This window comes from Bradysia coprophila, unplaced genomic scaffold, assembly GCF_014529535.1.
Source record: "Bradysia coprophila strain Holo2 unplaced genomic scaffold, BU_Bcop_v1 contig_324, whole genome shotgun sequence".
In the NCBI taxonomy this organism is placed as follows: domain Eukaryota; kingdom Metazoa; phylum Arthropoda; class Insecta; order Diptera; family Sciaridae; genus Bradysia; species Bradysia coprophila.
The window spans coordinates 86,545-228,309 of NW_023503584.1; the positions used below are offsets into that span (position 1 = coordinate 86,545).

The 141,765-nt window shown below is 37.9% G+C and overlaps 14 protein-coding genes across 22 annotated transcripts; 9 read left to right on the top strand and 5 right to left on the bottom strand.

The window, feature by feature from the left end:
- The first annotated feature begins 1,158 nt into the window (after positions 1–1,158).
- LOC119079265 (AP-3 complex subunit sigma-2) lies at positions 1,159–12,517 on the top strand. 2 transcript variants are annotated; one of them, XM_037187043.1, is made up of 5 exons: positions 1,159–1,355; positions 1,425–1,516; positions 1,597–1,888; positions 1,967–2,074; positions 9,705–9,787. In XM_037187043.1, the coding sequence occupies exons 1-5, from the start codon at positions 1,287–1,289 to the stop codon at positions 9,756–9,758; spliced, it is 615 nt and encodes a 204-aa protein (XP_037042938.1). In that variant the 5' UTR covers positions 1,159–1,286; the 3' UTR covers positions 9,759–9,787. The 2 variants fall into 2 exon arrangements, with proteins under 2 accessions (XP_037042938.1, XP_037042939.1); XM_037187044.1 differs by lacking the exon at positions 9,705–9,787 and adding an exon at positions 12,016–12,517 and having other exon boundaries at positions 1,171–1,355.
- A 2,579-nt stretch (positions 12,518–15,096) lies between these two features.
- Positions 15,097–15,964, top strand: LOC119079267. The gene is made up of 2 exons (XM_037187045.1): positions 15,097–15,439; positions 15,498–15,964. Exons 1-2 carry the CDS (start codon positions 15,226–15,228, stop codon positions 15,947–15,949), a joined length of 666 nt encoding a protein of 221 aa, XP_037042940.1. The 5' UTR covers positions 15,097–15,225; the 3' UTR covers positions 15,950–15,964.
- A 7,522-nt stretch (positions 15,965–23,486) lies between these two features.
- On the top strand, positions 23,487–35,711 carry LOC119079268. The gene is made up of 5 exons (XM_037187046.1): positions 23,487–23,662; positions 23,945–24,391; positions 26,469–32,139; positions 32,547–33,344; positions 33,403–35,711. The coding sequence occupies exons 2-5, from the start codon at positions 23,975–23,977 to the stop codon at positions 35,571–35,573; spliced, it is 9,057 nt and encodes a 3,018-aa protein (XP_037042941.1). The 5' UTR covers positions 23,487–23,662; positions 23,945–23,974; the 3' UTR covers positions 35,574–35,711.
- A 3,565-nt stretch (positions 35,712–39,276) lies between these two features.
- Positions 39,277–41,132, top strand: LOC119079269. Its single transcript, XM_037187047.1, has 4 exons — positions 39,277–39,725; positions 40,045–40,091; positions 40,627–40,849; positions 40,917–41,132. Exons 1-4 carry the CDS (start codon positions 39,479–39,481, stop codon positions 41,033–41,035), a joined length of 636 nt encoding a protein of 211 aa, XP_037042942.1. The 5' UTR covers positions 39,277–39,478; the 3' UTR covers positions 41,036–41,132.
- Positions 41,133–58,502: 17,370 nt separating this feature from the next.
- LOC119079668 (WD repeat-containing protein 46-like) lies at positions 58,503–66,299 on the top strand (the record flags this gene model as incomplete). Its single annotated transcript, XM_037187719.1, is given in 4 exon segments — positions 58,503–58,531; positions 58,600–59,734; positions 59,802–59,912; positions 66,171–66,299. Coding segments are annotated over 4 exon segments (1,404 nt in total), but the record flags the coding sequence as incomplete, so codon positions are not given.
- Positions 62,740–63,907, bottom strand: LOC119079270 (oocyte zinc finger protein XlCOF26-like). Its single transcript, XM_037187049.1, has 2 exons — positions 63,820–63,907; positions 62,740–63,742 (listed from the first exon to the last, which is right to left on the bottom strand). Exons 1-2 carry the CDS (start codon positions 63,836–63,838, stop codon positions 62,742–62,744), a joined length of 1,020 nt encoding a protein of 339 aa, XP_037042944.1. The 5' UTR covers positions 63,839–63,907; the 3' UTR covers positions 62,740–62,741.
- An 11,106-nt stretch (positions 66,300–77,405) lies between the features above and the next one.
- LOC119079271 (esterase B1-like) lies at positions 77,406–79,939 on the top strand. The gene is made up of 7 exons (XM_037187050.1): positions 77,406–77,616; positions 77,756–77,917; positions 77,980–78,202; positions 78,259–78,354; positions 78,421–78,956; positions 79,114–79,368; positions 79,620–79,939. Exons 1-7 carry the CDS (start codon positions 77,485–77,487, stop codon positions 79,836–79,838), a joined length of 1,623 nt encoding a protein of 540 aa, XP_037042945.1. The 5' UTR covers positions 77,406–77,484; the 3' UTR covers positions 79,839–79,939.
- Positions 79,940–84,055: 4,116 nt separating this feature from the next.
- LOC119079272 (integral membrane protein GPR155) lies at positions 84,056–101,584 on the bottom strand. Of its 4 annotated transcripts, XM_037187054.1 has the most exons (12): positions 101,450–101,584; positions 99,694–100,059; positions 87,464–87,805; positions 87,298–87,400; positions 87,048–87,237; positions 86,850–86,982; positions 86,651–86,772; positions 86,257–86,592; positions 86,057–86,196; positions 85,841–85,997; positions 85,667–85,762; positions 84,056–85,602 (listed from the first exon to the last, which is right to left on the bottom strand). In XM_037187054.1, exons 2-12 carry the CDS (start codon positions 99,822–99,824, stop codon positions 84,677–84,679), a joined length of 2,676 nt encoding a protein of 891 aa, XP_037042949.1. In that variant the 5' UTR covers positions 99,825–100,059; positions 101,450–101,584; the 3' UTR covers positions 84,056–84,676. The 4 variants fall into 4 exon arrangements, with proteins under 4 accessions (XP_037042949.1, XP_037042946.1, XP_037042948.1 ...); XM_037187051.1 differs by having other exon boundaries at positions 87,048–87,400; XM_037187053.1 differs by lacking the exon at positions 101,450–101,584 and adding an exon at positions 100,154–100,272 and having other exon boundaries at positions 87,048–87,400.
- A 1,863-nt stretch (positions 101,585–103,447) lies between these two features.
- LOC119079273 (transmembrane protein 223) lies at positions 103,448–104,382 on the bottom strand. Its single transcript, XM_037187055.1, has 2 exons — positions 103,863–104,382; positions 103,448–103,799 (listed from the first exon to the last, which is right to left on the bottom strand). Exons 1-2 carry the CDS (start codon positions 104,305–104,307, stop codon positions 103,507–103,509), a joined length of 738 nt encoding a protein of 245 aa, XP_037042950.1. The 5' UTR covers positions 104,308–104,382; the 3' UTR covers positions 103,448–103,506.
- A 2,414-nt stretch (positions 104,383–106,796) lies between these two features.
- Positions 106,797–109,095, top strand: LOC119079276 (nedd8-activating enzyme E1 catalytic subunit). The gene is made up of 6 exons (XM_037187060.1): positions 106,797–107,285; positions 107,345–107,505; positions 107,563–107,731; positions 107,791–108,034; positions 108,109–108,334; positions 108,726–109,095. Exons 1-6 carry the CDS (start codon positions 106,957–106,959, stop codon positions 108,932–108,934), a joined length of 1,338 nt encoding a protein of 445 aa, XP_037042955.1. The 5' UTR covers positions 106,797–106,956; the 3' UTR covers positions 108,935–109,095.
- On the bottom strand, positions 108,974–110,027 carry LOC119079278 (charged multivesicular body protein 5). Its single transcript, XM_037187064.1, has 2 exons — positions 109,841–110,027; positions 108,974–109,724 (listed from the first exon to the last, which is right to left on the bottom strand). Exons 1-2 carry the CDS (start codon positions 109,907–109,909, stop codon positions 109,116–109,118), a joined length of 678 nt encoding a protein of 225 aa, XP_037042959.1. The 5' UTR covers positions 109,910–110,027; the 3' UTR covers positions 108,974–109,115.
- Positions 110,028–110,133: 106 nt separating this feature from the next.
- Positions 110,134–135,047, top strand: LOC119079274. 4 transcript variants are annotated; one of them, XM_037187057.1, is made up of 9 exons: positions 116,808–117,106; positions 118,360–118,363; positions 129,817–130,042; positions 130,167–130,254; positions 130,326–130,507; positions 132,801–132,948; positions 133,013–133,162; positions 133,304–133,843; positions 133,908–134,793. In XM_037187057.1, exons 3-9 carry the CDS (start codon positions 129,876–129,878, stop codon positions 134,463–134,465), a joined length of 1,833 nt encoding a protein of 610 aa, XP_037042952.1. In that variant the 5' UTR covers positions 116,808–117,106; positions 118,360–118,363; positions 129,817–129,875; the 3' UTR covers positions 134,466–134,793. The 4 variants fall into 4 exon arrangements, with proteins under 4 accessions (XP_037042954.1, XP_037042951.1, XP_037042952.1 ...); XM_037187059.1 differs by lacking the exons at positions 116,808–117,106; positions 118,360–118,363 and adding an exon at positions 110,134–110,313 and having other exon boundaries at positions 129,814–130,042; positions 133,908–135,047; XM_037187056.1 differs by lacking the exons at positions 116,808–117,106; positions 118,360–118,363 and adding an exon at positions 116,583–116,793 and having other exon boundaries at positions 129,814–130,042; positions 133,908–135,047.
- Positions 112,737–116,269, bottom strand: LOC119079277 (adipocyte plasma membrane-associated protein-like). Of its 2 annotated transcripts, none has more exons than XM_037187062.1 (4): positions 116,132–116,269; positions 114,519–114,803; positions 113,907–114,022; positions 112,737–113,828 (listed from the first exon to the last, which is right to left on the bottom strand). In XM_037187062.1, exons 2-4 carry the CDS (start codon positions 114,623–114,625, stop codon positions 112,786–112,788), a joined length of 1,266 nt encoding a protein of 421 aa, XP_037042957.1. In that variant the 5' UTR covers positions 114,626–114,803; positions 116,132–116,269; the 3' UTR covers positions 112,737–112,785. The 2 variants fall into 2 exon arrangements, with proteins under 2 accessions (XP_037042957.1, XP_037042958.1); XM_037187063.1 differs by lacking the exon at positions 116,132–116,269 and adding an exon at positions 115,356–115,435.
- A 5,258-nt stretch (positions 135,048–140,305) lies between the features above and the next one.
- LOC119079279 (leptin receptor overlapping transcript-like 1) lies at positions 140,306–141,298 on the top strand. Its single transcript, XM_037187065.1, has 4 exons — positions 140,306–140,594; positions 140,662–140,736; positions 140,799–140,985; positions 141,050–141,298. Exons 1-4 carry the CDS (start codon positions 140,542–140,544, stop codon positions 141,164–141,166), a joined length of 432 nt encoding a protein of 143 aa, XP_037042960.1. The 5' UTR covers positions 140,306–140,541; the 3' UTR covers positions 141,167–141,298.
- The last annotated feature ends 467 nt before the right edge of the window (positions 141,299–141,765 follow it).

Here is a 141,765-nt window from a genome sequence, read left to right on the forward strand (position 1 = left end):
AAATGTAGGCTAAATTATTTGGTCAAATCAATCTTTGAAGTTTTCATTTTGTCGAATCCAGGCGATACAACGCATTATCCAATGATTGATTGATTGATCGTAAGTTTATTGACAAACTGTACTCTAGCTGACATTGAAGAAAAAGCATGGTAATCAGGTGGCGCTTATATTCAGCTCTAAATTAGAAGCTTATATCGAGGAACGTTTTGGGACCATCAAAGTAAAATCTTTAAAATTTGTCTAATTTTAAAATTTTGCCAAGCCTCAATAAAGTGGAAGTCGGCTCCACTGCTGCTGGCATCAAATATTTTGAGTTTAAGAGGCATATCACCAAAATTTCAGGTGATTTTTTTTAACTTTGGAAACAAGCGGTCTCCAATTTGAATGAGTGATAGCGGTCATTTTAGTGATCTATAAATGAACCCAGTAATTTTGTGTTGCAAGCCTACAGAAGTCTTGGAAAAAAAGTTGGTGCCAATATACAGATTTTTTCCTTTTTTCTGGTGGCTCTACAGCTGGAACAGCATGTGGAACGGTACTGCTGCAGTCATTTTTTATCGTCTACTATCCTTTTACCTTATCAATGGAAAAACGCTTCGCTATGTCGCGAATACACTCTTCATATGTCGTTATAGATCCAGTGTCAGTTATCTCAAGAGAAAAATTATTGCATTTTTCTCGGTGGATTTTAGTCCAATAAAGTGTTAGCGTATAGCACATAACCTCAGGACTCCGGAACAGTAATCAGTTTTTCAATCGGACCAATATTTGCTACGTGATAAGAGTTTGGAAAAACGATATGACCTGGTGGGAGCGAACGGTTTAAAAATAGTATAATATAGATGACTAGCCGTTTCCCATGTCCATGCCACACAATATGAGTGATGCTACGTATCATATTCAATGTTAAATGCGATTTGACAAATGTCAAACAAATATTGTCGAATCACAAAATCTATGAAATATTGACAATATTGTGTGTTACGAAGGGTACGAATGTGTATAATTGTGGCATGTGGCACGGATATCACAGGTATAATATGACCTAAAGCACCTACCCAACATCGATAACGACCAAACGATCCAAAACATTCAAACAGAAAATTCTAGTATCAATTCGTCGTCAAAAAATTCTATTACAAATTGAACGAACCTCTTGTTTGAACTGTCAAAGTAGCCGTCACACTACACACATAAATATCATTAGCAGAGATCTGTGTTAAAACGAACAATATTTTTCCAAAAAGAACTCAATTTAGTTAAAGTAGTTAATTCAATTGCTTGCCATGATAAAAGCGATTTTAGTATTTAACAACCATGGAAAACCAAGACTATCCAAATTCTACGAATATTTCGTAAGTTATGTCGTGTCAACTGTTCCAACAACGAATTTAAAATATTTTCTACCATCCTTGTTGACCCAGAACGAAGACATGCAACAACAAATAATCAAAGAAACATTCCAACTGGTATCGAAACGGGATGACAATGTGTGCAATTTTCTGGAAGGTGGCAGGTATGTGTACACACGAATCGAATCGCCAAATGACTCCATACCGAAATGACGAACTAATACGGATTTCGATTTTCGCACAGCCTAATCGGAGGATCGGATTACAAACTGATCTACCGACACTATGCCACATTGTACTTTGTGTTTTGCGTCGATTCGAGCGAAAGTGAATTGGGCATCTTGGACTTGATACAGGTATTCGTCGAAACGCTGGACAAATGTTTCGAGAATGTGTGCGAATTGGATTTGATATTTCATGCTGATGCCGTCCATCACATATTGTCGGAATTGGTTATGGGCGGTATGGTGTTGCAAACGAATATGTCCGAGATATTGGCACGAATAGAAGAACAAAATCGACTGGTCAAGCAGGAGGTTAGATGATCGGCTCATCTTTTTTAACCGAAAATTGCATTTAGATGATTCAATTTACAATAAAATGTTTCTCTGCAGGCTGGTCTATCGGCCGCGCCAGCTAGAGCAGTGAGTGCTGTGAAGAGCATGAACATTCCACAACAAATCAAAGATATGAAACTTCCTGATCTTCCGCAGGCTATTAAGGTACGAAGAAATTAGATTTTTTTTTGTTTTATAGGAATCGCTTTTCTCTTCTAACATTGTTTGGTGGTAGAGTCGGGTGCAAGTATGAAAACTTAAACAGCTAACAGACAATTTACCTCTTGATAAGGCACAAGAAACACATTACGGATTTTGGTTCACATAAAATCTTATGTGGCAGAAGTTCGCACAGAGCACAAAATACACTGCTAGCCGGAAGACATAACATTTAAACACGTACTCAAACGATATGATATTAGTCCAGTGAAAGTTGTTGTTTTTTCGATAAAAAATATTTTACTGGTCATCTCGTGCCGCACAAAATACAGCATCATCGGGAATTCGATGCGAAAGGCATCGTGGTGGGGTTGAACAAAACTTAAATAGAGTCGCGATACCACCTCTGATTTTTCTTCATGTCCTTATTGAGGGACTCGAGTACTATAAGGAACCACATTCAGTTCGCAGATGCATCGAGCCGTTTCGGAGAACCGGCACTCAAGACCGTGCGGGACCGACGAGTCAATTTGAATACAGATTGTTTTCGCAACGGATAGAGGGACTAATTCTAAGCTAATTTATGTTAAAATAGCTGCCCTCGACAACCTGACCACGTAGCCACAGCCAGCTAAAGTCGAAATTTCGACATTTTTAAATCGTGATATGTCCAAGATGAAGAGAGTTTGAAACTCTTTGAATGGCAATATTGGTAGAAGATTCCATGCTCTATTAAACACCGAGAATGGATTTTACAAAAATCTGTCTGAATTGTACAATAGTGCCTGATCAGCCTGCAGTCTAAGCTTTGCAATGATAACATACTTGCCATACCAGCCTCACAACAAGTATATGTTACGACATTTTGTTTGCAGCAAGGTCACTCTACGACGAAATTCTCAATTTATCATCTATCTTCAAGTGCCCGTTCCTTTAGGATGAGTGGAATTGTTATCCATTCTTCATTAATAAATGGTTTAAGTTACTTGAAGCAATCAGGCATGAGCGCCGACGGAGAAACCTCGGCGGCGGCTAGCCGAAAAAAATTTCTCGGCGGCGGCGAAAAAGTCGGCTTGAGCCGGCTTAAAACGGCCCGGCTGGAGGTTACTTTTAACTTTTTTTTAAAATAAAAACGTTTAGATAAATTCATGGAAAATGAACTAGTAAGCATGAAAATGAAATTGTACGGAAAGCGAAAATGTAGGTAGATTAGGTTGTTCAAAGTGCAAGTGGAACTGGTCTTGTTACAAGCAAGTCTCTAAGTCTAAGGTTCACTAACACGTCAAGTTTTATTGCCTCAAAACTTGAACTAAATGGAAAATCATGCTCCAGTACACTCATTTAACTCATTAAGAAAATGGTTTTCGAGAAGAAATCGAAAGCTCACGAAAATCAAGTAAAAATTGAAAAGAAAAAAAATCGAGAAAATTCGCAAAGATCGATAAAGTTTTCTCAAATTTGTGAATTAACTGATTGTGCGCCTTCGGCTCGTTCCGCAAAGGTCATACTTGCCAAAACAACAAACTTAGAAGCGAGGACGTAATATACCATTCTGGAAAATTCATGAAAATTCAAGAAAATTCAAAAAGTACTTGAGCTGCTTAGGATCAACAGGAATCTCGGTTTTCAAAATTATTTCACCCATTCACCTTTCGAAATCTTTATTTCATTTTCCAGCCGTTTCAAGCCGGCTTGAGCCGTGTTTTTGGCGCGGCTTGCTCAAAAATGGTCGGCGGCGGCTTAATCGGCGGCGCTCATGCCTGGAAGCAATTCTTCATTACGTGTATCTGGAATCGGTTAAAGCTGATTTTCAAATACTTTTTTGGTAAATTTCCTCTAACGGCTCGAGAAGGAATCCTTATAGTACTCGAGTCCCTCAATAAGAGCATGAAGAAAAATCAGAGGTGGTATCGCGACTCTATTTAAGTTTTGTTCAACCCCACCGTGGCATTTTCTCATAAATGATATACCATTTACTGGTCATCTCGTATTTTGTGCCGTATTTTGTCTTTTATTAGAAATTAACTTCTGCGGCACAAAATACGAGAAGAACAGTAATAGTACATTACAATAAGAGGGAAATAATTTGATATCTCGTATCCAGATGAGTAAAATCATCTAAGGGCTTAAGCCCGAGGTACTTTTACTCACCATGATACGAGATATAAAATTATTTCCCGAGTGTTATATAGTAGTTTAGATAAAATAGCGTATTCACCTCTGCCCAAATGTTTATTTAGACGTTTTGGGTTATAACATGCATGCTTTCGGCTCATGCAATAACTATCCAAGTGTCTAAATAAACATGTGGACAGAGGTGAATAATCTAATATTACCTTACGAGTGAGGTAAAGGGTTTTCCCTAGGGAGGGAAACTCCACTTTACCTCCCTAGTAAGGTAAACGATATTTCTTCTACGAGAAATTAACTTCTGCATCGAATTTCCGATGATCTCGTATTTTGTGAGGGCCTTCTTTCGATAATTTATTGAATAATTTTAGAGAATTTTGATATTTTTTTGATAATTTTTAATAATTTTTGATACAATTTTGAAAAATTAGGGATTATCACATTTTTGTTTTACAGTGAACGACATCTCAAATGTCTCACTGTCATTTTTTTCAGAGAATCTCATTGTGAATTTGCAATGACACAATAAAATTCTCAGAAAAATTTGACAGTGAGACATTTGAGATGTCGTTCACTGTATGTAAATAGGATCTGATATTTCTATAGTTCCACAGATTCTGACAGCTGTTATGCTGAATGCAATTTTTTAATTTATGTACAGTAGTGCGATCAAAGTAGTGCGTAAATGGATTTTCATATATACTAGCGCTAGTGCGCAAAAGTGACGTTTGGTAAAATAAAGATCCCACTACTGTACATAAAATCTTGTTGCTAACTTGTGTTAAAAATAGCATGTTAGGAAAATAGCTATTTTTCCCAGTCGAAATTTTATTTTTTGCACACGTATGACGACCAGCAGAAATCGTACTACTCCCTATTTTTCTTATTGTTGTAAATACCTCATTTTCCTTCCTTATTTTCATGAAAATTCCTTATTTTCCTTATTTTTAGATGATTTTGTTGAAAAAATCTTTGATTTTTTTAATAAGCGAACGCTTTTTTAAAAAATAATAAGAAATCGCTGCGTGGCTGAATATTAAGCTTCATACATAGTTTTTATGAAATTTAAAAAGTTTAGGCAAAGCTAAAGATGACTGCGTGCATATACCGATTTATCTCGTTGAACGTCAAAAATCTCTGGAGATGTTGATCTACACTCTTTTGTTCAATAATCAATATACTCCCTCTATCAGTATTTACAAATTCGAGAATTGAAACACTTGAGGATTTTACCTTTTTGTTACTACTTAACCACTTGCTTCATATTCGTTTTATGATAAATCTTATTACCTCGACCTAATAAGTTCTAGAGATTTAGTGCCACTACCTCTTGGTTTTTGCATTTCCAATTTCCAGATGTATGATACGTATAAACTTGAGCTTGTTTAATCTCAATAATATTACAGACAAGATCATTATGTTACTACGATCTTTAATGATTGTGGCCCTTTCTTAATGATAAGCTGTCTTGTCCCGACAAACTAGGATAGTTCTTAGCGCTTATGGAAAAAAGGTTTTCTTCCCGGAAACAAGTTGTTTACAGTCACTCAGAAGATTTCCCGTTTTATATGACAATTTCGGAACTTTCTCCAATTTCCCGGGAACTAGGTTCTTGGATTCCGACACTTTTTCCATCTGCGGTTCTTGGTAATGACTAACGTCTATTCAAATCAAAGAACTCTGGTGTCTCACGACAACGATTTCTCTTCTTCTGTTTTTATCTTACTGTTGTAGGTCAACGAAATTATGCGCAAATTTTTGTATAAGGGTTACCCTTGCATAATGGGAAAATAAAATGATGAATGAATGAAAATTTAAAAGCTCGACTGTCAATTTCAATCCATTCAATCAGATGGTTTTGATTCTACTGTTGACTCCAAATCCCTGTTCAGCTGTTGAACGAAAGAGGTAAAGCCACTGATGAAATGGAAAGATTATTTAGAGCCAGAGGAAAAGTGAAAGCTGATCTAAACATGAAATAATGAAAGCATTGACGCAACATCTCGTCAGTAGCTTGGATTTTCACCTAAAAATATTCTTCGAAACCTCTGTTTTTTCCTTGAATTCAACGAAAAAATCCCTATTTTCTACTTATTTTGTACTTTTGTACTAAAACCTCCTTAATTCCTTAATAAGGAATGTCATGTTTGAGGGCGAGGTCTGGACCAGTTTACTCAAGGCGGGTGAAACACAAATTAAGTTAAGTTGAAATCGTCCTATAAAATTTTCCAAACCTAGTTGGCGCTACAGGAAAATTTTGATCACACCCCCTTCGTGATCAACTCGAAAGTGTCTTAACCTGTTCTTTCAGAACCTTGAGGTTACTGCGATAAAAACCATTCAATAATAAAACTGTCAAATTTGTGGATCTAGAAATTATGTAGAATTTATCGAAAGTTTTGTTACAGTCAAAGGCAGTCAATTTTCAGCATAAACTTGCTTCAGCTGATTTTCAGCTGATCCACACATACAATCAAAACTGGTTTTCCTTGTTCATACGGTTGAAGCTGCTACACGCACGCGCATGATAGTGGTAAAACCGTATAAAGACGTATAAACGGTTGTGATTGTATGGATCAGCTGAAAAACAGCTGAAGCTAATTTATGCTGAAAATTGACTGCCTTTGACTGGAAGTGTAATTTTTAATAATTTTTGATATTTTTTTTTATAATTTCGTAAGAATTTTGATGTAACATAAAGAGAGCTAGGTAATTGACATTAGTTAATTGACATCAAGATTTATGGTGGGTAATGATAATTTTTGCGCATGCTACAATTACATTTTCAAACTTTTATGAATAAAAACCAGATTCGAAGTTTGAGGGAATTGTGTGATTTTCAATTTATTTTTTATAAGTGCGAGTAATTTTGACAACCAGACTGCACCAATAAGAGTTAGGCAATAGCTGAAATACTAGATTACTGAAACAGAAGTACTTATTGAATTAAATTGCTAATCCGTAAATCTTTAGTTTCACAGAAGATTGTGAATCCTAAGAGTTTTATCAAGAGTTCTCATGCTATTCAGAAAGTTTCTGACTTTCGAGGCTTTCAACCCTCCTTCTTTTCTGAAAAGTATTTGACCCACAAAACCTTAGTTTTAATGGTTCTATGAATACTTTTCTATGGTTTTCATCTCACAGAATTTTAGTTCCGACAATTTCCAGAATTCCAACTTTCTCCATATTTTTCAATAGACATTAGAACTTGAATTTGAACCAGATTCTACTGCTAAAACCTCACTGGAATTTACAGCACAAAGTCTCAAAGTTCTATTCTCAAAGTTTTTTTTTTCTTCTAACTAAAACACTTTTCATCTCGGAGCGTATCGAGGATTTTCGAAACCTGATAACCCACAAATAAATCGGGTCGGTTCTAGGTCGAACTGGTTTTTTTAACAAGTTCTGTTAAAACCCGCCCATCTCTTCATCTCTTCATGGAAACTTCTGACAATAAATGTGAAACAAACGTCATTTCATCATTAAGTTCATTATTGAAGGGGAAAAAATTGTTTAGTTCAAATATATATTTCATAAAAAAAAACAACTTTCAGTGGACTAATATCATGTCATACTTTGAGTACGTGCTTAAATGCTACGTAATTTTAGGATATTTGGTATTTATTTCAGAAACTGTTATCGATAGACAATTCTTCCGGTACCAGCATATTTTGACTCTGTGCGAACTTTTTCCAGGTGAAATCTTCTGTTGTCCCAACTAAAACTAACTTCAACTAAAATTCTGATTCTAAGCTCACATTTATTTCGTCTGGTAAAATGACGAAGGATGTGGTTGGTGTTAAAATAACTATTCTTCCGTTACTAAGGCTAAAGGATTAAACCTCAAAATTTGCTTCGTTCAATAAGTTGCTAAAATTAAGAAACATTCTTTTCCGTGCTTCCGTATCTTGCAATTAAAACTTTTTTTCTCGAATTTTTATTCTGTGTTTTGTTGCATAGAAAGAAGGACGAAAGAATTCTTTGCCTTTGAGCCAATTCTTTAAGTTAATGTTACAATCTCTTGGGTAATCAAGTTATACCAAGTACCGAGACGTCTTCAGAAAATAACATATTTTGTGAAACTGATTTCTCCCAAAATGTTTTGAAGTTGTAAAATAATTTGCTGAAATAACACAAAAATGGAAAGCCCGTTAAAAAAAAAATCTGGAAAAATGCACGATTTTCCATCAGAAGATGAACTTGTAAACTTTCAACTCGTTCAACTGAAAGTATACTGTCCTGGGAAGAGACCAGTGGAAACAACTGATGATGGCTAGACCACGCTAGCCTCGGACCGCCACTGACTCCCTAGGTCGAAACAGCGTCTTTGCTTCATGTAATTAAATTCACTTCACGTGATCCTTTTGGGTAAGGGAAGAGCACGCGCTGTGGGTGAGTTCTAGTGTTGCATTTAGTCCGTTGCAAAAGTATAACGTTGAAAAACCGGGTGCTGCCACTTACACATAGTCAGTGCCATTTCTAAACTGGCTCTAGTCGCTGTAACCGCGTGTGTAAATTATGTTTTTTCCCTGTAACTAAAAACGTTGGTTGTAGCGGAACATTTCCAGATGGTGTATTCAGTTATCATAAAATTTCCCGGTAACCGAATTTCCCAAAAATTTCGCTGTATTCTGGACAATTTGCACACGCCGTTGTTAAATTAGAAAGTTCAAAGAAACTTCTCTCTTTTCACATCTGTGTATAGGAAATGTCGCTCCAGCAAGGAAACTTTCATTAGTTCCACAATAAGGTAGGAGACTCGATTGCGATTTTCTAGTGATTCTCTAACAAAGAGCTTAGTCGATATTTAGACGAATTTCTTCGAATGGCAGAAGATGTTATTAAGTCATCGAGTGTTAAGGATATTCTTGAACTTACTTACTGAGGCTTTTTGTTGGTAATTTTAGGGATTTTTTTTGAAGGATTTTTAGTAGGTTGAAGAATATTCCGCACAAAACATTTTCATTTTTTTTAAAGGTCATTTTTCGAATGACAAAGAATCCAATCCCTAAATGTAGAACTTTTCCTGCTGCTCGTATTACCAACACAAAATTGTTTGAATTCTTTCCAAAAAATTATCCTCTAAAATGTCCCACAAAATCCACAACTTCTCAAATTGTTCAAAATCGTAAGTTTAGAAGAAGTGACAAGCCTGGTTGTCGCCCAACATTACGTTAGTTTTTGTGAAAACAAGTTATATTTGATTTGATCGATCACGGTATGTTATTCATAAACAAACTAGACATTGTCCTCCCGTCCCACAATGATTGAATACTTTGATACAGTTGCCTGGCTCTACCAGTAGACGATTAATACACTGTAAATAAGTTACCATTTCATTTGACTGTTTCTCACCATCTTCACAGACCATGTTATCGAATTTTCAATATCTGGAACATTTCTAAAGCCATTGCTCATGATGTTCATCCAGTCAAAACCATTCGCAATCATTTGCCAAAAAAAAATGTTTTTTTAACAAAATCAAATTTTTAATGTCAAATTCCAGCAACTAAACATTTTTCGCACTTATTACGGTGGCGACCACGAAACGAAAGAATGACACGTTAATAAATCGGTTAATTTCCAATCCAAAAAAAATCCTATGCCAACATGCCAAATGCAATGAAATTTTGTGCCATCAAGACTTTGCGTATTATTTTTAGTGTTTTTTATGATGATTTGAGTATAATTAGAATAAGCTTTCGAATATTATACAAATAGATTAGTTATGCACTTATTTTATTTACCAATCTTTGATTGACAATCTACCATCAGGTAATGGAACGCGAGGGAAACCACAAGACATACGTTGTTCCCACAAATTCCACAAAAAACAAGTTCCTAAAGATCCATTTACATTCCACAAACTTCCACTTAATTCCAAAAGTTCCATGAATTTTTTTTGCAGGAATGGCCACCTCAACCGCAAATAAACTTTTCCAAAGATTCTAATTTACTTCCCAAAATTTTCATTTATCTCCGAAAAAAACCCAACAAAATCCCAAATTCCCATGCTACTTCTAGAAACTGGTGGACAAAAATCAAAAAATTCCACCGCGCTGATCCAATCATTCCCCGAGGGGTAACCGACTGGCCAAAATGGTGGCAAATCAATTTCTAATTCCTTTCAATTCCGTTTAATTACCTCAATTACCGGACCAACTCGTCTAATTGCCGGATTCGCTCTATTTCCTTTCAATTCCGTTCAATTCCATTCAATTCCCTTTCAATTCCCTTTCAATTTCCTTTCGATACCCTTTCAATTTCTAAAGGTACTTCCTGTCAATTCCTTTTAATTGCTCTTAATTCCTTTTATTTCTTTAATCGCTCCTCCGCGCAAAAGTCCATCGACTTTATACGCAAAACGTTCCTCCGCTCAAAAGTCCATGCTTCATACGCAAAAAAAACAATTCGCTCCTCCGCGCAAAAGTCCATCGACTTTATACACAAAACGTTCCTCCGCACAAAAGTCCATGCTTCAAGCTTCATACATACAAAAAAGTAACATTCTCCGCACAAAAGTCCATCGACTTTATACGCAAAACGTTCCTCCGCACAAAAGTCCATGCTTCATACGCAAAAAAAAACAATTCGCTCCTCCGCGCAAAAGTCCATCGACTTTATACACAAAACGTTCCTCCGCACAAAAGTCCATGCTTCATACGCAAAAAAAAACAATTCGCTCCTCCGCGCAAAAGTCTATCGACTTTATACACAAAACGTTACTCCGCGCAAAAGTCCATGCTTCAAGCTTCATACATACAAAAAAGTAACATTCTCCGCACAAAAGTCCATGCTTCATACACAAAATGTTGCAAAAGCCCATCGTCCATAAAATGTTACATTTCTCTTGAAATTTCCATCGACCATAATATATACACGGAAGAACACGCAATTATTGTGCGGTGTGTTCTTCCGTGTATATATTATGGTCGATGGGCTTTTGCAACATTTTGTGTATGAAGCAGATGGACTTTTGTGCGGAGAATGTTACTTTTTTGTATGTATGAAGCATGGACTTTTGCGCGGAGGAACGAATTGTTTTTTTTTGTGTATGAAGCAGATGGACCTTTGCGCGGAGGATACAATTGTGTGTGAGAAAAGTCTATATAAGCCGGTTGCAATATGAAAATGAAACATACTTCATTTGACAGTTTCGAAAATTTCGTCATGAAAAATAGGACCAAAACACGTTTTCAATGTCTCGTTTGTTTTGAGCATTAGGCTTTTGAAAAGTTGATGGAATAGATGATATTGTCGGTGATGCATTTTTTTGTAAATTTGGTTTGAAACTGGAGCATTTCGCATCGGCAATGCCCCAGCCTAACATTCCACCGACGAATATTCACTTGTTTGTTGCGGCTCAAACTCTTCCGTATCTGACTCACAAGAATCCTCTGAAGAAGAATCCTTCAGTGTGCATATTTTGAACATAAAAGGACGTTGGACCTGTTCTAAAATGGAACTGACTTATTTATTGTGCGGGGGCTTTTAAAATTAAAACAAAAAGGAAATAAAGTGGTTTTGCATTCGCTGGTCCTTCTTTCCGATAATCACACTTATCAGCATTTACTCTCATTTACTTTCAATTCCACATATTTCCAGTCAATTCCGATCAATTCCTGCCAATTCAGATCAATTCCGGTCAGTTCCATCAATTCCAATTAATTACCGGATACTCCGGCAATTCCTTTGAGGGTGTGTAGTCAATTTCCCGAGTCGGTTACCCCCTCGGGTTTCCTCCTCGCATACCACAACAATTCGTTCCTAACTTCAACACTAACGAAAATCCCCTTTTATTGCATTTTTTTTTGCAGGATTTAAAATTCTGACCAGCCTCATCAACATTCGACTCATCATCTGTCCAACCCAATTGTTCGTCATCAAATTTTCTGCCCCTCACCTACACAACAGATTGTCCAGAATCATACCAAAGCAGCTCATCTGCAGCCAAATCGACAAGAAAACAAAAATCCAAACAAAAACATCGTCATTCCTCGTCACGTGTCACCCACAATGAAGATCCTCTGTTGGATCAACAAACCGAACCGATAAACAACAACAGCAAATGGTTGGAGTGTCGAGCCAATCAGTCATCGCTGACCAGTTCGTATGTGAAACTGTTGAGCAAAGTTAGTACGTTCGATGCATTTGAATTTAAAGAAATGGATGGAATCAATACGCCTGGATTGGAATCGCAATCGCAACAATACAGGGATTTGGACTGCAGATATCAACAATAGGTTTTCTTCAAAAAATAAAGTTTTCTGTTTGTGAAATCGGATCTATTCCCACTATAATATATGATTATTGAAAATATAGATGGCGTTGTTTCATTGATGCTGGATAATGTTATAAAACCATTAATCTGACGCATATGGTAAGCATCTCGCGATATTAAATCTGTTACGTCGTTTGACTATTGCCGTCTAATTGTCTTCAAACATTCTTTGATGTCTGATCGGTAGTTGCAAGGGTTAGACTAGAAGAAGAAAGTCGTCATAAAAATTGCGTTACTTTAACTCAACCCAAAATGCAGTGGACGTCAGTGAAATTTAGTCATGAATTTGATTCAGCTGTTTTTCAGCTGGTAAACTTATGCAAACAAAGATGTTCATACGTATGTGCCACGCCACAACCCCGCTTGTGCTTGTAACTTTTTCACCCGTATTAAGACGTAAAGCACACTTGTTTGTATGAGTGGACCAGCGGTTCTAATCGGCAGCCCCATCGTAACCAGTTTCTTATATTTCTTCGACTCTCCAGACAAAATGAAGTAATAGATCCGATAATACAACTGCTGACATGTTTGTTGTCTGAGAAAGTGTAATTACTGGCGATCTTACAATTTTATATACGTTTGTCAATAGACCTTCGAAATCTTCGAATTTATTAGCCTCAACATGCATTCTGCTATAGAAGAAGGAACCCACGGTGGGGCTGAACCACCTTATTTTGAGACTTCCGTGAACATGGGGATATTGGTTTGGAAATGATTGGAGAATGTTTTTTGAGTGATTTGACCGCAAAATCAAAATCGTTTGGGTGGGAATGCTCGCAAAAGCTATATTTGTTGCTCAAAATGTAATCGATGGAACACTCCTGATTAAGCCACGAATCAGAATGTTTTAGAATAATATTTTAAGGTTGTAAAATGATTTGTATGACTCAAATAAGTCTCTACCATTCAACTGAAACCCATTTCACAGGTAATTAGACGATAAGAACTTAATTTTAAGATATTTAGTGTCCCCCACGCCCCTCCTCAGCAAAAAAGAAGTTTTTCCGAAATGTACCCAAAAACTAAAAACGCACATCGATTCAGGGACCTTTTGGGAGCTCAGAACAGCATTCAGTAAAATCGGACCAGCTCCTTCCCTATACAAAATTTTTCATTTCATGAAATTTCATGCACCCCTTCGAAACCATTTTGTCACAAAAGTTCAGTGAGTGGACATATTTTGATCGAAGTTAATTGGAATCTTATAGTCAGAGGTCATACCTTTCTAACGATACCCCACTCAATGTATTTCATGTGAGTTTGTTGACTTGAAAATTGTCGTGAAGTCGACCAACTCGAAAATAGAGTAAACGGAGTAATCAAAGAAAGTATAGTTCTCATTTTCATAAATTTGTCTTTAAAAAACGTTTTATTTCCGTTCCTTCTATCGAAGCCAAATAAAATATGGAAAGTAAAAGAAGACTCAATATGAGTGTCCTAACTATTTAGCCTGTTTTCGAGTTAGCGACTCGATACTTTGAGTGGGTTATCCTTAGAAAGGTATGACCTCTGACTATAAGATACCAATTAACTTCGATCAAAATATGTCCACTCACTGAACTTTTGTGACAAAATGGTTTCGAAGGGGTGCATGAAATTTCATGAAATGAAAAATTTTGTATAGGGAAGGAGCTGGTCCGATTTTACTGAATGCTGTTCTGAGCTCCCAAAAGGTCCCTGAATCGATGTGCGTTTTTAGTTCTTGGGTACATTTCGGAAAAACTTCTTTTTTGCTGAGGAGGGGCGTGGGGGACACTAAATATCTTAAAATTAAGTTCTTATCGTCTAATTACCTGTGAAATGGGTTTCAGTTGAATGGTAGAGACTTATTTGAGTCATACAAATCATTTTACAACCTTAAAATATTATTCTAAAACATTCTGATTCGTGGCTTAATCAGGAGTGTTCCATCGATTACATTTTGAGCAACAAATATAGCTTTTGCGAGCATTCCCACCCAAACGATTTTGATTTTGCGGTCAAATCACTCAAAAAACATTCTCCAATCATTTCCAAACCAATATCCCCATGTTCACGGAAGTCTCAAAATAAGGTGGTTCAGCCCCACCGTGAACCAGTCAGAGTTCATTACATTTTTCTCGTCAATAACAGTAACCATTTTTCAGCTTTAGGAAACGAACTTTGGAGTTTCGATTTCATTCAACGTCTCGTCAAAAAAAAGTGTTCTCTCTTGTCGCGTAGATAACTATTGCAAGTTAATGTCGAAGTGAAGGATGAATTTGAAACTTTTCTTCTCGACAATCATCCCTAACCGTTGGAATGTAACATACGAGAGTTGAAAATGTATTCCAGCAATAGTTATTTACGTAGCTATCTCTTTTGGAGGACTATTTTTTAAGCAATTTCGTTCTGTTGTAGCCAAAACAGAACAAAGCGAAATCTGCATTTGTAATTAACTCAAATCAACCGTCCAAAACACATACAGATGAACGAGAATTTTCGTCCCTGTGGCATACAAAGACTAATCTAAGATACTTTTATACCACCAATTACAAGACCGGTTAAATCGAGAGAGTTTTCATCGGTACATTTCGTTGCTCTGTGAGAGTTCGGCGATGTACGGATATATATGGTGACACCGTACAGCGGGCCATACATTTAATGTATGTGTATTGTGTATGTTGAACTCAACGATATTATTTTGAGTAAAATGTCGGCAATCGAGTGTCGACGGCAGTTTTGTTTACAATTTTGTTGTTAGTTAAAATCAGATTTTTTGTTGAAAATGGTTTATACTTGTTGTGTAATGAGATGTTCATCAAATGGAAATATGGTTGGACGTAAATTTTTTCGGTTTCCAATGATTGACCACCACTCCGCTAATAGCCTTGCAAAGTCGGAAAAAAGACAAAAGGCATGGTTGAATGCTTTGAAAAAGCCGAATTTTCCGGAACGTCACTACAAGAATGCAAAGGTTTGCGACCGACACTTTGTTTCTGGTCAGTTGTCAGACGATGCATTTTGAGTTGAGATTTTGAATGTTTTTTGTATCATTAGGACGGTCGGCGAATTTGCATGACGTATCAAACATTGATTGGATACCGACTCTGAATTTGGGATACTCCATCGAGAAGACAAATGATAGAGCTGTGACTGTTCAAATTGGGTCTGGCGAGACGTTCACGATTGTAGAAGTTGATGATCCAGGCGATAAAGTAAAAATTGAAGAGCAAACTGTGACCGACGATGTAGTAACAAATTGTGCCAACTATCGGGACAGCGGAAGCGGAACACAAACATATAGCGAATCGAAGGACTGCGGTACAAATGCGCATGAGGCATACCACTCCTCTTCTTCATCAACCGACAGCAACGGTTCGTTGCGAACAACTCGTGGTACTCAAACAAAACTTTTTGAGAGTGAAACTATTGGAACACAAACTGGATCAAAATCATTTTGCACAAGTGCTACCCAAACGGATGATGCTGATACGAAGGATCAGATATGAGAATATAGAATGTGTTGCAAATCCATTTTTTTTATTAAGCAAATTCCAAAATTGGTATCCTTTCTGCCAATACGAAGTCGTTCTTCCCTTCTTTTATTCAACAAGGTAAGACAAGCTCAGGGAGCCGTTGTCAATGTATTTCCATTGTTTCATCTGTAAGAAAAAGCAACACCAGCATTGTGTCGGTATTCGAAATTTCGCCCTGATTGTATATCGGACGAATAATGTAAAAATGTAAAATGTTTTCGGATTACAGTAATCAATTACGTATGCATCACAACAAACGGAAATGAGAGAATGTTCTTGCCGGTAGAATTAATAGAGGAGTTAAACAAGTACAGCATATCGATGAAAAAAATACTCCATTTCACCGGCTATAAATATGGAGGTCCCTTTATCGAAATTCCTTACACCCGAGAGCGACCCGCAAAAACAAATTAGTACATACAAGGTCATATAAATCCATAATCGAAGGAATGGAGCCAGTTCAAAAAAGATTAGATGAGAGGTATGTATGTTATTTAAAACTAACAACTTGCGCTAACAATACTGGAAAAAAGTATTAACCGGTAGGGAAACAACTATGGTGATCTTTCTGAATTTTCTTGATTTTTTTGACGTGTCGTTACTTTACACGGATTTTTCGTCATTTATAATATTTAAAAAAATCAAGAAAGCACCAAAAAATTCAAGAGAAGTCCGCGAAATGAAGAACTTGATTTTTTGATTTTTTCATAGTTGTTGCCCCTCGGCCAAACTCGACCCTGATTTGATAAGTCAATAAGGAAGTTTTTCAACGTGTCTTTTTAGATGCCAGTTCAAGGCGATTACTGGCATGCACTATCACTTAATACCGACATGGAGCGAAAGTCAAAAGTCAAGTCGACGTCGATTCAAAATTCGACCGCGTTAGACGGTAATGGTGCTCCGAACGTCGCTACCGATGCTGATGTTACGGCTAACAATATATTTTTAAGGTCCATCAAAGGACAATGGATCAAAGGCAATATTCGTTGACCTACGAATCGATCGACTAACTCCGGAGGAAAGAGGGAAAATGGCTTACATTCAAATTAAGAAATTTTACGACCCCAATTTACAAAACCGGCCATTAAGCCATGGCACAAATGTTTTTAATTTTTTGTCAAAACTGTGCGCGCCTAACACAAAAATTCACTTCTATGATGCTAAAAATTAATGGAACAAACCCGATTTTGTCAACACTACAGTGACATTTCAGCAAATCGCGTGCTTCCTCTTAACGGACACTACTGCATTAATAAACTGCAGTTTCACAATGAAAGCGAACCAAATGCCGTAAGTTGACCAACAAATTCATTGATGAGTAAAATTTCCTTTCTAAGGCATATTAATCGACGATTTTATCGTGACAACCCTTTGTCACAAACTACAACCACTTTCAAATTAGAAAACAACCCGGACTTCACCTCTGAGAGATGACCCCTTTTTCTCATTAACTTACCATTGGATTTTTGATTTTCTTTCTCTCCCTTCTCTCACTATGAATTTTCTCTGTCATTCTCTTCGATCGCGTTTCTGCCAAAAAACTTCCCGATATCACGAAATTCGAAAGCTCGAAGTAACCCCGTTTAAGATAGTGCCAATTTTTGTGTTGACAAAAAATCACAAAATTTTTTGAAATTCGTTCAGTTTTTTGTTGTAATACAAATTATTGTGTCGTGATGGCACATAGTTGCGGCATCCATAGGACACAAACACATTACTTGTGGCCAAAAAATGTTTTTATACCTCTTGCGTTTGCATCAAAAAAAAAATTTGGTTTTTAGTATTGAAATTTTTGAGTAGAGTGTATATGTACCACATTCATGCATCGAAAGCATACTTTTGTCAATTCAACCCATGCATGTTGGGTACCATTAGAAAGGTATGAGAGTGTAGATTATAGGCAACCATTGTTTCTGCTCTTCAGTTTCTTTTGAAGAGCCCAAACACCCTTCAAAGTTCACCGATATTTGTCGAAAATCCAATTAGAATTTTTTTGTATATATGAGACCAAAAATGATTTATTCCCTCTCTTCCCATTAATACATGACATAAGCTTTCCAACGATACCCCACTTGCCCATGGCGCCGTTTGGGCGCAATTTTTGTAAGAAAAACACTATTTTACGAAATTAGTAGATCTCACATCAGCTTACAAAGTGTGATAAAAATATTCTGACACCGGATTTCATTTCAGGTGATCGAAAGCTTTATAAAAAAATCGGTCCGATTTTTGAATTCTGTTTTTCAAAAGAATCCCTCTGAGACATAGCAACTCCGGTGAACCGGTCACTATATTAGTCACTGTTTGCAATCCGGTCAAGATCATTATTTGTGTTAATGCACTCTGACCGTAACTAAACGTATCTCGGTAACGGGGAATTTCGCACCGAGCGAAGTTCCTACTCTAGGATATAATGGCCGAATATGGAATTGGTGGAACACATAACGGAGAGCACTGTGGCACTGCCACTTATAAGGTAAAAGTTCAGGTGTACTTTAAGTTTCGTAATGAATGTGGTCTTTTGGCTTATGAAATTTGTTGGTCTCAGGACATATCACGTACCGCATTATTATTTAAAAGTAATATTGTTCCGAGCAAAGTCCAGAAATTCAACAAAGAATTATGTTAAGGAAATCAGTTCAGTACCAATATCGATTAGAGCGAACTTTCTTCCTGTAATAACTCACTTCCGCCTCTTCTCACTTGAATTACTAAATCCTTGTAGATCATGACAATAAAAATAAACTTTTCAAAAACTGAAATTTTGTGTTTTACGTTACAGTACTAAGTGTATTATACATCAACACGTCGTTTAACACAATGCACTTGAAAATGAATTAGAAATCTTCAAAATGGTGCGCACAAGCCAGCGCAGTAGTGCTGTTCCCCTTCACACTCGATATCCTGACGACATCGTTTTACTAAATTGTTTGGTTCCAGCGAAGTTGTTGTGTAACACCATGACCTTAAGAAGATTGTGGGACGAAAATTAGTTCTAATGTAAATAGTGCCAAATCCCCCGTCGAACGGCACACAGTATTTCCAGCAATGTCCATTACAGCCATATACAGCTGTGTCGCAGCGTGTTGTGAAAACAGAGAGCACGGCAACTATGCTGAACCAAATAGCGATCTTCAATGTGTACTTCATCTCTAGACAATTCGAAATGATACTGATGTCGATCTTACAGATCACCACAGGCATATTTATCCACTAACCAAATTTTCAATGTTGCAAATTAAAGAATAAACAAACAAAACTCTAACTGCTAGAGTGGTACAATAATCAGATCTGAAAGCCGTCGAGATGCGAGTGTTTTCACAGCCGAGCTGCAATCGGAACAAGTCGAAATACTGTTGGTATATGCATTTTACTAACATGTTATAATATAAAGGAACTTCTACAATTGTTAAAAGTTTCCTATGTGCAGAATGAGCACCAGCTAAATATCACCAGCTGGATCTACTAACATGATGCTCATTCTCCACACAGAAAACTTTTAGCAATTGTATTGAATTAGACACTTCAAAAGTGAATTAAACAAGTGAAAGTTTATCTAGAACTTCATATCTACAAAATGCTTTCTTTTTGATGGTGAATCAAGTACCAAGTACTACTGCACTAATCGCTTTATTTTTGTCAGCTGTCGTGTCTGGTACGCTTATTCATTTAAAATTGTTTATTGTCTCAAGATAGTCTACATTTTTGGTAATCAAATTAATACAACATCATTTCGAAGCCACTGGAATGTGTTTCTAATAAATAACATTCTCTAAAACGTTGAACTAGCGATTTTGTGAGTTTTTTTTATTCAAATTCGTTCAATGAATGCTGATTCATACAATCGAATATTTTTATCAGTAAATAGTGACTGAAATAATCTAGAACTTCGAATTTGAAGTGAAATTATAAGAGAAATCGAATCAATGAAATGAAATCTGAAATAAAATTTTGGTGGAGAATTGTCCCGGCAAGGTGGAGATTCTGGGTTCGGGTCCCAGTCGTGGAACCAAAATTTTATTTCAGATTTCATTTCATTGATTCGATTTCTCTTATAATTTCACTTCTGATTCATACAAATTGCCGAGTGGCACTCCTTTTCTGGAGCTAGACCTTTGACTTTCAGTCTAGGGAATACAACCAGCCCATTCTCTAGTGTCTGAGAAATTGATAATTCTTCCGACAGAAATAGTGGATTACGCTGGATGCTGCGAAAGTAATTCATTACACAAGGACACAATTTTGTGATACGAGCGAACTAACGAGTATGTTTTTGAGCAACAACCTTCGTAACAGTTAATTTCGACAAGTGTAGAGTTTGTATATCCGAGCCGAATGCGAATGTGTTAGCTTTAAATAAACATTAGTTTTAGTTGCAGAAACGCACTTCAAGCAAAAGTGATTATAGTGGTCAGCTGCAGAAAGTACTTTATTTTGCATGAAAATAATTTTACAGTGTTTTACAGTTTACAGTCGTTTGACTGGCTCTGAGCTTAACCGAAAAACAAAAATCCAGATAATTGCAGATTATTATCGGTTATGATCGACAACTTGAGTGGACTTAACAAAAAGGTGGTTTTGGTAGAATATCAGCCCTAAAACGCACTTTAGGAGTGATTTTTGGGGTCTGAGGGTGAGTTTTGTCTATAATTTATATCTCTCGATGGATGTAACTGAAAATTCTGAAAAAATTCTCTAAAAAATGTTTGTGTGGGGAGTAGCATCTGAATAGGGTGTGTGTGAAAAATCTAAAAAAAATTACATAATAACTCCTTTTATTTTTACAAGGAGTCAAAAAAACCTGAAAAAAAAATCTCCGATGTTACACTCCATACACACACATTTTTTGAGAATTTTTTCAGCTTTTTACGTCAACACCCAAGAGAGAAATAAATGAAAAACAAAATTCACATTTTCGTCAATAGCTCCACTATAACTCCATTTTGGAGTTTCATACTACACTAATAGTACATTTCATACCTAGGACTAAAAGTCTTTTTTAGCGTGTGAGAAGTTTCCAGACAGAGGCCGAAGGTGAGGTCTGGAATCGAATACGCTAAAAAAGACTTTTAGTCCGTGGTACGAAAAGTATTTTTCATATTGGACGGAGTCGCACTTTTCGGGTCCTAGGTATGAAAAAGTAGTTCTAAGACCCTTCGAATCATCGGCTTTTAATGCTAACCATTTCGTAAAGCCGCTCACGTTTCTCAGAGCCGATCAAACGACTACAACCGAAATTAATTTTTATTCAAAGCGAACGCAGTAACACATTCGTGGTCGTTATTGCGGTCGTAAATTTTTTTGAAAAGTATTTTGATAAAAAGATATCATCAAAAATGAAATACGTGACACGCAATGTATGCTACAATTTTAGCTAAGTACCGATGCCTCTTAAGGAGGAAAAAAAAGTGTACCATTGCGTATATTAGAGCCATCTGCACATAGCATAAAATGTCGTAGATCCCATTATAGTGTAACCCATTATAGCACAATGTATTTAGTTATAATATTTGTTGGTTCATAATATAATTCGTTATACTTTACGCAATAAATTATTTCAAACATAAAGTGTTATCAAAAGTATGAAGTCATTTTAGCGAAAGAAATGCCTTTGACCGTCTTAGATGTACGATTAAGAAAGAAATTAACAATTCCCACAAGTCAACCAGTGATCTTACTGCTGAAATAAATTGTTGCCATTTGTAAGGATTTGGGCTCACTTCCCAATATTTAAGTCTCGTCAATCAATCACTCCACTGATAAAGTGTATACCTAAGACGCCTTGCCCAGCCTATGTAATACTCTTATCATTATTTTCGTCGACAAAGCAAGTTTTCAACGATAACTAAAAAGGAACGTAGGTGTAGTTCGACTCAAAACAAACGAATACATTTAAATTGCTTGATCAGCGAATTTAGTTTGATGAGAAGAAGTAACACTGATGTGTGGTTCTGGTTACTTGTTTGTTAGTTTATCCGATGTTTACGTTTCATTCTCATAGAATAAAAATCTACTAACCCTTGTCGGACAATCGCAATATAATTTATCAAATTGCTGATGTTTCAACGATTTTTTAACATTTGTGGGAAAATTTCTATTTGTTCGATTTTTTATTTTTTATGTGGAGAAAATAGGAAATTTCTCCACTGAATATGTGACGCTGCCTTTGTTTTTAAAATGTTATTATTACGCATGAAAAAGCGTCGTGTTCACTACGGCGAAAAATAACAAATTCAAACTTCAGAGCGAAGCGAGGGCAGCAATTTCACTCGAGTTGGAATTTCCGACTTTTTTCCGAACAAAGCACAACATTCTTCACAATGCAGACGAGAAAATAGCTATTTTTTCACCTCAACTGAAACTTCGGGAGCTCTTGTTGTGAAAAACATTGTGCTTGCCTCGGGAAAAAAACGTCGGAATTTTATTTTTCTCAGGTGGCTTGTGGCTCTGGCAACAAACAACACCATCGAAATTAAATTTCCCTGTTTTACTCTTCTTCTCTCGATGAACAAATAAGCCCATTTCCCATTTACCGTTTTTCTCCACGAAACAATAGTTATTTACGCATCTGTTTTGGACGGAGAACGAAGTGAGGGCGACAAGAGAAAGTGCCTAAGATCTACCGTCCACAACAGTTACGTATACAAATTTTCAGCCGAGTGACCACATTACGAGAAAAATTCTGTAATTTTATCCCAAGGCATGAAATAGTTAAAAAACATTAATTTACCATACCATTTGTGAAAACATAAAGAATGTGACAGTTATAGTGCAACAAGTTCAATTTTCTCCCCATTGGAGAGAAAGTGCTGCACTTTTCTCACCAGAAATGCCAGTCGATAATATGCAAATTTTTTTGAGTATCTGTTTTGGACTATTGATTTTAGGCCTTTTCGCATGTAGTCCTCACTTCGGTCGACCTACAACTCCCGAAATTGCATAAAATCAATCGTCCGAAACAGATTACACAAATAACTATTACGTATCTGTGGCGGACTGTAGATTCTAGGCAATTTCGCGAGTTGTAATACGAACTAAGTGAAGTGCTTAAAATCAACCGTCCATAAGAGGATATGTACGCTTATAACTTTAAATGCCGAGGGCCATGAGAAAAATTCTGTAATTTGTGCCTGAGGCATGAAAAACAAATTCGCTCATACGCAATGTATTACTACTTTTTCATGCCTTGGGCATAAATTACGGAATTTTTCTCGTAGATTAGGCCCTCAGCATGAAGAGTTGTATACGCATCTGTTGTGGACAGTTTATTTTAGGCACTTTCGCTTGTCGCCCTCACTTCGTTCGAGCTACAACTCGCGAAATTGCCTAAAATATACTGTCCACAACAGATTACGTAAATAACTATTTCTTCAGAGGCATCAATAACAAAGCACCCGCAGACTCTCTTTGCAAAGCTCTCTCGTCTTTGTGTTAACGTCCGATTTCTTTCTCTCTAAGACCGACTAGGCGGCATACGAATATGTACTATTCAATTTTCGCATCATTCGCAAATGGTCGTGCTAACCTATCGTTACAATCTGATCGCGTCGAAAAATAATTGTTCTTGTGCTGTGCATTCGCAGTGAATTTGTGTATAAACTTTGCTTAGATATCATCATATCCTTCGCAGTCTGCTCTACTATTTTAATTGTTTTTTTTTGCAATAAGGGACGCATTTGTAAGAAGGTGAGAAAATGTGGTTATGATGTGTGCAAGTTTGTTGAGTTGACAGACTCGTATGAATACAGTTGATCTGTGTAACGGTAAAAATTAAGGATAGAAGTGGTACAAGGAACATTTGCATTGACCATTTAAAACGAATAGAGTTTTTCTTTGTTCACGGTCAACATACACTCATACTTATCCGTAAATGTTGAGGTGTTCCAATTGTACTTCTTTTAGATTGCAAATTGCAAAGGGTCCTCTGAACCGGCGATTTTACGTTCCTTTCATTTAATTCTGTTCCAGTGTGCGAGTTTTCTGTGCACCTACCTAAAAATGAGTCCATCAGCAAAGAAAGCGAAACGCAGCGATCAACAGGAGTATGAAGATCTGGTGAAACATGTGGTCTTGCCTCGGGTACTACCGCAGGAAAAAAGCCCGGATCTACATGGCGATGAAATTCATTTGATGGTCATCATGGTCAGAAATGTCGAGCGCCTGGCTAAATATCTGCCGGAAAATACTGTCGGAATGTTTCAGCGTCTGAAGCGTGTCCATCAAACGCGTTCGGGAGAATGCATCGCACGTGAAATTAATTCATTGCAGTCTGGCGAAACATTTGCCATGTTCATTCGACGTCAAAACTGTGCATTTATGGTACATAAAACGGCAATGGGAAATGACGTCGTTGTGGCTACGTTTCCTGGAAATCTTCATCCAAAAGAAGTTTACGGACATCAAAGTGATATTGAGGTATGTGTTGCTAACGATTTTCAACAATTGTTTTTGCTTGGGCAGTGTTAACGCGTCTTATTTTATACCCTTTATGCCTAAAAAAAACTATTTATGGAACTCACTGAGCGAATTCGGTAGTTTCGCCACAATACATGAACCAGTCACGTATTCATCATTACCATACAAGTGATCGACAAGTGGCGACTTGATCACAGATTAAATTTGCGTTTAGTTGGAAGAAAGTAACAAATGGCTGAATGGCATGTTTTGTAGGTGTTTTCGAGTAATTCACTCACTGAATAGATTGTGGATTTGAGCACCATTTAACAGGACTCTCAATGATTGACGCTGTCGGCAAGTCGGTCACTTCTGTCACTTCATCGAACAATATTTTCATGGACAATGTGACCAAAAATTTAATTTCCTAACAAATGATTTTGACTTTTAAATTTCGTATCTCAAAAGACCGACTTGAAGGCAGTGCCATCGCTGATTTTTGCTCTCCACAATCTATTGCAAAAAACGTCACGAATCGTGTGAAAATGTCGATTATTAACCCGAGGTGAATCATTTCAGCACCCACTTATCACGACATTTAGAAACAAAACACTTCCCAGAGCACTCCTTGCGCGTCTCGTAACTACCAACTTTTTGGTCGTGTTGTTTTTTCGTAAAAATTTATTCAATTTTGCTGGAAAAGTGAAGAATTTTTGTAATTTTCAAAGATGAGAAATGTATAGGTAGAAGACACGACGGGAAAATCATTATTTTCACTTATTTCATTGGGAGATCAATCGATTTAAGAATTCTACGAAATTGCACTTGGGTGGTTATTTTGAAAATTTGAAAACTTCACAGGTTAGTGCAGGTATTCCCAAAAAGTGTCCCGGAAAATTTATCAACTTTGAGACCATTTTTCGTGTCATTAATTGTTTTATAGGTCCTGCTTGTCGATGAAAATATTTCTGTGACTGTATTAAGGGTAATCAACGACGTGCGTTGGGGTAATTCATTAGGCCTGCTCAGATTCCGGGGATTGTGGGATTATTGTACTTTTCTAGTTAGAAGAGAGGAGAATAATGGTGTGGTGTTGAAGAATTTCGCGCCACATCATTCACAATAACCCACAAGAATACATTTTCCTTATACGAAATGTGTCATTTTGTCAATTATTGTGAATGACGCGGCGCGTCTTTTTTACTGATCTAACCAACGCTTTTTGTACAAATACCTCGCTCCTCATGCCTAAAATATTTTTTTTAATTTCCGGACCAGAAAAACACCTATTTAGCCCAACATCCCACAGTCCCCGATATCTGTGCAGGTTTAGTAATTCATCTAAAATAATGTCTAATGCTGACGTTACTACCGCTTCTTTGATATTTCTTATGTTTTTTTACCATTTTTTTTTGGTTTACATATGAATTGTTGACAAGTTTAGAAACACCAGAGGTAAGTTTTTCAAAACATGTGGATTCATGGCCCACTGTCTTCTCCATCCTATCACTATATTAACATGGTTAATCAGTTAATCACCAACATGATTCTGGTGAATACGCACAGTTAATCAGTGATTTCACGATTTATTGTAGTTTTGAGACGATTCACCCGGTGAAATACTGATTAATCACTGATTCGTCATCATGTTAATCACGTCAATAAAAAAGAGTGGTTTCCCCCTCGATATAAATGAATAATGGAATTATAATGGAAAGGTCTTTAGTGCCTAAGTCATATTTTACAGTTTATCAACTTATTAGAGAGTAGAAATAAGATCTTAAAATCTCATGCATGTGGCCTTAATACCTTCTTCTATAATGTATGTAATCTGACTTCAAATTCATGAGGCTTGACAGGAGCTGCTCATTTGCCAAATCTTTTACTTCATCAATGCAAACTATAAACAAATGCAATTACCAAATTTGGCTTAGTGACCATAACAAATTACCAGTCCACAAAAGAGTTTGGCCAGCACCTGGGCCTTAGGGTTCATTAGAAGCACAATTTTAAGCCTTTTCGGCAATTTGCTTTTCTTCGATCAAAATACCCGCAGTGCGCACAAATATCTTACATCTTTTCCGTTCTATATTCACAGTTCAATTATCCCGTACAAGCGTTGAAGGCGCCACTTTCGAAGATGCTGCTTTCGCAAGAATTTGCCGACGAGCTGTGCTTCTTGTATCAGGATCAGCCGATTGAGACGAAGAATCGAAACTACGTACACAAATGGCTGATGACAATATTAGCCGATGAATCGAGTACAACGGCAGATCAATTCCCAAAAATAACCAAGAAAATTCGAGATGAAGTGCTGGGCGAAGGGAAGTCGAACTATTTTCGCCGGTCGAGCTTCTACATGTGCTTGAAAGTATTTCTACAGCACAGTCTCACCATGGAATTGGATCACGAACGTGCGAAGATACTGTACAAAATTGTGATGCTGCAGTTTCACAATTGCATCATGGACGTGTTCACTACAGGAGTATATGAAACGCTGAACATTGATTTAATGTCGGAAATAATGGCTAAATCGGCCCGTCGCATTGAAAAGCTTGCCGAGCTGATGAAAGGAGGAGAAGGTGCTGAATTCGATCGTGTGTATGCTGCAACCGTTGCGGAGTCAAAACAAACCATCGCAAAGATTCGATTGAAAATGGACGAACAAATTGGAAGACTGCAAAATGATTACGAAAATAAAGCCAGACTGGGGCCATTGACGGAACTTGATTTTCCAGCCGATATATACCAGAGCATTCCGAAGTTGATGGGACACATAGAGAAACGTGGAAAAGAAACGGTTTTCGACTGCAGTCAATCTGGTCTTCGAGTTCATCCACAATATTATCGTCATTACATGGATGAACTGCACAATCCCGATGTAACGAAATTCGGATCCTCATACGACGAAATTGAAGTGAATTTGATACTGAGCGACTTCGAAAATTTCATTTTATATAATTCAAGCTCGACGGACACATGTTTCGGGTCAGATTTTCTGCGAACTTTGTCGTATGGATATGCATCTTGTGCCGAGAGATTCTACGAAGGCGACCAAGTTGGCACGAGCAAAATGGTACTTGTGCGGCTAAAGTTGATCGCCATGTTGGACGCAATTGCTGTGAAGACTCATCCACTATTCGCTGACCACCACACATCGATTAACACGAAAATATTTGAAACACTACTGCTGCCTCAGCGCACAGACATGCAGATCGCCTTTGAGCTGGAGCAATATTTCAACTCTCGAAATAAGGCTATTGGGCCAGGTTTGATCAGCGAGCGAAGTGTCACTCTAACATCTTTCACAGCTAAATTCGCGGCGCAGAATTCGAAAATGCAAGGACTGCTGAAATATATTCTTGCCATGGGTGAAGCTGAAGTTGAAAAAAAGCGACAAGAATGGAATACCAAACGAGCCGAAGTGGAGCGGCTGCGAGACCAAGCTAGTAGAAAGACTCATGAATATTACACTAACAATAAAGGATATTCGTCTCATTCCGGGTTTTGTGACCTATGCCAACTGAACAACCGGATAAAGAGCATATCAATGACACAATATGAACGTCCTCTTCCACAATTACACTACGAACAAAACGCGGTCGTCTTTGAATTAATGGCACCTATCGAAATCACTTGCTTAAGAGACGTACTGTTCAATTTTGCGAGTTATTGCCACGGTCAGAAATACCAGGCCACAGGAATCAAAGGAGACTGGGCTCAATATCACCAAATCAAGTGTCATAATCAATCGACGAGCGGATACACCAGTCTCGGAAGTACAACCAGTGCAACATTACAAACGTATCACGTGGACAGTTCATTTGAAAATTTTATAATCAAAAACGGCTATAACTGTACATTCCATGCGTCGCACATTCCTCTTGGCCTGACAATATCCATTGACTTCGTCAAAAAATCATGCACATTCAAACTAGATGATGAATACAGCGGCCTACAATGGTCTCTGACTGGAACGAGTCATACTCAAAATGAAGTCATTGCCCGGCAATCAGAATGTCCAGAAAGCATTTCTCTGCCCGAATTCAAGAACTTTGGATCGCTTCGTGCCGATGGCTGCCGACTGCAACTACGAAAACTGTACGCAATGGTGGAAACGGAAGCACTGTCATTCGAAACGACTTCGGTTTTGTCGTTACTCATGCAATTGCTTTGGGAAGCTGGTGTTAGCGGTGCCGATGGTCTTATTCGTGAATCGTTTACGGATTTCAACGATCCGACATTTGCTCACGCAATGATAGAGCTGCTTAGTGAATTCAGCAAAAAACAGAGCAACAACTGGCAGCACCCGAAGAAACTGCTGATGACGGTTTTCATCGCAGTTCGTGTATTTGAAATCAATGACGACGATAGTGTGGCTGATAGCATCGTCGTGCTGCTGGAGAAAATCCGATGCATTGCGTTAAAGTGGATCGATAGTATCGAAGGAGCCATCAATGACATTAAAACCCCCGATATATCAGCCGAACAGGAGCTACGCATGAAATTGGCACTTGTCGCTATCACTGGAGCCATCACATTTTTCGTACATTCTCGACACGCTCACTTTGCCAAAATCTTTACGCAACACTCCCATCGGGTGTGGTCACAGTTTGTCATCACATTGAACAGCAACGTTTTGTTGAATCCATCTACTGGTTCATGTCTACGGATGTTTTTGCGCACAGTTCGCAACACTGGTATCCACATCGAGGCAACGGTGCGATCAATGATGGAATGCAACCCGAAAGACATGCACGACATCGTCAAAAAACAGTGGAAACGCGCCGAGTCGGCTACGTTTGGAAACTACTATTTCTATCATCCGTTTCCGGAGGTGTTAGTGATGGAAGTGACTGTCAAAGGGGTGTTGAACTATGTCACGCTGGACATAATAACCGGCAGTTTTTTGGTCAATAATTTCCCAGTGGCGCGTCTACCGAGCCAAATCACACAAAGTGCACTTTTCCGACGAGTTTTCGGTACATTTGTCTTCGAAGTGCAGCCCGATTCTAACAAAAGTTTTTCCACTGTTCGACGATACAACAATTGCAGCTACGAGTTTGGATGGTTCGGCTCCGAAATTATCATAACTGAACGACGTGATGGAATTGAAATGGAATTGGTGCCACATGACATACTGAACGGCGATGTTCCGTATCTGCTGGTCCAAAATTACAGTCACTTCTGGAACAAGACCGACAATATCATCGAATTGCGACCGCGGTGTTTCACTCACAAGGAATTTTCACACGAAAGTGCCATCGAGTACAAGTTAGATCTGAACGTTCGGCTGTTGACTCACATTAAAACAAAGCGCCATCTGCTCGATATCAACAAGGGATCCTACAAGAAAATCGTCAATCAACTATCACGCCTGGAGACGTCGAAGTTCATTCACATCCTCATGGATACGCCTCAGATAGCGAAAGTGGAATTGGTTCGGATGCGGTTGAAATTCAAAGTGGACTGCACAACTCCCGAGCAATCGTACGATCTACTCTCCAACGAATTCAGTCGAATGCGAGTTAGTTGCATGCAAAATATCGGCACTTTGTACGGATTGCAGCATGGATTGCTGCTAGAAAGTGTCCCTGTCGAAGGAGCTCATTTGCCATCGACAAGAATTCTGATCCTTCCACACGGAGCAATTCACTCTACGGTTACCGATCCACATGTTTCGGTTGAAATTGACCTTGACGCAGATCTACGCAGCCCACCATTTCATCAGTACGAAGTTGATCAAATTTGTCGTCAGCTTAAGGCCAGCAACAGTAGTTATTCGGCCTGGTTTAATCTCGCGTATTTACACGCCGTCACGTCACATGGAGAAGTGGAACCATTCATCAAAATGTCGGGTACGGAGCGAGCACTGCAAATATTGCAATCGGGTTTCGCATGGTCATCGGCACCCTATGATAAAGAAGCAGCGGATGTGTTAGACATGATAGGCCGTTTGACACCGGAAAGAAAAGTTAAGGATTCCTTCCAGACTGTTGTTTGGCCAGAGTCCATTCCACCTCATTCGGCACAAGATTCATTTGTCTTCATCGCAACGAAATTACTGGAAGACAGTGCCCGTTTAGAAGGGTTACACTGTAGTACACCTAAGCAGCAGCAGTTAAAACTCGATAGCCAGTTGGAGCACAACAAACGGCAATATCTTCGGTGTTTGCCTTTACACCCGAATCTACGTGCGTCGGAAGAATTCATTTACCATGAAGTTCTGAGAACCACACAGGCGGAGCCAATTTCCAGCAGTAAGTGTCCTCATACGCAAAAGGTTTCGATTTTGTATCATCGATTTGCATACGCACGACCATCCGATTTTGATCTGAAAAGCTTTCTGAAATCTGGTTCGATGCTGGAGGGCGTAGTAAACAAGCCAGTAATTCCGAACCTTTTACACCATCAACACTATAAGAGTTTCGTGGATCTGTGGATTTCGTTGTATGAGTACGCTCGTAACCAATCGTTGAACTCTGAAGAATTTGGTTTGATTTGGAGCTTATTCGTTCATCAAGGACAACCGCTGGCACCAATATTGGCTTTACAATCCATTTTGATGGAATCGCATACTTTTCGGTCAATAGATCCACCGCCTATGAGCACGTTTCACATTGGTGAGGGAACATACAGTGCCGTTCGCGTATCGAAAATGCTGGAAGATTGCCACTCGAATCCTTACAATTACGACCACAAAGACTTCGACAGAGCTGCTTATGATTGTCGAAAGAGAAGCGCAATTGATACAATGACAAGAAGCGTAACGAGTCAATGGCCATGTGATAACGTGTCTTTGGACTTTTCATATGATAACTTCAACCTCTCCCCGGCCCGACGAGGAATCAACTCTCTCCTAAAAATTTGGAATGACAATCGAAAGCTAGACATCTTCATCCAGAAGGTTCAAAGTGCTTTAAATTCGCTAGCGCGATCTGCGTATGTCAATATTCCGCACTTTGGTTTGTACTCCAATCCACAACCATTGCATTGGCCAAGGTACGAGAGTGACTGGACGAACAAGATGCACGAGCAACTCGACAAATTTCCGGCTGACATCCAAGAAGCCGAACACATATGGAAGCATCGACAGAAGGATGGTAAATCGACGAACGAATGGTGGAACATTTTCGAAAGAATTGTGAACGGACCGAAGTCGCAACATTTGATCGATGCTGGTATTTATCCTCGAGTCGTTCCAAGTTTGGTGCTGCCAAAAATCGCTAATCGGACAGAGTCAAGTCCACTAAAAATGGTCATCGGTGCGTTAGCCATGGCAATGGTGCGCGAACAGCATGAAAAACGAATACAGATCTATTCCCAACGGCCAGAGCTCCGAGCAGCACTAGAAAGAGAAATCGAACACGAACCGCATATCAATTGGAATCCTTGTGACTATCCGGAATGGATACTGTTCGAGATCGAACAGAATCTGATGATTCGTCGCATTCAGATTGAAATTGCCAAACGAATGATAAATCCCCCGGACATTGGCACCAAGCACAGTGTAATGCAGTTAAATATGGGGGAAGGGAAGACTGCGGTGATTGTGCCAATTTTGGCATCAGTTTTGAGCGATGGTCAACAGGCCTGTCAAATAACCGTTTTAAAGTCGCTCTTTGCAACGAACCTAAAATCATTGCGACGATACTTGGGTGGTATGCTGAATCGAAAGGTTTACGTGTTTCCATGCAGACGGGATATGCCAATTGGACGATATGCTGCACGGATTTTGGACATTTATAACGAGTGCAAACTGAGGAAGGGTAAGTGAATCGGTCGATGAATCTTAAATGGCTGTACCAGTCCTCAGTCATGTACCAGTAGGCGGACACCTATATTGTGAAAGATTATGAATGAAGGAACAATTGGTAAACGACTACTGGTATGTACATCTCTGGCGACTGGTGCAGCCACTCTACTTGACTTGAAAAAGAAGCAGATCAAGCTAGGTCCCCTCCGAACGAATTGTTGTAATTCTTCAGTCTTTGTGTCTGTAATTGTGGTGGTGGTTCCATCTAATTACTGACTTTTACTTATTGACGAGCTTGTGGCTCGTGGGTAGCAAAGATTTTTACAATTTGTCATAGCGTGTAGGTGGGGTCTTCGTATGTTTCTCATTTTGAGTTCGCACGCGTAATAACGACTTAAAATCGCAATGTTCTTGTTTCAGGTGTCATCTTAACCTTGCCTGAATATCGCCTGTCCTTCCAACTGAAGATCTACGAATCGGTGAAAAAGTCGTGCCTTGCGGAAGCAGAGCAATTTCTGGCCGCACATAAATGGATAAACAGCAATGTACGGAGCATTTTGGATGAGTCGGATGCGATTCTGCATCCGAAATACCACCTTATTTACACGGTGGGCAACCAACAGCAGTTAGACGGTGGCTCATATCGATGGTTGGTGGTACAGTCGTTGCTGAAACGTGTTCCACATCATATGCGAGCACTAAATAAGCAGCACGGTCAGGAATACATCGAATTCGACGAGAATTATGTTCAAAATGGACATGTCTATGGAGCTCGTGCCGTCAAATATCGACCGGATGTGTTCACACCGTGCCGGATTTTGAATGAACGAGTGTATGATGAACTGAAAAAACTTCTTATCGAAGACTTCTTGGAAGGCCGCCTCAACATGGCTTTTCCAGAAATCACAGCCGAGGCTAAGAGAAATCTGCGACATTTATTAACCGAACGAAATATTGATCGGGAATCATTCGACGCAACGGTTGCCGACTTTTCGATAAGTGAGCGAAACACGATTATGATTTTGAGCGGACTGCTACGCTTTGAAGTGCTGAAACTGATATTGATGCGACGATGGCGAGTGAACTACGGGGTAAACGTATTTGGTCAACGCAAAATGGCCATTCCATTCAAGGCGAAAGATGTCGCGGCAGAAATGACTGAATTCGGTCATCCCGATGTTGCGATTGGCTTCACTCATTTGAGCTACCACTATTCGGGTAATCAGGAACTTCATCCAAGTCCAACCAAAACATTCAATGAATTTAACATTTTCAGGCCTGACCGACTGTCAGCTCAAGGAAACCTTCAAGATTCTGTCGGTTTCTCAGAATCCAGCTTCAATTTACGAACAATGGATTCAAAGTGTGCAGCCGGAACTGGTCGATGCTTCCATCCGAACTTACACAGGCGTAAATCTAAGTGATCCATACCAACGCGATACATTGCTGTTCCCCGTATTCCGTTTTAACATGCATGTTGTGGACTTCTGGTTGTCGAGCGTTGTTTTTCCTCGTGAAGCAAAAACGTTCGAGAAGAAATTGATGTGCACCGCTTGGGATTTGTGCAGCGAACACATGGAGCATCCGGTGACGGGATTTAGCGGAACAAATGACACGAAAAATATTCTGCCCATGCCCATTGCACAAAATGATCTGGCCGAGCTCGAGGATACAAATGAAAATGTTCGGAAGATACTGCTGCGTCAACGCTACGATTACCTACCAGCTAATGTGAGTGGAACAGAAATTGTGGAAAAATTGGCCCGAGATGGCATTCCAGTTCTATTGGACTCCGGAGCATTGATGCTGGAACTTAACAACAAGGAAGTCGCTGAGAAATGGTTGGAATTGACTTCGGATCAGAGATTCGATGCGGCCATTTACTTTGACCGAAATGATGTTCTGCAAACCATCGACCGCAACGGTATTGTCACCGAACTGGACTGTTCCGTTTATCGGGATAATTTGTCTCGCTGTTTGGCGTACTTGGACGATGTGCATACTCGTGGAACGGATTTGAAATTTCCGCTGGAATGGCAGGCATGTGTGACACTTTCCGGAAACATAACTCGAGACAAGACGGTTCAGGCTTGTATGCGAATGCGACAATTGGGTAGAGGTCAAAGAATCGTATTTTGGGCGTCAAATGAAGCCGATGTACGCATTAGAGGGGTTGCCAGAAAGCCACATGTGACGACGGAAGATGTTGTGCAATTTATTTGCAGCAACAGCGAAGCATTCGAAACGGATAACACGGTTCATTGGGCCACAGGTGCCTACAACTATACGCAAAAGTTAATCGCACACAAATTGCACGAGAGTTTGGGTGAGCAGCATTCACTGCAAAGCTTGTATGAACTTTGTGCCGATGACGAATTCGTAAGACTGGAAGAAATGTACGGAGATAAGGAAGAAGCGAAACTGGCTGACATTGCCTGGAATAAATTCGATCAATTGATTCAAGCGCATCGGAACGATGTTTCAAATTTCGCCGAAGGAATCAGAAAGGAAGTGAACGAAAAAATCTGCAAACAAGCATCGAATGTGCGACGATTCATCAAATCGTTGGATGAGGAACAAGAGAAAGAGTTAGAGCACGAGCTGGAAGAAGAACGACAAGTTGAACGTCCACCACCAATGAGTCCGGCTGTGCCGCATTTCGACAAAAAGCTACTGGAATTGGTTCTATCATCGGAAGGTGAAACCATATTAGCAGACTTACAGCATCGCAACGTGCTCCATTCATTATTTAGCAGCCTCGGCAACACACATTTGATACAAGACTATGCGAATGAAGCGGAAGCCTGGGCCGATCACCTATTCGTTACTGACGATTTTTTGCGTGTCCTCAGCCAACCGACATCGTCGTGTGACGAGTACCTGCGTCCGGTTTGGTGGATCGGCCAGATCCAAGTTAAGTTCAACAAAAGCATCGTCGTCTTGTTGAGCTCATTCGAATGTGACCGATTGAAAGCGGCGTTCAGAACGAGCGCTACCTCCGTTCTGTACATGTACCGGCCAAAGCTTAGTAAATTGCATAACAGATTGCTGCGGAAACGAAAATTGCAAATTACCGGAATGGTCAACCCTCCGTGCCTCAGTCTCTGCGATCAGGTTCAGATTGATATGTACTCCGGCTCGATGTATTTCGATGATGAACAGGAACAGGACGCTTACTGCAAATTTTTGGGTCTGATTCCACGGCCCAGAACGCCCGACCAAAATGCAGCATTTGAACGTGGACTGATCAAACCGAACGGATTCGTTCCGATGGAATACCGGAAACACTCGGCAGTTATTTCTGATGCTGTCAGCAGCTGCAAGTTCAACGGCAATCCAGTCGATTTGGCCATCAGAATTGTTCAGGCGCACCATTGTTCGCTGCATGAGGAGTCGCATGTGGCGTCGGTTCTGAAACGCGGAACTAAATTGCAAATATCAGACTAGCATGCCATGCGAATCGGGTCGGTTTTTGTGAAGAAACTTTTTTTGCCATTTCAACACTTTGTTCCTTTTCTACCCTTTGTAACTTTCATGTAAATAATCAACTGAAGAGACTTTTCATTAAACTTAAGAATATTCAGACGCTTCGATTTCTCACTCACTCCCTTCAACCATAAGAGAAATACTTCGCTGGGTCTCCACTAAATATTTCGGTTCATTAGGTAAGTTCAGGTATTTTATGCCAATAAGTTGATCATTCAACCTTCAAGGAAGCATGGATTTCCGCTGTTGCTACAAGGCCTCTAACAATTTTTATTGAGGCCAAGAAGAATGTGGAAACGACATTCTGGTAGGTCACACAACGGATGAGGGACTTGTATATCTAGGCGCGATCGCTGAAGACCCTGCCATTTTAAGTGACTTGAATTTCGACTCTGTGATTCCAAATGAATTAAATTTGACGAACGAAGGAGAAACGAACAGAGCCAACTAAAGATGAAATGGGTTATTGTCAGGTAATTAAACGATTCTTTGTGTTAGGGAAGATAATATCGATTTACGAGTTTTAAATGCTGAGTTGTGCGAATAGTCAAATAAAGACTATTCGCACAAAGTGCCATTAGTCTTTATTTGACTACTCGCACAAAGTGCGATTAGTCTTTATTTAACTATTCGCGCTTTTCAAATAAACAGAAAAGCTTCGTATGATGTAGTTAATGATACTAGCATTGACTTAATAGTTATTTATCTACCAAGGTAGGTATGAAGGTATTTTTTCGCACTAGATGTCGATTGTCGACCCGAGGCGAAGCCGAGGTCGACAAGACGTCGTGTGCGAAAAAATACCGGCATACCTACCGTGGTAGATACAACGTTTTTCGCAATTTCGGGCCATGCCATAATCACCTTTCCAATGCAAAACATGTCCTACATTTTGTCCCAAAATTCTTGTGTATACAGAAATTCATTTGAACGATCAAGAAGGCTGCATTATAATACACATTGCAATGTGATGTAAAGAGACGCGTTGAATGAAATCGAGTAGTCAATGCTTAGTATGTACGCTTCAACAATACGTTCGGTATAATTGTGTTACTCTATAGCCGAATGGCTATAGTCGCTGCTTTGTGTTCAAAAACCTTTTGGTGTCGACGGTTCGATTTCTGGTCAATGCAAGATTTTTATTTATAAAAATTTAGCCTTCGTTGAAGGTAATAGGTTCTTTAGCGTGCGAAAAAAAGTTGATATCGCACTGCGTGCGAAAAAAAGTTCATATTGTTCTGTGTCCGGGAATACAGTGAAATAAATACCTTCAAAACGACATTAAATGGACGCATGGAAAGGTGATGATTATGGACCGGAATTGCGAAAATCATTCAAATGAAACCGTTGATGTTTCGAATGATGTTTTGACATTACCTTCTACAAACATTTTCAACGCCCTCTACTTCAAATACTTTGTAAAAGGAAGCCGCACTATACTCTACAAACACTTTTTTAAAGGAAGCAACACTATACTCTGCAAACACGTAAAAGGGAATATAACTCTCATCTACAAGCAATTTGTAAAAGTAAGCATCACCCTCCTCTACAAACACTTTCTAAAAGGAACCCGCACTATGCTCTACAAACACTTTTTACTAAGCAACACTCTACTCTGCAAACACTTTGTAAAACGAAGCAGCACTTTTCTCTACAAACTTTTTATAAAATCCTTCTCTGCACTTTTATTAAAATCCAATATGGCCACCGACAGCCATTTTGTTAGGAGACCGGAAATTTTACCGACGCTTTACATTCGTTAATACCTTTCAAACAAAAAAAAAATCATGAAATTCGGTCAAAATTTACTCGAGATATTGACAAAATACTCCACGTTCACTGTACGGCCGAGTAGCCAGATAAGAGCTCACTCCAAGAGACCTAGCTCACGCTCCGGAGAACATAATTTCAAAAACTTTTTTTTCCCTGATTGGTACGGTCAATACCTATCTAATAAAGCTAAAACAGACGAAATATGTTGAAATGTGGCCGACGTTCAAGCAAAAGCTGCTTGCCGCCCTGTGCCTGTTTCACACCAATGGGTCTAACTCACGAGTCGGTCATCCGATTTCCATAAACTTTTTTTTTGTCGATCGGTATTGTAAATACCTTTTATTTGACGTATCACTTACAAGTTTAACGTTTAAATGTCCGGAGATATCTTCGAAAAACCGTAAAGCACTTATTGGGGTCCAGCTCGGGAGGGGTCAATCCAAAATCACTCATCTTCGAGCTTAGCCTGTCTTTTGACATTACCAAACGGGAAAAAAAAGAATTTTCAAAATCGGATGCGTTTTACTCAAGTTATCGTGCAGACGGACAGACGGACAGACGGACATCTTTTTTTTTCACTGATTTGGCATCTCTAGACAACCACAATAGATTTCCCCTTACTCAGGGAGTCCAATTCGACGTGTTACGGACGTATGCGTAAACGCATTTTTTTTTAATTATTGCATTTATTTTATCATTCCTTGAATATCACACTGTGTGTAATACAATTATTATAAGACCCCAGTACTTCGTACGGGTCTAAAAAGTTTTTCAGTCTAGTGAAAAAGTGCGAATAGTCAAAAAAAGACTAATCACACTCTGTGCGAATAGTGAAGTAAACACTATTTGCACAAAGTGCCATCGAAATCAAGCGAAATCTGAATGTCCTTCAGCTAGAACAAATTCAAATGATTGGCCACCCCTTGTGTCTACTTTCATTGCCTTATGGTACTAGAAACGTGGATGGCTTTAATTTCAATTTCATACAAAGCTATGTGCACAAAAATTGTCGCTGATCTCACTCGTTTACGTGGGGGGGATTGATGAACCTCTGTTAAGAGAGTCGATATTAGCAAGGTTCTGAAAGAACCAGGTTAAGACAACTCTGAGTTGATCACGAAGGCGGTGACACACAAATTGAGAAGTTTATATGAAAAAGGCAACGTAACAAAAACAAAATTCCAAATTTTCCTAGAAAACATTTTCTTCAAGTTGATTTCACACACAATCTGTACTGAGTGCGGTTATCGATTTCGGTGTCAACCGCCTTCGTGGCTGTCTGAACCTGTTCTTTCAGAACCTTAGATATTAGTTTCTGACTAAATTCACGTTGAACGAATGGAATGAACAAAATGAATGGAAAAGTAAAAACTTTCGATGAACCGCATTTGGACAGATTATGCAAAATATTTGTTGTTTCATACAGTGAATCTTTACTAATCAATTGCATTTTTCTATTCATTCTGTAAACCCATAAATTTGTAACGAATTTATTGAGAATTTCTCTTTATGTTGTCACTGAGAGCAACATAAAGAGACATTCTCAGTAAATTTGTAGTGTGAAGTGACCTCACTTCATTCAAACATATGTATCTTTTATAGTGCAGAGTCGGCGTAATTCTACTTTTAACACTTCTTATGCATATAATGACTTTATTCGAAATCTTTGCGTATTTGCGAATTGAAGAAATTCTGTTGTTGCAGAATCGTTGCGCATAATTGTTGCGCACTCCCCCGAAGTCCATTCGCTGTAACATTTATCGGTTCATTTTTTTTATCGTATTTAGTTTATTTATTTATTTTAGCACACAAACAACAAATAAAAAGAATTTCGAGGACATATTGGTTCTCATTCCTCATTTCTGCTTCTCTCGCAGTTTTAGTTTATTTTAGAATTGAGTCGGTGCAGTATACATACAATATTTGGAACGCTCTGCTCATTTTAATAGAAAATTTACATTTTTAATTCTATATGGACTGAATAATGAATGATTGCTTGAACATTATTCGATCATCAGTGAACAAGAATTGAATCATTATATTGTGTGTTATTTCTCGAAAGTAGGACAAATAGACAAATTCCTTTATAGAATATGGATGGAAAAATGAAAGAGCCGGCGAAAGTAGAACAAATTATTTTACAAAATATGGATGGAAAAATTAAAGAGCCCATCCCGATTTCAATCAAAAAGTTCAATTACAAAATACCTGTGATCGAATCCGTGCCTATAATTGGTCTTAGAAATGCTACGATATTGATCGGAGTCATAGCAGCGATAACCAGTATTGGATCACTTGTATGGACTCTCATGCCACCCGTGAAACTGGCTGTAATACCGGGTAAGTTTTGTTGGCTTGAAACTCTTATTACGTCATCAGATCAGAGTTTTAAGAAATGATTGACTGATCATGAATGTGTAGGCTAATAACTTTCATCTGCTCTATCAGCAACGTACAAGCTTATTTATTCGGTGTTTTTAGAACATTTACCAATCCAATCTAAAGATGAGAAAACACAAATTCAAAATTCAAAATTCGTGACTATATCAACTGGTTATAATGACTGATAGCGGAAGAGTGATGGCATTTTCAATGACGTAATACGTTTAAATGAAAAACCCTCATAAACTCTGTTTCATTTCTATTCAATTTTCTTCAGCATTGAACTTGGTTTGGAGTATTCTTATGATCATTGGAGCTGTAACTGTGAGTATTTGACAAGAGAAATGTTAAAGCAACGCACTCCAATAACAGGCACAAGAACAGATTTTTTTAACGGTCATTTGGCCTCTTATTTTGTATGTAACGCAGTGACATATACCAACATAAAAAAGCTGAATTTATATGAAAATTTTGTACTACTGCGTCGTGGAGGTCTCCTAATTAAATTCTGTTCTCGTGCATTGGAGTGCATTGGCTAAGGGTATGCTTACAAGAATGCTATAACCGCTATAACGCAGTTTCAGTGACATGATGTTGCCAAGCGTTGTTGACAGTAACGTTTCAACAACGTTTCCAAAATGTCACATGCAGGGCCGTAGCTAGCTGGATTTCTCAGGGTGGGCCAAAGGTGGGCACGAAAAAAACATTTTTATATGGTAAAATTTAAGAAAAACCGTTAGTAGCTACGGTCCTGGTCACATGGAACGTTCAGTTGCATTGCTATATGCCATTGCGTGTGTTCATTGTTAAAACAAAAACTGGCTACGCTGCTAATTTGTATTATTTATCATATTAAAAGGGAAAACGGCAATTGATTTGGCCAGCACTGGCATCATCGGCAATTGGAGTTGCCATCCTGGTAGTATTTGTGATCATCGACGGATTAATTTTCTTGGTCTTAGTAGTAATTGAATGGAAATTCTCAGCATCAGTCTATCTTAAAGCGCTACTTGAAACTCACATAGATACACTTGACTGGGAATTTGTCCTATTCGAATTTTATTTACTCGTTTGTCTTGCAGGTATATATCAAATTAAAACAAATTTTGCTGTGAAATGCAGTAGTAATAATGAAATGTGTCTTTTCAGCGGTTGTTATAGGATTCTGGATTATTGTGTATTCAGAAGTCTCTGTGAAAACTCCTAAAAATGATGATAAGATTGAAGAAACCGAATACAAATTCGACTCATCTCCAATTGAACTTTGAGTTTTGATTGGAAAATTCTAGTTTTTCACAGATTTACAAGAAATGTATGAAATATTTTTGATAAACTTTGATGTTTTTATGCTTATGGAATTAAGGTTAAAAAATAAGCCAAATACGTACAGTAGTTCTTATGTTAATGAGTGTGTAATACATTTTATGGAATAAAAATTTACAATTCCCCCTTTCGCGATGTAATTTATTAAATTCCCGTTATTTTTTAATTATTTGTTAACCAACGGGAGAAAATGGGAAAAACAACCACGAGCGAAAGTTGGTGCTGTTTGAGGCGTTTATGGAATTTGTAGGGTCTGTCAAAGTTCACCGAAGGAGTAAAATTTCCAGATTTTACGAGATTTCGGGAACTCAATCTTCTTTAAAAAATCGAAAAACTGGTTTTATTTCGTTTTTAGATCATGCCTAGCATTCCCAGTACTAGTCTCATCAAATTTAGCTGCCAATGTTGCATAACATCTCCAAACTTTTCCATCTTTAAAAGTTTGGAAACTGAACGTGCAACGAAAATAGCGACGAAAAGAAAAACTTTTTTGAAACAATCTTTAAAATAACTTAACTTTTACCTCAGTTTTAAAATATCATTTTAAAGAAAAGTCGGAAAAACAGTGGGGAAAAACGTAAAAAATTTTCGTACTAAAAACTTTGAACCTTTAGCTTTCGTTTCAGCCCAATATCACCTGTGTAGCTTCGATTGCCGCTACACAGAAATTCATCAAAGTTACCTCTTCATCGAAAACTTCAACCGGAACTAGAGGTCACTTTTTTCAAAATCTCCTAATCGTTTTTAATCCCCAAATGCATATTTTGTCAATGGTAAAAATTCACGCTTTTATATCAAAATGCACCAAAATACAGACAAAAAATTACACAAACAACATACGGTCATTGACACGGCAGAGTAAAGTTAACCAGGCAGGAGCGCTGATTTGACTAGGGACCTGAACAATCTAGTAGCTCTATATTTTTTGCGAATAAAATTTTTCAATTTATGTCAGTGTTCATTTGAGTCATGATTTGAGTTCATTTTCATACAGTATATTAGGTTCCTTATTAGACGTTTCGAAAATGAACCGCTCCTGCCTGGTTTATTTTACGTTGCCGTGGTCGTTACACTCGTGTTTGTGCAATATACAGAAGAGTATTAATTCTCGGTATATTCACCGGTACCTTAATGTACTATTATTTAACGAAAGATCACCTATTTGTCTATGTAACACATTTTATCACATTAGCGTTCGGTAACGTTGAAACCATAACAATAAATTTTAATCACACACAAGACGCAAGACACCATCGATCAATTATTTTAATTCTACGTTTATTTACATAAATGAGCTGCACAAAATTCAACAATAAAATAATTTGCACCACACAATAGATCAGTGTCAAATAGCGGTTTCTTCTCTCAAAAAGGGTCAAATGAGTTGTCAATTTCACAAAGCTAACCTCAAAAGATGTTTCGTTCATAGAGCCGCCCCTTGAAATGTATGAAAATTTGTGTGGCGTCTCACCATCTGTAGAGAGATTACACAATACATAATAACACCACTAACACGAATGTACATGAGATACGTCGTTTATGAAATAGATCAGTCGTTACTTAAAACCTTTCTTGATAACATCACATGGCGCAGTTGGTAGGATCTATAAACTTAATTCTTCAAAGTTGCAAAGGATGAGGCTCAAGTTGTTGAATTATAATTTGAAGGTAGAATATGTTCCTGGGAAGTATTTGTACATAGCGGATTATTTGAGCAGAAACTATTTGAACACGGGGAATTATGGAGAAGATCCTGATTTTGTTGGTTCGGTGTTATCTATTAACGTGTCTGACAAAAGGGAGGAAGAATTTAGAACTGAAACTGCGAGGGATGAGGTTCTTGCTGTGGTTTCGAGATATTGTTTCAATGGGTGGCCGAATGATAAGACGAAGGTTCCGATTGGAGTTAAAAAGTATTTCGATATAAGGAATGACATTTTGATTGATAAGGGAATATTGTATTACGAAGATAGAATAATTGTTCCTTTTACGTTGAGGTCGACCTTGTTGTCGATGTTGCATGAATCGCATTTTGGGATTTATAAGACCCAAAAGCGTGCTAGGGAACTGTTTTATTGGCCAGGTATGAACTCGGACATTGAGGCGAGTTTGCAAATTCCAATTCGCGTGAGCCACTGATTCCGCACGATATTCCGGACTTGCCATTCAATAAAGTAGCGTGTGACATTTTTGATCATGAGAGCAGCGCCTATTTGGTGTTGATGGATTATTTTAGCAAATAGATTGAGGTTCACGGGATAAGGAATAAGAGTTCGAAAGAGATTACAAGAGTTTGGATGGAAATATTCTCTCGTTTTGGGAATTCCGCGGAGGATTATAGCTGATAATGTTCCGTTTGGTTCTTTTGAATGTCGTGAGTTTGCAAAGCGGTGGAACACTGAGATTGTTACAAGCTCACCACGGTATCCGAGGTCGAACGGTCTAGCCGAACGCGCTGTTCAGATAGCTAAGGGTATTTTGAAAAAGTCCAAATGTCAAGAGGAGTTCTTGATCGGTCTTTTGGAATACCGTAATTCTCCCACGAAAGATTTATTCCTTTCGCCTGCACAGTTGTTGTCCAATCGTAGGATGAGGACAAAGCTGCCCATTACTAGCAAATTGCTGCAGCCCAAAATCAATCACAATGCGCATGAATTAATCGTTAAAAAATCTTTAAATAATAAAAAGCAATACGATAAAGGCACTACAAAAAGGCCAAACTTCGAAATCGGTCAGAAAGTTTTTGTACAAAATCAAACCAACAAACAATGGAAACCTGCTGTGGTGGTTATGCCTCATTCCACGCCACGCTCATACGTTATTGAAGATGAGAATGGGACCATTCTTAGGCGTAATTCTAGTTTTTTGAGAAAAGATAAAAGATTTATGCCAATAATGAGACCAGTTAATAATGATGTTAATTTTTGTTTCAGTCCATCAACAACGAGAAGTGGAAGAGTATACAAAGGACATTGATCAAGTTGCATTATATCCGTTTTTTTTCTTCTATAAACTTAATTTTGTTATTTTCTAAAGTTAATTCAAAATGAAGAGGAATTTTGGTTTTGAAGGGAAGATGTAGAGAGATTACACAATACATAATAACACCACTAACACGAATGTACATGAGATACGTCGTTTATGAAATAAATCAGTCGTTACTTAAAACCCTTCTTGATAACATCACACCATCCAATACTTTTTTTGTTCGATTTGAGGTTAGTTTACGAGAACATTTTATTTATTCATCACAATGGCATGGAGTTCGCTACAGTTGAAAATCTAAAACATTGAATTTTGACAGAACAGCTAACTAAGCAATAGCCAACCATGATCAAACCATTGATTTATCGGCATACACTTCGCCACATAAACAATGAGTTTTGAAATAAATTAAAATGCACTTTACCATCACAGTTAGTAGGGTTAGTAGTGACTGTAATAGTATATTACTTCCGAGGTTCCAAGTTGTGTATTGGATAAGAGAGGTGGTATCATACACAGCGAAGTCAACTTACCGGGCGCTGATGTGATAAAAAGAAATTGATAGCACCAAGGCAGTTCTCAATGAAATTCGTAAGGCACACTGTGTGATTTTAGGCCTCCAAATTTCCAATTTCACAATCGGTGTGATAATGCTAGAGAGCTGCCTTGATCAATGACATAACCAATTGTGAAAATTGTTATCGTCACTACCGGAAAAATCAGCGATGGCGCTGCCTTCGAGTCAGTCTTTTGAGATACGAAATTTAAAAAGTCAAACTTTGTTAGGAAATTAAATTTTTGTCCATGAAAATATTGTTCGATAAAATGACAGAAGTGACCGACTTGACGACAGCTTCAATCATTGAGAGTCTAGTGAAGTGGTGCTCAAATCCACAATCTGTAGTGGGATAGACATGCCTTAATATTTTGTTCAAGGGGTGAAGCAGTACCTTAAATTTATGGTACCTACGTATTTTCGTACTTATTTTGAAATGTAGGCGCGAAAGAAATTTGCATTTTCACTCTTTTTGGTTTAAAGCATTTCTATCTTGTTTTAAATTTTTTCGTTTTCACTTGCATATTTCTCGTTCTCGATGTCACTTAACGCTTTCGATTTATTTGGACTTCACCCCTTAAAATCTCGCCGGATTTCTCTTATATGTCTATCGATACGTTCGATCAATAGAACTCGTAGAACCGAGTAATATAAAATCAAAAATATGGCTCCTCCATTTCGTAATTTTTTGTGTGTGAGAATCGAAAGAGTACGGCGTAAGGAATGGATCCTTGCAAATAAGTACATTTGTTTTCTTGACTGTAAGTCAGGGTCTTATGCCGGAAAATACCCTAAAATGTTTGTATGAAAGGTTGTATGAAATGTTAAGAAAAACGGAATTGTTTGTCCCAATATTTTGCTTGTAAACACGATAACTTGAGTAATTATCAACCAATTACCAATTTAATTTTTTTAATCGACGCAGAATTGAATTCCTGAGGTTAAGTTCGAATCAATCGAAAAAGATTACTTTGATGAAATTTGATTTTGTCGGTTAGTTATATCCAGCTATCACGGTGATAGTCAGCTATCACGGTGATAGTCAGCGATCAAAGTCCGTGTTTGTTCTATGGACCTAGAAGTCATGCCTCATTGCAAACGTTCAACGATGGTATTGTGTTGCAAAAGCATTTCATTTTCACACCACTCTAATGTGCGCGTGCGAAACTTCTAATTGAGCAATAAAACTTTTTTATTGCAAGCATAAATCTTTCTACTGTAACACCGATAAAACTGAGGCTGTGCAACTGAAAAGACAAACAAATTTTTGCTCCGCTAAGAAATTTCGCAATATTTCTAGTTTTTGCATTATTTTACGCTTTGAATTTTTTAGGAATAAAGCAATAACTGCATTTTCCACGAAATTTTGGTGCTGGCCATTGAAATTTAGTTGAATTATGGGTCAAGCGTCTGGTGGCTCACCTCGCAGTTCTGATTTTATTTGTTTCTGTTTGGTGGCCAACGATGAAGATGATAACGTCGAAAACTGGATTATTTGTAAAGGATGTGAAAATTGGTATCATAAAAAATGTCATTCGTTTGGTGATGGTGGGTACAGCGACGGAGAGGATTGGTATTGCTCAGCTTTCAAATGCCAGAAGGTATTTTCTCTTTTGAAGGATAGGAATAATGACGGTGGGGAGCGTAATGTTCGCGAGAGATTAGTTAGGAAGTGTAAGGGAAAAAAGGCCTTGGGATCAGCTTCAGAGTCTTTCGGTTTGGGAGGTGAGGCTGGTTTTGGGAGGGTGACTTGTAGTATGTGTGGTTTTTTGGCTAAGAATGCACACGGGTTGAGTATTCATGTGCGTAAACATAGGAGAGTAGATGATGTAGCACCTAAAAGTGGGGGTGGCCTTAGTGGTGGGTCAGCTGTAGTAGAAGATGTATCAGAAATGCTTAATGATTTCGGATTGCTTCTTAATAGGTGTAGAGTTTCGGTTCCGTTGACTCGGATTATACAGAAATCTGTGAGGATTGCTGTATGTCAGGAACTTTGTAGAGAGATAGAGTGTTTGCTGGGTAAGAATGATGTGGGTTCGTGGATGAGATTACTTGCATTTCCTTATGTTGTTTTGAATAGTAAGTCGAAAGGAAAGGATGGCATAAATGTTGTCAGGTCTAATTTGAATGTTTTTCGAAATTGTACTGACGTGAATGAGGCATTGTCTAACGTGTTGCGAGATGCAAGTGTTCCGTTCACTGTAGGTAAATCTTCTAGTGATGATAGTGTCGCTATAAAGGTTGCAACTAGGAAGGTTGGTGAGGGTGATATCAGGGGCGCGGTTAGGGTTCTGTGTTCGGCTGATTCAGTTGCGCCTCAGACATTGGAAACAGTTTCCAAACTGAGGGATAAGCACCCTGATGGTGATGGGGAGGTTTTTGAGGAAGTAGGTGAAGCGGATTTGAGGAATTCTTTAACTCCGACTTCTGTTGAGGATGTCGTGAAGGCTATTAGAAGCTTTCCGTTGAGTTCTTCAGGGGGGATAGGTGGTTTACGACCACGACATTTAAAAGATTTAACTTCTTTTACTTGTGGTGATTCTGCGAACCGTTTGTTGAGGGCGACAGCTTCATTGATTGATGTTGTTAAGTATGGTAAGGTTCAGAGGGATATAACTAAGGTGTTTTTTGGAGCTTCGTTGACCGCGCTTATGAAAGGCGAGGACGATGTGAGACCAATAGCGGTTGGAATCGTTTGGAGGCGTTTGACAGGTAAAGTTGCGGGTTTTAATGTTAGAGATAGTTTAGTTGAAAAACTGAAGCCTTTTCAGTTTGGGTTTGGTGTAAAAGGGGGTGCTGAGGCTCTGGTTCATGCAGTACGTAGTTTCTGTACAGCTGAACATGAAGAACCTATGGCGTTGGTTAAGTTTGATTTTGGGAATGCTTTTAATATGTTGTTTAGGAAGTTTATGTTAGGTGAAGTTAGGGATGTGTGCCCAGAATTGCTTCCTTTGTTGCAGCAGGCTTATAGTCATTTCTCTAATCTCTATTATCTTGATGAGGTTTTGCTGTCAAGAAGAGGATACCAACAGGGTGATCCAATGGGTCCCCCTGGTTTTTGTATTGGTATTATGAGAATGACGCACTCTCTTTCTTCTAGGCTTAATGGTTGGTATTTAGATGACGGAACGATTGCTGATAAATTATCAGTGATACTTGCCGATATTAGGAGAGTTTTAGATTTTTGTGTTTTGTCTGGTTTACCGCTAAATACAAAGAAATGTGAGGTTTTTTTTGTTAATGCTTCGAGTGAAGACGAAGCTAGGATGTATGCTGATATATCAGCATTGTTGCCGGGTATCAGGAGAGTTGATGAGTCTTTTCTTGAGATATTAGGGTCTCCGATTTTTGAGTCAGGTTTAGAGAGGGTTTTTTCTTCCAAGGTTGAATCGTTGAGAATAATGTGCGACCGTTTGAAATGGATGTTCATCCGGCTTTGTGCATTTTTAGGAAGTCTTTGGGGAGTTGTAGGTTTAATTATTTGTTGCGTACTTGCAGGACTTTTTCGCTGCGCGATCGTTTGAAAAGTGTTGACGAGATTTTCCGTTCTACGCTTGAGGCGATTACGAATGTTAGGTTGTCAGATTTTGCTTGGGATCAAGCTTCTCTTCCTTTAGTTTTTGGTGGATTGGGGATTCGGAAAGTTGAAGACTTGGCAATGCCTGCCTATCTGTCATCTGTGTATTCATCATCTGATTTGTCGAATGAAATTTTGAGTAAATTTAATTTGCGAATAATTGATGATGACATTTCAGGCATAGTAGATACCATTCCTAACGATTTTATTCCAGATAATGATGAAATGAGAAAGGTGCAACGAAACTGGGACCTACCGGTGATTAGGAGCAGTTTTAGCGAGATGTTAGATTCTAGTGAACCTGTTACTCGTGCTAGACTACTTGCGTCATCTACCAAAGAATCTTCATAGTGGCTGCAGGTTGTCCCATCGAGTCAACTAGGTTTACTATTAGATAACAATGCAGCGAGAATTGCTGTTGGTCTTCGTTTAGGATCCCAGTTGTGTGAAGAGTACAAGTGTAATTGTGGTAATGTGGTTAAGAAGGACGGTTTGCATGGTTTATCGTGCAAATTAAAGATAGGGATTATTGCTAAACACGATTCTGTCAATAATGTTTTTGGTCATGCATTTTCCTCTGCAGGATTTCCCAATATTTTGCAACCACCTGGTATTTCTAGAGACGACGGTAAAAGACCTGATGGTATGACAGTAGTTCCGTGGAGTCATGGAAAATCACTTTTATGGGATGTAACAATACGTGATACTTTGGCTCCTTCATACATCAGTGAATCCTCTAAGAAAGCAGGGTCTATTGCAGATAAAGCGGAGAGATTTAAGCATAATCATTATATACGTCTTAAAGAAAACTATTTATTTACCCCCCTTGCCTTTGAATCATTAGGTTGCATGGGTCCAGAAACAAAGAAATTTATTGACAAGGTGGGATCGTTGATGAAGAGAGCATCAGGGGAGCCACGTTCCAAAGATTATCTGTTGCAGAAAATTTCTATTGCTATACAAAGAGGCAATGCGGCATGTATTCTTGGAACTTTAGGAAGTAATAGAGCGGATGATTTATTGTAATATTTGTTGATTGAAAAGATCGTTTTTTTACTGACGAGCAGTCTTTTTTTTTCGCTTTGAATAAATAAAGAATTGATGAACGACAACAAAAAAAATATTATTCATCGAAAGGAAAAAGCTGCAAGTGAAGCTGAATGAGAAGCGTGGCAAGCAGGCAGCAATCTAATTTACTGGACAAAAAGAATAAATCATTTATGTTTTTTGGTTAAGTGTTCATTTTCTGGTGAAAAGCGTCAATCATCGCTTGGTCCATTCAGCGAAACTGAATATAAACACATCTAACAGTACATTAATCAATCGAATAATAAGTTATGGGAGTCAATTATGGGTGCGAAAATGCTCCCGATTGGGTTTACAAAAAGGTTTTATATGAATTGTTTTTGGAGAAAAAAAATTATTCCCCATTTGATGTGTTGTAAAAAACAAAATCGAAATTTATTCAATAATGCTATAATTGAATTGTAGCCTACAGCAAACAGATTTCACGCATATTCAGATTGATTCAAATTCAATAGCTCTAGGAATATTGATAACAATTCGAAACTCGATTGAGATTCACAATTTGTGAAACAAAAACAAAAAAAAAATCATCCAAAATGACTACGCGGTCGCCAAATATACACAAAGAATAATTGCAAATTACCTAGCCTGTGCATCGGTTGACACCATCAGACAATCATTACAATGTATTCATTTGGAATGAATTGTGTTGCATTGGAAATTTACGTGTGTGCTATCACCAAGGTTACCATTGTATTCTTGCTGGCGGGGCTGATATTTTGTCTGCCACAAAAATAGCAAATTAAAGATCAAACATCTCCAAAAATCACATCCGCGAGCTTATTTTGTCAATTTACTCTGACTGAACACAAGTAATTACTAGATATATTTAAATATGGCTGATGAATGTTGAACAGATACAAATGGTAGCATGTTAAAACAACAAAATATAAAATACCGGTGTGCGATGTCTGACTCGTACGTAAGCAACAGAGGTCTATGCATATAATGCCTCAAATTAAAGATGCCAAATTAATGTGCTCGCGTTGAAAAAAGGTGCAAATCCTGTGAGATTACTTCAAAACATTCATGTCAAACTTCATCAGGCAAACAACGCCGTCAGTCCTATAATAATCTGGGACGAGCGTGCACTCACATCATTAATTAGGAATTTTTAGCCCCGTACGAAGTACTGGGGGCTTATAAGATTAATATGCCGTTTGTAACACGTCGAATTGGAAGCAGACAGTAAGGGCAAAGCATTTGGTTATGTTCATAGATGACGAATCCGCAATAAAAACAAGGCATCAGAACAGTCGGAGCGTTTGCTGCGACTTAGCCCCGTACGACCCGTAATCCTATTTCGTCCGTAACCATAATACGCCCGGAACCCTAATACGTCTACAACCATCTAATGCGTCTGTTACCAAAATGCAAGTCAAGTTGGGCATGGTCAAATTTACTGAAAGTGTTCATTTTTAAAATTGCGCATAGCGCAATTACGAAAGCCCGTACGAAGTACCTCTCAAATAAAACCAACAATTTACGATATTATTTTAGAAACCCAAAATTGTTTGCCAACTTTCTATTGGGTATTCAATTATCTCTCAAATGAATCAAAAACTAGCAAAATCGGATGAGATTTACTCGGTTTATGTGCAAAAAACACTTAGGGCCGAGTGGCGGCCTTAGTCCAAGGGCCCAAATTTGAAACTTTTTTGCCACGTTATTTTCGGTATTCAATTACCTTCCACAAAAAACTAAATCTAGCAAAATCGGATCAGATTTACTCGATTTATGTGCAAAAAACACTTAGAGCCGAGTAGCGGCCTTAGTCCAAGGGCCCAAATTTGAAACTTTTTTCGACACGTTCTTTTCGGTATTCAATTATCTCTCAAATGAAACAAAATCTAGCAAAATCGGATGAGATTTACTCGATTTATGTGCAAAAAACACTTAGGGCCGAGTAGCGGCCTTAGTCCAAGGGCCCAAATTTGAAACTTTTTTCGACACGTTCTTTTCGGTATTCAGTTACCTTCCATAAAAAACTAAATCTAGCAAAACCGAATGAGATTTACTCGATTTATGTGCAAAAAACACTTAGGGCCGAGTAGCGGCCTTAGTCCAAGGGCCCAAATTTGAAATTTTTTTCGACACGTTCTTTTCGGTATTCAGTTACCTTCCATAAAAAACTAAATCTAGCAAAATCGGATGAGACCTACTCGATTTATGTGCAAAAAACACTTAGGGCCGAGTAGCGGCCTTAGTCCAAGGGCCCAAATTTGAAACTTTTTTCGTCACGTTCTTTTCGGTATTCAGTTACCTTCCATAAAAAACTAAATCTAGCAAAATCGGATGAGATTTACTCGATTTATGTGCAAAAAACACTTAGGGCCGAGTAACGACCTTTGAGCCCTCCCAACAAGCTCGCGTTGTATCTTACCCAAAAACAATGTTCAGCAACTTTGTTCTACTCGTCAATACCTTTCATTTGATATATCACAAGCAGCTATTGCGTGCGTATTTCGGTAGATATCGTCGAAAGACTGAAAAACACCTATAGGGCCCTAGCTCTGGAGAGGCCGACCCTACCATGCCCATTTTCGAACTTGACCTTACTTTTGTCGATACCAATCGGGGAAAAAAAGAATTTTGAAAAAAGGTTGTGATTTACTCTAGCTAGAGGGGTCACGGACGGACGGACGGACGGACGGACGGACGGACGGACGGACGGACATTTTTTTTATTGCGGATTCGTCATCTATGAACATAACCAAATGCTTTGCCCTTACTGTCTGCTTCCAATTCGACGTGTTACAAACGGCATATTAATCTTATAAGCCCCCAGTACTTCGTACGGGGCTAAAAATGTCCGTCCGTCCGTCCGTCTGTGACCCCTCTAGCTTGAGCAAATCACAACCTTTTTCCAAAATTCTTTTTTTCCCCGATTGGTATCGACAAAAGTAAGGTCAAGTTCGAAAATGGGCATGGTAGGGTCGGCCCTTCCAGAGCTAGGGCCCTATAGGTGTTTTTCAGTCTTTCGACGATATCTACCGAAATACGCACGCAATAGCTGCTTGTGATATATCAAATGAAAGGTATTGACGAGTAGAACAAAGTTGCTGAACATTGTTTTTGTGTAGGATGCAACGCGAGCTTGTTGGGAGGGCTCAAAGGTCGTTATTCGGCCCTAAGTGTTTTTTCCACATAAATCGAGTAAATCTCATCCGATTTTGCCAGATTTAGTTTTTTATGGAAGGTAATTGAATACCGAAAAGAACGTGTCGAAAAAAGTTTCAAATTTGGGCCCTTGGACTAAGGCCGCTACTCGGCCCTAAGTGTTTTTTGCACATGAATCGAGTAAATCTCATCCGATTTTGTTAGATTTTGTTTCATTTGAGAGATAATTGAATGCCGAATAGAATGATGGCAAAAAAAGTTTTAAATTTGGGTCCTTGGACTAAGGGCGCTACTCGGCCCTAAGTGTTTTTTGCACATAAATCGAGTAAATCTCATCCGATTTTGCTAGATTTTGTTTCATTTGAGAGATAATTGAATGCCGAATAGAATGATGGCAAAAAAAGTTTCAAATTTGGGTCCTTGGACTAAGGCCGCTACTCGGCCCTAAGTGTTTTTTGCACATAAATCGAGTAAATATCATCCGAGTTTGCTAATTTTTGTTTCATGTGAGAGATAATTGAATGCCGAATAGATTGATGGCAAAAAAAGTTTTAAATTTGGGTCCTTGGACTAAGGCCGCTACTCGGCCCTAAGTGTTTTTTGCACATAAATCGAGTAAATATCATCCGAGTTTGCTAATTTTTGTTTCATGTGAGAGATAATTGAATGCCGAATAGAATGATGGAAAAAAAGTTTTAAATTTGGGTCCTTGGACTAAGGCCGCTACTCGGCCCTAAGTGTTTTTTGCACATAAATCGAGTAAATATCATCCGAGTTTGCTAATTTTTGTTTCATGTGAGAGATAATTGAATGCCGAATAGAATGATGGCAAAAAAAGTTTTAAATTTGGGTCCTTGGACTAAGGGCGCTACTCGGCCCTAAGTGTTTTTTGCACATAAATCGAGTAAATCTCATCCGATTTTGCTAGATTTTGTTTCATTTGAGAGATAATTGAATGCCGAATAGAATGATGGCAAAAAAAGTTTCAAATTTGGGCCCTTGGACTAAGGCCGCTACTCGGCCCTAAGTGCTTTTTGCACATAAATCGAGTAAATCTCATCCGAGTTTGCTAATTTTTGTTTTATTTGAGAGGTAATTGAATACCCAATGGAAAGTTGGCAAAAAATTTTGGGTTTCTAAAATAATGTCGTAAATTGTTGGTTTTATTTGAGAGGTACTTCGTACGGACTTTCGTAATTGCGCTATGCGCAATTTTAAAAATGAACACTTTCAGTAAATTTGACCATGCCCAACTTGACTTGCATTTTGGTAACAGACGCATTAGAGGGTTGTAGACGTATTAGGGTTCCGGGCGGATAACGGCTACGGACGTATTATGGTTACGGACGAAATAGGATTACGGGTCGTACGGGGCTAAGTCGCAGCAAACACTCCGACTGTTCTGATGCCTTGTTTTTAATTGACTTTGGTGTTAATTAGAGGAAGTGTTTGTAATTTTTTTTTTCGTGTTTACTTTTGTAACAAAACCGGGTCTTTGTCGTTTTTATCTCAATTTCGTAGAGCGAACACGATTTCGTGGGTGACAAAGACAAAAGGAAAAAATAAAGTAAGTAGACCAAAACAACATGGCGACGAAAGAAAAAAAATTGTATTTGTACTTCGTTTTCCGACATTTTTCCGATTTGCTGCTGTTTTTTCTTTAAAGAGACGATTTTCGAGTAAGAAATTTCGTACACAAACTCAACTCAATGATTTACTTTTAACGATAGAAGAATATATATGGTCTTTTGAGGACTAAATGTCGAACTAAAAAAGAACAATACCTGTCAAATTTTGACGAGGGTACAATAGACCTGTCAAAAAACGGTTGACGAGGGTAAAATAGAGGTCAATAAATCTGTCAAAAAGAGTTGATGAATAGACAATAGAACTATAATGACCTAATATATTCGCGCATTTTATCAGTTTTTATGTCACTATATCGTGAGAAAGTTTATTCCCACACTAAACACAATGGTCAACCACACAAAAGGTTCGTTTGATAGTATACAATAGAATCTTAAAGTGGATGAATGGGTGAATGGATCTGTGCGTGAGCCGATGGGTTGAGGTTTGAATTTGTTATTTCATTAAAATGTTGATTTTTGTTCTTCTTTTTGGTTTCATTTGTTTGCTTGATTTTTAGCCCCGTACGAAGTACTGGGGGCTTATACGATTAATATGCCGTTTGTAACATGTCGAATTGGAAGCAGCCAGTAAGGGCAAAGCATTTGGTTATGTTCATAGATGACAAATCCGCAATAAAAAAAATGTCCGTCCGTCCGTCCGTCCGTCCGTCCGTCCGTGACCCCTCTAGCTAGAGTAAATCACAACCTTTTTTCAAAATTCTTTTTTTCCCCGATTGGTATGGACAAAAGTAAGGTCAAGTTCGAAAATGGGCATGGTAGGGCCGGCCCTTCCAGAGCTAGGGCCCTATAGGTGTTTTTCAGTCTTTCGCCGATATCTACCGAAATACGCACGCAATACCTGCTTGTGATATATCAAATGAAAGGTATTGACGAGTAGAACAAAGTTGCTGAACATTGTTTTTGGGTAAGATGCAATGTGGGCTTGTTGGGATCGCTCAAAGGTCGTTACTGGGCCCTAAGTGTTTTTTGCACATAAATCGAGTAAATCTCGTCCGATTTTGCTATATTTAGTTTTTTATGAAAGGTAATTGAATACCGAAAAGAACGTGGGGAAAAAGTTTCAAATTCGGGCCCTTGGACTAAGGCCGCTACTCGGCCCTATGTCGTTTTTGCACATAAATCGAATAAATCTCATCCGATTTTGCTAGTTTTTGTTTCATTTGAGAGATAATTGAATGCCGAATAGAATGATGGCAAAAAAAGTTTCAAATTTGGGTCCTTGGACTAAGGCCGCTACTCGGCCCTAAGGGTTTTTTGCACATAAATCGAGTAAATCTCATCCGATTTTGTTAGTTTTTGTTTCGTTTCGTTTGAGAGATAATTGAATACCGAAAAGAACGTGGCGAAAAAAGTTTCAAATTGGGTCCCTTGGACTAAGGCCACTACTTGGCCCTAAGTGTTTTTTGCACATAAATCGAGTAAATCTCATCCGATTTTGATAGATTTAGTTTTCTATGGAAGGTAATTGAATACCGAAAAGAACGTGGCGAAAAAAGTTTCAAATTTGGGCCCTTGAACTAAGGCCGCTGCTCGGCCCTAAGTGTTTTTTGCACATAAATCGAGTATATTTCATCAGATTTTGCTACTTTTTGTTTCGTTTGACAGATAATTCAATACCGAAAGAAAATTGGGATAAAAAAAGTTGTAAATTCGGATTCCTAAGATTACGTCGTAAGCTTTTGTTTTATACTTGAGAAGTACTTCGTACGGGCTTTTGTAATTGCGCTAAGCGCAATTTTAAAGATGAACGCTTACATATACAATTTGCAAAAATATACAATGATGTCAAGTACGCAATAAGGTTACGGAAGCATTTTGATATCGGACGAATAAGGGTTACGGGCTTATTAGGGCTATGGACGTATAATGGTTTCGGGCTAAATAGGTTTACGGGTCGTACGGGGCTCAGTCGTAGCAAACGCTCCGACTGTTCTGATGCCTTGTTTACAAAAAGTTTACCCTCCCTACCGTAGAGCGCATACAATAACAAAACTCTCGACACTGTCGTTCCTGACGAGTCCCCCAGTGTTCTGTTTCCACATAAAATTCACGGGAATTTTATGGAAGTGAACTAGTGAGTTTTGAGATTAGCTGGACGAAACGGTGTCTCTAGGAACTTTAGGGATAACGCGACTTAGACAATTTGATTTTGATCGGTTTAACGTAATTTTGACTTAACGACGACAAAGATTTGGCCTTTTTGCGTTGTTTTTGATTTGTCGAAATACGTCAGACGAATGGCTCGCGATTAGTATAATAGCTTCGCGCTGTGGGATGGTGCTAATGTTAGAAATAGTCCGTTGCGCAATTGTAACGTTAAAAAGCACAGAAATATTTCAGACACATCATGAACAGATGAACAGATTCACCATATTAAGGTTGATTGCATAAATATTGCAAACATCCGTGACTCTGACATATGCGAAGTGCTTTTTAACGTTACAATTGCGCAACGGACTATTTCTAACATTAGCACTATCCCACAGCGCGAAGCTATTATACTAATCGCGAGCCATTCGTCTGACGTATTTCGACAAATCAGAAAACAACGCAAGAAGGCCAAATCTCTGTCGTGGTTAAGTCAAAATTACGTTAAACCGATCAAAATCAAATTGTCTAAGTCGCGTTATCCCTAAAGTACCTAGAGACACCGTTTCGTCCAGCTAATCTCAAAACTCACTAGTTCACTTCCATAAAATTCCCGTGAATTTTATGTGGAAACAGAAAACTGGGGGACTCGTCAGGAACGACAGTGTCGAGAGTTTTGTTATTGTATGCGCTCTACGGTAGGGAGGGTAAACTTTTTGTAAAAAATCAAGCAAACAAATGAAACCAAAAAGAAGAACAAAAATCAACATTTTAATGAAATAACAAATTCAAACCTCAATCCATCGGCTCACGCACAAGGCTGTATACTTCGGGGAGGTCACGCAGACCGCCATTTTATTAGATACGCGGGAACACACCACTTCTGATGATTTTACATTTACAAAAAATTCACCACATCATCAAGACGACGAGAATCATCAGAGTAGGTGAACTTTTGTATGAAATCGGCCATTTTATCATCAACTGTGGTGTGTAACCCGCGTATCTGTATCTGTGTGACCTCCCCAAGTATACAGCCTTGCTCACGCAAAGATCCATTCACCCATTCATTCACTTTTGCACAAAAACTCACAACAGTAAACTTCACGAGTTGAAAATAAGGCAACGTCAAAACAAAATTGTATAGAAAATAAGATTGTTTGTTTGCGTTTCTCTCTCATTTTGACGTTGCCCCATGGACAAATGTTTAAAAAAATCGCTCTCTTATAAAACTCAAAAGGTATAATGTTGGACACACTTTGTTATGTTGCAATACATGCCACAACTTCATACCCTTCATTCTAAACAATGCAGTGCAGGCAATTGTATTTCGTTAATCTTTACGAATACAACTTGACAAACCCGAAACTCGGGTTCCGAAAATTTTGTGATCCGCTGAGTGTTTGCACTACCTGTAGTGTTGATATACTTTGGTTACACTGCTCTACGCTAAGTTTTGAAATTATCCTATTAAGACCTTTCAGTTGATCACAAAGGTGGGGGCACCAATATTTTCTATTAGTTCCTCCGCTAACTTCTGACTTCGAGAGTTTCTTAACTTGTTCATTCAAGTCCTTGGTTTTATTGGCTATTACAAAACAACGTTTAGAACAGAGAATTGATCCCATTAAAGCGCCAGATAGAAGGAGCATGTAGTAGACGTATGTTGAAAAAATTGAACGACAAAGAACTGCTTTCCAAAGTCGTTATAACGTAACCACAGAGTCAATATCCGGAATTCTGGATCACAGATACATCACGTAACATTAAGTGGACGCACAAAATACCAACTTTACAATTAATTTGATGATATGACAAGCACCATGTTGGATTTCGTTTCTTCGCCGTAAGCTTTGAGTTTTTTCTTGGACTATAGCGGCGTGATGAACTTTTTCCAAGAAGAAACTTTAACATGACAAGTACCATGACACTTCGTTTGAGTTGAATCAATTACTATGAAAAATATTTATTTTATCTGTGGTTTATCTGTTGTTATGTTGTGAAAACTGCTCAGATGTTCTTTCTATCTGGCGTGCCAGGAAGCGCCATCTAGGTCAAATTTCTCTTTATTATCTCAGGACAAAAGAAAAAACCTTGTACAATTATCCAAGGTAATATGATGATAAAATGGCGGATTTCATACAAATAAAGTCAATACATCATCACGGCGATGACAATCGTTAATTGAAGTGAGTTTTTCGTACGATATCCGCCATTTTATCGTCACCTATGGTGTGTAACCCGCGTATCTGTATCGGCGCCACCTCCTTACAATATATTGCCTTGCAATTATCCTTGTACAAACTATTCAAATAATCTAGAGAATATCAATAGGGCTCTAACTATCTCGAACTGAAATCTTACGGAATGAAGAGGAGGGGTGAGTTTTATGACAATTTTTCGTTCTCGATGTACCGGCGAACAGTGTAAGAATCGGAAATCTTTCAGTTTTATCGAAGCGGAAGAGGGAGAGAGTACAATCGAGTACACGCAATCACGGATTGTCCAAAATGTGGACATAACATCAGCCGCAAAGCATTTCAGCTTGAATCTGGGATTCGGGCCGTAACGAATGAAATACACGAAAAATGGTCGTCACTTACTGATCGGGGGACGAAAGGGGCACGTAGCTGCATTCGACTGGATAACGAAGCGACTTCACTGCGAAATGAATGTGACCGAAGAGGTGGTCGATGTAGCCTGGTTGCACATAGAAACGATGTATGCTGTGGCCCAGAAGAACTAGGTCCATTTCTACGACAATCAAGACACGGAACTGCATTGCGTCAAGCAGATGGACAGTGTCAATCGATTGGAGTTTCTTCCACATCATTTCCTGCTAGCCAGTGGCAATGAAGTTGGCTTTCTCAGTTGGTTAGACACCTCCATTGGACAAATGGTTAGCGAATACAATACGCGACTAGGTCCGGTACGACTAATGACAACAAATCCCACTAACGGAGTGCTGTGTTTGGGTGGCTCGAAAGGTGTGGTGTCGATGTGGTCTCCGTCTACTCGAGAACCGTTAGCCAAACTGTTGTGCCATCCGACACCACTTTCATCGATAGCAGTCGACCCGAAAGGCACCTACATGGCCACATGCGGTCTCGACAAATCGGTGAAAATTTGGGACATCCGAGCTCTAAGCGGACCGACCATCGAGTACAAAATCCGGCTACCCGCTCAACACATGGCAATTTCGCAAAAAGGTTTATTGGGCCTGGCAATGGGCAATGTGTGCGAAGTACACAAGAAGCCGAATTTGATATCGGCAACGCATGCGTACATCATGCAAAAGTGCGACGATTTCATTCACGGCATGGAAATCTGTCCGTACGAGGATGTTCTGGGCGTGACAACGCGAAAAGGATTCCAATCGCTGCTGGTACCCGGTTCGGGTGAAGCCAATTTCGATGCCTTGGAAGCGAATCCATTCCAAACGAAATCGCAGCGCAGAGAGAACGAAGTGCATGCACTGTTGGACAAAATCCCGTCCGAGTTTATTGCGTTGGATCCGGCTGCTATTGTTCGCGTTGATGTGCCTACGTTCAGAGAAAAGGTCGAAGCGAAGAAGAAGTTGTTTGTACGTGTGTCCTCTGTGAAACTGGTGTTCCGTTAGGCTCATACATTTTTTTTTCGTGTTATTGCAGTATCTGAAAGCGCCCAAGATCGATTTCAAACGCGCGAAAAAGATGAAGGGCAAAGGAGGTTCGGCTAATACGGCCAAAGTTAAGCAGATCGTCAAGAGCGCGAAGAAGAAGGTAAGTTTCTGGGAAATTATTTGTTCGCAGAGTCTCGGTTTACGAAAAGAAAAGTCAACATCCGAAAGAGGATCCTAAATCCTAAAAATCTTCCAACGTTTTTTTTTTTTTTTAAATAAATCCGTTTATTATCATCCCTTATACAAGCGTGCGTGGGATACGACCCAAAATTCATGCAAAAAGTACAATCAAAAGTAAAAGTAAAAAAAAAACAAATAATCTTAATTCAACAGGTAAAATTCTCTAAGAGAGATTCGTCAAAAAAGGCAAATAAAGTTAAACTTCAAAACGACCATAAAACTATAAAGATATCACAGAGAAAAATCATCACAACGGTAAACCAGTCAACTTAAATCAGTTAAGCAAAACGTAAGGCGATATCACATTGAACTTGTGAGCACTGTCTTTCATGACCGCAGTCTTGAGCCTAGCTTTAAAAGTCTTAATGCACATTAAATGCCGGAGGTCACCACAAAATTTATTATACTCAGTCGACGATTGCTTCAAGGCTGGATGTTTGTGGGAGCAGTGTAACTGGTTCGCTTGACGAGTGCGGTGTGAATGGATCTCATGGTTAAACCGAATGTCGAAGTGGTTTTTGGTAAGCGAATTGACGACTTTGTGGACGTAGGTGATCCGTTCAACAGCTGCCAGTTTCTCAATCGGAAGTATACTTGTTAGTATAAGAAGGTCGTTGATGTGAAGCGATGTAGGTGGTACAGAGCCTTGATACATCGATTTTGTATTCTCTGCAATTGTTGCAATTTACTCTTGGATCCCACGCTGTATATAGGCAGCATGTATGAGATGTGACTTTCAACGTAGGCAAAGTAGAGTTGTTTACGCTTGCTCAGAGGGATGAATTTCGCTTTACGCCACATAAGCGGGATGAAGGGACGTATTTTCCTCTTAACGTGTTCAATGTGTTGCTTAAACGACAGTCTTTCGTCAAGTACCAAACCAAGGTATTTGAACGTGCTAACACGCTTGATCGCCTCTCCGTCTATAGTTATGTTTAGATCAGCAAGTAGCCGTGCTTTCCCAAACGTCATATAGCAGGTCTTTGATGTGTTGATGGTGAGAACGTTCCGACACAGCCATTTGTGGAGAGCAATCATGTCGATTTGCATTGTACGTTCCAGCTCTTCCGCAGTCTCACACGCATAGTACATTGCAGTGTCGTCGGCATACAATATCAATTTGCCAATCAGTCCGAGGGTGAGTATATCGGCAATGTAAATTATAAAGTGGAGAGGACCCATCTTTGAGCCTTGCGCAACTCCAACAGAAACGTTTCGAAATATGCTCCAGCTGTTCTTCATTTTTGTAGCAGTGGTACGGTTGCAGAGGTAACTCATCATCAGGTCAGCTGCTTTGTCAGATAAACCGGCACGTTTAAGCTTAAGTGATAACCGCAAGGGATCTACGGTATCAAAAGCTCGTTTCAAATCGATGAATATAACACCAACAAATTTCTTCCTATTTCTCCCGCTGTGATGAAATCGACAAGTTGGTAGGCAGCGCTCAGGCAACAGGATTGGCGAATGAAACCAAATTGATTTCCTTTGAAGAAGTTCAGGCTGTCGAGATACGCACACAGTTGTTTCACCAGTAGAAACTCGAACACTTTGGAAAGGGACGTTAGTAGCGTAAGTCCACGGAAGTTTTCAATGTCAAGGCTACCGCTCTTATGAATAAGTTTAAGGCGACCTTTGAGAAGCTCAGCCGGGAAAACAGTCGTCCGAATAGCCAGATTTATACAAAGAGCTATCAGAGAAGCAATGCTGGTCGAAGATGCTTTCAGTAGGCTTACGGGTACTGAGTCAACACCAGTTGATTTCTTGTTCGGTAAACAGTCGATAGCTTCAATAACATCATCAGAGTTTACTTCCTGAAATGACCAGTTGTTGTTGGTGTGGGTTGGGTGCAGATCGGCAATGTCATCAACCTCATAGCCGTGAATAGCTACAATTTCAGTAGCAAGACGTTCTCCAGCAACACAAAAGTGCTCATTGACAGCATTGCAAGACTGCGGTGAGGCGGACGTTGGAGCACCATTGATTGTTGGCAGCGCATCCTGGACTTCTTTGTAGCGGTTGAACACGATCTCTTTGTAGATTTTCCAAGTTTTACGATTATTAGAACGTTGACACTGTTAGTGCGCTGTGCGCCTCATAATTTGAATTTCAAGTGAACAAGCTGTTCAAGAAATATGAATCGAAACGTAAATTTGAACGCTTTCTCATATGAGAACAGGCGATTCAACGCAAAGTTGGTTGAACCTTCACAGTTCATATTTTGCCTATTCAACTAATGGGAAATGTAACTCAGTCAATGAAATTAATTTTTTCTTAAAATTCCTACAATTTTAACCGAAGGTGGACAATCTTATATTGTCTTAGAGCCGACACCGAGTTCTGAGCTCCAAACAGCTCTCTGTTCGGTAGTCGAGCTAAATCATTCACTTTAACGAGTATAATTTGGGCACCGATGTTTGTCAAATGGTTAGTCTGAAGTGTTTTCGATTCCAATTTGAAAATTCCTAACGCGTAGTAAAGGAAAAACAGGATCGCGGTAACGCTTTCGACGATGAATAAGACCACGAATAAGATTTTGTGTTGTCGATTGGTTGAAGGAATTTTCCATCTCGCAAAATTGAAAGTAAAGGAAAATTCTTCAATCAGACGTTATTGTTGGGCGAGTGTGTTACATGGTAGCAAAACATCAGAGAGATAGGAATTTACAATGCTTAAAACTTAGGGACGTTGACACCACGTGTAACCAACAACCAAATACACCTTTCAATTTTAAAACAACTGTTAAGACAATCTATTTGCTTTTATTGCAAATCTTTGAATGTTTCTTCAAATTATACGGGCGTAAGAACTTCCGGTCACATTTGTCACAAGCCAACATTCTCTTTTCACGTTCTTCGGATGACATGTGCGACACCAGATGTTCTTTCAGATGTGCCGGCTGTGAAAATCGTCTCCCACAATCTTCGCACGAAAACGGTCTTTCTCCCGAGTGGGTAAGTTTGTGTCTTTCCAGATATTGCTTCCGGGCAAAGCGCCTTTCACACACGTCACACACATACGGCGTTCCCCGAACAAAGTCTGTGTGCGACAGTTTGTGCACATTGAGCGCACCTTTCCGAGAATATTTTGATCCGCATTCATCACAGGCAAATGGCTTAAGACCAATGTGGCTTTGCTTATGGGTTTCCAAATGGTTTCGTTTAACGAACCCCCGTCCACAATCGTCACAATAGAATCGCTTTTCGTCACGGTGGTTAAGTTGATGTCTCCGTAGGTACTGTACGAGTGTGAATTTGAGTCCACATTCATCGCAGCCGAATTGTTTGTCGCGCCGATGCGTCTGTAAATGCCTTACGAGGTTGTCTTTGCGAAAACAAACTTTTCCGCACAAGTCACAGGACAATTCCTTTTTAGACGGTGGTACCTTCTGCTGACACCGATCGAAATTACTGTACGATATTTCTGTGCTCATGTACTGCACATTGTCCAAGCAATTTTTCTCGAAACATTCGACAGCATCCAATGGATTTTCTTCGACAGATGCGACATTTGACTCGATTTCCGATTTTGTGTGCGTGACGTCATCCAACGGTTCTGCCTTGATACAATCATTTGATGGAATTGCGGATTTTATCCACACTACATTTTGTTCCAGTTGCACGGTTTCGTCTGTTGATGGTAGTGGTGACGATCGTTCGATCTTAACCGCAAATTCATTTTCACATTCTTCATCCGAATATACAGCGAAAGTTTGTTCTATTTTGATGTATGCTTCCGATTCGAATGTTGCACCTTTGAATTGAAATTTTATGAATTTTTGAGTTATTCGCTGGTGGTGCTTGGATGCAACAACTGGATGTTGTACATACCTTCGATTGATAATTCCATATTTTGTATTGTATCAATACACTGTCTAGCTTCTCCACCATCCTCACTCTATTTTGACAGCATCAAAATTCCACCTTATTTTGACATGTTTGACACTTAACTTTTTTTGACGGAGTTGCCGTAGTGTCGGTGCAGCGCTAATTTTTTTAAATTCATTTTTTATGGTGTGTGTATTATGATGAATAACGACTAGTATTCATTGAAATTAATGAGGACAGGCTTCAGATGACAAATTTTCACGATAAATTTACCTAAACGACATGAAAAATCGGTATAATATGGCAACTCGATTAAAAATCCAAAAATAATAAGTGACCGCTTAGACTCTCATTCATTTACTAAAGAATCTTCAAAGTGGCTGCAGGTGGTCCCATCGAGTCAATTGGGCTTACTATTAGATAACAATACAGCTAGAATTTCCGTTGGTCTTCGTTTAGGCTCTCAATTGTGCGAAGAACATAAATGCCTCTGCAGTAAGATGGTTAAGAAGGATGGATTACATGGCTTATCTTGTAAAAAAAGCGGAGGATGGATACCAGGACATGATGAATTAAATAAAATCTTTTCTCATGCATTTTCTTCAGCAGGTTTTCCAAATATAATACAGCCTCCTGGGATCTCTAGAGATGACGGTAAAAGACCGGATGGTGTGACTCTAATTCCATGGAGTCATGGTAGACCGATACTTTGGGATGTTACCGTTAGAGATACTCTCGCCCCTTCTTATGTAAATGAATCTTCAAAGAAGGCTGGTGCAATAGCAGATAATGCGGAAAGACATAAGCATAATCATTACCAACTTTTAAAAGAAAATTACTTTTTCACTCCTATTGCATTTGAATCACTAGGTAGCATGGGTCCAGAAACTAGAATATTTATAAAGAAATTAGGATCATTGATGCGACGGGCTTCCGGTGAATCGCGTTCTATGGATTACCTATTACAGAAGGTTTCTATTGCCATTCAACGAAGGAACGCTAGCTACATTTTGGGAACATTAGGAACGAATAGAATTGATGATTTTTATTTATTGTAAACTTGTTTTTTGAAAAGATCGTTTTTTTGCTGGTTGCGCCTAGCAGCCTTTTTTTTCGCTATATTGAATAAATCACTTATCATTCATAAAGTATGTCACGTGTGACGAGTAAGTGCATCTATTTCTATCACAGTTTTAACCATATCTTGCATCTCTTTCGCACTCGTGATATACTTTATGAACCAGTGATTGAATTTATAGAAGTGTAAAATTTTGTGTGACAGCATACACTGTCCTTATTTACCACCTTAGTTTTCCTAGTAAGGTTGCTCGAGAGAGTATAGGTCTGTTCCATCGTACGGTAAGAACGATTTTTGACAAGCCGAACACAGCCGAGCGTCATCCACAGAGCCATAACCTCAACGCTGTTGTGAGAATTTTGTCAAAAATTTCACGATACTTTGTGGTTATGTCGTCGTCTGTGGATTACGATTTGACAGCTGAAATCACTTTGGAACAAACCTATTGATTGTATGGGTCATTGTCAATGTCGTTTGAGATGTCGAATAAACTATCAATTTAATCCAGCTAACCTCAAAATCGAAAAATTTATATTTTTTTGAGGTTAGCTGGATTAGATTGACATTTCTCTTACACAGATTTGTAAATGTATTTGTGAAGAAACCGCTATTTGACACTGATCTATTGAATTGAAGAGCCGAAACAATATTGTTTACATCAACATTACGTCAACATCAACATTATTAATGTAACATTACATGCGTTTAACGTGTTCGGTTTAGGGTGGAGCTATCCTATTTTTATGTCACTCAGCATTTTAACATGCAAAATATGCAAACTTTACATGCCTCTGTGACAGGGCTCACTTCAAAATTTTTTTGAAATATTCAGAATTAAAATTCTATAAAGTAAGCCCTGCTCTGTGGCATAAAACGTTGTATAAATCTCGGTGCAAAGTCCTCGTGTTCGTTCACTCTGACTCTGATATACCCAACAATAACATTTCAGATAATAACACAATGGACCAAGAGATCTGTGTTCTAGATCGCAAAAGTGCAAACATTTGCCATCGTTCCGGACTGATAAATCTAAAAAATCCTAATCAAAAACTTCAATAGACTGGATAGGAGAACTTTGTGGAGGGAAAGATTTCATTCCGACGTATTGTCTCCCATACATTGACATTTTTCACTTGTTTTGGTGTTCAAAGATTTGCCTTACCTAAGCGCATCATGCATCAGACAGCATGCAAGGAAGGAACGAACTACCTTTGAGCAAATTTTCATGGCTGACCTGTTGCGTTCCGTCACTGATTGCAATATTTTTCTTTTTCAGGAATTCATCAGAGACATCAAAGGAATTAAAGAGAAATTATTCAACGAACACAAAGTCAAATCGTCAGAGTCGTCAACCGACCAGCCGAAACATGTACTCGACAGATTTAAATCGAAAAAGAAAACTTAGATTTTGTTGTTACAATAAATCGTATTTTAATGAACCGTTTTTGTACTCGTTGGAATTTTCATTGATGATTCGTCCAGCACTCACTACTAAAATATCAGACCGAAGAAGCCTGAAGTAGGCTAAAACTACTCGCACAAATTCATCGTTAGGTGGCCTAACTTAGGCTCGTGATTTCTAATTCCAATTTCCACCAAAATTTTTCGTTGCTTCCTTATCTTCAGTCATATCGATAATTTCAAATTTTTACACACCAAGTTTCACCACCAAGCCAAATCTGTTGGTACTTGCCCACACTTACAACTTTACGTTGAATGTCAAATCTTCAAACACGAACCGATCCCATTCAACATATCAAGTCATCACCGTTGTGGCGGAAACGTCTCATCAGTTTCGAATCAAGTAACAAATCGATTTCATTGTATCGGGCGATTGCGTCGCATGTGGCAGATAAATTTTCTTGCTGGTCTGTTCCTGAACATTTGCCACTTGCGACGCAGATTTTTTTGGTAAAATTTTGGTTGTTTCCAGTCAAATTTTTTTTGGTAAAAATTATTTGGCAGATGATGAGAAAACCTAAGCCAGCTTGTTTGAACTAAAATTGGGTGTAAAATTTAATTTTTGCGTAACGAAGCTGAAAGCGTCAACTCTAGCGATATCATTCATTTTAGAAATTGTACTTCAAAGACTGCGTCACACTTTTCTCGAAGAGATTTTTGTTGGGATCTCTCGTTTCGCTATAAGAAAAACACTGATGGTAAACGATTAAAAAATGTTAATTTCAAAGAATTTTGTTTCCTATCGAGTGTGGTGTTAGCTGAATCCTTAAGCTCTCGAACAGTTTTGACTATGTTGACAAATATGATACGAAATTCTGAGGTCTGTTCAAGATATAGCGACATGACAGTCCGTTAGACTTAATGGCTTCAACTAACACTGTTTCATACATAATACTAGTAGTGTCCATATGTATAAACCTAGGACGTAATTTATCAGATTCGTGGCGTTTCGTTCGTGAATTCATCGTAGGCGACTTTCAATATTATAACGTTGGTTTATGCTTGGAAAAGGTCCATGTAAAATCAACTCAAAAGCTTGATAAAGATTAACGTTACACGTGCTGCAGTCTGCAGCGGTGAATGTATTTAAGATTACTTTTATCCAAACAGCTCAATTTCAGGCTATACGGACATGTGGAGTAGGAAACTTGTTCGGTTTACACAGCTGCCACCTTGTTCCCTATAGTTATTAATCAAAAACATTAGATCAAGTCAGAGCGTTATTTCCTCGTGTTTTGTTGAAGTAATAGTAGATTACGTATCTGTTGGTGAAATGATGGAAAATGGATACGAGAGTGGTTGTGTCGCCGAGCCCTCGGGCGAGTGCCACAGTCACTCGAGTAAATCCATTTTCCATCATGATCCAACAGATACGTACGCTATTTTACTCAACAAAGCAAAACAAAGTTTGACGACAAAAAATAATGTCTGATTTAACTCCCTAGAAGCACACTGCGTTGAGTAATAACAACGCACTGCTCCTAGCATGAACACTACTTTGACAAACGTCGAATTTGGAGGCTTTTGTGATGAGAGCTACCGCTTAAGATTGATTGTATTGTGTGTTTGAACTCACACAACTAAAACAAGTCACCTATCTTCACGAAAGAAACGCAGTGCCTACTGTGACTTCATCAGCCTCCAAATATTTCTTATGTTCATGCTAGGAGCAGTGCGTTGGTAATAATTTTCTTCGGTAGTCTGTTCCATAGTATCAGACGTGAAGCTGTATATTGAACTGAAACATCGTATTGATACTTTTAATCCTAAAGAAAAGAGCAAAGTGCAAATCGGGGTGATTTCCTGTAAAACGTTGGAGTGTGTGAAGTGTATTAGTCTCATCGTCCTGTTTTGTTATCATCAGTAAATCTACTTTCTTTGATCAATAGTTTATAGTTCGATACGAATTTTTTTGATTCGATATGGATAACCGCTGTTTCCGAAAAGTATAGCTCATGCATAGGTAACAGTTCAATGTTTTCAATAATCGTTCACGACTAAAGTAGCGAAAACATAGCTAACGCCGACCCGTACGAAACACCTATTCGTATCAAAAGCCTTTAATGTGAAACTCTTCATTTCTCTTACTTCATTTTCTTCTCTGCTGAAAAACTATTCTCCCTTTAAAATCACTTACATTATCCACTCTTTGCCTTGTTATCATATACAACTAAATTGCCGGAGGCAATATAGACAGCCCCGTACGAAGACAAATTTCATAAATTCCTATTTAAACAGCTATATACCGCTATATTTAACTATATTTCACTATAAATAAACATTTCACAGATAAATATATGCTATTATATAGCTCTATATGCCTGTATATAGCTCAATATAGCTGTATATAGGTATATATAGATGTCCGTATATGGAATCCCTGAAACCCCACACACATAACAAATTATTTCCATGTTAACAGAAACTCTCTAAGTATCATTTTTCCCAAGATATTTCTATTTTACTAAAATCCAATATGGCCGCCGGTAGCCATTTTGTTAGGAGACCGGAAATAGTACCGACGCTTTACATTCGTTAATACCTTTCAAACAAAAAAAATTCATGAAATTCGGTCAAAATTTACTCGAGATATTGACAAAATACTCCACGTTCACTGTACTTCCGAGTAGCCAGATAAGAGCTCACTCCAAGAGACCTAGCTCACGCTCCGGAGAACATAATTTCAAAAACTTTTTTTTCCCTGATTGGTACGGTCAATACCTATCTAATAAAGCTAAAACAGACGAAATATGTTCAAATGTGGCCGACCTACAAGCAAAAACTGCTTGCCGCCCTGTGCCAGTACTTCGTACGGGTCTAACTAGGAATTCCAATTAAGGTTCAAAAACTTATTTTTTTAGGGACTTCTTTATAGAGATTTCTGGTTTTCCAAATCGTCGATTTTCGTCTTTGTTTCACTTATTTGGTGAATTGCAGCTGGTAGAACAGCCTGTCCCTTCGTCGATTCACATTTGTGTGCGCGAAAAAAATTAGGTTATATGGATCTAGAGACGAGGGGAAAACCTTTGGCCAAAGGGGTGGCAAATCATTTTCTATTTCCTTTCAATTCCTTCAATTACCGTATTAATTTCGTTTTGGCGGATCTGCACTTTAATTCCTATTAATTTCTAATAATTCGACGATATTTTCTGTTACTATCCAATTCACTGTCTACTTTTTAGAAACAATTTTCTAAAATTTTTCTTTACTTTTCTTTATTCCGATAACTTTTTAAGATATTCTTAAAATTTAACGAAAACTGTCGATATTACTGCAGTTTCGTAGCTGCCGGAACATCCGGTAATTAATAAGAATTGAAAGAAATACTAGAAATTGAAGGAATTGATAGCAACTGATGAAATTACAAGGAATTGACTGGAAATACGAAAAATTGAAAGTAAATGAAAGGAAACCATCAGTGAGTGAACTGTATTTTACAAACCGGATAGCCAAGACCGGAGATCTGCAGCGAGTGAGAAGATCAAGTTTATTTTGCATTCGCTTAGTTCCTTCGTTCATCATCCTTATCTGCATGTCCTTTGATTCAATTTCTCGTATTTCAAGTCAATTTTTTGTAATACTTTCAATTTCTAGTATTTCCAGAGATTATGATCTAAAAAGTGTCATTAGATCAGCTAGTAAAGTGTCTTGAGTCTTGACGATTCTTATTATCACTATAGTGTTTCTTGTGTGGTGTATTTTTTCAACTGTGTTCTACATCATTTTTCCTCAGTAAAAATAAAGTGAATAAAGTAAATTTTCCTCAAACAGTATACGAAAGATGTCAGTGGTATTATTGGAGGGCCGCGCAGCGATTGGTCTCTATGAAGAAGCGCCACTGGCTGTGGGTGTCATTAGATACGAACTTGTGCCATCTCTCTCTCTCTCTCTCTCTCTCTCTCTCTCTCTCTCTCTCTCTCTCTCTCTCTCTCTCTCTCTCTCTCTCTCTCTCCATATTATTATTATCCATATTAGTATATCCGAGACCAGGTGCGAACAGCATTTCAGAGCTTTTCCACACACACACTCATACACACAGCGCTTTACTGCGAGACGCTTTTTCCGTCGTCGGTTTTTCGTTGATGCGATCTGTGTGAAAACAAAAATATATATGCCGTCTGGTTGTATACGAAAGTAGTAGAGAGTATATGGGCGATCCTATATACCAATCGCCAAATGACGATCTTTCTTTATTTATTCAAAGCGAAAAAAAAGACTGCTCCCATACGGCGCAGTCAGTAAAAAAACGATCTTTTCAATCAACAAATATTACAATAAATAAATTGTAACGTGGTAACGGCAACGATATGACATTTTGAGAGAATTTCGGATTTATCAAGTTGATTTTTTATCCGGAACGAACCAAAACATTTCCATGTCAGCGCTGCCGTTTGGTTACACCCGTTTAAATTAAATTTATTTATGCTACACTGATGCTATACCCAAATTTCAAACAGTTTTCTCACCACATTCTATTCGGTGTTCAATTACCTTTCATATAAGACAAAAACTAGCAAAATTGGATGAGATTTAATCGATTTATATGCAAAATACACTTAGGGCCGAGGAGCGGCCTCAGTCCAAGGACCCAAATTTCAAACATTTTTCTCACCACATTCTATTCGGTATTCAATTACCTTTCATATAAGACAAAAACTAGCAAAATTGGATGATATTTACTCGATCTATACGCAAAATACACTTAGGGCCGAGGAGCGGCCTCAGTCCAAGGACCCAAATTTAAAACGTTTTTCGCCACATTATATTCGGGCTTCGATTACCTTTCAAATGAAACAAAAATTACGAAAAAAGGATGAAATTTACTCGAGTTATATGCAAAATACACTTAGGGCCGAGTAGCCTTTCACTTCTAGGGCCCTAACTCACGGTCCATTCACCCGATTTTAATAAACTTTTTTTTCCTGGATCGGTATCGACAATACCTATCTTTTGCCGTTTCATTTGCATTTCCATCGTTTTTTTTTGCCGTAAATATCCCCAAAAGACCTTAAAGCACTTAGGCGGCCCTAACTCACGAAGGGCCGACCCAAATATGCCCATCTTCGAACTTAGCCTCACTATTTTGACTATCTTTCAGGGAAAAAAAAAATTTTGAAATCGGATTTGATTTACTCAAGATATCGACGTGACGGACAGACAGACGGACAGACAAAATTTTTATTGCGGATTCGTCATCTATGAACATAGGCAAACACTTTGCCCTTACCGTCTGCTTCGAATTCCATCAATTACAGACGGCATCGTAATCCTATAAGCCCCTTTGTACTTCGTACGGGGCTAAAAAGATGTCATTGGCATCGAACTTATGTGCTAGGCCGCGCGTCTGAGTGACATTACCTCCTCACTATATTTACCTTGGTTATAAATACGAGCGGTATAGAGATACTCTAGGCGTGTGCATCAGTTTCGAGTCGCTATAAAGGCTGTCCATTTCTTAGAAGCTTAGACTAAATTTCTTAAAATTTTTTTTATGTCGATTAAAAATAACGTTGAATAATAATATTCAAAGACAAATTAAATTAATGCAAAATTTTAACAATTTTAGGGATGAGCGGGTTGGGGTTTTTTCAAAACCCGCCCGAACCCAACCCGACCCGTTATTCATTTTTGAAACCCGACCAGAGTAAGCCCGACAGACTCTTAACCCGCCCGAACCCGACCCGACCCGATTTTAATTTTTGAAACCCGATCCGAAGTCAACCCGAAAGTTTTATAACCCGTCAAAGTTTTTTATCAAATTAAGTTCGAATTTATGTGAGAAATGCTTGAAACTAATTTAATATTTTCAGAATTACGTTAAAACCGTGAAAAAACAACTTATATTGATGCTTTTTATAAAATTTTAAAAACTTCTGGTTGGAACTTTTAAATACTTTTAAAACCCGCCCAAGCCCGACCCGACCCGAATATTATTTTTGAAACCCGATCCAAAGCAAACCCGAAGACTCTACAACCCGCCCGCCCAAAACCCGACGGGTCGGGTCGGGTCTGCGGGTTACCCGAATATTCGAGCCAACCCGCTCATCCCTAAACAATTTCATTTCATTAAGTAAAATACCAATATAACGAAAATCAATATTCACAATAGTCCAGTCGATAAGATGTTACCAAGTTGTTCTTGCAATAAATATAGGTTTAAATTTTAGCTAAAATCAACACCAGCAAACATCTTCATGAGATGAATGGTTTTATCACCCATACACATGTCGCACAACTATAAGGCAAGCACCAACACACAATAAATAATCGTGTTTTTATTGTATTCGATGTTGTTTTTTTGGAATGCCGTCATTATAACACCATTGTTGCATACAATTCCGTACGATTAGGAAGTCTTTTTTGGTTGTCAAGCTGTACATTTCAGAGTGATATTTTGATCATATTTCAACAGTTTTAAGTTATTGAACGGATTAAAAAAATGCCGGGTGCTCTATTCGTTGTTGCTGCATCAGCCGATCAAAAGCTTATTAACCGGCTTCTTCTTCACCTGCGTGATTGGGAATACGGTGAAGAGCCAACGTGGGACAATTTTCTGTTCATAACATCGCATAATTTACCTGAAACTGAGGAAGATTGTGGCACAACGATACCTCCAATAAGCGAAAGTGATATATCGAACAATGTGTGGACGGGCAAATCCATTCCTGATGTTGAATCGTTCATGTTAAGCGAACGGAAGGCAGTCGGATTGAATACGAATACATTCCTAGTATTGGACGAACAAGGTGTAAAAGACGGTACGATAATTCTTCTTGATTCGTTGGACAGTGATGATGAAGAAGTGAAATTTAAAAAAGTACGTGTTCCATGGGACAAAGCTTACATTATGTGGTGCAATTTAGACATTGCGAATATGGATTTCGAAGACTTTGTGGACGAGGAAGATTGCGATGAGAGTGGGTGGCGCACTTACAAAGATTGGGATGAAGGTCAGGAAGCAGATGACTCAAACCATATTAAGGATAAAAGGAACAATGCAATTGCAGAGTTGGAAATTCACGAAAAGAAATCGAATTGAAAACCCATTGCATTAGTTTGATGTGGTGAATAATCTACGTGTCGTCAATTAATAAAATTTCAATTTTCTTAACAATTCAGTGTTTCATTTAAATAAATTGCAAGTTCGTGCCACGAATGACAAAATTCATTTTTTTGACATTTTCGTTATATTAACACTTCTTACCTTTTGTGGTTCGTCGTCGACACACACTTGATGGTGATTGGTGTGTTACGTATCAAATACTTCTATAATAGTGATCCTACTCTACTAAAAAATCTAAATGATACGGTTGTCTTAAAAGAACCCATGGCTGTCATAGACCAGAAAAAGTACGAAGTATGAGTGATCGACCGATTGCATGAAGTTCGAGTATCCAAGTTCGCTTCTAACTTAACTCGTAGCTCTGTGTGATGCTGCCGATAAAATTTTTAGACCCGTACGATGTACTGGGGTCTTATAGGTTTACGCATACGTTTGTAACACGTCGATTGGACTCCCTGAGTAAGGGGAAACCTATTGTGGTTGTTTAGAGATGCCAAATCCGCGAAAAAAAAATGTCCGTCTGTCTGTCTGTCTGCACGATAACTTGAGTAAAACGCATCCGATTTTGAAAATTCTTTTTTTTCCCGTTTGGTAATGGCAAAAGACAGGCTAAGTTCGAAGATGAGTGGATCGACCCCTCCCGAGCTGTGGCCCAATAAGTGCTTTACGGTTTTTCGAAGATATCTCCGGACATTTAAACGTTACACTTGTAAGTGATACGTCAAATAAAAGGTATTTACAATACCGATCGACAAAAAAGAAGTTTTTGGAAATCGGATGACCGACTCGTGAGTTAGACCCCTTGGTGTGAAACAGGCACAAGGCGGCAAGCAGTTTTTGCTTGTAGGTCGGCCAAATTTGAACATATTTCGTATGTTTTAGCTTTATTAGATAGGTATTGACCGTACCAATCAGGGAAAAAAAAGTTTTTGAAATTATGTTCTGCGGAGCGTGAGCTAGTTCTCTTGGAGTGACCTCTTATCCGGCTACTCGGCCGTACAGTGAACGTGGAGTATTTTGTCAATATCTCGAGTAAATTTTGACCGAATTTCATGATTTTTTGTTTGTTTGAAAGGTATTAACGAATGTAAATCGTCGGTACTATTTCCGGTCTCCTAACAAAATGGCTGCCGGCGGCCATATTGGATTTTAGTAAAATAGAAATATCTTGGGAAAAATGTTACTTAGAGAGTTTCTGTTAACATGGAAATAATTTGTTATGTGTGTGGGGTGTTTCAGGCATTCCATATATGGACATCTATATATATATCTATGTTCACCTATATTGAGCTATATACAGGCATATAGAGCTATATAATAGCATATTCATTTGTGGAATGTTTATTTATAGTGAAATATAGGTAAATATAGCGGTATAAAGCTGTTTAAATAGGAATTTATGAAAGTTGACTTCGTACGGGGCTGTCTATATTGCCTCCGGCAATTTATTTGTATATGCTAACAAGGCAAAGAGTGGATAATGCAAGTGATTTTAAAGCGCGAATAGCTTTTCAGCAGAGAAGAAAATGAAGTAAGAGAAATGAAGAGTTTCACAATAAAGGCTTTTGATACGAATAGGTGTTTCGTACGGGTCGGCGTTAGCTATGTTTTTTTCTAGTAATTTCGTCACGAACCGGTTAACAGGATACGAAATATCAAATTACTTCCCGGTCCTAAACAGCCTCTATACAAACAAACAGACACTTCTCTCCTCGGGTAACAGTGGCCCAGTCGTTTGTCGGTGCGACTTATTGCGACAAAATGGTTCAGAAGAAGAAGAAGAAGAAAAAAAGAAGAAGAAGAACTTTTGACGAAATAAAATGATTTGATGTGTATAGTGTGATGATTGTTCGTTTTTGTTATGTTAAAACCAATTTTAAGCGAAAATATGTAAATAAAATCATAAATTATCTAAATATAGAGACAAATTCAAAATGAAATTCATAACTTTCGCGCGACAAAATCCAAAAATCTTGTCGCTGAACCAAGATTTCGGATTTTGAGTGTCGCAAAAAACCGACTCGGCCACTGTTACCCGAGGAGAGAAGTGTTTGTTTGTATAGAGGCTGTTTACCCGGTTCCAATAATGTAGTATTATCAAAAAAAGAAGGAGACAAGCGAATTCTGGTTGTTAACTATGTTAAGACGAATCTACACATGGCTAACTTTTTGCCTGCATTTCGGGGCAAAATTATTATTATTTTGATGATAATTTTGGACTCGCATCCTTTTTCGAAAAAGTACGATTATCGTTTGGTGTTAAAATGTGTTAGTTTTCATCAAAAATTTAAATGTGCGTGGTGATGTTACCCAACTCTGAGAAAACTCAAAATATGTGTCAATTTTCGTGAAATATTGAGTTTTCTCGAACTGAGGTTACATCACCACAAACATTTAAATTTTTGATGAAAACTAATACATTTTAACACCAAACGATGGTCGTACTTTTTCGTAAAAGGAAACGAGTCCAAAATTATCATCAAAATAATAATAATTTTGCCCCGAAACGTCGGCAACAATTTAGCCATGTGTAGATTCGTCTTAATTTCCATTCTAGTTTGGGCAACTCACTCTAAAGGATATAAGTGTGTGAAGAATGGAAACTTGAAAAGACATTTCTGATGACGCTGATGTCCAGTCCATTGATGCCGGGTCGTCCTTCGGAACGGTGGGGGAAGTCCAGGAGGAATATTCTTTGTAAATGTTAACAAAAACTACGTGTTTCAGAGATAGAAATCGCTTTCTGAATCGACTTTAAAACAAAAAGTTGGGCCAGCAAGCGACTCTGTTATTCTGTTACTCACTTAACATTTACAAGGAATATACCAGCAGCTGTAGAACAGGAATCAGAATCAGCAGAACCAGGAATAGCGGAAAAGAAGTGGGTGCCATCTGTGTTATAGTTATTTGTTCACCTCGAGGAAAAATAGGAAATTCCACCTCGCTTCGCACTGGCCGTAAACTTTCGCTCTTGGTGAAATTTCCTATTTCTCCCTGAAGTGAACACAACGTTTATTTCTCCCCGAGGTGAACATAATGTTTTTCCTGCTTGAGTTTTGCGAAAATCCGCATTTTGTCCACTTTGAAGAAAAATGAAATAAATACCTTGAACAAATAACCCTATTTCCTATTTACCGTTTTTCTCCGCGAAACAAAAAAAAACATCACGCCGTAAGTGCGCTCAAAATTCAAAATGGAAAGTGCGGAGGTCTTTCTAACGCAGCCAAAGTGACAATTCAAGCGGGAAAAATTCAATTCTATCCCCACGGGAGAGAAAGTGCTGCACGTTTCTCACTAGAAATGGCATTCAACCAATAGGTATTTACGTATCTGTTGTGGACGGTGGACCAGTAGACGTTCGTACGTTTACAACGTTTTATGCCCAGAGCCTAAATTAAAAAGTTATTTCTGACGCTGTCAGCAGTTGCAAGTTCAACGGCAATCCAGTCGATCTGGCCATCAGAATTTAACAGGCTGAAACGCGGAACTAAATTGCAAATATCTTCAGTGTAACCTGCCATGCGAATCGGGTCGTTTTTTTAAGAAACTTTTTTTTTTGCCTTTTCTACCCTTTGTACCTTTCATGTAAATAATCAACTGAAGAAACTTTTTAATACATTTAAAAATATCATGCTTCGACTTCAACCATAAAAGAAATACGTCGCTGGGTCTCCACTAAATATTCCGGTTCATTAGGTACTTAAGTTCGGGTATATAATACCATAAGTTGATTATCAGGTCCCCTTCGAGTAATCCATAGCATCTCAGTGCTTTGAGTAATCCTATCCGCTGTTGCCACCAACAATTTTTATTGGGGCTAAGCACCACCGCCACCGTCTGAATGCACCCGTAAATCCTACAATTGTTGAGGCAATCGAAAAGTGGGTATCTCTTCAGTACCGCACTATATGGCGTTATCTCAACGATGATTATGAACCTTTATCATAATTTGTCAATTAAGTCACTTTTGATAAAGCAAGAACTTCGTATCAACGATGATTGTTTGTTCAGTTGTTCCGAGCTTGTAGCCCAAAATATTCATAAAATTTTTTTTTTTCGACCGATTATGTCTCCCATTGCTGTAACTAAATATGGAAAGGTCCGAGGAGTGGAAACGACTTCAGCCTTAGATACGGAGTACATCAGTTTCTACGGCATTCCATATGGAGCCGCTCCAGTTGGCGAACTGAGGTTCAAAGTAAGTTACACATGAGCACGACCATTCAATTAATAGGCGTAGAGGTATCAGAAGGGAATCTGAATCAAAGAACTTCCGTGCGTACCATTTGAATATCATCGACAATCTGGTAAGGATTTTTCTTTCTCCACAAACCAAGGATCCAATACCCCCTGCCGTTTGGACGGAAGTGTATGATGCAACCCAACAGAAGCCTAGTTGTTTTGCAATGGATTCGCATTTGAAGAAAGTCGTTGGCACCGAAGATTGTTTGAATCTGAACATTTACACTAAGAACTTGCAACCGGAAAAGCTGTATCCGGTAAGGGTTTCCAAGTTTTTTTTTTTTCAATATTCGTCTGCATGACTTGCTCGTCTCTGAAGGTAATGTTTTACATCTTTGGTGGTGGATTCAATACCGGATCGAATTCAACTGCATTGTACGGACCCGACTTTCTACTCATGTCCGACGTTGTTGTCGTTGTGTGTGACTATCGATTGGGACCTCTCGGGTTTATGTCGTTTAAAGATAAGTCACTGAATGTGCCCGGCAATGCAGGTCTTAAGGATCAACTATTGGCTTTGAAATTCGTTAGAGAAAATATCCGTAAGTAAAGAAGAGATTAGAGTGAGAGCACAGTCTATTCACACAAAAATGTAAAGGAAATTTCGGTGGCGATCCTGATAATGTCACACTGTTTGGTCATAGCTCTGGTGCCATGTCCGTTAATACTCATTGTATTTCTGATCAATCGAAAGGTTAGACCTTGAAGTGAGACAAAACTAAAGTTTGAAACTGCCGGTATACCTTGCTTCTTCCATCAGGTCTCTTTAACAGAGCAATTATTCTGAGCGGCAGCGTCTTTGTATCCCACAGTACAAAGTATCAATCGATTAATTGGCCCTTGCGACTAGCTAAACGTCTAGGCTATACTGGTAGCGACGAAGACCGAGACATTTTGAAATTTCTTCAATCCGCCGATCCTGTTCGTATGGCCGAAGAACAAACGAAAATAATTTTGCCGGAAGAAAGTAAACACGTCCTTCTTACATTTGCTCCACACGTCGAACCGTATCAAACCGACAACACATTTGTATCGGCAAACCCTCTAGAGCTGTCTAGGAAAGCATGGGGAAACGACATTGACATTCTGATAGGACACACATCGGATGAGGGACTTGTTTATCTAGGCTCGATCGCTAAAGACCCAACCATTTTAAGTGACTTGAATTTGGACTCTGCGATTCCAAACGAATTAAATTTGGTGAACGGAGAGAAACGAGCAGAGTTTGTTCAGAGGATACGTGAAACGTATTACGCAACGACTGAGCCAACTAAAGATGAAATGGGTTATTGTCAGGTAATTAAACGATTCTTTGTGCTAGGGAAGGTAATATCGATTTACGAGTTTAATAATCTGAGTTGGACCAAGGCTCAAATTGACTGAATTAAGCTTTAGTAAAGTTGACTTGCGCTACCCAGCATGGCAAAAAATAAACAAACTTTTCAATTTTCAGTGGAAAAGTGACATTTTCTTTAAGCATCCTATTACGCGACTCATTCAATCCCGCCAGAATTCGAATGGAAAAGGCAAAACTTTCTTCTTTCGTTTTGCTGTCGACTCGCCGACAATGAACAGTTTCCGTCTGGCAAGAAATCGACCAAACGTTCGTGGTGTGCTGCATGCTGATGAGCTAAGCTATTACTTCAAGCACAACTATGGACCGATGCCCGATCGAGAGTCAATGGAATTTACTGCAGTGAAACGTTTTGTACGATATCAACGCCCTATAAGAACACACTATAAACAGGCACCAGAACTAAAATATTTTAACGGTCAAAAAACCCTTATTCTGCCCGCAGTGGTACTATACCAACATATAAAACTCTAAGAAAAATTCGGACCACTGCTTCGAGTAGGCCCCTTACTTCAAATTTGTCCTGGTGCCTGTTTTTAGTGCGCTGAGGATATACGAAGCTGCAAAGAGTATTTTCTATTAAAAATTTCTTTACCGCTACCTAGGTGTCCTTGATGACATCATTTGCAACGACCGGCAACCCGAACGATAATGTTTTGAACGCGGATCTACAAAATGTTGCATGGCATCCTGTTGATACGAGAAATCATCCGTTTAAGTTATTGAACATTGATGAAAATTTGGAATTCAAAGCGCAGCCGGAAGCTGAACGGATGATGTTTTGGAATCAGTTGTACATTGAAACGGATACTCCACTCTACTGACGAAATTCGTCAGCTTTTCTTAACAACTTGATGAGTTGAATGTAACTGTACTAACTATACAAATCATATAATCAGATTAAATATATCAAGCAAATCCCCTACAAGTGTCTTTTCGATATGTAAAACGACATCTCAGGACACCTTTTCGAGAAAATACCAGAACTTTAAGAAATTAATATTTTTGCTAAGACAGATATTTACTACAACCAACGCACTTCAAGCATGAGTGGTAATCTAAATGTAGCACTGAAACGGGACAGTGTGTCACACAAATTTTTGCATTGTAAAAAAATCTAAAAAAGATTTTAATTCAAAATAGTACTCTATTTGGCAGCTGTCAATCGAAGCACTTTTGCTTGAAGTGCATTGCTAAAACTAATCCAAACAGATATTGTGCTGTAACCAAGGCTGTATACTTTGGGGAGGTCACGCAGATGCAGATGCGCGGGTTACACACCACGTTTCATACAAAAAATTCACCACGCCATACAAATTCAATTTTGGTGAATTTGTTTGTATGGAAAAGGTGTGTTCCCGCATATCTAATAAAATGGCGATCTGCGTGACCTCCCCAAAGTATACAGCCTTGGCTGTAACTACAATACAAATCATTCTAGTACCCACGTATATGCATACATTCATCATCAATAAGCTCAGCAAATATCGTGCTCGAACGGTTCCTACGTGTTATGCGTATATCATTTGTGACCCCTGTTAAAAAGTGTGGTAAGGTAGAGTTATACAGCGGACTTGAATATAATACGTGCGAGACGTACTAAAAAAATTATTTAAAGACAGAAACATGACAGCAACTTTATAACTACCCTCCCCTTAGTCCCAAACATAACCCAATTAATGTTTCTCGTTTCTGGCCATCCGTACGATTACAACGATTACGATTTGGCTGAGATATTTGTATGGAAAAATGCAAAATTTCAGTTTTTCGATGACTGAAATTTCCTACATTCGTGTTAAGTCACTTGGTTAGTTTCCGGATAACTGCAATGCAACTGCTAAACGTTTCTATTATACTTACTCGATATTTGAAATGTAGGCCAATGACGTCATCCGGACCAAAAGTGCCCTTTGATGTATGGGCTACGGGCTAGTTTCGAAGATAGTACTTCATAAAGTTCCTATAGTGCCCCATTATAATCCTTGACACAGCATTGCTTCACTTATCACTAAAACCTCAAACTTTGACATTTATCAATTCAGCGTTCATGCTAGAAGCAGTGCTGTGTGTTTGGGATTCTAGCCTTTCTTAACTACAATCAGGTGTTTTTTCTGTGAATCCGAATTGTTTTCAACCTGCTCGAATGAAGATTTCTAGATCTTGGGATTTGAGGTGCTTTCTCTCAGATTTTTGACTGATTAAAACTGATATCAGTCAGTTAGTGCCCTTATAAGGTAGACGTGGCCCAAGTCCTATTTACTTATAAAATAACGTTAGGATCGTTAGGATGTATGCCTGCTGCGTATGAACTTAAAATTTTACCAACAAAACTTAAAAGAAAATTGCTTTACATGTGGTAGATGTTGAGGAAACCTCACCACTTTGAAGAAAATTATGATCGGACGATAGAGCGAGATGACTCTATCATGTGCTAGCCATGGAATTTTTCTAACGATTACATCGTATTGGTAACGTCCTAAAGTTAACTCAAGCTTCTTAATTTGGGTAGTTGCGGTGTTTTGATGATTGCAACAATGTACAATCTGTTCTGAATTACTGGTGTGACGTAGCCAATATACGATTAATTTGTCTTGCCTACTAGGGGGGTCCAAAAAATCAAAGTGTCGAGGAAGTTGTCGGACCCCGAGGAAAACAAACCTTTATGGCCTCCTGATAAAAATTGTATATGGGGCCGATGCGATCCGAGTTGGTTTATGGGTAGCTCAAGGACGAAATATGTGAAAAACGCTGTGATTTTCCATACATTTTTAGACCCGTACGAAGTACTGGGGTCTTATAGGTTTACGCATACGTTTGTAACACGTCGAATTGGACTCCCTGAGTAAGGGGAAACCTATTGTGGTTGTCTAGAGATGCCAAATCCGCGAAAAAAAAAAATGTCCGTCTGTCCGTCTGTCCGTCTGTCCGTCTGTCTGCACGATAACTTGAGTAAAACGCATCCGATTTTGAAAATTCTTTTTTTTCCCGTTTGGTAATGTCAAAAGACAGGCTAAGTTCGAAGATGAGTGATTTTGGATCGACCCCTCCCGAGCTGTGGCCCAATAAGTGCTTTACGGTTTTTCGAAGATATCTCCGGACATTTAAACGTTAAACTTGTAAGTGATACGTCAAATAAAAGGTATTTACAATACCGATCGACAAAAAAAAAGTTTATGGAAATCGGATGACCGACTCGTGAGTTAGACCCCTTGGTGTGGAACAGGCACAGGGCGGCAAGCAGTTTTTGCTTGTAGGTCGGCCACATTTGAACATATTTCGTCTGTTTTAGCTTTATTAGATAGGTATTGACCGTACCAATCAGGGAAATTTTTTTTTATGAAATTATGTTCTCCGGAGCGTGAGCTAGGTCTCTTGGAGTGAGCTCTTATCTGGCTACTCGGAAGTACAGTGAACGTGGTGTATTTTGACAATATCTCGAGTAAATTTTGACCGAATTTCATGAATTTTTTTTTGTTTGAAAGGTATTAACGAATGTAAAGCGTCGGTACTATTTCCGGTCTCCTAACAAAATGGCTGCTGGCGGCCATATTGGATTTTAGTAAAACGATATAAAGTGGGAAAAATGATGCTTAGAGAGTTTCTGTTAACATGGAAATAATGTGTTAAGTGTGAGGGGTTTCAGGGATTCCATATATGGACATCTATATATACCTATATACAGCTATATTGAGCTATATATAGGCATATAGAGCTATATAATAGCATATTCCTCTGTGAAATGTTTATTTACAGTGAAATATAGGTAAATGTAGCGGTATATAGTTGTTTAAATAGGAATTTATGAAATTTGACTTCGTACGGGGATGTCTATATTGCCTCCGGCAATTTAGTTGTATATGATAACAAGGCAAAGAGTGGATAATGTAAGTGATTTTAAAGGGAGAATAGTTTTTCAGCAGAGAAGAAAATGAAGTAAGAGAAATGAAGAGTTTCACATTAAAGGCTTTTGATACGAATAGGTGTTTCGTACGGGTCGGCGTTAGCTATGTTTTCCATTACTTTCTATGGAAAAAATTTTTTAGCGACAATATCAAACTTTTTTGGTCCAGACAACTTAGATTAGATGCAAGAGCAACAAAAATGCGTTGTTTTCATTTTTTGGAATTTTTATATCGTCTGGGCACACCTAACAATATTGATATATACAAAAATCGACAGATAATTTCCAAGTAATACAAAGTCAAGCGAAGTCACTCTTAAAATTAAGTGTTAGGTGTCGTTGTAAAGGTAATGACTGTGGCTTTCTAACGAGCCCACACACAATAAGTTTCAAGTTGGTGTCTTGACGTAACAGTCATTTGAAAATTGTCTGAGTTCACGACCCTGACATTTTTGCACCAAAATCGATTTCTATATAGCTTCAAAAAATTGTTTCCGAAAAAATTTCTTTTTGCGATGAAAGCTTATGCCATAAGCTTTCGTTAGATATGAATATATCCGATGCACATCCCATAAATGTTTTGGAAGAACCCAAAGACTGGGTGAACAGATTGGGAAACTTTGACTGACTTGGGAGATGCGAATGCACTTACAAATCATTAAATCGGTCTCTTTGGATTATTCTGAAGTGAAATAATCCACCTCACCTTAAGAAGTGACCTCAGCATCTGTTAGTTACGTTCAATTTTTCTTTAACCCTCATTTTCCTGGTTTTTCACATATTTCGTCATTGCGCGACCCATAAACCAACTCGGATTGCATCGGCCCCATATATATTTTTTATCAGTGGGTCATATAGGTTCGTTTTCCCCGGGGTCCGCCAATTTTCTCGAAACTTTTATTTTCCCATACGATTCTGGACCCCCCTATTGCCTACTTTTAGGCGAGATATCAATTAAGCACTTTCCTTTACAGAGTGAGTATTTTCATACTTCAAGGTGTAAAGGACCGTTCAAAGAGCTGATGCGACATGTTATGTCATTGGCACCTTCGTCAGTTCCGTCAAATTGGATTGATTGATTGGATCGATTGATGAAACTTTGTGGCACTTAAATGACCAATCAGTAGTAAAAAAACAATCTTTTTTAGTCTCTGCTGTATATATAATCACAATATATACATAAAAAAATAGAATTTATTCAAAAATAAATTAACATTTTCTTTTTTGGCTTAAACAGTAGATCACGATTGAAACAAGGAAATGCCTTCTCAGCAACAAACACTTTCGATTGTAAAATTAGCCTAAGTTTTGGTGCATACTCAACAGCATCTTATGATATAAATTCGGTAACACAAATCATTTCACTAAAATAAAGCTAAAACGTCTCAAAGATCAGTAAAAACAAATCTTTCTATTTGGCTCAGCCACAAAAACTAAAATCTCGTGTTCGAAGGCAAATTGCGAATGGAAAGTAAACATAATGCCCCGTTGAAATGATTCACACTCAATGGCTGATAAGTCCGATTCATTTCAACAACCATACCGCACAATCAACCTTTTGATATAAACGGCAAGCGGTGATGACATACCTAAAATCTGTTACTTCGTTTGTCTTAAGTATCGCCGAGTGTTTCATACCGAATCTGTTACTTCACTTGTTTAAACGAATTTTACTTTAAATGGGCACGCACTTGCTAGAGCACATCGTCCAGTTTTTTGTGTTGCGATAGTGGTCGGTAACAGATGGCTTGCCGTTTTTATTTACAACCTATTACAGAAGGTGTACAGTAAATTCTTATCATGGAAATGGTAAACATTGTTGATATGGCGCAGCACACGTCCATCGATTAAATGGCGTGCATATTGGGCCGCTTCGACCCGATCTTTAGCCAGTCCAACTTCAATTAACCAGTCAACGAACCGATTTCCGTAGAAAACTTTCTTATAAATTTTGATCCGCCATCGTTTGTCCTCCGCAATGGCCTTACGGCAAGCGTCCAAATGATAATTGGTGAACTGATCGCACACAAGCCTTGTGTCGGCCGAAATGCTATTCCAATCCGGCAACAACAAAATATTGGCCCCATACCAGATCTTATGCCAGTACTTAGCCAGCGGACTCAACAGTTCACCCGAATCCGTTATGAAGCAAGCCAAGACAATCAAACTTTGGCCGAAATTCAGGAATGCTTCCAAAAATGCCAATTCCACATATATACCGGACATACCCTCCATGACCAGCGTCCAAATCGATAGGGCCAAACTGACGAACATCGAGCACAACAGCAGAATCAACAGGACTGTGTGCCTCATCGTCTGGTATTCGTCGACATTCTCTGGAAGTTCTAACGGTTCTAGGCCGCGATTCGTGTCGCTTTGGTACTTCTTCACCAAACTCTGACAATTTTCTCGTGATGCACCGTCACAGTTGAATTGAGAATTGCATAGTCCACTGGGGCCGGCTCGGTCGTTACATTTCTGGTTGGCCAATAAATCTTCAATGTCAACCACTGTCGTTGCCGTTGATTTTCTCGTGCAGCAATCTTCATTGTTCGAACATTTTGACTCATCTTCGTCGCTGGACGTTGATTGTCGTACCCGATTGTTTATCGAAAAGTTTAGGTCGTTGTCATTGCTGCGGCTGGTGGATCGGACAAGATTGGATGTGGATTCGGAAAAGGCTGTACCTGGAGAGCCGAAATCAATGAATGAATGACCGGAGCCTATACCAAATGGTCGCAATATACTCACTGGATTCGGTGTCGATGCTAACTTCTCTGGACAAGGTAAGATACTTCTCGAACCGTTTCTTGTATCGTTGATGTAAGACCAGGCAGCCACTGGTGACTGAAAATAAAAATTTCGTTTGAATCGACCTTGACGTTATGCAGGGCACAGTGTAATGCTTCCAGTCATCCAACTTACCAATGAAGCACATCACTAACAGGAAAATAGAAATGGCCGCCTGAGCATTCCCGTATTGAAAATTTGGATTTCGCTTTTCATTTCCCGATATGTTTGTTTGGTCGAGCAGCAGAAGTGTAATCACCAGCACTGTCGGCACTCCCCACGCAACGCTAATCTAAAATTTGCATTCACCAATCATGATGTGAGCCGGTGACAAAATTAGATTGCACTTACGAATAGAGGCCACAATTTCAGAACAAAGCACAGGCTGCGACATTGTAGGAATAACAATGATATTGCCAACAGGGCTGCCCATAGACGACTACTATAATTTCCGATAGTAAATAGCGTGAACTGGAGATACATTTGCCAACCTACGAATCACAGATACGTTAAGTCCAGTCGTGCTGCTCGAACCATTCTATGATTTATACCTGGTTGACTTCCCAGCGTTGACCACAATATAACGCCAATGCAACCCATCATCTGTGACAGAACCAAACAGCATGTGATACGATGTGGGATGCGTTTGAATCGTTTCGATATGCCGAACAGTAACATAATCCAGAAACAAGCCACAATGCCAACGATGCTGATGTCGAATGCAAAATGATCCAATTCGTTGAGATAGTCAGCGGGATTTAGGTTGGTCAGCGATATCATCTTCGCTGATATGAACAATAACGGGCCACTGATGAAGGTACATGCTACCATGCTGCTAGCAATCAGGTCCACATCAGTTTTGTACTGTGTCGCAATGACAAACACTCCTGAAACGAAGAACTTGTGTCACGTCCTGCTGTTTGAAGAAGATTTGATGAATTTTACCTGGAGCTGCCGGTATTGTTCCGTACAGAAATCCGAATGTGCTCAGATCGGTTGTATCGGACACATTAGCTCCCGCGCTCATAATATTGACAGTTTGACGATTTACTATCGGTAGGACTAACCTGCAAGTATTAAGAGTCGTTGAAGCTTTTGATGCCGGGAAAGCTTTCGTTTCGGCGACGTTAGCATTGAAACTTACAATTTTACTAGGATCAGAATGCCAGGAGTCAAAAATCCCGGGCCCTGCAATTCTCGTGCTTTGCCAACCATACGGAGTCCCAGCAAAAACAATGCCGTTGCGGAGAAAGAATTTCCGAACACTCTCAGGACTCCTGGTCAAACGGAAGGTAAACAAAATGTAAATCTGTAGTAAACAAGCAAAAAATGCACCACCAACCTGATACAATTTCGGGGAGACCATGTGGAAAGGCTACACCTCCAATGACTCCTAGCACGGTCATCAGTAAAATTGGATTGAAGAAGATTGATCGCATCGTTTTCACGATCAGCTTTGACTTATTCTTAAGTGATGTTTCACCATTAGCGTTGTCAGCAATTTGTGGACATGCGATCGAAGGTCGACGTTCCTGTGTAAAATTGAAACGATAAAAAGACAATGGTCTGGGTCTGTTGGATGTTCGGATTACCGTTGAATCTGTCAGAAGGTTAGGATTTTGTTTCTTGATATTCGAAATTTCCATCAGAACATAGCCAATAGGATTCAGAATAGCCAGTGATATCGGTGCCATCCTTGAAAAGCATAAAAATCAAAAATCTTTCCACTCACTCAAACCACGATAATATTCAACTTACAAATACAGATACGAAGCGTACTCCGGATGCACCTTTTGATACAGTGCCACCACTATCGGATATCCAATCGCAAAATCGTTACTTTGCGTACAGAATGTGGCTAATATCCCAGCTCGGCCATAATTTAACGGTCTGGTCACCAGCAACGATATAATGCAAACGGCGAAGAATACAATTGCCTTTGCAACAAGCATGGCAGCTAGGAATTTCCAGTTGACTTTTTGCCAATTCAATTCGACCAGTGATAGGAAAATGAGACATGGTAGAGCAAATGTACCGACGAAAGTATTTAGTCCTTTAGTTTCGGAATTTGTGATGATTTTAAGTAGACCAGCTAAGTACCTGGAAAGGACGGAAGTAATTGTTAGACAAGGTAGTAAATAATTATGTTTTCTTAGTGATTTAGATACTTGGGCAGTCTTGCCTTTTACACTAATTCTTCGTTAATGTTCGTTTCACTACAATCGGACAATCGGTTACAGTCAGTTATGCCGAACACGCCAGCAATTTTGCGTTGATGGGATCGACAATTATGCTGCGTTTTCCCTCGTTTGGCCTGTGGTGAATGTCTGATTACAATGGAAAACGCAGCATAATTGTCGATCCCAACAACGCAAAATGGCTGGTGTGTTTCCGTTCCTACCATAAGGCAAGTGCAAATAACAGGAAATTAATATCCTGTTAAGCAAAGACTATCATCTGATTGGTTCAAAATCGTGAAAGGCAAATGGCGTTGTTTGATTGGATTGTTTATTCTCGTTTGCTTTTTAAGGCACTTGGCTTAATCGAATACTACACTTGGATAGTTAGTAGGTCAAACAGAGAGGAACTATTTTAGGAAATCTATTCGAAGGGAGGTGTTACTATAGTCCTTTTTACTATCTAGAAACGTCGGGCAGCATAACGATTAAATCTGCTAATTACTTTCTTCAAAGTTTTGACAGGTTTCGATGCAAAATCTATTACTTCATTAGTTCACTGAACGAATCATGGAAGAACGTTCTATCGCTTGCATTTACATTTTAAAGTCCTCTACGGCTTGATAATTGAAATCAATCAAATTGCAACGGCCTGATATGTTCGGAAGATATCATGAAAAGTACATTTAGAGATTGAAACGATGAAATGACAGTAAATCATTATAATATTAGAATGTTACGTCTTTCAATGACGAAAGACCGATAAACTGTAATCATAATTTCAATATTCAATATCAGATATCTGGCATATCACGTGCCTTCCGTATCAGGTTCTATCGCATCCTATGTCATGGAAAAAATAGAATCCATAAACATGTGTGGTGGAAAAGTGTTCGTCATTTGAGATAATTGACAAGAATTTATTGAATTTCAATTTTCCAGAAACAAACAAACACTGAACGATTGACTGTATTGGCTGTAAGATCTTACCATTTAGATTACAAACAAAAACCAATGAAGAAAACAACGATTATTACAGGTACCGTTGAATGGAATTGTAAATTACACCGTTTCGCTTACATAACAACATTTCTGCGAATTTCTATTAAATCATGTTCAAGTCAAGGTGAATCAAATCTCATGTAAAAACGGACAAATCTGCTTAGCAAATTGAGCTCATTTTTACGGATCGATTTACAGGTACTTATCGTCATCCAGCCTATTGTTTTTGGTCGTTCTTACTAAACGCACTACGTCATATAATGTGCTCTGTGAACTGAAACAATATGAAGGGCTTGCAGAGAAATCGAAATCTTTTGTAATTTTATCATAAATGCTGTGTTTGCATAACACTCGACATTTAATTACAGTTTTAAGCGCATCAATTGGTAAACAAGATTTCAATGGCACTGCACGATAAGAATCAATATTTTGATTTGGTCAATTTGTTCGGCTCGGTTTATCTTGTGCATATAGAAAGTTTACGCGTGTGCGAGTTGAACGAAATTGATCTGATTCAGTGTAAATATGACAAACGAGAATTCACTTAATCGCTCATTCATCATTTCATTTTAAATGAGTGAGTGAATCATAAAATGAGAATAAGCTGGCTCTGGTCTGCAGAAAACCACTTGAATCGGACAAAATATTCGAGCAATACGATGAATCGGAGGTGTATTACAACTTGAGTCTAGAGACGAAGGTTGGCTTCGATTCAGTTATTCGTCGAGTTAGATCAAATACTCTGACGGGGAGTCGGTGTTAGATTTGCAAACTGAGACAGGAAGCCAAGGTACATATAACATATTGAATCTGATCTTCTAAGGGCAGATTCTATGAAAACTTTGAGAAATTATTGGACCGAAAAAAGCCTTTGCTCGACGATTTTCATATCTTTGCACTTTACCAAATGTGCGTGGCGAGCCTTGGAAGATTTAATTTAGTCGAGACGGCAGATCTTGGTTTCTTCTCGTTATCTGACTTTGGTTCGCGTATTTGAAAATGTAATTCCCTTGACTGAAAGTCATGGGTCTTACGGATGATAAACACTGTAAAATGTTTGTCACACAATGTTCACTACTATGATTGAAAATACATGAATGTATGACCAAAAACCTTAACTACAGAAAATGTTTGTCACACTTTGTTCATTCCTTGATAACACGATAACTCGAGTAATTTTCAATGGATTTCCAAAAACTTTTTTTTATTCGACGGGGAATTACATTCCTGAGGCTAAGTTCGAAGATGGGCTATAACGGACGGGTGATCTCTGAGATATTCCCAAAAGAATTTTTGTCTTGTCGCTTGATAACACGATAACTTAATTAATCCTCAACGGATTTCCAAAAAAAACAGATTATCTGTCTAAATAATAGTCTCCTTATCATACGGAGTAATTTTCGACTTTCCAAGAAAATTTTGTTTGACAAGTACTGAAATAACTCGGCTTAAGTTCGTTAATGGAAAATACTGAAGTAATAATCCGTTATTTATTCCGAAAAGACTTTTATGTGTCATTTATTGTTGTCTATGCTAGAAAATAAAATCAACGAGTGTGAACTTTGCGGCCAGAGCGAAGCGAGGGCCGTAATCACACGAGTTTCATACTTTATTCATGATCAAATGAGGCCGAGTTTCAGTAGATTTAATTGCTAAAAAAATTCTCATAATTTAGAAAATTTAAACGAACGTGAGCTTTACAGCCAGAGCAAAGCGAGGCCTTCCATAATCCTGAAATTCATGAGGCTTAGGTTAGTAAATGGAAAGTATTGGAGTAACAATCTAGACTTCATTTCGAAAAAAAAATTTTGAGTGATTTCGTGGTAGTTGTTTCTATACAAAAAAGTGAACAAGTGTGGACTTTGCGGCCAGAGCGAAGCGAGGGCCGTAATCCACACGAGTTTCATTTTTGTTCAATACATAATCAAGAAATCTTTTCACCACCGTTTATAGCAGACAATGGGACTTTTTGAAAAAAAAAAATTGGAATATAATAAAGCGAATGCGCAATTTATAAGAAAATAAGAAGCGCGTAGATTCTCATGAATTTAAGATTTCGTAACTTGACAGTTGTCATCTTAAAAGTTACGAATCGTATGGAGATTCGCATTAAGGTGACAACTGGAATTCTTAAATTCACGAGAATCGGCGCCCAGAGTGCAGATTGTCGTATTTTCGTAACTTTAAAGAATTCGTAACTTGACAGTACTTGTAGGATTTTATACACGCAACCGTCAAGTAGCGAATATTTATTCAGTCAATCAAGGGACCTGACCAACCCATAAGGTGGGGCCTAGTTTTTATGTTTCATTAAAAAATTCGCCCGCTCATTCCTAAAAGGCTCTTTTCTATCAAACACCCAACAAAGTAAGTACAAGACCGGTCAAATATGAATCGAATTTCTCAGAATCCAACAGTTTGTATCGATGCATAAATTTAGCATTCAATGCGACAACGATGTGACAATGATGTGTTATTTGGTCATTTACGATTAATTTACGAATCGAAATCGTTTTATTGCCCTCCCACAAAATATGAAATGTTTTTGTAAACAAATCGTTGAACTTCCTTCTTTGAACAATAAATAAAAAAAATGAACATCGAGACATGCAGTACCATTGCTTGAAAATATATTGTCGAACAAAGTTTCTGGGCCAAGGTCAAAATTAAAGTTTTTGCACGAAATTGACATTGATACATTAAAAGTGAGTGTTTCACTTAATGTCACATGAAATTATCAATTTATTTGTGATTGTAAATAGGCAAAAACATTTTTATCCAGTTTGCATTATATGTTCAATTCCATTAGTCGTCTGGTTTTTCCATCAACGTACGTATAAGCAAACGTTTAGACCAAAATTCTCCAAATAGTCATACTACCAGGTCTTAGTGCCAACAGACAACAAAGTCTTAATTCTAGAATATCCAAATCCATAGGCCTTTAATGTCTTTAAGACTGTGCTTAGTTTAAAAAAAATGAAAACACTCGTCATCGGTCACATCCAAGGTTGATTTGAATGTTTCGAAACAAATTCACTTTTGGTTGGAAATTCATTCGCCACAAATGTTTGCAAAGAAAAATATTTTTTCAATGTCTTCCGACAAGCGGCTGAATTTGATCTTACGTACAGGTAGGTCCGGTTTCACTGTCAAGAAAGATAAAAACGCTAATGACGGTCAGTCAACTGATCTTGAAAAGGAAACAGAAACCGAATGTGCTCAGAACACGTGAGACAGACGTTTAGAATATTTGAATGTTGTTTTAAAGGGAAGGAATCAAGTAAACTTTGTCCAATAATTGGGTGCGGCTGTTTCAAGCTATTCGACGCAAAACGTTGCTCTAAGCAAAAAGCTGTTCTCTCAAATACGCAATTATTTTGTCATAACAATTTTGTCACTCGCTCAACCGTTTGTTGCCGCGATAAGAAAACCAAATTTTGAGCTGCTCTGTAACTATTGATCGATCAGAACTGTAATGTTTCACATTATTGATCAGTCGAATGTCTAAACAGTATAAACAGTATAAAATCGAAAATGTGAGTTCGATAAGTTAAGGGCGGGCGGATTCACGTTTCGAAGTTGAGACTAGACTAGCTTATAAAAAGATTGTTTCATTTTGGAGACTGTTGAACATTTTTGTTCCTAAGAACCATGTTTAGCATCGATCAAAAATAACTTGTCGAACTACGACATTTGTAATTTTCGGTTCCCCAAAGAGATGCGATTACCTTCGGCGTGGGCAACTCTCGCACATGGTTGAATTTTTTAACTTTCGTCCCTTACGATCCAAATAGCAATTGAACCAAAAGTTTTGATGAGACGAATTTTGCTCCAACAAACTCAGACTATTGGTTTTTGTCAATGGTTTTGTTTACTAATGTCACCCTAAGATGCCGGCCCTAACATCACCTCTGACGGTTTTTACTTTTCCTTTTTTTTATAAGTAAAATATTTGATGAATATGGAATCATAGCCAGTTTTCCAGCTTAAGAAAACGAGCCAGATTCAGGGCTTATTATTGGGAATTTCAGTTCTCAAAATTCTAAAAATTCTTAAAAAATTCTAAAATTTCTGAAAATTCTCAAAAATTCTTAAAAAATTCTTAAAATTCTTAAAAATTCTTAGAAATTCTTAAAAATTCTTAAAAAATTCTTTAAAAATTCTTAAAAATTCTTAAAAATTCTTAAAAAATTCTTAAAAAATATTTTGCATTTACAGTCGAAGAAAAATAGATTTCGGTTTTTTCAACGATGTTATTTAATCCACATGCGATTTACAAGTTATATGTACATACATAAATATCGTAACATTGGTAATGAATGTGGGATAAATAGCATTGATTGGATTGTATTGCCAGTTTCTTATATTTCTTCGACTGTAATATGATTAAATTTTTCGTTTACTCCCTTGACTGAAAGTCCGGGTTTATGCAAAATAACCTTAAATGTCCGTAACGACACGTTCAATATGATATTTTGAAAATGTTCTACATTGGCTTAAAACGTTAAATACAGAAAACATCCGTACACTTGTTACCGCGATAACTCAAGTAATTCTTTACCTACTGATTTTCAAAATTTTGGTTTTAATCGATGGAGAATGAAATCATGAGGTTAGGTTCGTATATAGTGAAAATTTTTTGGAATCGGACACACCATTTTTGTTTCCGGACGTTTATGGTGCTATCGATAGGGAATTTCAAAGTGATCATTTCGTTGAAGATATTTTTTTTAAACAACCTCTCCGGCTCGGGGCGACTCTAAGGAAATTTCAAAATTTCAAAATCATGACTATTTCAGAAAATTTTACCCCGATGGTTTATCTAATGGTAGTTTGTAGAGAATTGACAGACGATTCTAATAAAAGTATCGTCGGGTCGAAAGGTTGTAGCTGTGAGTAAGTGTGAGGCATCAAAGTCCAATTTTATGGTTTTGTCAATGAGCACCCCAACCGATTTTTCATTTTATTGGCTTAAAATGAAGGCTAGCACATCCCATTTAACATATCAAAAAACTGAGAGTGGGTTTTTCAATTTTTTCAAAAAATCTTAAAACACTTTCTTCTGGGTGCCCACATTTCTCAGATTTTTTAATGGAAATGTATGGAAAGTTGTGAATGTGGACAACTTTCACTAATTTTTTCACCATCGGGAAGCTTTCTGGTCATGTCTAGCTCATCCACTGATGGGAAAAGCTTCAGTTGCTACTACATCTCATAGTCTGAGACCGCACCTTTCCAAAAATACCATACTTGCCCTATTCGCTATCTGGCTTGTATTCTTTACGATGTCAAATATGTGAGTAAGTCGACTTACTCGAAAGATTTTTGAGGCAGTTTTTTTGTTTCCAATTTTAACGGAAATAAAGTTTATCCAGTCCAATATCCAATATCAAATAAGGTGGTTATGGACTCATTTAATGAAGTTCACATGTAAGGTGATACATTCTGATATCATTCTGAACCTTCAACTCACAGCTCTCTTTGTTTCTTCAGAAAATTAAATTAATTTTGAGTTTTCTAAACGGTTAGTGGAAATAAAAGAGATACACAATTAATGATGTAGCAAATAGACCATTCTTGTATCGCTTTTTCATCTGTCTTTAATTTTGTGTTCTTAAAAACACCAGCTTATTTAAAAATGGTAAGAAAACTGGGACTGCAGTTATTGGAAAACTTATTCAGTCTTCAGTCAAGCGACCTTACCCACCTAAGAGTCTTCACATAAATTAATGGTCGTATCAGACACAACTTCATCCGATAAAATTAAATTTTGAATTGTTCGATTTTATAACCGTAATTACCAAAAGAATTGCATGAATTTTGTTTACAGCAAAAACAAAAAAAATCTTTAAAAATTCTGAAAAATTCCTAAAAATTCTGAAAAATTGCTAAAAATTCTTAAAAATTCCTAAAATTCTCAAAAATTCTTAAAAATTCTTAAAAAATTCTTAAAAAATTCCCAATAATAAGCCCTGGCCCAGATTTTGTTGACAAACCATTTTTATCCTACTGAGCAATCAGTACCACATTATCTGTTCTCGACAACTGCGACAAAAGCAAACATTCAACTATTTAACGTTGACCTATGATTTATGTTAGGCAATTAAAGATCAAATCAAGTAACAGATTCGATAACTAAAATTATGAAATTAAAAATACGAATCGATGTGCAATAGTTAACATGGTAATGTGTTTGCATTTTGATCATTTGCTGGGTTTTTCTAATAACGTTACATCGGCATTTTCGGATTTAGCGGCGAAAAAACCCATAAATACCAATCAAGAAATAGTTATTAAAACTCAACTCGGAGAAAGTGATTTTGATTACTGTTGTTGCCGTTGTTTATCTACCTTAGGAAGAAGGGTGAGGCATGTGTTTTTGTCTTCTAGTAGAGCTTGTGATCGTGAAAAGATTTTCGTCAATTTTCAAGAATTTTCGTAATTCTCGTGATTTTTAGACCCGTACGAAGTACTGGGGTCTTATAGGTTTACGCATACGTTTGTAACACGTCGAATTGGACTCCCTGAGTAAGGGGAAACCTATTGTGGTTGTCTAGAGATGCCAAATCCGCGAAAAAAAAAAATGTCCGTCTGTCCGTCTGTCCGTCTGCACGATAACTTGAGTAAAACGCATCCGATTTTGAAAATTCTTTTTTTTTTCCCGTTTGGTAATGTCAAAAGACAGGCTAAGTTCGAAGATGAGTGATTTTGGATCGACCCCTCCCGAGCTGTGGCCCAATAACTGCTTTACGATTTTTCGAAGATATCTCCGGACATTTAAACGTTAAACTTGTAAGTGATACGTCAAATAAAAGGTATTTACAATACCGATCGACAAAAAAAAAGTTTATGGAAATCGGATGACCGACTCGTGAGTTAGACCCCTTGGTGTGGAACAGGCACAGGGCGGCAAGCAGTTTTTGCTTGTAGGTCGGCCACATTTGAACATATTTCGTCTGTTTTAGCTTTATTAGATAGGTATTGACCGTACCAATCAGGGAAAAAAAATTTTATGAAATTATGTTCTCCGGAGCGTGAGCTAGGTCTCTTGGAGTGAGCTCTTATCTGGCTACTCGGAAGTACAGTGAACGTGGTGTATTTTGACAATATCTCGAGTAAATTTTGACCGAATTTCATGAATTTTTTTTTGTTTGAAAGGTATTAACGAATGTAAAGCGTCGGTACTATTTCCGGTCTCCTAACAAAATGGCTGCCGGCGGCCATATTGGATTTTATTAAAAGTGATATATCTTGGGAAAAATGGTACTTAGAGAGTTTCTGTTAACATGGAAATAATTTGTTATGTGTGTGGGGTTTCAGGGATTCCATATACGGACATCTATATATACCTATATACAGCTATATTGAGCTATATACAGGCATATAGAGCTATATAATAGCATATTACTCTGTGAAATGTTTATTTACAGTGAAATATAGGTAAATATAGCGGTATATAGCTGTTTAAATAGGAATTTATGAAATTTGACTTCGTACGGGCCTGTCTATATTGCCTCCGGCAATTTAATTGTATATGATAACAAGGCAAAGAGTGGATAATGTAAGTGATTTTAAAGGGAGAATAGTTTTTCAGCAGAGAAGAAAATGAAGTAAGAGAAATGAAGAGTTTCACAGTAAAGGCTTTTGATACGAATAGGTGTTTCGTACGGGTCGGCGTTAGCTATGTTTTAGAATACGTTTTCATGATTACAGGCTCTGTAATTTCGGCAAAGAAGTTCTTCGGAATGAATGCAAGCAGTATGGAGAACGTGCAAAATAATCGAAATAAAAGTATTTGTTTATTTAGCTTATGGATCCATTTAGCCTAGGCTAAAGTATTGATTCTCAATTCATACAGTAAAGTTGAAAATGTTAAAACAAAAATGTTCGGTTTACAGATGGTATCGGGGAATCTGGCACACGGTGCCAAAAGAATGCACTTTTAAACTACGAAACCGAATCGAAATTTCCAAGGAGTTCCCTTCAAAATGCAAATGCTCAAATATTTTCTAAAATTCGTATGGTTTTACACTACGGCTCTGAACGTACAAGCACCAAAAATTCGACAGAGGTCATATGAATTACTGATCAGAATTAATTAAGTCATAATCTGTCGTGCAGTTGGATATCGATAGCTTATTGACCTCTTCAAATGATTTGTCCAGAAAGGTACTTTTTCTAATGGTTGTGTTGCCTAGGTAGTAAATTTTCTTTGTGAATTCATTTAATCGATTTTACAAGAGCATGCACGATAGACATTTTTTTTGTCAATTTCTATTAGAAGCAATTTGTTTAAGTGATGACAGTTATGAGTTGTTTCAATTACGATAAATTCCACACATAATTCTGTGGAGATAATAAAACTGAACGAGACGTCTAATGAATGACATTTGTAATACAATTAGAATGACGCTAAGCCGGAAATGGAAGAGCGACAAATGATAAATTTGTTGGTCATCGAATTGAATCCTATTGAACATTCTTCGATTAAGACAAACGAAATGCTTTGTTGATAAGAAAAAGCTCGTTCAAAATTAAAGACTGAGAAACTAGCATCGAAGACATCGCAATATATGCTGCGTGGTTTAAAGGGAGTCATAACGGTACTCACAGACATGAGGGACTATCTAAATATAACTGTTGTTGTCGTTTCAGATAATTTTATTCCACGCGAATCCAGAAGGTAGCGCAAAACTTCAGTGATCACTAAAAACACGGAACCCAAGTTCTGAGGGAATTGTTGTTCAGCGTCGCATTTCGTTTGGTGCAGCGCTAAAACAGTTTCTATTGAAATGTTTGAATGTGGTGAATATGATAGCCAAGGATGTTGGAAAAGTATTTCGACTCAACAACAATCCAATTGAAATCGGAAGTGCTTCAATGAACCTACGCTGCACTTGAATTCCCTGTTCCAGAGCCATTTTTTTTTTACAAAATTTCGAAAACTTTCAACATTTAAAAACCGAATTTTTCCACCATTTCGAACGGTTTTGGCAACTCCTGAACTCAGCCTTTCGTTTTAGCTGACTCTCAATTATTTTGTTGTATTCTTGACACTATCAGCTTTTAAATGAAGTCGAACATGATTAATTGGAAAGATGAGAGCGTCAATAATCAAACAAAATCATTGAGAGCCGGCTAAAACACAAGGCTGAGCTCAGGAGTCAGGAGTAGAGGTGGGCGCCGGTCTATATTTTTCGGCGGCGGCTGTAAATTTTTTTAAAGTATCGGCGGCGGCTTGAATCGGCTGAGCCGATTTTCCGAAATTCGGCGGCGGCGTATGTCAAAATATTTATCGGCGGCGGCGGCGAATTCGGCGCAAAAAACGGCGTTTAACGGAAAATTGTTGTAGAAAAAATTTGTTAAATCTTACATTTATTTTAGTTAATAGTGTGTTCTTTATAAGAGAGTATAATTATAGCTTGCCTTTAACTCTAGCATGCCTCAAATTGGCAGTGTGTAGCGATCCAAGTAATAGATTTGAGCCGTTTGATGAGATCCAAACTGTCTATTTCGTATTGAAGAATATTGCTAAAAGAGATGACTCTTAATAAAGAAGTCTGAGACTACTGTTTCGTCAAAATAGGATCCTAAAATCGTTTTGCCGATAGAAAAAAGATTGAAGAGTCGATTGTCATTTGTACCATTGAGACAGTATGTAGTAGGGGGGTTGAAAAAGCACTTCGTTCGACTTTTTGGGATATCTGAAAGGCCATGGCCAGAAACTAAGATTGACAAAAAAAGACAGATAGACCGCTTTTTTTGTTTAGCGCAAAATCAAAATGTGAAAAAGGAGGCAAATGTAGACTTTTCAAAATCGAAGTTAAATGACGTTGCATTACTAACGAAGTTCGAATTGTCGTTTTTTGAAATTTTTAGAGGAGTGCAACCTCAGTGTAAAAATGGACACATTACCCTCCAGCTGTAGCCAATATGGTAAGTGTGGTATTTTCTGAACGGTCTGCACTTGTAGCATACGATTTTGATATATTGTGTGCGAATCGGGCACCCGAGGCGTAGTCACAGTTCACAGCTTTTTATTATTAATAAAAAAAACAGCTTTTGAAAAAGTGCTCAATTTTTTTGTGTCAATCTTAGTTTATAGCCATGGCCTTTCAGAATTCCTATTGTTACACAAAAAATTCGATACAAAAAATACTAAAAAAACATGAAAAGTAAATAACTCAAAAACACTATAAAAACATTTTTCGAAATTTTGATAATTTTTGGAGAAATGCTTTACAAATATTAGGTTGTGCTTTGGTTTTAAATTAAGTCGCAACACTGGTAAATTGCGCCGAAAATTAATAAAAAAAACATGCTGGCGGCGGCGCAAAGTTTTAATTTTACCGGCGGCGGCGCGATCGGCTAGCCGATTTTAATATTTCGGCGGCGGCGACATCTTTTTTAGCTCTTTTTTCGGCGGCGCTCGGCGCGGCTGGCGCCGGCGCCCACCTCTAGTCAGGAGTGGCCAAAACCGTTCGAAATGATGAAAAAATTCGGTTTTTTGACGTTCGCAGTTTCTGTAAATTTTTGGAAATTTTGGATAAAATTTCCAAAAATAGGTCCTGTTGTTTTCCGAGTTTTTTTCGCACAAGCTTTAGCGGTTTTTCTACCTTCAGTTAGATAACATCACAACATCAGCCCTAAGCTGTGTGCGCTGTGTGTCGATAAAATGTGATCAATGAAAAACTGAAGCGAAACCGGTCCCCAATCAATTAATAGAGTCTTACGCTACAAATCCACCAGAATGGTCCGAGAGTAATCGGATACTAAACGCCTTAATAAAAACATCGGAAAAAGACTCACCCACAAATAATGATACCAAAGCACTGAACCAGAGCTGGATATAAGTCATTCATTGAAATGTTCGGCCCATCATCGTCAGCATCATTCGTCATCATTTGTGCAATTAAGGAACTATTCATTGTTGTACTCATTCTTATTATTATTATTTTTTTCGTTATCTAAATTCTTTAGCACATCAGCATTTAAAATCACAGACGCGCACACACAAAATAATTTATTTATTTTTGTTTTCAATCAATCGACAACATTTTTTAATTCTAATTTATTCGTAAAATTTAATTTAATTTTTGGTCACTGTTATCATCACTTTGCAGGTGTGCAGGTAGACTCATTTTGCGGTAAAAGCTGCAACGTTTTTTTATGTTTCTGAAAATCAAAATGAATATTATACAATGAACGTCGCGTCGATCAAATTGTTGGTTGGACTCATCAGACAAATTAAATTTTAAATTCAACAGACTCGCTATGATGTACCGTGCACTATATTGTCGTTATCATCACGTATGACTCATGTCGCTTTTATAACAATTTTCGATTGAGACGTGTGCTGGCTCCGCGAAACAACAAATTCAACTGGTTAACAACACAAAATTGTTTATTAAAGTGAAACGAATTTCGAAATGAAAAGAAAATTGCGATACATTGTCGTGTCAATTTGTTTATGTGTGTTGTTAATGAATGTTTCGTTTCATTCATATTTACCAGCTGGTTGGTTGGTTGGTTTTTATTTGAACATTTTATAACAATTTTCGGTTCGATGTTTGATTTTGACCGATATGCGGAATTTATTGACGCGGCTGCTGGTAGACTTATAGAAATAATTCGTTGAATCGATAAGAAAGTAATTGAGTCGATTGATCTGTTTGCTGATCAGTATCAAGTCTGTGTGTTACTCGTTTTGAAAATTAAAAACCTTTTCGCGACAATTTTTTTTTCTTTTACGATGATATGAGCTTGAGCACCACCGGTTTATTAACGACGACGGTTTGAGATGGAGACGAACCTAGTTTTGTGACAGGAAGTTAGGTCGCATTTTTGGGTATTTCTTTAGAACTATTAACCTCTGGTAAATCTAAAAAACTGTTGAGACAGCTAGCACAACAGCTGTTATACTATCGGATCTATTACTTCGTTTGATCTAAGTATTTTAAAGAGATTGATTTCGAATCTTTTACTTCATTTCTGTGAACATAAGCTTTTTGTCATATAAGACCACATTAATGAGAGCACAGAGTTTATTACTGAAGTTGCTAACGATAACAGATGATAGTTGTTCGTTACAGGCTAAGTGATTGAAGATTCCAATCACTTGCACTGAACCACGGAACAGTCAAACTATCCATAACCTGAATATCGTTGATCAAAATATGAGAAACGCGAGGAAAAAATTACAATTTCTTCACCAGAATAGTGGGCATTCCGGAAGGGAATCGTCTTATTACTCGTTTCAAGGTGAACGGTATCTTTCTAGAAATCCTTTGTGACTGTCACCCTTAAAAGCTCAACCTTTGAACTGAAGTCACTTTGTGTAACGTCTGGTTCTATTACGTGCACAACAATATCCACTCAACAACTCAGCACTTATTCAAATTGTCAAAACAGAAAATATTCTAAATGCAGAATAGGAAGATGTTATTGCGAAGTTGGCTTGAAACTGACAATTTCGATGACAATTGAAAATTATGAACTGTCTCACTACACTTTCACCGAGAGAGATGTGTATTGGTTAGTTGGGTGTAGGATGCACAATATTTACCAAGTCATATTGATGAATTTGCTGCCTTTTTTATCAATTTAATTAAAATGTTTCTTCACTCAATAATTAGGAGTGATGTACGTGACTTTCGCGTGTTTGACAGTGAGGCGGTGACAATGCGAGCATGAGAAACACTGTGACAGATTTGACAGTTCGGTTCTATTACTTTTTCCGTGGGTGTGGACTAGAACGAGAAGATTCAACAAATTTGGCGGGTTTCCAATGGGTGTCTTCATGAATGTAATCATGGGCGCGCGTTAGCATAGCGCCCGTGACGCAAGTCCTATTACTAGAAAAAAGTTTCACAAATTTTTTTTTGTCGTAGACTGCAGAACCATATATACAGCAAATATTGAAGTTCCACAATTCAAATACAAATGACTCCAAATTACCATTAAAAAAAAACTAGGCGTCCGTACGAGTTCAACGAGCTATCACACGTTCTTGCAGCTTAAAATTTGGCCACGCAAAAAATCTTCCAAGAAGCCCCATTTCCACAAGGCTGTATACTTGGCTGTATACCCCAAAGTATACAGTCTTGCCATTTCCATACATTTTGGTCAATTTCAGTACTTTAAACGAAATGAAAAAATCCTACGTTACTTTGTTAGTCCGTCCGTCCGTCCGTGTTTCCTATCTTCTAAAGTCTTCTTTAGATTTTGTTGAAATTTTGGGAGTAGATTCTAGTCGTCATTCTAAGACATTCCAGAAAAAAAAATTTGGGGGGAACCGGCCTCGTTTCGGAGCTAGGGCTCCTCGAAGTTCCCATATAAGCCCCATATAAGAACACCTTTAAGAGTGTGTGTGTGTGTGGATGGGTATCGTAGAACAAATTTGTTCGCTTTTGGTAAGCTATGCTCGCCTCAATTTTTTTAAATTGTTCAAAATTTTTTAAATTTTTCAAAATTTTGAAATTTTTTTAAATTTTTCAAAATTTTTAATTTTTTTCAAAATTTTCAAAATTTTCAAAATTTTAAATTTTTTAAAATTTTCAAAATTTTTAAAATTTTTCAAACTTTTCAAATTTTTTAAATTTTGACCAAAGAAATTCTAGAAACAAAATTTTACCAAAAAAAATTTGCGTCACAAGTGGCAGATGTTGAGGAAAGTACTTTTAAGAAATTTTTTAAAATAGGCAAGAATATGTCCTAATACGTCCAAATCATCTGCCACTTTGTGACGAAGATTTTTTTTTGGTAAAATTTTGTTTCTAGAATTTCTTTGGTCAAATTTTTCCTGTTACAGTTTTTGCGTACAAGCGCAGAATGCGTCACATCCAGCGATATCAGTTGTTTTGGAAGTATGCACAGGGACTTGCGTCACTTTTACTCTTTTGAGTGTTTTTGACTGATTAAGAAGTATGATTGAACCATCGTGCAATCTCTCCTAAAAAACCTTTCTGATCAACGGTTCTCAAATCCTTTGTCTGTTTTAGACAATCATTCGAATTCTTCGAAATTTCGAAACCTTAGAAATGAGTTGAAACCAATGAATATAAACCACCCAGGTATGGTCTAATGTTACCGCGGAGGACATAACGATTTTAAAAACGGATTCTATCTCACTCGTTTTCATATTATTTTGACCAAAATGATAGGTCAAGCTAAATCGCCCGATTTTGAAGAATCGGCCATACCTGGTTTGTACATTCATTGGTTGAAACAGCTCCGTGTCTTCGCTGTTCACAAATTCATTAATAGATTATCCTCGACTAAGCCGTCACTTAAACATTTTCTCATTCGCTCGGCTCCTCCTCAAATAAGTCGGATGTTACTTCTTTCGATGAATCGAGCTGAACGTATGTCCTTACCTCATAATAAATTCGTACTACAACCAATGGCAAACAAGTTCAATGTTTGTAAGCGATTACTCGTTTCATGATATCATATCGATTTGACTGTAACAACCAATCGATTGTTATAAACTTACGGTCCCTGGCACGAAACAAATATGTTCTGATCGTTTCAACGAAGAAGCTTCGAAATAGAAAGACACGCGTGTGCTCGATCAATTCGTATGTCGCATGTATTTACTGTGACGAATTCGGTATGCAAACATTAAAACCTTCTCTTCAAGCCCACCGTAAAGTCATACAGCCTCTGGTTCAAAAATTCTCCTCGCATGTCCAGCACATAGTAGAATAATTGGTCCTTAACTTTCAACGGCAGCTGAACCTTCGACTGGCTTCTGGATTGTTGTGCGGACACATATCTCAACGGGACATTCATCACGCGATTTCTTCCGAATGGGCCGTACGTAACTAGGCTCAATGTAGTGCCATCCTTGCGTAGTATCAGAAAACGAACCGAACGTAGTGTGTACAGCCAGGATATCGCTAAGATGCCATAACCTGGAAATTTTCAATTTTCTTCTGAGCAACCGGATAGCAAATTTTCGAATTGTCGCAACTTACCGATTAGGAAGCAAACGATGGTCAATGTGTTCCGGTATTTATTTTCGCCCAAATTGATTTTACGCCACCACGACACATCTTCCCCAGTATTGTCGACGGGTGCATCTCTCAAGCTGGTGAACGAGAAGTACGACAAATAGTTCCAGCACAAGTACTGACAAATCGCAAAAATGTTCAGGTATTTGAAGAAGTTGGGATTTTCGTACTTGAAGACGATGACATCTTTGGCCAATTTTGCTGATCCGTCCAGAGGACTCGACGAAGCACCGCCGGTTGAATTAATTGACTTGGAACAATATTTTAAGATTTTCGACGTGTGGAGGAGTTGTGAACCAAGTTTGTAGTTTATTGGCTTTATAACGAACGGTTGTAGATGTTTCACTACGTGCGTTGGCAACGATCGATTCAACAGGGATTGTGGTAGTGAGAAAAGTAACCGGTTCATCTTAGGAAAGTTCTAAAATCTTTATTTTTGTTTATGTAACCTCACACTTTCAGTAATTTGACAATTGCGATTTGTATGAATCTTGGTGATACCACTGCCGATTACTCAATACCATTCCGAAATGCAATACGTCTTCTAAGTTGAGCAGTTTTTTTTATATTCAAACAGGGCCTATTTTTGAGAATTTGATTCCTTAAAATTCTTAAAATTCCTAAAAAATTCCAAAAATTTCTTAAATTCCTAAAAATTCCAAAAATTCTTTAAATTTAGAAAAACTGAGTAAAAACGTTCTATTTTCTGGATTTCTAATTAAACGTCTTCGAAAATTTAAAAAAATTAAATGAAAACAACATTTCAAATGAAATTTACTCAGATCATTTAAATTTTTTTGGTGAAACGTATTCAATTTTCGATTTTACGTCGTTTTCCAACGATCAATAATAGACTGTTAACTGGGAACTATAAAAAACAAAGACGAATATTTTAAGCTTTCGATTATAACTCAGAGTTCGTAATAATTCAACAATAACCAAGACGTTCACGAAAAAAAAATCTTTGAAACCCAAAAAATTGCGAATTCATCGAAAACAAGACAAATGTTTACTCTTTTTTATGATAGGCGTTCACAATAAAAAGAGAAACTAATTGTAAAGGCGCTGAAAACAACAGTCGTCACTAATCTAAATTTCATTATCCCGATTTTGAAATTGTTACGAAAATACGGTATTGCACTTTGTAGTATATTGATTGGTTATGCATAATATACCAAATACTCTGTAAGCATAGCCGAATTGCAGCTTTCAACCAACGCACTTCAAGCAAAAGTGCTTCGAGTGACAGCTGCCAAATAGAGTACATTTTGTATAAAAATTTCTTCCAGAATTTTTTACAGTGCCAAAATTTGTTTGATACACTGTCCCGTTTGTGTACTCCACTTAGAGTACCACTCATGCTTGAAGTGCGTTGTTTCAACCCAAAAACAGCTAAATCTTCTCAAAAAAGGAAGAGAAATTGAAAAATATCTTTCCTAAGAACTACAAGCGAAGTGAGCATTCATTTTTGTATCAGTTTCTAATCTAATTTAAAGTAATTAATATATTTATCACGGTAGTGCATTTCTATCGATATTTAAAAAAAAGGAAGTGTTAATTGAAGTATCAAAAAATATTTCGTTTACAAAAACCGTTTCAACTTGTGTACCATTTGAGGGGGAAACAACCTGAAATGCAACTTATTTACAACTCATTTTCAACTCCTTTTTCTTCTACCGACAATTCTTTTTTCCATAAACATGTAACATTTAACCAGCGTATCCATAGATTTTTGGTTATGACAGTAACGTAACATTTGATGGGTTTTTGTAACCTTTCGTGAATGACCAACGCACTTCAAGCAAAAGTGATGATAGTCGACAGCTGCCAAACATAGTACTATTTTCCATACAATTGTTTTTTACCGTGTTCCACAGATGTCTGACAAACTGCCAAGCTTCAGTTCCATATTTAGAGTACCACTCATGCTTGAAGTGCGTCCAAAAAAATAACGATAACAAAAACGTAATGAAAGAACCATTGTTTAAGGATGACGACCGGGCCTCACTATCTCAGTCGACTGAATACAATTATTTGTATATTAATACAAATGTGCCTATATAATAGCTGATTTCGATGCAACAGCGGCATTAAATTGTAGGATGGCAGAAAAAGACAGAAGACCGAAAGCTAACTCGAAGGCAAAATCGCAAGAGTGGTTCAAAGGAGTGTTTAAAAAAGCATATCTACGTAAAACCATCGAACGTCAATCAAGAATTCAATTTTGACTTTCAAAACAAATATTGTATCTACATTTCAGTCAGTTCAACTTTTTTGTTCGCTGAAGTAACTACCGTTTTTATTCATGCCACGTCACAGACCTAGAATAATAGTATATTACCACATAAATTGGTCATGAGCATCATTATCTCATGTTATACTTGTTAGAGCGGAATCCAAACAAAGTTCTTCTATATTAACCTGATTTACAGAGCATTTGACGTAGGAACTTTATTAAATAACAAAATAAAAAATTCCAAGAATTCCCAAAAATTCCAAAAAAAATCCTTAAAAATTCCTACAGTGAACGACATCTCAAATGTCTCAGAATTCTCAGAAAAATTTGACAGTGAGACATTTGAGATGTCGTTCACTGTAAAATTCCATAAATTCCTAAAAAATTCCTAAAATTCCTTAAATTTCTGAAAAATTCCAAAAATTCATAAAATTCCAAAAACACATTCTCAAAAATAGGCCCTGATTCAAATCACTACGGCAATAAATACAAAGAACTGAAAGACTTAAGCTATAGAATCGCGTCACTTCGTTTAAAAAGAAGCACTCATCCGTTTAGTCTCGATTTACTTGACAGCTGTCAAAGTAAATTAGTTGCCAACTCTCAAGTATAACTCTATGGCATCGATTCTCGTCGAGTAACAAATTTAGCTAATCCTCTTACAAAATAATGTCTGTCGGGTGCAATAAAAAATGGCATTCTGTCATATTGAGTGAGCCGCCGCTCTGCATTTACAAAATCATACTGCCAGTTATTTGAGTTTTTTTTGTGCAACTTTGTTCTCTACGATCTTCTGCTCATTAAAAATAATCCTGAAACGAAATGGATTCGCAACAATCCGATCATCTGTCCAAGCGATGGATTCACATCAGACGTATTCTCGAACGTTCCGGTCCGTTTTGTAGTCCAGGTTTCTCGGCATCACCGGATAATCTGGAATTTATTATGAAAACTTGCAAAATACTCGTTATCGGTGCTGGCGGTCTGGGCTGTGAATTGTTGAAGGATCTGGCATATTTGGGATTTCGTGACATTCATGTCATTGACATGGACACGATTGATTTGTCGAATTTGAATCGACAGTTTTTGTTCCGTCGCAAAGATATCGGTAGCTCGAAGGCTGAATGTGCAGCTGAATTTATAAACAAAAGGTTCGGGCTGCCGATGTGCTGTTGCAATTTTGTAAATTTAATCGGAAAACCTTTTTCAGAGTTCCTGGTTGCAACGTGCAACCGCATTTCAGTAAAATTCAAGACTTCGACGAAACGTTCTATCGCCAGTTTCACATTATTGTTTGTGGACTGGATTCAGTTGTGGCTCGCCGCTGGATAAATGGAATGGTTCTGTCTTTACTCAATTTCGAAGACGACGGTTGGTTTAAGAACACTTTTTCGGTGACATATTATCAGTAAGGATTTCCACTTGTAGGCTCTGTGGACCAAGCATCCGTCGTTCCGATTATCGATGGTGGAACCGAGGGATTCAAAGGAAATGCTCGCGTCATTCTTCCCGGTATCACCGCATGCATTGAATGCAATTTAGATTTGTATCCACCGCAAGTGACATATCCACTTTGCACCATTGCCACTACACCTAGGTAACGCCTAACAGTGCTACGACTGTACTGAATAATTACGATACAATCTCCTCTTCTAGATTACCGGAACATTGCATCGAATACGTAAAAGTGATTCAATGGGAAAAGGAGAACCCTTTTGGTGTCAGCTTAGATGGAGATGATCCACAACATTTGTCGTGGGTTTATGAAAAGGCCCAGGATCGGGCCAATCAGTTCCATATTATTGGTCTCACCTATCGTCTTGTTCAAGGAGTTCTGAAGAATATCATTCCAGCTGTCGCTAGTACTAATGCAGTTATCGCATCCGTCTGTGCCACAGAGGTACTGTTTAACTTGTCCTATAACAGCAACGTCGGCCCATTGAGAGATTGTAATTTCGATCCAACTGTTTCAAGGTCTTTAAAATCGCAACAGCATGCTACGAATCTCTGAACAATTACATGGTTTTCAACGATGTCGAAGGCATTTACACGTACAATTTCGAAGCGGAACGGAAACAGGATTGTCTGGCATGCTCGAATGTACCGAGACCAGTCACCATTGACGATCCGACTGCAATGACCTTGGAAAATTTGATCTCATTTCTGTGCGAAAGTGCCGAGTTCCAGATGAAGAATCCCGGTAAGTGATTAGCGATATCCGATGTTTAGTGACGGTCAGAGAGTGTGAGGGACCATTATGTGGAGTTAGATATTCCGTCACAGCTTCAAGTATGGATCGATCGGGGAGTAGAGTGGTATGAAGTGGTTAATAATCACCCGACCCCATCAGAGATGAGTCGGTTATCCGAAATACCGAGATTTTCGGTTCAGTCTGCACCTCTGTAACTCTCGGTTCGGTACAGACCGAACCGAAAATCTCGGTATTTCGGATAACCGACTCATCTCAGGACCCCATAGATTCTATGATTTCTGAGGAAGTAGTGATTTCTCATGAAGTTGAAATAACTACTCGCCCACGTAGAGATTTATCACGGTCAAAACACTCATACCAATGCAATGGTTTATTTCAGGCTTGACAGCGAACATCAACGGGAAAAACAAGACCCTGTACATGTCCACTGTGAAGAGTATCGAAGAACGAACCAGATCAAATCTAACACTGTCGCTCGTCGAATTGGGCTTGGTCGACGGCCAGGAGCTGATGGTGGCCGACCAGACCACACCGAACACAATTATCATAAAACTTAAGTTTGCCGTCCAGGAAGTGGAAATGAATTGAATGATTTCCGTCTCCGAGTCAAAATGAAAATCCGGTTTTGGTTTTATTGCAGTGCAACGATGAATTTAAATACAAAAAAAACGAAAATAAAATTTCTTACAAAGAAGCAGCTGTGACTATTAACATCATAATTGAAGGCAATAAATGTGTGCTAGTCGCATCGATCACTTTTAGTTTATTCTTAAGACGTCTTAACGGAAGCTGGAATCTGTGGCAAACCGAACTCGTCGACCAAAATTCCATCCTTATTTCGGACACTGTCGGCACCTGGCTCCTTATCAGGTATCGCTGGTGCTTTGACAACATCATCCAAGTAGCTCGCATCATCGTCCAACGCGATTTCATCACCCAATGCATCCAATTCAGCTGCTAATTCGTCGTCGTCAATTTCGGGCATATTATAACTTCTGCCCAATGCTTCCTGTACTTCATCGGCCTGCTCCAGCATATCAGCCATATCGTCCTGTATATCCTCGATTTGATCGATGTTGATCTTCTTGAATTCCTTTTTCATTGAAGTCATGCCATCTTTCATGGCCGCAACCGTTGCTTGCGTATCCTTCAAGCTTTGTGCCGCGAAATTGGCCTGTTCCATGTTGAACGATTGATTGCGCAGACTTTCCACTTGATTTTCGTATTGTTTCTTCTGCTTCAGGACACGCAACGCTTTCGCCTTGACCATATTCTTGGACGGACCTTCACGCATCTTGGCCATTTGTTCCTTATATTTACGGAGCTCATTATCTAGTTTTGCAATTTTCTGTTCAATGCCCTCGGCACGGGTGTCCACCTAGACGAAACATCGGAGAACAAAAATATTTGTAATTTTTCTGAAGTATTTACAAACAACAAATGGCTGGGTGGAGGTGGGTGGATGTTGAATTCTACATTGAAACAGCTACTTACCCCTGCGATACAGTCGTTTATCGATGGGCCAGGTGTTTTAGGCTTTGCCTTGCCAAAAAGTCGATTCATTTTGGTTGAGTGTGAACTAGTTTGTTTGTTTGAACGGCTTAGATATCTCTAACAAAAACTTGAAAATTTGTCGAGCGATGACTAATTTTTTGCGTTTTATTGTAAATGTCAAAATATGCATAAAATGGACAGGGAGCGGCGTTGGAGTGTGTTGGGAGCGGCCAAACGAATTCAGCAAAAGTCAGACTAACCAGACTATCCATGTCATTCATTCAACTGATTCAACTGCTCCTTCAACGAAGAAAACGTCTGCACCACATTTTTGTGTTTTTTGCCCTTGTTTTGAATTAAAAAGCTCAATTTTTGTCGAATAATCAATATGTTATTGTTCGTAGTGATGTATGTTCGTCTTTATTTATTCAATTGGTGCTGCGGTATGGTTGTTTTCACTCTTATAATCGACGGTAAGTACATTCAATATATCTGAACAGCCGTGTTATCCGCATCGTTGCATAAGCCGCTTCAACGCATTCCAAGAACAGGCACAAGAACAGAATTTAAATAAGAATTTTCTCATAAAATTCAAATTTTTAAGTTGGTATGCCATTGCGTTACGGACGTTCCATGCAAAATAAGAAGCCAAATGACCGTTAAACGAGCCGTCAGAACAGTCGGAGCGTTTGCTGCGACTGAGCCCCGTACGAACCCGTACATCTATTGCGCACGTGACTCTAGTTCGTCCGTCGCCCTACTCTTACCGTAAGTCTACTGCGCTCGTAAACGTCGGTAAAGTAAAATTCCTATGAAATTTGTACGTCTTAAAAATTGCGCATAGCGCAATTACGAAGCCCCGTACGATGTTCCTTTCAAACGTAACACAAATTTCAAATTGACCTAAAATTTCCTCAGTTCTATATTAACCTATATTTACCTATAAATAAACAATTTACTGATAAATATGTCAGTATATAGCTCAAAATAACTATCTATACCGTTATATAGCTCAATATAGCTATATATATTTATATATAGATATCCATATTTGGGATCCTTGAAACACCCCACACACGTAACCACTCACTTTCCACTGATCAGTGACTTTGTAAGTATCATTTTCACCGATTTATATTGATTTCACAAAAATCCAAAATGGCGGTCGACGGCCATTTTGTTAGGAGGTGGAAAGTAGTACGACTGCTTTAAATTCGTTAGTACCTTTCAAACAAAAAAAAATTCATGAAATTCGGTCAAAGTTTACTCGAGATATTAATAAAAAACACCACCTTCACTGTACGGCCGAGTAGCCGGATATGAGCTCACTCCAAGGGACCTAGCTCATGCTCCGGTCAACCTAATTTCATAAACTTTTTTTTCCCTCATTGGTACGGTCAATACCTATCTAATAAAGCAAAATTCATTAAAATCCGTTCAAATTTGGCCAAACTACAATCAAAAACGGCTTGCCGCCCTGTACCTAGTTTACACCAAGGGGTCTAACTCACGAGTCGGTCATCCAATTTCCATAAACTTTTTTTTTGTCGATAGGTATTGTAAATACTTTTCATTTGATGTATCACTTACAAGTGTAGCCTTTAAATGGCCAGAGAAATCTTTGTAAAACGTTAAAGCACTTATGGGGCCCCAGCTCGGGAGGGTTCGACCCGAATATGCCCATCTTCGAACTTAGCCTCACTATTTTGACTATCTTTCAGGGAAAAAAAAATTTTGAAATAGGATTTGATTTACTCAAGATATCGACGTGACAGACGGACAGACGGACAGACAAAATTTTTATTGCTGATTCGTCATCTATGAACACAGGCAAACACTTTGCCCTTACCGCCTGCTTCGAATTCCATCAATTACACACGGCACCGTAATCCTATAAGCCCCCTTCGTACTTCGTACGGGGATAAAAAATCTGTTCATGTGCCCCTGTTACTGCAAGACTGTAAACTTTGGGGAGGTCGCCTCCCCAACAGTCTATAACCTTGTGTTATTGGAGTGCATTGGCAGCGTACATTCAATTTGATTTCAATGTGGATTTTTGCAAGGTAAATATAGTGAAGAGGTAATGACATTCAGACGCGCGGCCTAGCACATAAGTTCGATGCCGATGGCATCTCTTTTTACTACGATTCTACGATTTACTTGTATTTCACAAAAATATTTTCGCTATCTCACAACAGATGGCCCGACTTTCTATTCCATTTTTTGCTTTCAACGAAGGGATGAGATGGCGTTTGTATCGATTCGATTCGGTTATAAATGGCATTACCTACTCATTATATTTACCTTAGATTTGTGAATTTGTTTATTAATTACTGTACACATCTGGAACTCATGCATTACATGTAATAATAGTACATTACATCCATGGTCGGAATTTTTATTTTAACAAGTGGAGACATTATGACGTTATAGCCCGACCCGAAGGGGCAAAACAAAAATTTTGATACAACGAACGTACTGTGGTTTATGTGATCAGGCAATGTAAATGCATCTGTCATTTGAGCTAAGCGTCATTTGTAGTGTCGTTACACAAAAATGGGGGTAGTCACTGCCACAAAATCTGTCCCAAAAATTCCCATTAATTCAAGATATTTCGTGGTTTTAGAACTCTTTTGTAAATGAATAAGATGACTTGCGTCACACTTCCATTGTAAGTGGTTTAGGGGCGAATCTATAATCTGGCACGTTGTTCTCTATCTTACCCGAAAGGAAGATCCCATTTTATTCCACGGTCACCTTGGGTTTTCTTTAGGGCGTAAGAATGGCGACATCATGATCAAATGACGGTTTGAAGTATTTGGACTATCAAAACTGTTTAACTTATTTATCGCACCTGGCTTATGCTCATGCACTGAAAAAAGAGGAACACCGAAAATGCCTTGATCATAACCTTTATTAACATTTTCCCATCGATTGGTCAATTATCATTTAAGGACTAGCTTCCCCAAGAAATTATTCAAAAATGATCCGAGATACAATATTCGTTCTCCATTGTCACCCAAAACTTCGGTAACTTCCGACAAATATCCAATTTCGTCTGTCGTACTGAAATATGCAGCCAAAATTTGCCCCTTAGCGTCATATTCAGCAATCACTGCAGAGCCATGAAACAGCAAGGCAAGCATACCGTTTTTAAACAAGTGACCTGCAGACTTCAAACTTTCCGAATAAAACAATTCGCCCATCGTTTCAACGATTATTTCCGATAAGTTAAAGAATCGGCATAAAAATCTTCGAATAAGTGGACTCTCCATAACTCGGTCAAACATCGTAAGATTCGACGAGTCTTTCACTGTCGGTAATGCAACCCAATAAGTTTCCGTCTTAGCATTTGCACTTCTCCTGATGTTATCGCACTCGCCAGGAAGATTGGCAAAAATTTCAGTTTTACCAGATTTTGGACCATTGATAAAAATCCGTAGAATTCGCTGTTTACCCAGTTCACACACTAATACCGAATTCTCATCATCCGTAATTTGTACTCCATTCGGAAAAACAAAGCCAGCATCAACCACCGTCACTTGTTTTGTGTCAGTATCGAATCGCAACAATCGTCCACTGTTTTCTTGCTCAATGATGATGTTTATAAACGCCGACAAGTCCCATTTCGTGCCAACATCAGTGATGTAAATGACGTCGCCTCCATTCTTTCCAGCACCCTCTTCAACAGTAATATCGTCAAAAAACTTGGATTCCCCTCCTTTGAGATTTCGAGTCGCAGAAAGGGGCAACAACTGAGTAACTTTACGATCCAACGTGTCGATTGAATCAATCGAATACAGACCATGGTACGCGTCTACCACATAAAGCGTTTCCCTTGAGTTAAATCTTAGGCCCAGTGGTCTTCCGCATTCGCTCAATTTCGATGGAACATCGCATTTGCCATCACCAATTTTTGCTATTGGAACAATTCTTGAGCCCTCAATACGAACCACCATTCCGCCAAAAGTTGTGGCGTAGAGATGACCTGCGATATGGCAAAATAATGGAAGAAATGAGCAACACGAGTCCTTCTATTAAAACTTTTCTTTGTTGAAGATCTCACCATTTTTATAGACGAGTGACTCGGGACCATGAATGTCATTGACTAGCAGGTGTTCAGCTTTCGAAAGAATGTTATTTGGTTTAATGGGACCATCGAAAATATTAACAGGTTTGGCACTGAAAAAGTTAGTTAGATCCATCAGAATTGTGTCGGAAGGCTATGGCAATTAGAAGATCGTCTTTTTTGTTAGACACTGATGTCAAGGTTGACTTGACTTGAGCGCAACCAAGTATATCGTACGTGAGGACCGATAGTTATTCTAGTTCTCATTCACGATACACTACCAATGCCACTAGTGTACTACAAACATTTATCTACCACACTCTAGTCCATCACTGCTACCTTGAACTTTGTTCTTCAATTTAACAAGCAATTAAAAGTAATCTCTTCTTCTCTATCCATCGTATACATAGCAAAGAGCAGGCCCGCACTGGCTACCAAAAGGCCCTTCAGGCAATTAAGAAGAACAATAAAATTTGAAAAATGTCCAAAAACTCAATTTTTTTATGTAGAAGGCCACTCGGGAAAACTCACAGTATTTCCCAGTGCAGCCAGTCCGGGCCTGACACATGGGGTCTTATCTCTCATTCATTCGTAATCAATGATACTGACCTGTAAGCTACTGGATTAATGTCAATCAAATATTTGTTTGGAGGCGCGAAAGTTACATAATACACCAACGCTGCAAGTACAACTACCGAAATGGTTATTCTCTGCATTTTCGTTAAATTATTCTAATTCAACAATCGAAACGGTTGTGAAACTTTGTCTTATAGTTCCGAATGTATTGCTGTCCGATTTTTCGATGAACAACACTCTGCGATGGCCGTCTGATACTGATAGTAAAAATGGTAGGTTTAAAAGGTATACAAGGCGAGAATAGTGGGAGGATGAGAACTGCAACGATAAAAAATTTTACGATAAGATTAAGAGTTGAAGTCAACGATTGATAATTTTTTCTCGACAGAAGCAACAATATTGATTGACAAGTAGTAATAAGCATTAGGGACGTGTGGTAAAGGTCTATCTCAAAATAATACACCTTTGATGTCTCATGGAATGACTCCATTTTTGAATCGTTTATTCCAGAGAAAAATATTGTGGAAATCACTTATTTAAAAGGCAAAGGGAAAATCTCTCTATAGATCCGTTACTTCAGAGGAACTAAATTCTCAAGTAGGTTTATCTCTCATGAGGTCCCTACTTTCAAGCTAAATCATAACTTAAGCAACTGTTAGGGGCAAGTACAAAAAAGATGTTAGGGGCAGCCAGTTCTTGCATCGCTTACTTTCAACCAAAAAACTTGAAAACAATTGTTGGACTACACGGATTGTTTGTTTTATTGTTCGCCTTGCACTCGACTCAACTAAGTCATCTTCGTGACTAAAACGTTACAACAACTTTTACAAATTAAGTAGTTTGTGGCATTAAATGAAAAATCAGACTTACGCATTCAAATGTAGTTACAAATAACAATCATTGTCAAGAGTAATTTGCTGAGCCTACAGACTAATTTGATTACTTATCACAGCCGTGATAATCTACTAAACATATGATCGGTTAATTAGATCGTTCGTTCACTTTTTAGACGTGTCTTCCAGTGTTGGCGGACTATGTTCATTGATGATATACGTACTTTGCATCGTTTGCATCTCTTTTGAATTTCGTACGTCCTTAAGTGAGCAAGATGTGATTAGATGTAAAACATACGTCCAACATATGAATGAAATAGAAGTCTCGCTTAATTTTACGCCAATTTTGTTGGAATGTTACCAAAACATTTTCCGATGTTTTTCCTCAGTAATAACACTTGCTCAGTCATAACTTCGCTAAGTCAAAACACTCGTTTAGTCATAACACTCGCTAAGTCAAAACACTAGCTCAGTCATAACACTAGCTCAGTCAAAACAATCGTAAGCGGTAGTACTCGCTATGTCGTTAGACTCGATAGATCGAGATTCTAGCAACTGTTCTCATATCATCCAGTGATCATTTAAATATAAGTTTTCATACAGTTGTATTCCGACTATATGCACTCACGGCGCGCAGATCGTAACATCTTATTAACAAGAATGAAGAGTGCAGGAACTAATCAAGAGGACACGTTACATATTAATAGTAGGTTACAATACAAAGAAGGCAGATACATACACGAGTGCGACGCATGAGTGATAGTATCAGGTTTGCACACTTTATTGTTTTGTACGTATAACTTCATTTGTTACCACAAAAGCCGTGAATGTATTGGAGCATATGAAGGAACATTCCCTTTTAAACTAATGAAATTTCTAGACTCTTCAACACAACGATCACAGCATGTAGTAAAAGGCACTTAATTAATATTGAAAAGACGACAAGTTACATATTAAACTGCGCCATACAAATTCCTGAAATGAGATAAATAATAATAAAAATTCATTAGGAATCGGCGCGTTCAGTGTCGATAGACATTCGATTCGAAATTAGTACTATATATGTAGCGGAACTACTAACTACTACTCTCGTAGACACTGTATATATAATCAGTCTTATCGCCAAACAATTTATGTGTTCTATCATTGTGTGAAATGGTTTTCATAAGTGCATTGGTGTTAGATATGAAAATAAATTGAAGAAAATGAAAAAAACAAATCAACAAAATGATAATTATAGTATATAATACTTACAAGCTCTTTCAGTTCATCATAGCCTTAGATACACACATCAGTCGACAGACTATCAGTAAAGAAAAATAGATTATTAAATGAACTTGGTGTTCGAATTTGAAAAACCATTCATTTCATATATTTGTTAATCAGTTGCTAGTTGTGTGTTGAAGTGAATGCACGTGTCCAATATCGTAGAGTGTGCGTGTGAAATTCATCAATTAAAAACAGAAAATCAAAGTGTAAGTGCTAAAAAGGCTAAAAAAAGAAAGAAAGAAAAAATCTGAGAAGAGAAAAGTAATCTCTTTTTGCATTGTCTTAATTGTGGCTTTGTTTAATAACGTCTTTTTGTTCTATTCGCTTTTATATCAAAGAAAATTCACTTGTGTGGAATCTTTAAATAAATATTCGGAGAGATTTAGAACTTGTTCCGACCATTGTAACTAGTGAGTCTATTTTAATTTAGCGAATTAATGATAACCAAAAATAAAACTAGAAATTGAATTCGGAGAAGAAAGAGAAAAATACACGAAACCATAGTCTACCGAAGTATAAGTGAGTTGTTTTCTTTTATCAATTTTCATCCAATAAAATTCCTTTTGTTCATGCTGCGGGATTTTGTTTGTATGAAGAATTTTTTAATTTATTTTATTTATATTAGTCGTAATGACTCCCACACAATTCTACATAGTTTCACATTACAAATTTGTATATTTAACATAAACACGATGTGATACGACAAGTTCAAATAAAATTCAAACATTTATCTGCCTTGGATGAACACACATTTGAATGTTTACATCAGTTTTGGAAGAAAAATTTTTATTGTCTATCGGCATTTACACTGTGATCAGGTTATAACTTTTTGGTAATATTATGTCTCAGACGAACGATCGATAAGATTTACTCGAAAAATACACACAAATTTCCGAATGTGTGTCTCACTTGATAAATTATTGTTTAATAAATATTGTGAGTATTTTTCATTCAATGTTGTGTAGGGTGTCACCTATGGTGGTTGGTCACTCCACTTCTTTCAAAGACTCTAAAAGAAGTCTTTCACAGACAGCAAACATATCAACAAATGAATCTGTTACTTCTTTTATTTAAGTATCGTCAAAAGATTGATAGAAAATTGAAAATCTATTACTTCATTAGTTTCATCATTCACTTTTCTATACATAAGGAGACGTAAGATCATTAGCTGGTGTACTTTGTTGCTTGTGAGATGATAGGACATTCCAATAAGAACGATGTTTCGCTCGAGTTTGAATTTTCTATTTCTCCCAGAGGTGAACACAACGTTTTTCATATTGTGCGTGGTGTGATTTTCTGTTTTTCTCCACGAAACAAAAAACACCAATTCGCCATACTATTTTTGAATACATAAACAAAGTGACACTTCGAGTGAGAAAAGTTATCTCCCCAAACGCAAAGAAATTGATGCACTTTTCTCACTAAAACGTAATTTTCTCTTAGCCGATTCAAGGGAGCAAAAACGGTAAACCACACTTCACACATGAAATAGTTATTTGTTTACCGAGGGCAAAAAGTTGGAAATTTCATTTCGATGTTGTTGTTTGAGACCAGAATGTCAAAAATTTCCTTCTTTTTTTCCGTTGTGAAATAGTTACTTGTTTATCGATGGAAGAAAATATGAAATTTCAACAAGATTGATGTTTCTCAACGAAACAAAAAACATCAATTCGCCATACCATTTTCGAAAACATTATCAAAGTGACAGTTCGAATGAGGAAAGTTCTATTTTCTCCACTAGCTACACTCTAACCACAAACAGCACCATCTAGAAGCAATATCCAACTTTTCTTCCCTCGTTGAACAAATAACTATTATTTCTGTTATTTCTCTCTATTTCTTTCGTTATGGCGCGGCGGTATAGGAAAATGATGTTTAGAAACTAAGAAGAAATGTAAGAGAGTTGTCACATATTTTAGTACATTCTGTCATAAAATTACTACTGTCACTGCGCTTATTTTCATGTGAACCAACTTCATTGCTGTGACATTTCATGGGAATAAATCAATGCGAAGTTGTTTGACAAAAAAAATAGTCCAGTAATAATGAAGTACTATAAAAATGTGGCGCCTCTACAGGCCAACCGACTAGGCGAATACTTTTAGTTGTTCGTCGGTGTAGAATAATCTTCTATGTGTTGATTAACATGGAGCAGCGCTTCCTGCCGAAATTTCAGATTTTTTCTTGCACACCCTAATCCATATGTATGTCGCTATAACTTTATAATTGTAAATTCTATTAATACTTACAATGTAGGCAATTTAAATTGTTGATAGTAAATACTGGGACGGTTGTACGTATAAGATTGTGTGAAAACCGAAAATATTTTTTTTTACAAATTTCCTTGTTCAGCAAAATTGTTCTGCTGAATTGAAGTTACAAAGACCTCTTCTAAATAAACAGCTGAAAAATGTTCGCTTTTGTTTGGATCGACCAATCGTTCATCCCGACCATATGTTACTGCAAACAATTTGATATAAATTTAGCACTACAATGCGAATTAAAACCAGACGAATACACCAGACCTGTGCGATTTTTGTGTGTGGAATATATCTCACATTGTGAATACCAAATGGGAGGAAGATCTGGATTTTGATAGGAATACGAAGTTAATCCATTTTCAAATACATTCTCGTATTAATTCAGTTCTTCCATTTTTTCGCAATCTTTTGTGCTTTAGTGAATGCGGGCACTGTTTATATATTACTATGACACCGTAGTCGAGGATGCCGGTGCTGACACTGCATCGAGTACTGGTCAGTTGAGAACTTCTTAACCATTAAACAATTAATTTCTTCCAACTCTTACATTAACAATTTATTTGTGGTAACAATTCTGTAGCCTCTGCTTATAATTTACATAACATGATGACGAATTCGTTCATGAGAAGTTTAGACCTGTTGAATATGAATCTTAAAATCAAAATGGTCATTAGGACTTATCATGAACATTGAACAACCACATAAAATATCGTTGCATTTCTGGACAAACATACGATAGTTCGGCTACATGTAACATAAAATGTTGGTGCTTCCCACATATGCTTCGGGATGTTTTCTTACATTTTCTTATTCAAATTTCGTACCTCTAGCCTTTAACCAGAAACTGAACATAACGGAATATCCGGTTCTAGTGGAAGAACCAATAAAAATTGAGAAGGGACCATCTTTTCGCACTTTAAGAACTCAACATGATTTGGAAAAACCGAATTTTGCAAAACTCACAGATATTCAGCCTTGTATCGGAATGGGCTGGTGCTATTTTACATTGACAATGACAATGTCGATGAATACCGCCAATAACCTTTTTTATGACTATTCCAAGCGATTCTTTTAGTGGCTTCGGCGATAGGGTGGGATTATGGGAGTGTGATTCATGAAGATTCCAGGTGGCTCTGATATCTCTGATCTACACTGTAATTTTTTGCTTACGTAGTGACATATGTTGGGATCTCTAGTCAATACTTTGAAGAACAGAAGCAAAAAATTTGCTCTAGATACCACGATACGCTTGCTGAGCTTAAGGCCATATAAATTAATACGACTTTCTGCAATTTTTACGAGTTGAATTACGACTCCACACAGTCCATATACACTCATCTCAAATAAGATAAGAAACTGGAACAAGTTACAACCAATACGACGCTTTAAATGTATTATTACTGATGCTGTTCGGTGAAGAGCCTTGAGTATTTTCTGGGTCCATCACCATGAATAGCCGAATGTCGAACGAAAAATCGAAGGAAAACGTCGACATTTTCTGTGAAGTTTATGGATGTTGTTCAATGTTCCGTTTATTAGCTCTAATCAATCGACAGAAATTGATGATTGTAAACTAGATATTGCTGGATTGTAAAGACTTTTCTTAGTTCTTGTATTTGTAATCATCGGCGTTCGTCTTATGTATACAATTAAGTACATACGGTACATACACACAGAATACGAGATAAGAACAACTTTTATAATGATGATAGTAACGATCTGTTCATGACGTGGGTGGGTTCATTATTTTTTATTCTTTTTAGGAAAAAATAACAGTTTTTCAACGTCCGATTGAAGACCATAAAAATCAAGCAATAAAGCCGTAGGCGTACGACAAAATTCGGTAAATTACATAACACACAGATATGTTGACAATTCGTACGACTCGACAGTCCACTTGACCAGAAATTTTGAATTGGGTCTTAAATGGATGAATATTCTGATTGACCTTCAAAAGTTATAAAATGATTTGTTATAAATGGTACGTCAGTATGTTGCAACTATACCAATGCATGTTCCACTTCCACATCCAACCAAAATAACAGTTTAACTGCAGTTTTTGCGGCTCATTTTACTCTACACAGATTTACGTTGCACTTTTGAACACAACAGACTAGACATTCTTCATATTTCCTCACTGTCTAGCGCCTTTTCATCTGTTAACAAGTATGACGACGAAAATAAGCTTTCAGTTCCGCCTAATTCGGTGCTTAAAGCAAATTTTTTGTTTTAACAAAATAAGTAAAAGATTTTGTTTCAACCTTTTGAGTGTACCAAGAACAAAAGAAGTAATAGATTCGGTTAGCTTTTAATAAGTTTGACTTTAAACCTCGTCTTAACGACAGCCGCTGTTCCAAAAAACCAATCAATTGGACCTGATTTTAGTTCAACCAAAACACTTTAAGGATGAGTGGTATGATGTAAATAGGCAAATAGGCCACTGAAACTTGACATTGTGTCACACTAATGTAAAACATTGTAAAAAAAACCATTTCACACAAAACAGTACAAAATAGTCCTGATTTACGATTCTCGAGCACGAATCAAACACCTGAGATTGAAAGCAAATCGAAGTCAGGTTCGTTCATCCATAGTGTGTGCACTTTCATCTACGGCGCAATATTGAATGCACCGAGTCATTCACAAAATCAACAATTTGAACGTATTTGTGGTTTTTTTTCTGCGTCTTCTTCGAAAACATTTATTTATTTGTCATATCGCAAAAACAAAATCAACAAAACTAAAATTATCGTAAAATGTTATGGTGTAGCTTGGCAATGTGCAACTATTTTAGGTCAAGTCTTACAAATGTGTAAGACCAATAATATTTATTCAACCGATAAAGCTGTTTTCTTACGGTTTATTTATTATAAAACTATTTTCGATAGGCATAAGTGAAATGAAGTAGCCTTCGGCCACTCTCGAAATATATCACTAATATAAAGTGAGTCAATCAATATTTTAGCTTAATTGTTATTTGCGCTTGAAATTGTCCTAAAATAGGGGTCGCGATCTTTTAACCAAAAGCGCATCTTGTCACTGTAGCTAGAATAAGTTCCAACTCCTTGCGAAACTGTGTCTTTGCCTCCCGCTGACATATATACCAGCATTTCATTACAGTGGACGTCAGTAAAATTTAAATAGAAATTTGCTTCAGCTAATTCTCAGCTGGTTCGCTCATATAAACAAAATTGCGACATCTATACCGGTTTACCACTACCACCCACGTCCGTGTATAAACCCATTCAAAACAAGTGTAAGCAGTTTTAATTGTATGAGCGGACTAGCTGAAAGACAGCTCAAGCAAATTCCTATCTAAATTTCACAGACATCTGCAGCACTGCTTCTAGCAAGAACATAGAAAATCACAGTAGGCACTGCATAAAGATCGATGACCTGTATTTGTTGAATGAGTTAAAACATACAATACAAACTAACATAAGGGGAAGCTCTTACCACTAAAGCCTCCAAATTTGACACTTGTTATTGACAAGTTGTCAATTCATTGTTCGTGCTAGGAGCAGTGCTGTGACTGTATCTGAAATTATCAAATATTATTTTGCCAATGACTTGTATGCTTCGCTGGGAGTTGGAATTGTAAGACTATCAGCAACATAATTCGCGGACTATCTTTATTGACCCCTGTCACAGCTCTGCTAGCAGTACAATATCAAAAAATTTGCAGCTAATTCCAGAGGAGAATGGATTTTCTGGAAGTTGTTGCTCTTTCGTACAATTTTGTAGAAGAAACTATACCGAAAAGTAGATTTGGAGTCGTGCAGACCTCATTTGTAATTTTTCAAGCAATCTCACCATTTTAACAACCACAATATAAATTTCAATTAACTTAATTCCTCAAGCATTTGAAGGAAGTCTTTCATAGACAGCAAACATATCAACAAATGAATCTGTTACTTCTTTTACTATGCTGGTCCATGTAATAAGGCTATTACATGCATAGGCATAGGCCTTTACATCACTCGCATAGTAAAACGTCGTACTACACACGGAAAATAAAGTGATATCTCGTATCACGATGAGTAAATGTACCTCGGGCTAAAGCCCTCGGTTACTTTTACTCATCTGGATACGAGATATCACTTTACTTCCCTTGCATAGTAATGTACTATTATTTAAGTATCGTCAAAAGATTGATAGAAAATCTATTACTTCATTAGTTTTATCATTCACTTTTCTATACATAAGGAGACATAAGATCATTAGCTGCTGTACTTTGTTGCTTGTGAGATGATAGGACATTCCAATAAGAACGATGTTTCGCTCGAGTTGGAATTTTCTATTTCTCCCAGAGGTGAACACAACGTTTTTCATATTGTGCGAAGTGTGATTTTCTGTTTTTCTCCACGAAACAAAAAACACCAATTCGCCATACCATTTTTGAATACATAAACAAAGTGACACTTCGAGTGAGAAAAGTTATCTCCCCAACCGCAAAGAAATTGATGCCCGTTTCTCACTAAAAATATCATTTGAGTAGTCGTCAACAAAACGTAATTTTCTCTTAGCCGAGATTCAGGGGCGCAAAAAAGGTAAATAGTTATTTGTTTACCGAGGGCAAAAAGTTGGAAATTTCATTTTGATGTTGTTGTTTGTGACCAGAATATCACCAGACAAAATTAAATTTCCTTCTTGCAGACCTCATTTGTCCAAATTGAAGAGTATTAGAGTATAGCAGATTATAGCCCTTTTATCTCTCTATTGAATGTTTTCTTCAATTTGTACAGAGGGATTCTTTTGAATTTCGACTGACCGAAATCGGCGCTATTTTTTCCGGGACTTTTTTATATATGTCTAGTTAGGCCTTGGTGCCTAGGCCCCAAAACCAGTCTCAGACATTTTTGATCTTCCATACCTGGCTGGTTGTAAGTGGCCAAAAGTCGAAAAATGAGGTTTCGTAGTTCGGATTTCATTTCCGTAAGGTGGCGAGGACACGGGCGTGTATGGGTTCGTTGGAAAGCTGAGGTCAAGTACTCCTGGGGCAAATATTAACTTCATAAAATTTGATGATTATCGGACGAAAATATGACTTCTGGAAAATTTCTCAGAATCGATGGAACCTCCGTGAACTTTGATGAGAGCTGTGACCTCACTAATGCAATTATTTGATTAAATTATTACTTATTATGAATGTGGAAGGCCTCAGCTTTACAGCGATACGCATATTTACTAGTTTGGCGGAGTGAAACACACTGTTTTCATCTGTTACGTAGTCACGTACCAAACTACTAAATATGGATATCGGTGTAAAGCTGAGGTCCTCCACATTCATAATAAGTAATAATTTAATCAAATAATTGCATTAGTGAGGTCACAGCTCTCATCAAAGTTCACGGAGGTTCCATCGATTCTGAGAAATTTTCCAGAAGTCATATTTTCGGCCGATTATCAGCAAATTTTATGAAGTTAATATTTGCCCCAGGAGTACTTGACCTCAGCTTTCCAACGAACCCATACACGCCCGTGTCCTCGCCACCTTACTGAAATGAAATCCGAACTACGAAACCTCATTTTTCGACTTTTGGCCACTTACAACCAGCCAGGTATGGAAGATCAACAAGGCATCAGAACAGTCGGAGCGTTTGCTGCGACTTAGCCCCGTACGATCCGTAATCCTATTTCGTCCGTAACCATAATACGTCCGTAGCCGTAATACGCCCGGAACCCTAATACGTCTACAACCCTCTAATGCGTCTGTTACCAAAATGCAAGTCAAGTTGGGAATGGTCAAATTTACTGAAAGTGTTCATTTTTAAAATTGCGCATAGCGCAATTACGAAAGCCCGTACGAAGTACCTCTCAAATAAAACCAACAATTTACGACATTATTTTATAAACCCAAATTTTTTTGCCAACTTTCCATTGGGTATTCAATTACCTCTCAAATAAAACAAAAACTAGCAAAATCGGTTGAGATTTACTCGATTTATGTGCAAAAAGCACTTAGGGCCGAGTAGCGGCCTTAGTCCAAGGGCGCAAATTTGAAACTTTTTTTGCCATCATTCTATTCGGCATTCAATTATCTCTCAAATGAAACAAAAACTAGCAAAATCGGATGAGATTTACTCGATTTATGTGCAAAAAACACTTAGGGCCGAGTAGCGGCCTTAGTCCAAGGGCCCAAATTTGAAAAATTTTTCGCCACGTTCTTTTCGGTATTCAATTACCTTCCATAAAAAACTAAATCTAGCAAAATCGGATGAGATTTACTCGATTTATGTGCAAAAAACACTTAGGGCCGAGTAGCGGCCTTAGTCCAAGGGCCCAAATTTTAAACTTTTTTCGCCACGTTCTTTTCGGTATTCAATTACCTTCCATAAAAAACTAAATCTAGCAAAATCGGATGAGATTTACTCGATTTATGTGCAAAAAACACTTAGGGCCGAGTAGCGGCCTTAGTCCAAGGGCCCAAATTTGAAACTTTTTTTGCCATCATTCTATTCGGCATTCAACTATCTCTCAAATGAAACAAAATCTAGCAAAATCGGATGAGATTTACTCGATTTATGTGCAAAAAACACTTAGGGCCGAGTAGCGGCCTTAGTCCAAGGGCCCAAATTTGAAACATTTTTTGCCATCATTCTATTCGGTATTCAATTATCTCTCAAATAAAACAAAATCTAGCAAAATCGGATGAGATTTACTCGATTTATGTGCAAAAAACACTTAGGGCCGAGTAGCGGCCTTAGTCCAAGGGCCCAAATTTGAAACTTTTTTCGCCACGTTCTTTTCGGTATTCAATTACCTTCCATAAAAAACTAAATCTGGCAAAATCGGATGAGATTTACTCGATTTATGTGGAAAAAACACTTAGGGCCGAGTAACGACCTTTGAGCCCTCCCAACAAGCTCGCGTTGCATCCTACACAAAAACAATGTTCAGCAACTTTGTTCTACTCGTCAATACCTTTCATTTGATATATCACAAGCAGCTATTACGTGCGTATTTCGGTAGATATCGTCGAAAGACTGAAAAACACCTATAGGGCCCTAGCTCTGGAAGGGCCGACCCTACCATGCCCATTTTCGAACTTGACCTTACTTTTGTCGATACCAATCGGGGAAAAAAAGAATTTTGAAAAAAGGTTGTGATTTGCTCAAGCTAGAGGGGTCACGGACGGACGGACGGACGCACGGACGGACGGACGGACGGACGGACGGACGGACGGACGGACGGACGGACATTTTTTTTTATTGCGGATTCGTCATCTATGAACATAACCAAAAGCTTTGCCCTTACTGTCTGCTTCCAATTCGACGTGTTACAAACGGCATATTAATCTTATAAGCCCCCAGTACTTCGTACGGGGCTAAAAATATCTGAGACTGGTTTTGGGGCCTAGGCACCAAGGCCTAACTAGGCATATATAAAAAAGTCCCGGAAAAAATAGCGCCGATTTCGGTCAGTCGAAATTCAAAAGAATTCCTCACAATGAGGTTTCCGCAACCATAATGACATAATTTCTTGTACAAAGTTTTACTAAGGCTAAAAAGCTTCCAGAAAATACATCCCCCTCGGGAATTAGCTGCTCCTTTTTAGCCCCGTACGAAGTACTGGGGGCTTATAAGATTAATATGCCGTTGTAACATGTCGAATTGGAAGCAGACAGTAAGGGCAAAGCATTTGGTTATGTTCGTTCATAGATAGCAAATCCGCAATAAAAAAAATGTCCGTCCGTCCGTCCGTCCGTCCGTCCGTCCGTGACCCCTCTAGCTTGAGTAAATCACAACCTTTTTTCAAAATTCTTTTTTTTCCCGATTGGTATCGACAAAAGTAAGGTCAAGTTCGAAAATGGGCATGGTAGGGTCGGCCCTTCCAGAGCTAGGGCCCTATAGGTGTTTTTCAGTCTTTCGACGTTATCTACCGAAATACGCACGCAATACCTGCTTGTGATATTTCAAATTAAAGGTATTGACGAGTAGAACAAAGTTGCTGAATATTGTTTTTAGGTAAGATGCGACGTGGGCTTGTTGGGATGGCTCAAAGGTCGTTACTCGGTCCTAAGTGTTTTTAGCACATAAATCGAGTAAATTTCATCCGATTTTGCTAGTATTTCTTTCATTTGAGAGATAATTGAATGCCGAATTGAATGGTGGAAAAAAAAAGTTTCAAATTTGGGCCCTTGGACTAAGACCGCAACTCGGCCCTAAGAGTTTTTTGCACATAAATCGAGTAAATCTCATCCGATTTTGCTAGTATTTCTTTCATTTGAGAGATAATTGAATACCGAAAAGAACGTGTCGAAAAAAGTTTCAAATTTGGGCCCTTGGACTAAGGCCGCTACTTAGCCCTAAGTGTTTTTTGCACATAAATCGAGTAAATCTCATCCGATTTTGCTAGTTTTCGTTTCATTTGATAGATAATTGAATGCCGAATAGAATGATGGCAAAAAAAGTTTTAAATTTGGGCCCTTGGATTAAGGCCGCTACTCGGCCCTAAGTGTTTTTTTGCACATAAATCGAGTAAATCTCATCCGATTTTGCTAGATTTAGTTTTTTATGGAAGGTAATTGAATACAAAGAGAACGTGGTGAAAAAAGTTTCAAATTTGTGCCCTTCGACTAAGGCCGCTTTTTGGCCCTATGTGGTTTTTGCTCATAAATCGAGAATGTTTCATCAAACTTTGCTACTTTTTGTTTCGTTTGACAGATAATTCAATACCGAAAGAAAATTAGTAAAAAAAAGTTGTAAATTCGGACTCCTAAAATTACATCCTAAACTTTTGTTTTATACGTGAGAAGTACTTCGTACGGGCTTTTGTAATTGCGCTAAGCGCAATTTTAAAGATGAACACTTACAGTTAATTTGCAAAAATATGCAATAATGTCAAGTACGCAATAAGATTACGGAAGCATTTTGATAACGGACGAATAAGGGTTACGGGCTTATTAGGGCTACGGACGTATAATGGTTTCGGGCAAATTAGGTTTACGGGTTGTACGGGGCTCAGTCGCAGCAAACGCTCCGACTGTTCTGATGCCTTGTTTCAAAAAAGTTTAAGGTATCACTCGGACGATAGGTCATACTTTGACTCTAGTTTTGATGTCAGAACGATCATATCGATACGACAAAGATTATAAGTGGACGGACTTAAAACCTGACGAAACGATGATATCGGGAACCATAACATTGCTCCCAGCATTAAGTTAAAAATGTTTGGAGGCTAATGGTATCAGGATGGGTGGGATGGGCTTTGCATTTGTTTCGCTAAGTCAGTATTCTTCATTGGTGTGAGTTAAAACTCGTGTACATCGATGAAAATTTTGCGACTTTTTGACTTCCCACATACGAGTGTTAATGCTAAGAACAGTGCTATGCGGAGACATTACATTACAATGGAATGGATACGTGGTACGAGAAAGCAGCGGTTATATTAATATCTTGACATTTTTGATTTACCGTTGTATTGTATTTCTCTGAAGGAGATAAAATAAAACTCTCGAGCAGATAAAACCCTTGAGGAGATAAAACTCTCAAGAAGTTGCAGCTCCCTAGTGAGTAATATTTGGTCATAAAAATACGACATGTTCATGCCCCAGAAGATTCAAGTGATTGTAAGAATCCATTCTCATTGAGTAGCTGTATTGCGATTTAATGAGATGTGTTTTTAGTAAAATTAGATGAATTTCCCGAGAAAAAACCATCTTGAAAACTTGAGAGGTTTTGACTTCTGTTTCGCATTAAATTCGACACGAGTAACAACCTTTGTAGTTCTCGTAAAACATGATGATGATAAGTAACAGCTAGACATTGCAACAACGTCCTTTCGTAGATTAAAAAAAATTATTTTATTGAGTGTAATAGGTGCACATAATTAAAGTTTTATCTTTCTTTACTTATCTCTTAACTAATTATTTATATCAGCTCACTACAATAGTTTTAAATATTTATTTTCGCAACAAAAAAAAATGTTGGCGTGTGCACGACCATTAGAGGTATTAATTGACAAAGATTAGATAACACAGTTAGGACTTTGCTAATTTCAATCCATTTTCCACTCATAAAACTAGATGATTGTGGGTTTATTGTGGGTCTACGAAAAGAAAGTCATCTTTTACGTGTTAATTAATCATTAATATTTGTTTTGTATTAATGGTAATGATTCAATGTCACGGCGGGTAATTACATCAGCAGCAATTCAACGAATTCTACATTCGGCAATTCATTCAACAGTACTAATGTAGTAATGCGACACTCTGTTAAATATGCAAGTTTTATAACCGCAAAATTACATAATATGTCCACCAAAATCATTACGATATCCAGCCATATGCTACGTTGGTCCTTGTTTTCTTCCCACGTTCTCTGTTGCTATGCATATACTTTAACTCTACTCTATTCATTGGTTTCGTACACATGCTTGAGCAGATTTGATTGTAACTAGCCGATAGAGTTTTCATTGTTGAATAGTTCACAATATTTCATTCATTGTCCTCAGGAGTTTTTTTTTCTCTCTTAGTCATCCCTGAAAATTCACCTGAAAATACTAAGCAATATTCATTCGACTCTCTGTTTCCCTACTCGTTTCATATGTTAGTATGATCCCCTTTGTACTCGGATTTACTCGCGTACGGGTAGAGTGGCACAACTGGTGTAATGTGTACAGAGTGTATGTGTGCAACATGTTGGAATTTACGAAAAACAACCAAAGCCATGAATTTCTTGCTACCTATTTTGAGGTGAATGTGCTGGACTTTAAACTTTATTAACGAATAACACATACCAGTCGATGGAGTCACTCCATTAGAGTGGTATGCTTGATTTAAATCAATGAGAAGTCTATGAATGATGATATTCCTTATGAATAATTGCTGCTGATGTTTGATCTGCTTCTTGCTAAACTATATTGATATGCCAGATGTATGTGAATAAAATGGTTCTCTCTCCCGTATTTATTCAATAAACATCGACGAGATTTCTCTTTTAACGAAGCATCCGTCTTAAACAGATTACAACTGGTAAATCCTCAAAACACCAAGCCGACCAATCAATTTCTATTCCAATGTAAACATGGATACTCATATGTCATTGGAGGAGCCGCTGAAGGGCCCCGTATACAGATTTCAACGAGACTGGGAAAAGCCGAAAACCTTTCGTGGACCGAAAAGAGCAATTCGACTGTTTTTGCTCGGTGTCACGATACCGCTTCTATTTATTGCAATTCCCCTATATCTCAAGTACGTATTGTGTGTATAACTAAATCAGATAAACCAAAGTGTTTTTGAAGTTTATCAACAAAAAATTGTTGTAATTGAGTCCCAATTAATGCATTCGATTTCTTAACACATTCGATAAACGCAGACATCGAGTATACGATTACCAGGTATATCCAGTTGGTATGTCTGATATGCGGCTAATCGATAGTCGGGTGTCAACGACATGGTGTCAGGTATGTTAACAATGCAACTTTTCCTGATGCGATAATGGTTTCCGCTTTAACGATGCCCAACATAATTTCAGCGGCAAATAGTAAGAGCTAATACTACGTTCAACGCATTCTTAATGGCAGACTCTCCGCACGTCACCAAAACTCGTACGCCGGTATCGATGACCCGCCACTTGCTTCTCAGTGACGATATGAAGGAATATTGGGGATTTTATCTTCTGAAAGGGTCAACTGTAACAGTTTCTACATGCGCTCGGTAAGTAAAACCGATAAACCTGATTTTTGATCTTTTCATTTGAGGACGTAGTTTCCTAGTGAAGATTGGCTGATAAAACTGTGTCTATCCAAGCACAACCAAGGCTGTAAGCTTTGGGAAGGTCACGCGGATATACAGACTCGTTTGACGCACCACACTTGACGATAATTAGTGGGTTCATCATACAAGTAATTCATCTCCAGTGAAATATCTCGTCGTGATGATGTGGTGAAAATAATGTAAAATCACCGGGAACAGAGTGTTCCCGCGTATCTGATAAAATTGATATTTGCTTTACCTCCCCAAAGTTAACAGTCTTGATCAGAGTAACATAAAAATGGAAGGCAGAGTCACAACAGTGTACCATGCTCATGTAGTTTTTACACTGTTTCGAATTCATGCGTTTAGAGTAACAACTACTCTTTTTCACATAGTCAATATTCTATTCTATTACTATGCTGGGTGCTTTCTCTCCATATATCTTATGAATTTCTGAAATAAAGTGGTTCACACCCATCACTCAATCACCATGAAACAAATTCGTGCCAGTTACAAAACGACTTCCGCAACAGGGAACTAATATTGCCAATTATAGTTCCTTTGCTCCGAATCGTTTTTTATTATTATTTACGTCATCACTACTTGTCTGGAGTGTTCTGATATTTTTTATCACAAATTAATAAAATGGAAAAGTGTTAATCGAGTATTGAAAGCTAAATGAATTTACGGTTCGTACAATGTTGTCAAATTATGACAAATTGGCCACCTTATCTGTGTGCCTTTTTCTACATTTTTATAATTGTGAGTTAATAGATTTAATTTTCGATCGTGGTAAAATGAGATAAACGAGAGCATAAATAATCAACGAGATACGATTGTCTCAGGAAAATCTCCTTTCATTTGGATATTGCGAATATCGGCCGGTGGTTGAAAGCGAAGAAAGTTTTCAACTAGAGCGAATAGAAGGCAATCTAAAACGTAATCGAGATTTGCATTTTTGCTTTAGTTGTCCTCTCATTTAACTTTTCACACATTATCGGATCTATTACTTCTTTTGAACAAGTTTCAATAGATTTAGGTGGAATCTTTTACTTCATTTCATTTAACATTTCCTATATAAGAGCTAGAGCACATAGTCAGAGTCGTCTTTTTTGTTGTTTGTCGTCGATAACAGGTGAATAACAGTCGTTAAAGTAGTTATTCAAGTTATGTTACGATTTAGAAACTTTGAAGAGAAAATAAAAGTCTTCGTAAAAAACGAAGGACCACAAAGTACGAAATACTGTTCGAGGATATATTGAGTAGTTGTAGGAGTAGTACTAATCAAATTACACTGAGTTTTAGCCTTAGGGTCTGACAGTAAATGCTAAAAATTTAATTTACATTATTCATTGGTGCAAGTACTTCAATTAGGAATGGACAAACAGCCTTCAGAGAAAAAAACTTGGTTTCAGGCGATACAAACTATTTGGTAATCCTGAGACGATAATTTAGTAAGGAACTTAGATTCAAAATCAAGAAATTTTCTTTTCGATCTTCTAAGTTTTCTAAGTGTAAAAGTGTAGTATATCCTTGACTGACTGCTTCTCAGAACTGTTGTAATTGTTTTGGGTTTTGTTTGCCGTGTCTTCGTAATTGTGGTTTGGTTTTATTGGTTTTATGCGGCATCGGATGAACTCAGAACTAGCATGGTGGTTTCGCTCAGAAAGACTGAATTGTGTTTCAATTCAAGCTCTATCTAGACCTTTAGTTTCCAAGGATTTTCTGTTGACACTCGTCCTACTACTAGCTGGTTCTCATCCTCATTTTTTGGGTATTGTCATTCATTCATAAAAATTCACATAATTTCGTTCCACTCTACAGATCACAGATGGTCTCAAGTGCTTTGTACTTATATATGTCTCACGTTGATTACAATTACACTCGCCTCAAAATAGTTAACAAGAAATTCAAGTCTTTGGTTGACGTTCTTCAATTTCAATAGTTGTACTTCACACAGAACACGGTCATGGTATAAATTCTAAAACATACTAACATTTGAAACGTGTATGACTTAGAAAACAGAGAGTCGGATGAATGTTGCTAAGTATTTTGAGGTGAGCGTGTTTCAGTCGAAATAAGTGATAGACTACAATATGTCTCACCCATAATCATTGTCTGAACTTATCACGATAAGATTTCACAACAAATGTTTTCATATTTGAAACACTTAAGAAAAGAGCGTCAAATCTAGCCAAAAAATACATTTTACGAAAGTAGATTTTTTTCAAATTTTTGTTTTATAACTTTTAAGATGGCCCGGTGCATCGTTAATTCTTATCAGAGGGCATCGACATCTACACGAATGTGCTTATATCGGGGACGATTCATCGGAAGAGCTTGACGAACTGATGGAAATAGCAGCCGAACAGAACGGCATAATAACGTCCAATGAGATGAGTGTATGGAAATCAATTTATTCTGAGCGGAAAAGGAAGTTAAAATTTTGATATTTTCCTGTCGTAGGATTCCGACGACAATCCAGCTAATAGAGTGGAACTACTGACAAAGCATCGCCCAGAAGTGGTTTTCCACGATGCCCGGTTGAGAGACAATGCTCATAGTTACACATTCTCTCCGGATAATGATGATAACTCTGCGAATGTCAATGCTAAGGTTAGTAGCACTGTGGGAAAAGGACGGAAGCAACTGATTGCGTAAAATTGCACAACTTCAGAATTTGTTGCTTTTGTCGTTTGATAAGACAATTTTCATCTGAAATATTCCTAACGTCCATCCGTTTCCGTTTATATGCAGCAAATGAAAGAGCTACTGAGTCAGCTGGCATTAAAGAATGGTCGCATGAAACCGAATTTGAAATCGAAAGCAAAGCTGAAAGCAATGGCCAACGAAGCTTTGCTGGCTAAACTAGCTCTGGAGGCGGCCAAAGATCATATCCACAAGAAACGTGATCCAAGTGTGGGCGCCAATGAGGCTGAAAATCTTCAATTCGAAGGCGACATTGTCAACATGACGTCGGCCGAAGAACTGGATAACATTTTGAAGAAACTGAAATCTATGGGCGCGAAAGGTGAACGCGTGTTCAATCTTTTGAAAAAACAAGTCACTCTGCATGACGACCTTGATGAACCACAAACTACGACACCACTAAGTACAATTATTCACGAAGACCCATCCACACCTCCTTCACCACCACCTGACGTTGTACTTAATGAGACCTTAAGTGTTGAGGAAAATTTACTTCGTCAGAAGAGAGAGTTCGTGTTGAGGACGGCTATGAAGCATAAAGAACTAAATGAAGAGGAAGAAGAAAACGAAAACCTGGCAATTGAAGAGGTAATTCCCGATTATATGTGATTAGTAGCACGAAATTCCAATTTGTTTTTCTTCAATTTGATAGGGATACCAGCCCGATGGAATAGCTGACCACCATCACGTTTTAAACGAAACAACAATGAACGACCGATCCAATTCCGAATTTTGGTCATCATTTTCGTCGAGCGAAGAGGCGCTACTTAATTGTGCCGGTCTCATATTAAGTTTACCACTCAGTCCACACAAAATGTGCACAAACAACTCCAAGGACAAACAATTCACCGAAGCAAGTGCTGCAAACACGGTCACATATACGGTGCCACAGAACGGTTACTACTTTTTCGTGTTTAACAGTGAAAACGAGGTGCAAGAGAATTACATTCGTGTCCATTTCAACTTGCAAAAGACCATGTACGATGTATCGGATGCCGTGTATAAATGTAACAATTCGACGGACCAGTGTTCGTTGCCGTTGAATTTCTTTTCGAAACAAAAGGTCGTCTTTGAATTGCCACTGAAAAATAACGAGAGTTTGTGGAACGAAGAGTTTCTGGTGACATCGGAGTGTGAACCGCGCACGATTATGTATCTGTTGTGCGTTCTGTCCGTTCCGTTGTTGGTGCTGCTGTTCGCTTTTCATTAGGGCTTCGTTGAACGCGGAGAGGGAAGAGAGAAGTAAGTTTTAACCAAAATTGTAATCGATTGCTCAATTCATTTAGCCTTTTGATAAAATCTTTCGTAACTCGTCAACGGAACGTCACAAAAAGTTTAAATTATGAAGTGTGAAGTCGTGTGACGCAGAGCATATGATATTTGCACACGACAGGTAACTAGTAAGCTTAATAAGCTCTATAATCAAGGCTATAGTGCGTATCCTAAAGTCTCCTATATCAAACTGAACAATTACACATCTACAGTGCCTCAAATAGCATTTATCACTCGATGGCATAAATATCTATTTTACGATAGACAGTCCTTCTCAATACTTGAACGTCGAAAGGGTGTACTTAAATTTGTGTACTTTTAACTGGAGTGTTTTTATGTTATCTACTTCCCTTCCCCCATAGGCTCGTCACTTTTACCATTATTGAGCTACCACACCAACTAGTTTATCCGTTATTCAGTCGACATTTTATTCGTTCAGATCTTTTTAACCTGAAATTCTATTTTTTGTACAAAAAAAACCGTTATTTCGACACAAAAGAAATGTGATTGTGAAATGAAACTAAAAAGAATAAAAAAAAAATTTACTTTTGAGCAGATAAGTCAAATTTTTTTATTTTTATTTTTTTAAATAAATTGTTTGTAAGGTACCTAGCACGTGTAAGGAAAATTGTGATATTTTTGTAATAGTAAAAGACTTTTGAATTAACGAATAAATTTTAACTCGAGAATTTAAGTTGTGCGTGTTTTCGGTTGATACAGGTGGATCCAATTTTGACTGTGCTTAAAGTTTCGACCTTGTATTGCGATTGGGCAAACGGTAAAAAACGTTTGAGAATTTACCAATTTTACCAAATTTACCAAAAACGTGATTTTCTGGGACTGTCATAATATGTAGTCGAAAACGTGGTTCTTTTCACAGGTAAGTACCCTGGCCTGGGTGCCGATTCTCGTATTTTCGTAAGTTTCAGACTTCTTAAAGTTACGATCAAAAAGTTAAGAAAAAGTTACTAAAACATTAAAAATTCAAAGACACAGTATTACTTGACGAAATTAATACAAAGGCATTAACAAATGACGTTATCTGATACTTTTAGCGCTTAAGGGTTGGAACTAACCTCCTAAAACCTCCTTATTCCTCCTTATTTTATTAAAAAATCCTCATTTTCCTTATTTTTTCGCAAATTTCATCGACGGAAATCAAAATTAAGAAAAAAAAATTCGCTGCGCGGCAAAAATAACGATTTTAATGACTTTAACACATATTTTTGTAGTTCCAAGCCGGCTCTCGGCTCGAGAGTCTCAAGTAGAACTATTTTATTTAAAATGTAAATCACCCTTAGCATTGTCTCAGACATGCGTCCTTATTACAAACAATTCAAGGTTTAAGCCTTACTTACACTTACTTCTTTCAAATTTATACTTTTATAGTTTCAGAGGGATACTTTTGAAAAACGACCTACCGAAATCGGACGCATTTTGAAGTGGACTTTCTCATATGTGACTAGAGAGGTATTCGACCATAGAAGCCAAAACCGATTTCAAAAAAATTCTTCGACCTTTGCGTGGCTAGTGGGAGGTGATCAAAAACCGAAAATTAGCACTTTTCCTACAAAACTTTCTCCAGTTACACGAGCCGTACAGGGTCGTGTGGGGTGTCATTAGAAAGGTAATTTATGTAATTTTGGGCCAAATATAGTCTTATGCGATGAAATATGGGCAGTTAAATATTTCAACTTCTGTTTCATCGCACATGCATCCCAACCACATAAGACCCTATTTAGCCCAAAAGCACATAAAAATACGTTTCAAATGATACATTACACGACCATGTACGTTTTGTGTACCTCGAGAAATTTCAGTAAGAACAGTGGAAGTCTTCGGTTGAAAACTTCAACTGCATATATTTTAGTGTGGATGATTTTTAAACCCAATAATTCCCTATTCGGCTCAATAGTACATGTGATTACCTTTCTAATGACACCACACACGACCCTGTACGGCACGTGTAACTGGAGAAATTGTTGTAAGAAAAGTTCAAGTTTTCGGTTTTTGATCACCTTTCACCAGCCACACAAACTTCGAAGAATTTTTTGAAAGTGGTTTTGGCTTCTAGGGTTGAGGTCCTTTGTAGGAACATGCTGAAAATTCCACTAGAAAATGCGTCCGATTTCGGTAGGCTGTTTTTCAAAAGAATCCCTTTCACCAATTTATTATTTTTTCGAAATTCGAACGGGATAACAAACAACAGATTTTGCAGTTAACGAAAATGGTTACAACATTTTTCGATGTAACCTCGACGAGTCGAAATTCGAGGATGACACTTATCACCACTGGGAAGCTGATTTCACCTACTTCACCTAACCTGATCGAGCCAAAGTTATTTTTCTCGTGAAGTCATATGCTGTAGCTTTCGAATGACACCGATCTTCAGTTTTTATATGAGAAAATGTAATTTTGGCAACCAACGTTTGGGTCGAGGTAATTTCACCTTACTTCGAAGCAGAATGAACCAAAAATCTTCTAAAATTTTAATTTTGTTTCATTTAGTGCAATTGTTGAATTATAGCGTTCGTTTCTACAAGGAAACAAGTTTACAGAAATCATTTGAGATTTATTGACAATATCTTGGAAAGTAGATTACAAACCAATACTTTTTGGTCATAGCTCCCCGAGTCTTGTCAATAGCTTTCAGCAAAACAAAAAAAAGTTTAGTGAAATCGGTTCACGTTTCGTGAAATAAACTAGAATTTTCAAAAATTTTCTAAAAACAAGCATAAATTTGTATGGTGGTATCTAAGCGAGATTTTCGTATGAGAATTGAGGCCCTGCATCAGGGCCTATTTTCGATAATTTAAATTCTCCAAATTATCAAAAAATTCTTGAAATTATCGAAAAATTATCAAAATTGTCCTAAAATAAATTTAAGAATTTCGATAATTTTTGTAGAATTTAGAGAATTTTTCGATAATTTCGAGAATTTATATTATCGAAAATAGGCCCTGCCCTGGATACATTTTGTAGAATTGAATCTTGTTGAATTGCCACCTGAATTTAGTTGGTGGAATATCTGAAGAAAATTTTATTGTATGGATCGAGTGGTGAGCAATCTTACAAAATCCATCGTAAAACCCCCTTTTAAAAATCTACAAATTCACTGGAACTCTCAGAAATTCCTGCAAATACCTTGAAAGCATTCAAAAGTTGATGAGAATGAAATTTTTCCACACTCTCCGACTCGATTTTTCGATTTTTACCAACGCCAAACTCTTTCGAGGAAAGGGTGACCTAAGTTTGAATAATCTCAGCTCGTGAATTCCTAGGAAAGTTAATCATAATTAACTCTACAATCACGTAATGCAATGGCTCAGAAAAAGTTCATTTAGTACGTCAATGATTAAGATTGTAATGATTGTACTCGAAAGATACCAAAACCACTTTTTCACGCGCGGTACGTAAACTGGCGTAATGTGAGAAATGAAACTGTTAAAATAAAAACAAAAACCAGCGAAAGACGTGAATTTCTTGCTTATTAGTTTGAGGTGAGTGTATTTTTGCTGAGTGCATATTTGGTCTGTGGAACAAAACTCGCGACACTGAAGGTTTCACAACGCATATACGCAAATATCTTCAGCTGTAAGTTAATAAAAAAAAATATAAAAACGTATTCCACAGAGTCCGTTGCATTTTGATTAAAATTATTCCCTCCATCGCCCGCCATATTATGAATGAAAGTAAAACTAAACCAACCCATATCAGAAGACAATGAGAAGAACACAAACTAGAGCTGTGCTCGCGAAATCAACAGACCCTAAGCCCAACCGGTTCTTGGTGTTACGTAGAATTTCCGCGTTTTGAGCGTATCTGACTTGTTACCGTCTAATGTCTAATCCCTTTCTCTTTACCCGATTCATTTATGCGATTCTGTTCTCTCTGCAGCAGGGGCTATTAAGTTGAATTAATTTGCCGAAATTCGCCAAAATTCGCCAAAATTCGTCGAAATTCGCCGAAATTCTCCCAAATTAAAAAATTCAAATTTTGAAAATTTTCTTCCAAATTTATGTTTTTTGAAATATTTTGCTAGTTTTGTGATATAGCATAATAAAAATATGCAAGAATCTACCAAATTCACAAATATTTGTAAAATTCACAAAATTAGGACATTTTTCATCGTTTTTCCAAAAAAAAAGCCATCATGGCTTCCCGATTAAAAATAGATTTCTGGAATGTCTTGGCCAAAAATATGTAACTAAGTTCTAAGATTCTTTGAAATTTCTTTAAATCATGTATAAATTCACAAAAAATCGCCAAAATTCGCCAAAATTCGTCAAAATTCGCCAAAATTCGTCAAATTCTCCAAATTCGCCAAAATTTGCTGAAAATTCAACTAAATAGCCCCTGCTCTGCAGGGGAGTTGAAAAATGATAAGAGCGGTAGACATTCTTATCTACAATAAAAATTGATTGGAAAAATAAATGGATCTGGTTGTGGTTTCTATAATTTGCTGGGTATCTTCGACTTCGAATCGCATTAGGTAAAAAAAAATTGGGCCGGGTCAGACTGCGACAAAACATCGACTGCACATCTCTAAGTGAACACCCCGTGGACAGCTGCGGAAAACCGTCTCGGTGCAATATATATATATACATATTGACACTGACAGTGCAGGAAAAGTGTTGAAAATGGCTGAACTTAAAGGTATAAAATCCATTGTTTATTTCGAATTGCTATTTTTGATTGACTATGAGATATAAAACTGTTAGCTTGTTGAGTTATGACTAAATAGTATTTAAGCCATTGCATAGGACATTGAGTTTATAGTCGTTTAGCTGGTGAATTGGATGAGATGTCAAGCCTTTGTTAGTAGTGCAAATATTTTGTTTTAAATTAATTTATTTGAGAAAAAGTTTGAAACACTTTTATTAATCAACCGGTGAAACAACAGTTACGAACTTGAGCTAGAAAAAGATTTGCAGGAGTGGGTCTTACTCATTTGATATTATCAATAGCGGTGTCGCTTAGTCTGCAATTAAACAGCCTGGAATCTGAAGCCATATGTGATAATGGATTGTTTGACAAATTTCTCTTTAAAATATGCCGAAATCGAAGAGGAAATAATCTCCAGTGATCCTTCCAGTCAAGATTTTATTGAAGCGGGAAGGATTGATAACGAAATCACAACACCAGACAAATCGTACACCATTGTATCACCGCTAATGTTCTCCAGACAGTCATCATTAGATTCACTCTCCACTCCAAGCAGTGATGTATATTCAGTGCAAAGTGATTACAGTTGCTATCCAACTAGCAGTATTTCACCGTCAGACATTCCCGATTCACCAAGTGAGATGAACTCGCTACTTTCCACTTTAAAAGTGAAATCGGAAATCAATGAAGCCGATGGTCGTGTAATGAACGATGATGATGGAGATAACATTCTACTTGAAAGATGTTTAAGGTCGGGCATTCATGCCATGCAACATTCTGACCGCAATGATCATCGTCGGTCAATGGCATGCGGAGAACTTTCGCCTGTATCAGTGCACAGTGATTCGATGGACAACGAAAACAAATTGCTAGAAGGGTGTTGGCGGCGTGGTATCAAATCATTTTTGGTCAGAAAATCGTAATTGAACTGGAGGTGCAATTTTATCGAACTTTGAAATTAGGAGTGTCAGAGGTGCTGCGTTTGAAAAGTTTGTAATCTCGAAATCAATTTGGAAAAATTAAAAATGTTGTCACTCAATTCCACACGTATTAAACGGTATTGTTCACTCAAGTAGAGGTCATAGATTCGTAAACATCATCATCAAGCTTCAATGGTATTCAGTGGTCAGATAAACGTCTTGACGACGAATATGAGTTTTCGGGGTTTTTTTAGCAGCCGAAAAATTCACAAGAGAACGAAGAAGAGTCGCAACCATCTAGAACACAAAAGTCTATCGAAACTTTTGTTAGGTGTGCGATTGCTGCTAATTGCTGAGGACTTTCTCACCTCTAATTAGTCGTTAAACTTTCTGTAACCCTTATTCTCCCTCTTTCTCCTTTTTATTCCAATGAAACTAATAATTTACCACTTCTTCATGCTTCCAATAACGGCATGGACAGCGTAAGTTGCATTGAAACTAATATGAAAATATGAAATAGAATTGTACCGCCTAACATTGTACACACAGCCTCGTCAGTTTGGCATTCGCTGGCTCAATCGGTATGACCCTCATCATCTTGGCTTGTGCACTACCACAATACCAGTAAGTGGCGGGCATCTCACTCACCAAAAACGAAGATACAAATCGCATTTTTTTACTTTCAGACTGTGGTGGCCGTTCTTTGTCGTCGTATTTTACATATTCTCCGTGTGTCCAACACTACTGGCCAAACGTTCAATGAACAACAGCCTATCCGGCTCGAGTCCCTGCTTGGAATTGGCAATTTTTCTCACAATGGGATTCGTTATCAGTAGCTTCGCATTGCCGATTGTTTTAGCAAGGGCAGAAGTGGTGAGTTAAACATATCCAGCCGGGACCTAAACCGTTCAAATTTATGCAAATAATTTCTATTCAGATCATGTGGGGTGCATGCTATTTGACGATCTGTGGAAATTTCGTTGTGTATGGAACGATTGTGGGATACTTCTTGCTTTTCGACAGCGAGGACAATGTGTACGGTGGGATGGCATAGCTAATATAAATTTGTGTTTTTTTTGTACCCCCGAATCTTACCTTTTAATTATTGTAATTCTTCATTGATTTAATCGTTTTTGTTTTTGTTTTTCTTCCGAGTGAGAATAGAGCAGACTTTTTGGACCGTGAACAAATTGGTTTTCTTATATTTTTTTCAGATTCCAAGAAAATCTAAGTTTGTAGCAAAAGGACCATAGAGAAGAGCTCTAGCGAAATTACTGACTTGGGCACTATAACCTACTATTGGTTTTGGTCTCCTCCAGTAATCTTCTCCAATCGGACCTATTCCGCGCCAACGTTCTCTCCTGCTTTTAGATCCGACTCAACTGCATTTTTCCATCGTGTTTTTGGTTTTCCTGGTCTGAGGCTACCATCGGAATTTGTCTTTAGCGGTTTCGAGGCCACACGTGCCTCATCCATTCTGGATCTTTGTAAAGCTGATACAGCCCATGGTTGTATCTTCTTCGCGAAATGCCGTTCACATTGACACCTTCAAAAATTGATTGAGTAATTATGCTTTCAAAAAGCAAAACTGTCTTTTCGTCTCGTCGTGTCATGCACCAAGCTTCCGATCCATATGCTACAACTAGTCGACCA

What these genes read in the sequence shown, in the direction of transcription:
- LOC119079272 (XM_037187051.1), bottom strand. Translation starts at nt 99,824, where the DNA reads ATGAGTACAACAATGAATAGTTCCTTAATTGCACAAATGATGACGAAT. An exon ending in TCTCCCCGAAATTGTATCAG is followed by an intron (nt 86,983 to 87,047) that starts GTTGGTGGTGCA and finishes CCGTTTGACCAG; the next exon opens with GAGTCCTGAGAGTGTTCGGA. An exon ending in TGAAATTGTGGCCTCTATTC is followed by an intron (nt 85,998 to 86,056) that starts GTAAGTGCAATC and finishes TGCAAATTTTAG; the next exon opens with ATTAGCGTTGCGTGGGGAGT.
- LOC119079269 (XM_037187047.1), top strand. Translation starts at nt 39,479, where the DNA reads ATGGATGGAAAAATGAAAGAGCCGGCGAAAGTAGAACAAATTATTTTA. An exon ending in GAAACTGGCTGTAATACCGG is followed by an intron (nt 39,726 to 40,044) that starts GTAAGTTTTGTT and finishes AATTTTCTTCAG; the next exon opens with CATTGAACTTGGTTTGGAGT. An exon ending in TTTACTCGTTTGTCTTGCAG is followed by an intron (nt 40,850 to 40,916) that starts GTATATATCAAA and finishes GTGTCTTTTCAG; the next exon opens with CGGTTGTTATAGGATTCTGG.
- LOC119079279 (XM_037187065.1), top strand. Translation starts at nt 140,542, where the DNA reads ATGAAACTAATAATTTACCACTTCTTCATGCTTCCAATAACGGCATGG. An exon ending in CCAATAACGGCATGGACAGC is followed by an intron (nt 140,595 to 140,661) that starts GTAAGTTGCATT and finishes TTGTACACACAG; the next exon opens with CCTCGTCAGTTTGGCATTCG. An exon ending in TGTGCACTACCACAATACCA is followed by an intron (nt 140,737 to 140,798) that starts GTAAGTGGCGGG and finishes TTTTACTTTCAG; the next exon opens with ACTGTGGTGGCCGTTCTTTG.
- LOC119079278 (XM_037187064.1), bottom strand. Translation starts at nt 109,909, where the DNA reads ATGAATCGACTTTTTGGCAAGGCAAAGCCTAAAACACCTGGCCCATCG. An exon ending in TAAACGACTGTATCGCAGGG is followed by an intron (nt 109,725 to 109,840) that starts GTAAGTAGCTGT and finishes TGTTTCGTCTAG; the next exon opens with GTGGACACCCGTGCCGAGGG.
- LOC119079276 (XM_037187060.1), top strand. Translation starts at nt 106,957, where the DNA reads ATGGATTCGCAACAATCCGATCATCTGTCCAAGCGATGGATTCACATC. An exon ending in GCTGAATTTATAAACAAAAG is followed by an intron (nt 107,286 to 107,344) that starts GTTCGGGCTGCC and finishes AACCTTTTTCAG; the next exon opens with AGTTCCTGGTTGCAACGTGC. An exon ending in ACTCAATTTCGAAGACGACG is followed by an intron (nt 107,506 to 107,562) that starts GTTGGTTTAAGA and finishes TTCCACTTGTAG; the next exon opens with GCTCTGTGGACCAAGCATCC.
- LOC119079268 (XM_037187046.1), top strand. Translation starts at nt 23,975, where the DNA reads ATGAGTCCATCAGCAAAGAAAGCGAAACGCAGCGATCAACAGGAGTAT. An exon ending in CGAGTGCAAACTGAGGAAGG is followed by an intron (nt 32,140 to 32,546) that starts GTAAGTGAATCG and finishes TTCTTGTTTCAG; the next exon opens with GTGTCATCTTAACCTTGCCT. An exon ending in TTTGAGCTACCACTATTCGG is followed by an intron (nt 33,345 to 33,402) that starts GTAATCAGGAAC and finishes TAACATTTTCAG; the next exon opens with GCCTGACCGACTGTCAGCTC.
- LOC119079274 (XM_037187059.1), top strand. Translation starts at nt 129,876, where the DNA reads ATGGATACTCATATGTCATTGGAGGAGCCGCTGAAGGGCCCCGTATAC. An exon ending in GCAATTCCCCTATATCTCAA is followed by an intron (nt 130,043 to 130,166) that starts GTACGTATTGTG and finishes CGATAAACGCAG; the next exon opens with ACATCGAGTATACGATTACC. An exon ending in AAAACCTGGCAATTGAAGAG is followed by an intron (nt 133,844 to 133,907) that starts GTAATTCCCGAT and finishes TCAATTTGATAG; the next exon opens with GGATACCAGCCCGATGGAAT.
- LOC119079277 (XM_037187062.1), bottom strand. Translation starts at nt 114,625, where the DNA reads ATGCAGAGAATAACCATTTCGGTAGTTGTACTTGCAGCGTTGGTGTAT. An exon ending in ATTAATCCAGTAGCTTACAG is followed by an intron (nt 114,023 to 114,518) that starts GTCAGTATCATT and finishes TAACTTTTTCAG; the next exon opens with TGCCAAACCTGTTAATATTT. An exon ending in GTCACTCGTCTATAAAAATG is followed by an intron (nt 113,829 to 113,906) that starts GTGAGATCTTCA and finishes GCCATATCGCAG; the next exon opens with GTCATCTCTACGCCACAACT.
- LOC119079271 (XM_037187050.1), top strand. Translation starts at nt 77,485, where the DNA reads ATGTCTCCCATTGCTGTAACTAAATATGGAAAGGTCCGAGGAGTGGAA. An exon ending in TTGGCGAACTGAGGTTCAAA is followed by an intron (nt 77,617 to 77,755) that starts GTAAGTTACACA and finishes CCACAAACCAAG; the next exon opens with GATCCAATACCCCCTGCCGT. An exon ending in AACCGGAAAAGCTGTATCCG is followed by an intron (nt 77,918 to 77,979) that starts GTAAGGGTTTCC and finishes TCGTCTCTGAAG; the next exon opens with GTAATGTTTTACATCTTTGG.
- LOC119079267 (XM_037187045.1), top strand. Translation starts at nt 15,226, where the DNA reads ATGGTTTATACTTGTTGTGTAATGAGATGTTCATCAAATGGAAATATG. An exon ending in CGACCGACACTTTGTTTCTG is followed by an intron (nt 15,440 to 15,497) that starts GTCAGTTGTCAG and finishes TTGTATCATTAG; the next exon opens with GACGGTCGGCGAATTTGCAT.
- LOC119079265 (XM_037187043.1), top strand. Translation starts at nt 1,287, where the DNA reads ATGATAAAAGCGATTTTAGTATTTAACAACCATGGAAAACCAAGACTA. An exon ending in CCAAATTCTACGAATATTTC is followed by an intron (nt 1,356 to 1,424) that starts GTAAGTTATGTC and finishes TTGTTGACCCAG; the next exon opens with AACGAAGACATGCAACAACA. An exon ending in ATCGACTGGTCAAGCAGGAG is followed by an intron (nt 1,889 to 1,966) that starts GTTAGATGATCG and finishes GTTTCTCTGCAG; the next exon opens with GCTGGTCTATCGGCCGCGCC.
- LOC119079273 (XM_037187055.1), bottom strand. Translation starts at nt 104,307, where the DNA reads ATGAACCGGTTACTTTTCTCACTACCACAATCCCTGTTGAATCGATCG. An exon ending in CATCGTTTGCTTCCTAATCG is followed by an intron (nt 103,800 to 103,862) that starts GTAAGTTGCGAC and finishes GAAAATTTCCAG; the next exon opens with GTTATGGCATCTTAGCGATA.